The 144,179-nt window shown below is 37.9% G+C and overlaps 1 protein-coding gene, 1 non-coding gene and 2 pseudogenes across 4 annotated transcripts; 2 read left to right on the forward strand and 2 right to left on the reverse strand.

Moving 5' to 3' along the window:
- Positions 1-2,609: 2,609 nt before the first annotated feature.
- On the reverse strand, positions 2,610-73,229 carry AASS (aminoadipate-semialdehyde synthase). Of its 3 annotated transcripts, none has more exons than XM_058426262.1 (25): positions 73,118-73,229; positions 64,336-64,454; positions 62,464-62,688; positions 58,293-58,469; positions 54,805-54,889; positions 47,014-47,081; positions 46,758-46,904; positions 45,347-45,425; positions 45,105-45,232; positions 43,534-43,682; positions 42,050-42,172; positions 41,567-41,678; positions 29,756-29,815; positions 29,505-29,572; positions 26,880-27,001; positions 26,585-26,711; positions 21,175-21,285; positions 20,970-21,078; positions 19,834-19,974; positions 12,356-12,523; positions 7,859-7,954; positions 5,964-6,079; positions 5,229-5,317; positions 4,203-4,379; positions 2,610-2,972 (listed from the first exon to the last, which is right to left on the reverse strand). In XM_058426262.1, the coding sequence occupies exons 3-25, from the start codon at positions 62,671-62,673 to the stop codon at positions 2,854-2,856; spliced, it is 2,781 nt and encodes a 926-aa protein (XP_058282245.1). In that variant the 5' UTR covers positions 62,674-62,688; positions 64,336-64,454; positions 73,118-73,229; the 3' UTR covers positions 2,610-2,853. The 3 variants fall into 3 exon arrangements, with proteins under 3 accessions (XP_058282245.1, XP_058282234.1, XP_058282237.1); XM_058426251.1 differs by having other exon boundaries at positions 41,555-41,678; XM_058426254.1 differs by lacking the exon at positions 64,336-64,454 and having other exon boundaries at positions 41,555-41,678; positions 73,118-73,183.
- Positions 8,079-8,139, forward strand: LOC116809880 (U7 small nuclear RNA). Its single transcript, XR_004370046.1, has one exon. It is a non-coding gene; the product is annotated as a U7 small nuclear RNA (small nuclear RNA).
- On the reverse strand, positions 55,229-55,347 carry LOC116809742 (5S ribosomal RNA; annotated as a pseudogene).
- A 12,202-nt stretch (positions 73,230-85,431) lies between the features above and the next one.
- On the forward strand, positions 85,432-94,971 carry LOC116810977 (tetratricopeptide repeat protein 14-like; annotated as a pseudogene).
- The last annotated feature ends 49,208 nt before the right edge of the window (positions 94,972-144,179 follow it).

Genomic DNA, 144,179 nt, shown 5'->3' on the forward strand with positions numbered 1-144,179 from the left:
AAAGAAATCCCATGCTAATTAGCAGTCACCCCTTTGTCCTCCCCAACCCCTCAGCCTAAGCAACCACTAATCTGCCTTCTCTCTATATATATTTGCCTGTTCTGGACATTTCATATAAATGAAATCATATAATATGTGGCCTTTCATGTCTGGCATTCTTCACTTGGTATGTTTCCAAGGTTTTTCCATGTTGTGGTGCATATCAGTAATTCATCTCTTTTTTTATTGCTGAATAATATTCCTTGTATAGATATGCCACGTTTTGTTTATTCACTTGTTAGCTGATAGAAATTAGGGCTGTTTCAATTTTGGGCTATTATAAATAATGCTGCAAAGAACATCTGTGCACAAGTTTTTGTGTAGACATTTGTTTTTGTATCTCGTGGGTATCCACCAACAGTGCATGAGGGTTCCAATTTCTCTGCATCCTCACCAACACTTGATATTATCACTTTGATCATATATCTATTCCAGTGAGTGTAAAGTGATATCTCATTGTAGATCTCATTTGCATTTCCCTGATGGCTAATGATGTTGAGAACTTTTTCATGTGCTTATTGGCCTTTTGTGTATCTTCTTTGGAGAACTGTTAATTCAGATCTCGTTGATTTTTAAAAATTGAATTATATGCCTTTTAATTATTGTTGTAACAGTTCTTTATATATTCTAAATACAAATTCCTCCCTTAACTAATACATGATTTAAAAAAAAAATTATCTCATTCTGTGGGTTGTATTTTTGCTTTCTTGATATTGGCCTTGGAAACACAAATGGTTTTAATTTTAATTTACCTATTTTCTTCTTTTGTTGCTTGTTTTTAGTGTCATTTATTTAAGAAATCATTGCCTAATTCAAAGTCAGAAAGATTTATGCCATGTTTTCTTCGAAGATACTTATAGTATTAGTTCTTATATTTAGATCTTAGGTCCACTTTGAGTTAATTTTTATATGTGATATGAGGTAGGAGTCCAATTTCATTATTTTGCACGTGGATATCCGTGTTTCCAAGCACCATTTAATGAAAAAGACTATTTTGCCCCCATTGAATTGTCTTAGCACCATTTTCAAAAGTCAGTTGACCATAAATGTGATCAATATTTCTGGACCCTCAGTTATATTAGTATTTTACTCTTTCTGATACTGTGAATTTTTTTTTTTTTTGAGTCAGGGTCTAATTCTGTCATCCAGGCTGGATTGCAGTGACCCAGTTATAGCTCATTGCAGCTTCGAACTTTGGGGCTCAAGCCATCCTTACACCTCAGCCTCTGAGTAGCTGAGACCACAGATGTGTGTCATCACATCCAGCTGTTTTTTGTTTGCTTGTTGTTTTTTGTTTGTTGGTTGGTTTTTTGTTTTTGTAGAGATGGGATCTCACTGTTTCCCAGGCTGGTCTCCTGGCCTCTAGCAGTCTTTCTGCCTCAGACTCCCAAAGTGTTGGGATTACAGGCATGAGCCACCAAGCTTGACCATTATTGAAAATTAAATTGTTGGAAAACATCATTCTCAGTAAACTATCGCAGGGACAAAAAACCAAACACCGCATGTTCTCACTCATAGGTGGGAATTGAACAATGAGAACTCATGGACACAGGAAGGGGAACATCACACTCCGGGGACTGTTGTGGGGTTGGGGGAAGGAGGAGGGACAGCATTAGGAGATATACCTAATGCTAAATGACGAGTTAATGGGTGCAGCAAAACAACATGGCACATGGATACATATGTAACAAACCTGCACATTGTGCACATGTACCCTAAAACGTAAAGTATAATTAAAAAAAAAAAAAGAAAATTAAATTGTTTTCCTAATATCATTTTTGATTTATTCATTGATACTATATTGAAAGATAACCAATTTCTGCATATTTAATCCTGTATCCTGTAACTTTGCTGAATTTATTTATTAGTAGATCATGTCTTTGGATTTTCTATAGTTTTCCTTTGGATTACTATGCACAAAACCACCATATCGTCTCCCATCTCTATTTAGTTATACTTCTTCCTTTCCAATCTAGATGACTTTTATTTTATTTTCTTGTCTAATTGCCCTTTCTTGACTGTCCAGTACAAGTTGAATAGAAATGGCCAAAGCAGACATCCTTGTCTTGTTTCTGATCTCAGGGGGAAATAATCCAGTCTTTCACCATTAAGCATGATGCTAACCGTGGGTTCTTCATAGATGCCCTTTATCAGGTTGAGGAAGTTTCCTTCTATTTGTAGTTTATTGAGGGTTTTTTTATTTTTTATTTTTTATTGTGAAAGGGTGTTGAATTTTGTTAAATACTTTTCTTGTACCTAATGAAGTGATCTTGTAAATTGTAATTTAATCTTATCTATTCTCATTTCCAAACACTCAAGAGAAAACTATAAGGAACTACATTTACAAAATAAATCATGACTTTACAAAAAGGGCACAAAATAGCATTTTGGCAAAAACTTACAGATAGGTAATCTAAAGGTATCTAACTGTATCAATTTTAAAAATATAAAAATATAGCTTTATGAGGAAATTTTTTCTGACTAAAAAAGTAAAACTTCATCTGCTGGTTATAAGACAATATGTTCTTTAAGAAAAAAGTGGCACAATAAATTAACAAATAGCACAATCATCACTTTCACATACATATTTATAAAATACAGGGTAGAATTATTAAAGTTCCCTGTTAGTGGCTGGCATCTCCTGTTCCAAACATTTCCATATTAAAATAAAGATGTACAGTTCAAAAAGTACATTGTGTTAACCAAAACATATTATGCTTTATACTTTAAAACAGCACATTAGCAAACCCATTTATCACACACATGTTCAGAGGTGTATTGCCTGGGAAGAAAAAAACAAAATATAATTCCCAATTATGGTTTAATTGTACTCTGTGTAGTATATATAATGCCTTCTGCTTTAATTCGCTCCAAAATTGGTCCATAGATCTCCTTTGAAAAGGGCCCCATTAGGCCTTTGGCTCCAATTTCACCTGGAAGAAAATAAATGTGTAATTACCATTTTAAAGGTTGTGTCAGAGGTTAATTTCCCGATCAAGAGTCTCCACAAAGAAGCAAACTCAGAGTCAATGAATTCTTGGAGGCCTAGGCATTTTTTAAGTAGCTGCTTAAAAATGTCCCTTAGTAAATTATTACTTAGTCAACACTTTGTAAGGAAAAGGAGTTGATTTTAGATTGAAAGCACAGCCGGACCTAGGGATATTGTCAGAACTTGTACACTTAACTGCATTAATTACTGCCAGGACAATCAGAGAATAAAGTAAAGTAAGAAGTAAAGTAAATCTGACTGGTCGGCTTAACTTGCTAATGTCATTTTTTTAAAAAGGCAAGACACCAACAGAGTGAGTTGTAACAAGTTTGATTATATGGGCACAGGCACCTGTTAGTATGACTGAAACATAGAACCTGGGCACTCTCACTAGAGGCCACAATGACCCCAACTTTTGTCACTTACTTCTTTATTGATTCCTCAATAATTAAGTTGGTCATTTAATTTGACATTAGCTGATATGCTACTATACATTTTTTTTTCATTATTTCACATTTATATGCTTTGATATTTTCTACTCCCCTCATTCTTTCTTGAGGGCCAAACAGAGGCAATGATTATTGAATGTCTATGTGATCTTCTAGGGAGAGTGGAGGATTGAAATTTGTATTCATTTAGTCTAAAATATTTATTGAGTACTAATAATATGCTGAGATATGAAGACTAATAAAACTTAACCTATATTCTGGAGAATCTGGAGTGAATATCTTTTTCTATTTTAGAGTTATCACTCCCAACATTGCAGAAACCAAAGAAAGGAAGGAAATTACCATTCCCTGGTGACCCTTCTCTTCTATGTGGTAGCAGCTTTATGTATTATATCAGTTAGTGTTACAACAACTCTGTGAAATAGGGATGGCAATACCCACTTTAAATATGAGGAAACTCTTGCTCAGAGGTGCTGAGTAACTTGGAACCCATCACTCAGCCACCTTGTAATTGAGCTGGAGCAGAAATCAGGTCTATCCCCAAAGCCCATATGCTTTACTCACCAAAAGGGGACCTCCCAAGCAGTCTGCGCTTGGATCTTCTAAGATGGTTCACTTTTAGCAAATGCCTGTGTTACGCTCAAGAGCAATTACTTGACATCCAGGCACCAAATGGCTTGGAGGTGATATGGAAACAGGCTTATGCCTCAAATGAACACACTTACCATCAAGCAACATTTTGGCTGCCATGGCAGTGGGTAACCCCACAGTTTTAGCCATGGCTGAAAAGCCAGTGATGTCCCCATAAGCCACAAGATCAATCGTTTTGTGTTCTAAATGTCCAGAAGGATGTCTGATTCCAAAGCTGTCTCTCATCACAATCATATCTTTTTCTTCAGGACCTTAAAACAAATAAAGATAAGTAAAAATGCCACCATCAATACAACTCAAATATTGTCTGTCATCTCCTCCTCCTGCCCTTCTGGTCTTAAAAGTTTTCCCTCCTTTTATATATGATCACTAGACAATTACTTACACAGCTTTTTAGCCCAAAGTCAAAGTGAAAACCTCAAGGAAATTAGAACTGTGATCTCATTCCTTTATCTGGGTTCGTGTTACCATATCCTGTTTACAGACACAAAGGCACTGCTGTACAGGCCTTTTAGTGTGCTCCAAAAATGCTTCTTTGGCATTTGCCTAACGCATCAAAAAAAAAAGTAATGTCGGGCGTGGTGGCTCATGCCTGTAATCCCAGCACTTTGGAAGGCTGAGGTGGCGGATCACAAGGTCAGGAGATGAAGACCATCCTGACCAACATGGTGAAACCTTGTCTCTACTAAAAATACAAAAATTAGCTGGGCATGGTGGCAGGCGCCTCAGCTACTTGGGAGGCTGAGGCAGGAGAATCTCTTGAACCTGCGAGGCAGAGGTGCAGTGAGCCGAGATCACGCCATTGCACTCCAGGCTGGTGACAGCACGAGACACCATCTCAAAAAATAAATAAATAAGTAAATAAATAAATAAATAAATAAATAGTAAAACTATTTTTTCCTTTCCCATAATAACTAAGTTTAATTTTACCTAATAATTCTCAAATTCCTCCCCCTGGAAAAATAGTCCAATTGCCCTTTTCGTCATATCACATCTTCCCATTCCTGCTGCTTAGTGCCAACCCTCCAATACGATTATCTGCACTGATTCTATCTTATGATTCTTCTTCAGGTATATTTAGCTAATACTTCATGGCCTACCATAGGAAAGCTTCATGACCAAATGCTTGGAGAGGGCATCCAGAATGGACTCTGCCTGAGGGACTTGTTCATCCCCAAGTAAGCCCAACCTGAAAAGCACAGGAGATGGCTGCATTAGTTCAAGTCCTATACATGTTCTCATTTGGGAAGCAAAAGGGAGCTCCTTGAATTTAATCTTGAAGGGGCAGAATTACAAGATGGTAACTCAAGTTGTAGGATTCTCCTAAAGTGTAAAATAACAATAACAATAGCAATGTTTTAACCTTCAGAATCATCTCCAGACTCACCCAGGCACTGCTCCCTGGAGCAGGGCAGAGATGATGGATTGTAATCCCATGTGCTTACAAAGCTCTTTATGAGATTAATTTATAGGTTAGTTCTCCAACATTAAGTATACCAGCAGGATGCCAAAGCAGTCACATGAAAGAATGTTTTAATGTAATATTCTCTGACTACTCAGAATCTCCTACAGGAAAGCAAAAATACCCCACTATGCTTAGGAACTGAGTGGTAAAGTGTTTCCAGATAAGCATTTCTCAAATTATAATTGCCATTGAGCTCTTCTCTTTATCTACTCTTTATGCCCACATGAACATGGCACATGGTAATCTCTCTACCGAAATTAGAGCAACAAATTAATCAAAGACAAATGTAAAATATTTAACTTTTTTTGAGTAGAAATTAGCAATCATTGATCCAGTATATTTTGCTCTAAATTGAGTGGTGGGTGCCTACCATTCAGCAGCCTCCAACTGGGTATTGTCTCCTCCTAGTTTCTTAAGAACAGCTTCCTTCAACACATCGTGCTCAGAGGAGGGTGAAATCCCAACTAGGTCACAGAGGAGTTGTTTCTGGTTAGAAAAATAAAGACAATATTTCTAAGTCCCTAACAATTTTTTTTTAATTAACTGAAAAATTATCCTACTAAAACGCTGAACTTCAAATACACCTCAAATTTTAAAATTAAAAATAATTGGAAATAGCAAATTGTAACACATACACATACAAACACACATCCGCATACTTACACATCAATAAATAGCTGCTATTCCAAAATGATATTTCACCAATAAAAATGGGTTCTAAGATCAACTCAATACAAAACAGATGGTGCAGTTCTTACCAGCACGTTCCCTGTCTTTGTATACCCTCTCTATCCCTGTTTTTACCCATTCTCCCCCTACCCTCCAGCAGTCCATTTTGACCAGGATAAAGTGGAAAAGGCTTACTGCAGTGGTTGCCAGTAGCAACCCAGGTTCTTTTGTAGGTTCAAGAGATGAGAAAGTCCTTGCAGGTAATAAAATCTCAAAGGAAGAACACTTAAACAGTAGCCATAGTTTTTTCTACTTTCAAAACAAGATTTTTTCTAGGCTCCCAAAGGAAAAGCTATGCTCTAGATTAGGAGTCAACAAACTGGTTCACAGACCAAATTTGGCTCACTGTCTGTTTTATTAAATGAAAGTTTTAATGAAACACAGTCATGCTCATTGGTTTATGTATCGTCTATGGGAGAACTGAGTGGTATTGATAGAGACCGTATGGCCCATAAAGTCTAAAACCTTTATAATCTGGTCCTTTACAAAAAAGACCATCCCTAAGAATGTCTGCACCAACCTTCCCAAGCCAGCTGCCTCAACCCCAGGTTCTCTCTGCAGATATTTATTCACTCCTATCCAACAAGTAAATGTATGAAAGGTAAAACTTAAGATTGGAAAGGTTCACAAATGCACACAAAAAAGATGAATGTAAAAGCAACTGGCTAACACAAAGAAATGATGAATGCTTGAGGTGGTAGATACCCCATTTACCCAGATGGGGTTATTACACATTGCATGCCTATTTCAAAATATATCACGTCCTCCATAAATATATACACCTACTATGCACCCATAAAGAATTTTAAAATAATTTCTTTTAAGAAACTAGCTAGCAACTTTTTTTTTGAGATTTAATGGAATTAGCAACATTGGTCCTTTTCTCCTTGTGATACACTTCTGGCATTTCTATTGGAATACAGGCACACTAGTTTAAGTTGAACAACCAGCTGGTAATGAGTTAATTTTGAGCAGTCAGTAGAAGCTCTACTTCACATTCAGTTCTAAGCCTCCAAAGTTCATTCCAACTCTGAGGCCTTAAGATTTTGGTACAACAACAGATAGATGCATAAGCTCAGTATAACTGAAAATCAAATCACTCATGGTTATAAGTAACCAAATGAGAGTACTGACAAGATTTGGAGGTTGGGAATCCAGTTCTGTAATACACTAGTAACTCTCCTGGATTCTCACTTTCAGGAAGCCCAAATGACTCCCGTCACTGGGTCACCACTTAGACAACTGGAAGAGCTCAGAGCTTAATGCAGAGAGCAAATACATCTCTTATCACAGCTCAAGGAGCAGTCAAATGGTATAAATTGCTGCAGGAAACAGGCCTGATATGTGTCAGCCCCACACCCTCTCCATTCTTCCACAACAGTGAAGGGAAAGGGGGCTTTGGAGTTAGGATTTATCTTCCTGTTCATAAGCTAAAAAATGGGTTCTTTTGCTGATCCAAAGCAGAGTTCACTCCCGACCATTTCAGAAGGTATTCCTGAAGAGGAGCAGATAGAATGTAATTCCGGAGTCACTCACCCAGGTGAGAGGGTTGGCCTCAGGTCTAAAGGCAGGAAGTGCTTCTCTGTTTATAAGACCTAATTTTACAAATCCATTCAAAGCTTTCATATATCCCTGAAACAAGAATTAATAAGCAGTATACAAAATTTTTCTCTTCCAATGAAAAAATGCAAAATATTTTTGAAAAGAGGGATGTATCTTTGTAACTAATTTAGAAAATTGTTTACATTGATGATATGAGTACTACAGCTCTTTTAGAATTTGCCTAGCAGGTTTTCCCATCTTTACTAGAAACCCCTCCCCACAGCCCACCAAAAAAGTATTGAGGATATAGATACAACCAATTTCAAGCTCAAACTGAGATCAATAGTGTCATAACAATTCTACTGGTTTACATAAAAGACTTTGCAAAACTTAGGTCTTCTGTTTCTGGGTAACATGTGAATGGAATTTTCTGGCAGCATAAGGGCAAATTTTCTTATGTGTTATATGCTGTCAGCTCAGCAGAATATTATTTACTAGAACAGTCAGTTGAGCTCTTTCTTATAATGGAAGGAGGAACTTGTAAGAATATCCTCCTCAAAAGCAGAAAATCCAATCTACTGACTAGAGCCACTACCCCCAAGATATATGGAGAGCAGAAAAAGAGGTAGGAATCAGAGATTTTTCTATGATAATATCACCACTCTGATAAAAATTCCTCATATGTCCTTCATTGTCTACAAAGCAAACCTGAGGTCCTTGGTATATTATATAAAACTCATCACAATATGCTCATCTAGCCTAACTCACAGATCTCCACTTTCACTATTACCCAAATGTGCTGTGTTCTTCCAGAAACCAGGGCCTCTGTACATGCTGCTCCTGTAACTGGAATGTTTTGGCCACACTTCTTCATTTATGAAATGTTTTCTCCTCCCTTCAGACCCAGTTTAGCACCGCTTGTGAGTCCCCTAGGTGAGTGGGCACTCCCTTCTTATAGCATTTTGTATATACCTTTATCATGGCAATTAACACAGCTCGTAATTAAATGTCTATTCAGCTGCTGTACTGTAGGTATTGAAAGCAGGGAAATTATACCTTTATATTATATTATGTTATATAATATTTTATTTGTGTGCATATTCTTCATCCCAATGCCCACTTCGGGACAGATAAGTCAAGCAAATAATACCTAGTCCATGGTGAGCAAAAATGCATCACCACTGATGACTAAACTGTAGTAGAGTATTATATTAATAGGTGCTAGGTTAGAGGAAAACATAGCTGTGAGAGCACAAAAGAAGGGGAACTCACATAGATGGGGCTGGGTGGTTCAAGGGGAAGGAGTTAGGGAGGATACCATAGGAAGGTATTCAACATTATTCAACATTCCAATCCATTATTCAGCATTCCAATCCCTAAAAGAGAACAAATGCCTGGATAAATAGATTCTGAATAATTGATGAAGTAAAGAAAGACCACAATGGTCTTTATTCCCCAGTGTGCAAATGAGAAGCAGGGTGAGAGGGCTAAGATAAAAAATTTATCTTATCTGTAATTACTGCTCAAGCAGAGAGAGAGAGAAGAAAAGAGAGAGAGGGAAATAATTCTAGGGAGCAACAGAGGTTTTAAAATATAAAATAGTTCCTGTAACCATCAGATATTTCACTACTGAATGTCTGGCGAACTAGCAATTTTCCCATTTCTAAAGGTTATATTGTTCAAACTGTTCAAAGGTTACTAAAAAAAGAATTCTCATTTGCTCTAATTCAAATGCAAATATACTTCAAAGAGGAGAAACAGAAAAGTAATATCACTAGCTTGTTTAGCTCGCTTCTGGGACGTGATAGGTGCTAGAGATCCCTTTATCCAACATCTAAAATACTGATTTCTGAGCTATTTATTAATCTCAGAAATATATTTTTATGCTGACCCCTAGAAATGAATTTATTTTACGTATTCATTCATCAATAAGCATTTAGCAAACTGCTGCCGTATGTCAGACTTGTGCTAGGGACTGAGGCCACAGAGATGAAAAAATTGCAGTCTCATCCATGTAGAAACTGCAGTCAACAGAAGGGTCAGATAACTCAAGCAAATAATGCCCAGTCCATGGTAAGCAAAAATGCATCACCACTGATGACTGAATTGTAGTAGAGTATTATATTAATAGGTGCTGGGTTAGAGGAAAACATAGCTGTGGGAACACAAAAGAAGGGGAACTCACATAGATGGGTGTGGGTGGTTCAAGGGGAAGGAGTTAGGGAGGATACCACAGGAAGGTGCTATTAAACTGCGTCTAGGACAAGCAGGTGATAGGCAGGCAGAGAAGGAGAGTAGTCGAGGCCTCTCTGTCATATTTGAATGATGGTATCTCATCTCCAATACTGGAAAGAATGTTAGGGTTACCAATGGGTTGCTGGCATTGTCCAGGATGGTGGCCCTCATGATTATGAAAACTGTGACATCTTCCATCCTCAGGGAATCTGTGGGGATGTCTCCCACTTGCACACCTTGTTGAGACCTTTATTCAATGTTTAAATCTATTAAAATCCTTCATTCCTGGATCTATATGTTTGTCAAAAGACTATACTGAAAGCTATATATCCTAACTGCTGGCCAAAAAAAAAAGTTACTACTCATATTCTTTGAACAAATTGAAGAAAATAGATCAAGAAATCTGCCAGACCTGGGGATAGTATGCATGAGTTCAGACTAGAATTTCTACTGTGCCTAAAGGCTGGTAGAAGAGTCACAGCTCCTAGATCTCAGTAGGACATTATCACTGATGTCTCATTTGATTCCTGGGCAATGAAAAAATCATATTCATGGAGTACAAGCACCTGCTCTCTAGGAGCTTACAATCTCTTTTGGAAGATAAGAAAAATATACATAAAATTATAACTTAAAATGCTGAGAAGTAAGTGCTAAGTGCCCATAAATGTAACAGAAGCTCTCAAGAGTAAGAAATATAGTGGTTGTTTTCTTTTTAAGAACAGATAGGCAGGTGAACCTGGAAGACATTATGCTAAGTGGAATAAGTGAGACACAAAAAGTAAAATATTGCATGATCTCACTCACATGCAGAATTTTTTTAAGAAAGTAAAACATGCAGAGATAGAGAATAAAACCATTGTTACCAGGGGCAGGGTTGCAGAGAAGAAAAGAACAAGGCTCCAAGGAGGATGATACAAATACCTGGAGGAGAAGTTCCAGGCAAAAGGAACAGCCAGCAAAAAAAGATAAGAGAGCAACAGAAAAGCAGGCACAAGATTGAAGGGTCATCACTGACAGGTCCATATGCCTTACATCTTCCAGATAAAAAGATAGAGAATACTAGATAACACACATGAGACAAATCCCCTCCCTGGCCTTGGCCAGGAAATCTCACAAGACAGACAGATTTGCAATCAGGTCTCTGATCCTGAGAGATGCACGTATTTTAGGTATGCTGATTACATTAGGTTGAGTTTAGTGCCCTGTCACCAAATTCATGGGCATCCAGAACCTCAGAATATGGCCTCACTTGAATGTTTGCAGATAGAATTAACTAAGGACCTCAATATGAAATCAACCTGGATTTAGGGTGAACCCTAAGTCCAATGACTAGTGCCCTAATAAGAAGAGGAGGCAACACAGTGAGACACACAGAAGAAGGTGATACGAAACTGAGGCACAAATTGGATGGATGTGTCTCAAAGTCAAGCCTCCAAAAGGCACCAACCCTACTCACACACATCTTGATTTCAGACTTCTGGACTCCTGAATGGTGAGAGAATAAACCCGTATTGTTTCAAGCTACCCAATTTGTGATATTATGCTAGAAAACTATTACACCAGTTGTCTTGATTTGGTCACACTTGTAAATGCTTTTTTTGTGATCAATAAATGTGTAGTGGACATTTGCATTTATGCTCCTAGAATGTACTCCCCATTTTGTGGTTTAAAAACATTTTGGATTTGCTCTGGGGAAGCCCCTTTCATCCCGTCCATTTCCTCCAGCCCCAGCCCATGTTTTTTTTAATGACATTGATTCCATCTCCAGTTCTAGGACATATAACATAGGCCAAAGTACATGGGCGCATTTTATCCCACTGACCTTAGGGAGCTAATGAGACAAAAATCGTATTTTTGGCTATTAGAAAGGTATCATTTTTTATTCCCACTGAATTTGATCCTGAGAGGCTGGGGGTGCTGCCACCACTCTGCCATCGCATAGCACTTGAAACTCCTGTGAATACTGGAAAGAACAGCTGAGACGTTTCGAGAAATCAGGTCCTGGGGAAGTCACTTGACCTCCAACTCTCACTAAGCCTGAAGCCCTGTCTGTCCCCAACTCCTAATGAGTCAATTAATTATCTTTTTATTTTGAGGTGAGTCTCCTAAGATATTCAATCAATCATAAGATTCCTGAAAAAATAGACTCCAACTTGGTTTATCATCTTAATTATTTTGACTACTAAGAAAAATTAAGTGTACACATCACTTACATCAAAACTGGCAACATGTTGAATCTAAAGTCCAGCTGCTTACCTTATATCTCAGTGTCCCCCGCAACAAAGTGTGAGCAGAAGAAATGCCATAAATCTCAGCATATTTTGTACTGTCTCTGTTAGGATAGCCTTCCAAATTTAATCCTGGGAAAAAATCCATGGACGTAACGGCATCAAGAAAGGAGATGCCTCCTGCAACATTCACAATCTGAGAAACATTGAGAAGGCACACATGAGGTTACAGCTGTTCCTTTCTTTTAGGGTTTATCTGCATTATACGGACAAAGAAAGCAACAGAAATTTGAAAAAAAAAATAATGAAACCACCATAATCATCATCCCATACTTAAGCTGTTCTACTAATATAATTCACAAAGCAATTCTTCTCTCAAGCTTTAAAATTTGACTTTAAGGCCGGGCGCGGTGGCTCACGCTTGTAATCTCAGCACTTTGGGAGGCCGAGGCGGGCGGATCACGAGGTCAGGATATCGAGACCACGGTGAAACCCCGTCTCTATTAAAAAATACAAAAAATTAGCCGGGCGTGGTGGCGGGCGCCTGTAGTCCCAGCTACTCGGAGAGGCTGAGGCAGGAGAATGGCGTGAACCCGGGAGGCGGAGCTTGCAGTGAGCCGAGATCGCGCCACTGCACTCCAGCCTGGGCGACAGAGCAAGACTCCGTCTCAAAAAAAAAAAAAAAAAAAAAAATTTGACTTTAAAACATTTAGTTTTTCTAAATATAAGGTCTTATTTTCAATTTTTTTTCCCTCCCCTGGATAAAATGGCACTAAATTATTTCCCACTAGAGTTTGCCTTTTTAAAAAATATAAACATTTAGAAAAAAATTTTAAAATAAACGTTTTAATTTTTAAAAAATTTATTTTCTAAATGTTTATTTAAAAATAAAATGTTTAAAAATTAAACAAAATTATTTTATATAAAAGTGTTTAAAAAATAAACTTAAATAAGCTAAAAGCAACAGATAATTATTTAAATGGCTTCTATGCTCAAACAACAATCAATATTCTCATTCTTTTACTTTCATGAGCCTTCTAAATGCCACATTAGGCATCAGTCACATACATTTCATTCATACAGCTAAATTTATTGAGCAGTTACTATCTATGCATTGAAGATCACACAAATTGTGAAGGGAATAACATGAGGGATGAAATAAAAATCTTTTGATATCTCAGTACTTCTCTTTCCCATACCCCTACCCCCATCACACATACTCAAAATGCAATGAAGGATTTCTTTGTCTCTAATTTTAATTAAAGGACTAAATTTTCTTCTAGTTTATTGGCTTATTATTATCGTTGGGATAATGGAAAGCATTCTGGAGTGACAAAATTAGGTCTGAGAATTCTGGTTGGTGCTGCTGGTGGAACTGAATTTTATCCTTCTTGTACCACTGGAAACAATTTCTGACCAATTTCTCTAAAGCTGCACAAAATAACACTGTACCATGGAGCTGCCAATGTACTTTAAGGTGAATTCACAGGATTTGCCTGAAGAGGCCTTTGGCTAAACTTAATGATTCTCATGCCTTATTAGTAGATGGGTTCTGAACGTGCCTTTGTATGAGAGAGAAAATGGAAACTCATTTATATGTGGATGAAGCCCCAGAAAGAAAAGGGATATGCTGACTGCAATGTCAGGACCACTGGAGTCTTTTCAGTTCAGAGGCTCACTTTGGAGAGTGCCAAGCACCATTTAAAATTTCAAAAGTGAAAATCTGAATGAAGGATGTGAGGAATGCCTTTCATTTAATTTTCTTGTGAAGCCTACTAGACTGCAGAGTAAACATTTCCAAAGAGGGGGATGATTTCTGAACTACTTCTTTAAAACCAGTTTATTTAATAGAATTCTAAATTTTTGAAAAAATCTAAGAAAGCAAATGTTGGGCATGATGGTGCCCACCTGTAATCCCAGCTACTTGGCTCAGGAGGCTGAGGCAGGAGGATGGCCTGAGCCCAGGAGTTTGAGAATAGCCTGAGCGACACAGCAAGACACCATCTCTTAAAAAACAAAAAAAGCAAATGTTGACCTTTAGGGTCTTCACACCCATCTCATTTCTATAATCTATGACAATTCTTAAGTTTCGTTTGCTTGTTTGAAGGTCAGGGAAATCTCTGAAAGAAAAATTCAATAATGACCACAATATTCTAGCTTACCAATCATAAATAAAACAGCAAGTTCCTAAGTCTATCATGAAATCCTTACAAAGAAGATGAAGAAATGTCAGCTGAATGGCAATGATTCATTTAGTGAGAATGGCAGTTGACTAAGCAACCTGACCCAAAAATTACTGGGTAATTACTGTCATTTGATATTCATTCATAGTTGTATTTCTAGTGGTATATAATGTAGTTCAACAATAAGTTCTTTCTTGTTTATTATTTTATTAATAATTTGAATGACAACAGAAACATATTTGTGTGTTTTGCAGAGAATATACATTTCTTTCTGCTCTGACAATGCTCAGGCTCATTATTCACTGCTGTCGCAAGCTTGTCTAGGTCCAACTCTTTCACACACACACACAGACAAACACAAATACACATCTCCCAACTAGAGAGAATCACTGCTATATTTGAATAAATGTATCATATATATTCAAATAATCACAGTAAGCTTGATCACTAAACTAATAAGGAAATATACAATCATTTTTTCAGGGCCTACTATGTGCCCAGTGCCTTGTACTGGGCATTATCTTTAATCCATGAAATAACTCATTTTTCAGAGCTCAAAACTGAGGCTGAGTCACCCAAAGGCAAATCTGAACCCAGTTCTATTTGACTGCAATGTCTGTGTTCCTTCTACTGCACTGTCCCCTTAATCATGGTTATTTCTGGATCAGTATTTTGAAAGGGATATTGACAAAGTACAGCATTCCCGATTATGCCACCTGGGATGCACTGAAAGTTGCATAAAGAATTGGTACAGGCAAAGGAAGAGAATGGTAGCTCTTGATTTCCAAGGGGCTGGGTGCTGCAGTCAAGGTGGTGGCAGGCAATGGATAGAAGGCTAGAAAACTTATCTTAAAGCAATGTTTGCAGAGCAAGCACACTTCTCACTTAGACTACATGTTTTGCCAGGTTAGACTGGGAAACACTGCAGAAGATGATGGCAAAGCTCTGCCATGTCACTCCCAAATGCCACCAATGTAAAAAAGTACACCACCAGTGTGAGGGGAATGAAACTAAGAGAAGATGAAATCACTGTCTCCGAATATGTGGAAGAAAATCAGAATTGTTAGGAATCAAATTAGAAGTTAGAAATAGTACCAGTGGCTAGAAATTACTGCAAAGATGTAAGACAATGAGATATGTTCAAATTCATAGGCCACTGCCCAATTTCTGGAAAAGTTTAAGTCTTCAAATTTAAGTAGAAGTCAGAGAGGTGACTTGGTTTCCCATTATGATTCTGTTCATTATTTAAGACCCACTCCATGGTGGAGGGTGGTGATGGCAGAGGGAGTGAAGGGCAAGAATACGAGAGAGGTTTTAAGTTGTTCAACAATCTGGCTTGGGAAACAGACTGATACACTTGAATTACTGACTGAATAATGCAGCACCTAGAAAATTCTTAGACACAGACAAACAAAGTGTCTGATTCTTTGATTCAGTTCAGACAAAATCATAGTGAAAAGAGGCTGGAGTGGTCACAAAAAGCTTCATTCACAAGAGGAAACGCAAGTGGGACCTTGAAAAAAAGTATCATTTTAGCAAAGAAAAGAAAAGTGTCATGTTTTCTCTTGGTATCCTCCACAGTGTCAGAGAGATGCAAAAAGCACTCATTTTTACAAAAGACATTTAGGATGAAAGAGGAGAACTTCAAATTCAACAAATACAACTTCTGCTACCTGAAAATAACCTCTTGTTTTTCTTAAACTCTCACAACCACTAATTTCCTTATGTAGCTAATATTTGCTAGATTGATTACATGCCTGACAATCTGCTGTTAGGCAGATTGCAATCTATGTGACCTCACTGACTAAGAACCCTGGAAGGCTGGCATGATTGTCTTTTTTTTTTTTTTTTTTTTTTTATTATACTTTAGGTTTTAGGGTACATGTGCACAATGTGCAGGTTTGTTACATATGTATCCATGTGCCATGTTGATTTCCTGCACCCATTAGCTCGTCATTTAGCATTAGGTATATCTCCTAATGCTGTCCCCGCCCCCCCCACCCCCCACCCCACAACAGTACCCGGAATGTGATGTTCCCCTTCCTGTGTCCATGAGTTCTCATTGTTCAATTCCCACCTATGAGTGAGAACATGCGGTGTTTGGTTTTTTGTCCTTGCGATAGTTTACTGAGAATGATGTTTTCCAGTTTCATCCATGTCCCTACAAAGGACACGAACTCATCATTTTTTATGGCTGCATAGTATTCCATGGTGTATATGTGCCACATTTTCTTAATCTAAGCCAAAAGAACAAAGCTGGAGGCATCACGCTACCTGACTTCAAACTATACTACAAGGCTACAGTAACCAAAACAGCATGGTACTGGTACCACAACAGAGATATAGATCAATGGAACAGAACAGAGCCCTCAGAAATGATGCCGCATATCTACAACTATTTGATCTTTGACAAACCTGACAAAAACAAGAAATGGGGAAAGGATTCCCTATTTAATAAATGGTGCTGGGAAAACTGGCTAGCCATATGTAGAAAGCTGAAACTGGATCCCTTCCTTACACCTTATACAAAAATTAATTCAAGACGGATTAAAGACTTAAATGTTAGACCTAAAACCATTAAAATCCTACAAGAAAACCTAGGCAATACCATTCAGGCCATAGGCGTGGGCAAGGACTTCATGTCTAAAACACCAAAAGCAATGGCAACAAAAGCCAAAATTGACAAATGGGATCTCATTAAACTAAAGAGCTTCTGCACAGCAAAAGAAACTACCATCAGAGTGAACAGGCAACCTACAGAATGGGAGAAAATTTTTGCAACCTACTCATCTGACAAAGAGCTAATATCCAGAATCTACAATGAACTCCAACAAATTTACAAGAAAAAAACAAACAACCCCATCAAAAAGTGGGCAAAGGACATGAACAGACACTTCTCAAAAGAAGACATTTATGCAGCCAGAAAACACATGAAGAAATGCTCATCATCACTGGCCATCAGAGAAATGCAAATCAAAACCACAATGAGATACCATCTCACACCAGTTAGAATGGCCATCATTAAAAAATCAGGAAACCACAGGTGCTGGAGAGGATGTGGAGAAATAGGAACACTTTTACACTGTTGGTGGGACTGTAAACTAGTTCAACCATTGTGGACGTCAGTGTGGCGATTCCTCAGGGATCTAGAACTAGAAATACCATTTGACCCAGCCATCCCATTACTGGGCATATACCCAAAGGAGTATAAATCATGCTGCTATAAAGACACATGCACACGTATGTTTATTGCGGCACTATTCACAATAGCAAAGACTTGGAACCAACCCAAATGTCCAAGAACAATGATTGTCTTTATCTTCAGACAAGGAACCCAAAGCTCACAACCAGTAATGGCAGAACTAGAGCACAAAGCCAGGCCCACAGATACCAAGTTCCTTGCTCTTTCTTTTGCATGGTTGCACTCTGCTGACCCTTTCATTGTTACCATTTTTAGCATTTATAAGGCCTCCTAAAAATAAGTGTTTTACTCAACTGAGGCAAGAATTTGTCCTGCCTTCACATGTTAATTTATACCAAACATAGGCCAGTCTCTTCAGATTGCAGAAGGTAAAAGGAGCTGTTGGAATGCAATAGCAGACAGGCTGTAGCATGTAAAAGGATGTGTGCTTGGTAAAACATCAGACTAAGATTCTGGTGCAAACCTTCATGATTCATAGAATTAAAGAATTGGATGGAACATCAGTGCTCACATTACACATCAGGAAACTGACATCCAGTGGATCTTTTCAACTGCCTGGTCTTTGGCTATGTTATGAGGGATGCCAGGAATTAGACCAGAACTCATTGATCCTGTTTATTATCCTGAAACATGTCACACATCATTCCAGCATCGAGCTAAAGTGTCCTGCTTGTTTAGTACTATTTTAAGTGCAGCTGTGATTCTCTGATCATTAAATCAGTTGTTCTCAAATTCAGCTGCATATTAGAATCACTAGGAAGATTTAAAAAATCCCCAAACCCAGGCAAATCAGAATCTTTGGGGATGAGGCCCAGGTACTTTTTAAACTCCCTTTGTAATTCCAAGCCAAGTATGAGTTATGCTCTATATCACAGGCACAAAAGACCACGGCTAATAACAGCATTCACCTTGTAGCTTAAGAAATTCTTTCCCTCTACTCCTGAAATACGTTTCGATTCACAAATACATTGACAATGTAAAATATTGATGCTAGAATAATCTTTTTAAGACACATCTAGCTGATCATATTACTCATCACTGCCTGCAGGGCCAGGACTAGGGCAAGGTGAGTGAGGTGCCTACAACACACAATTCAAAGAGGCACTCTGAGTCTCATTTCGTTTTTCTCCAAACTATGAGCATAAACTATGAAGTCAGATAGACATGATTTGGATACTGGCTCTGTCACTTGCCATCTCTTTAAGTGTAGCTGTTATCTTAACTCCCTAAACCTGATTTTTCCCCTTATAAAACTGTCATACCATTAGTGCTAACATCCCCGCCTAGCTGGCACCTTCAAATCCTTCAAGGCCAAGCACATCCTCTTCTCCACTAGTCTTCCTTCTCCCCATCCTCCTTCCCCCAACCCCTTCACCAAGGCCAATTAAACTGTTATCCCATCTGTACCTCTGAGCCACTTTAACATACTTTGGAAATTTCCCTATTAAATTATAATTACTTATTCCCATGTCTGTCTTTCCAGCCATTAGGCAATCTGGCAAAAGGAGAAAAAAAGCCTTAAGAGTTAGTTAGACTTGAGTTTGAATCTCAGCCAAATGACCTTGGACATGCTCTCTGAGCCATAGCTTTCTTATTGTAAAATAATGAAAATAATATTAAACTTGGAGAGTTCTTATGTTCTGTTACATGGCAGCTGGGGAAGAAATTGTAGTTTCTTTCCCCAGCACATCAAACCCTCCATTCCAAGAGCTAAACCCCATCCCCAATCCAGCTGTGAGCTTTCTGAGGTCATGAATTTCATTCTCGGTGACAGTCTTGGGTAACTTGACCAAAGTCCAGCACATAGTAGATACTCAGAAAATGTTTGTCATGCTGAAATAAATCAAGAGATGACCAGTGTTTACATATATAGAGAAGTGAATTTTTGAATAGCAGAAACAACTTGCAAGAAGGCCTAGGGAGGAGAATAGGCACAGGCTTTGCTGGGAACAGCAAGGAGACCGTGCTAAACAGAACAGAAAATATACACTGGGAAACAGGAGGAGATAATGGAGACAGGCAGCATTGCCATTATTAAAGGGTTTGGGATCAGGGAGTATTTAGACTGTCTCAGGCCGTTATTGCAGGTTGATATCACTATGCTTGGATGAGATTCCTCACCTTTCCATCGAGCAGATAGGTGGCAGACTGCATTACGTTCATCAAAACTCCCACTGGACTCCAGCTAAATTTATATCTCAATGGATTGTTTGAATGTTCAGGGGCTGGAAGCCCACCACAGTAGGAAACATATGACTCAATCTATAAGTTAAAGAATCAATAAATAAGGAAGAATTCACAACTTAGAGAATGTCTAAGTAATTAATTGAAGACAATGATATGAATGGAGTAAACTTGCTACAGTTTCTCATTCTTACAGTTACTAAGGCATTCGAAAATACATCTTCAAAGCATGTACCATTTGGTTAAATAGCAGTTAATTTTATATATATGGTTTTTTTTAAAAAAAACTGTAAAAACAGTGACTAACATTTTGTTCAGTTAAAAATCCAACTCTTAGTTCAATTCTGCTTAGTCAGTTCCTACTAACTTTTGTATTCAAATTATAAATTTACATATATATAATTTTAATACATATATATACACACACATTCAAAAACCTAAAACAATCTGAATCATCCCATTTACACCTTGTCAAAGGTACTGTTTCATAAAAGATATTTCATATCAACGGATTGCTGATACCCAAAGATTCTTCTCACTTTTAAAAGTCAAACCTTATTACAGAATCTTCAAGGTAATCTAAAATTTGTATTAAGCCAAAATTTTATAGTAGCATATGTTTCTCCAAAAATTGGTTGCTACCAAAGACTTGGACATTGTTTTCCTGTATGGATATTTTGCAGTTATAAGATATTATTTAAAATTTCTGGGAGGTCGAGGCGGGTGGATCACCTGAGGTCAGGAGTTCGAGACTGGCCTGACCAACATGGAGAAACCCCATCTCTACTAAAAATACAAAATTAGCTGGCATGGTGGTGCGTGCCTGTAATCCCAGCTACTTGGGAGGCTGAAGCAGGAGTATTGCTTGAACCTGTGAGATGGAGGTTGCAGTGAGCCAAGATCATGCCATTGCACTCCAGCCTGGGCAGCAAGAGCAAAACTCAGTCTCAAAAAAAAAAAAAAAAAAAATTTAACTTTGATTAAAGGTGTTGCTATATTATAACTCATACTTTGATTCTGTACACAAGAAGTTAGACATTTTAATGTTCCCTTTGGGTATAAATTGGGCTCACCGTGGCTCCCACTTCCTTGGCTTTATCTATTGTTTCCATTGCTAACATGTGATCCAGACCAGGGTCCAATCCCAATTCACCAATGATTGTGATGCCAGCATCTTCCACACTGCAGCAGGTGGAAAGAGGAGAAAGGAAAACTTGGATATAAAATAAAAACAATGCCATGGATCCATTCAGTTTGTTTAAAATGATTAAAACTTACCTCTTTTCCAATTCTTTCAGTGCTGGTGTGATGTAGCTTGCAGTGACCATGTTAACTTTGTTTGTGATGCAGGCCTTGGCCACAAGAGGGTGCAATACATAAGGCAACAAGCTTAAAAACAGGAAGAAACTAATCAGAAACTCCCTTTTTCAACCCTATCTTCTAAGGTATTTGAACTGTATTAAAGCTGCATCTTAAGGTACTGTTCTGATTAAATTATTCTCTCAGAAAAGGGAACACTTATACACTGTTGGTGGGAATGTAAATTAGTTCAGCTGCTAGAGGGCAGTTCAGAGATTTCTCAAAGAGCTAAAAGTTGAACTATCATTCGACCTAGCAATCGCATTACTGGGTATCTATCCAAAGTAAAATAGCTTACTCTACCAAAAAGACACATGCACTCACATATTCGTCACAGCACTATTCACAATAACAAAGACATGGAATCAATTGACATGCCCATCAATAGTGGATTGGGGCCAGGGGCTGTGGCTCATGCCTGTAATCCCAGCACTTTGGGAGGCCAAAGACAGGTGGGTCGCTGGGGCCCAGGAGTCAAGACAAGCTTGGACAACATGGTGAAGCATCATCTCTACAAAAAATACAAAAATTAGCCCAGCATGTTGGTGCATGCCTGTAGTCCCAGCTACTCCAGAGACTGAAGTGGGAAGACCACTTGAACTCAGGAGGTCAAGGCTGCAGTGAGTCGAGATCACAGCACTGCACACCAGCCTGGACAACAGAGTGAGACCCCGTCTCAATAAAACAAAACAAAAGTGAAACAAAAATAAAAAAACACCAAAAACAGTGAATTGGATTAAAAAATGTAGTACGTATATACCACTGAATACTACATAGCCATAAAAAAGAACGAAATCGTGTTCTTTGCAGCAACATGGGTGCAACTGGAAACTAGTATCCTATGTGACCTAACACAGAAACAGAAAACCAAATCCTGCAGGCTCTCACAAGTAAGTGGGAGCTGAACATTGGGAACACATGGAATTAAAGATGGAAACAATAGACACTGAGGACTACAAAAGGGAAGAGGTAAGAAGTGAAGCAGGGGCTGAAAAACAACCTACTGGGTACTATGCTTGCTACTTGGTGGCAGATTCATTGATACTCCAAACCTCAGAATCACACAATATACCTTTGTAATAAACCTGCACATGTAACCCCTGATTGTAAAATAAAAGTTGAAAGTAAAATAAATAAATATTCCCTTGGACATGATCAATGACTCCCTTTGGGCCACAGAATAAATTCACCCTGTTATCACATCTAAATAGCAATACTCTATTCTATTGACCTGATGAGGAATAAATGCCTGAGAAGCGGTTTTATTGTTTATTTTTTTTTATGAACTAGAGAAAATCTGAAGTATGCAGAATGGATTTGACAAGTGCAATGATGTAGTATGATACTGTTTATGTTGGTTTTTATTTTTTTGTTGGTACTGTAGACAGCTTTACCAAATAGTCAATAAAAAAAACAACCTAAATATTGTCATGTAATTGACAGAATATTTTATTATTCCTACAATAGACTATGGATATACTCATTTATATGAATGTAACACTCATATTTATGAAAATTTGATTGCTTGTGATTATGCAGTTCCAGCACCAAATTATAATCCCAAAGCCAAAATTGTTGAAAACCCAATCAAAGTTGAGCTTTAAGTACAGCATCATCTGTTGTTCACCATGTGGTGAACAATATTTTTAGCCATTTTGATAGCCTTTACATCGATCAACACCATTAAAGCCTATCACCTCCTTGGGCCCTTCCTGGAGTCTACTCAATAATGTAATACATGGGCCATCTTGACCTAGTTTGACACTTCCTGCCAGCCATTTGGAAGATGTGAAGGCAAAAAGAACAGCAGCCCTATTTTAGTGGAAAACCCAAGACAGAAAACCCCAATCCAAATTATACCTGCCGCTTTAAGAAATTTCCAAAAAGTTATTTTCCTCCACAAAGCTTTCCCAGATTCCCCCAAAGCCAGATATCCTTCCTCTGCATGCATCCAGTTATATCTTTATAAAATTTAATAGAATTTGTTCCATTCATCCCTATATTTCTACAGCTCATGTATTACATTATTGAGTAGACTCCAGGAAGGCCCAAGGAGGAGACAGGCTTTAATGGTGTTGATCAGTGTAAAGGCTATCAAAATGGCTAAAAATCCACATGGTGAACAACGATGATGCTGTACTCAAAGCTCAACTTTGATTCGATTTTCAACAAATTTGGCTGTGGTATAGTAATTTGGTTCTGGGACTGCATAATCACAATAAATTAAATTTTCATAAATATGAGTGTTATAAAAATGAGTATATCCATATTCTATTCTAGGAATAATAAAATACCCTGTTAATTACATGACAACATGTAAGTTGTTTTTTAATGCCTATTTAGTAAAGCTGTCTACGGTACCAACAAAAAAAATAAAAACCAATGTAAACAATATCACACTGTATCATTGTACTTGTCAAATTCATTCTGCATACTTCAGATTTTCTCTACTTCATAGAAAAAAAACAATAAAACTACTTTTCAGGCATTTATTCCTCCTCAGGTTAATAGAGTATTGCTATTTAAATTTATTATAATGCAGAATAAAATTGTGTATGTCTTTTATCAGTATCAAAATCTCCTGGTCTCTATGTTTTTGTTTCTTTAAACCAAAAAGAATTACTGCTAACAAATTTGGTAGACCTTTAGAAGCCACTGAGTAAAATACTTGCAAAACTATTAGAACCAAATATTAATAGAAAATGTGCAATGTCATTATCTTAAAGGTTAAGCAGAAATTTTTAAATCACATTCTTCATATTAAACTTGCCCAATCAAAATTTTACTGAGATCTAATAATATTTTAAAACTTTGGCCTTATAATAGGCTGAGAAGTAGAATGATAGGACTTTGCCTGGTGGTACTTTTTAAGACGAAGGGATTAGAGTTCATAATTCGTCTCGAATATGATATAGTAAGCATTCAGTGGGACATAAATTATTTAAGTTGACTCCAACCCAATTACTCCAAAATGTCAAAGATGTCACTTGTGAAAAATACACACAAAATGCATGTGGAATTTTCAAAGAAACACTGAAATCAATTACTACTTTGTATTAAATTATTAAAAACTAAATTTGAAAAATTAAAACTATGAGAATTGTACATATTACTAAAAAAATTTTGTGAAACATATTCTTTACTCATTTTTTTTGTAGTCCCTATTACTGTGTTTATATCAAAACATTCCTTCCCCAACTTAAAAAATAAAACATTTGGCCAGGCATGGTGGCTTATGGTAATCCTGGCACTTCGAGAGGATGGGGCAAGTAGATTGCTCGAGGAGTTCAAGACCAGCCTCAGCAACATGGTGATAACCCATCTCTACTAAAAATACAAACTTTAGCTAGGCATAGTGGCATGTGCCTGTAGTCCTAGCTACTTGGGTGGTTGAGATGGGAGGATCACTTGAGTTTGGGGGGTGGAGGTTACAGTGAGCCAAGATTGTGCCACTGCATTCCAGCCTGGGTGACAAAATGAGACTGTCTCAAAAAAAAGAAAAAAAAAATTTAAGGAATGCTATAGGATAACACTGTTTAATGGCATTACCATTATTCAGCATAGAAAATACACCAAATGAGAAAACATTAAATATAAAACAGATTTTGCTAATGCTAAATCTTATTGAAGGCCACTTGTTTGCTAAATTTTAAAATTTGGACATATTAATAGATTGATGTCTTTGTCCATTATCTTGTCACATTTTATTTCAGATTTTGTTTCAAATGGATTTTATTGTGTTATTTTACTTTTAATTAAAAATGATACATTTAGGTACCTATGTGTGGCAAAATAAGTTATTGTTCTACTCAGAAGGCTAGATCATTCTATTTTGAATCAGGATTTCTTTTCATAGTAATACCAGAGAGGTTCAGTTGGTCATTAGTCAATTTTTTCTAAATAAAAATTAATGCTCATAAAATTTGTATAAATTGAGTAACATTTTCAGTGCATGAAATTAGCCTATATTTAAACATATCAAGAGAAATGTAAAAATGCCAACCTACAGAACTACCTTTCATTATGTTTTCCAAGACTTTTTTTTTTTTAAAGCAGAACATCACAGAACCTCCTCCAAAGATATAATTTGAATCTGATCTGTGAAAGTGATTAGGTAATCACTATAACCGAACAGATAACTTTCTTCCTCTCATACTGGGAAAATTCTAAGAATGAATGACTATTCTCATCACTTTGACATTTCCAAACCAAATTTATTTATTTATTTATTTATTACTTTTATTTTAGGTTCAGGGGTACATGTGCAGGTTTATTATACAGGTAAATTGTGTCACGGGGGTATGGTGTACAGATTATTCCGTTATCTAGGTAATAAGCATAGTACCCTATAGAAAGTTTTTTGATCCTCACCCTTCTCCCACCCTTTACCCTCAAGCAGGCCCTGATGTCTGTTGTTTCTTTCCTTTTGTACATATGTACTCAAATATCATAACCAAATTTAGTTATAAAGTAAATCTCATGTAATCTCATGTAACTCTGTATCTAGATGTTACATCTGCATTTTTGTTAGTTAGTAACACTGTATTTCAAGATCTGTTGCTATGATGAGATTTAAAATGGTCATAAAGCTAAATAATCTACTTATTTCATTTAAGCTTTATGACTACAAAGGATAAAATAGACACTAAAGTATATAAACATTAATACCTTATGACCTGCAATCCCACTTCTAAGTATATACCCGACAGAAATGTATAATTACTGTTTTGGTGAAATGGTCACTAAAAGACAAATACTGAAATGTGTATAGCAGTGTGACTTATAATAGACAAAATCCAGAAACAACCTAAATATCTATAGTAGTCAAAGAAATAACAATAGTACATTCACATAATGAAATACTACACAGCAATGAGAATGAATAAACTATCATTTCAGACAATAGCACAAATGACTCTCATAATCACAACATTGAATGGAAGAAGGCAGCCACAAACAAGGATATACTGAATGATTCCAATCATATGAAGTTTGAAAGCAGGCAAAAACTAAATGTCAGAAACCAGGATAGTGATTACCCTTAGAGGACAGGGTAAGTGAATAGAAAGAGGAACCAGGAGGGCTTCTGAGGAATTATTGATACTATGTTTCCTGACACAGATAATCATCACAGAGTGTGTTCACTTTGTGAAAATTCATTGAGCTATATACTTACGATTTGTACACCTTCTGGACCCATACTTCAATTAAAAACTTTACTCCAAAAGAGTATGAAGAGAGGAGAAGTGAAAGTTTCAGAAAGAGAAAAATAAGAGAAAAGAAATAACAACAACCAAGATATGAAACTCATTTCTTGCCAGATACTGACCTGATGACAAGATCCTGTTTTGCCACCAAGAAGCCCAGCTTCTCTTCCTGTTTACAAATGTCCATGCTAACAGGATTAATATTATATTTCTTGCCTAACTGTTCAATTTGATTCTTCATGTCAGAGCCTATTTCAAGAATTAAAAGTCACATTTTTAGATATATCAGAGTAAAATATATTTTAACATCTCCAAAAATAAATTTTCAAATTTCAGAAACAAAGTAGTCTTTTAAAATGTAGAAGTCAACATGCTATAAAACATATTTTTCTTCTTCAAAAATTAGGGCTTATTTACCTACTGTTATTTCTATATTGCCATCTCTTGATAAATATTCCAATACAGGCTCAGATACGTAGCCAGATCCAAGAACCAAAACCTTTCTCCTGGTGCCCATTGAAAGTGACTGAGCACGTTCCCTATTTAAAAAAAAAAAAAAAAAAAAGGGAAAGGGCTAATTAAAAATTTTTTTTTAAATAACAGAATCTTGCTGTCCACAAATCATACTAAAACCTAAATAATGAAGCAACATTTTCTCTTCACATAACTTAAAATAAGAATTTCAACATGAATGAGTTCCCTATATCAACATTTTTAAAAATTATTTTACATTTTGTACAATGAAGAGCAATAGACCTGACATCTCTGGGATATATATCTAGAGATGTATAGACGTATTTCATGAATTCCCAGTATTACTAGTGAGGTGCAGATGCTGGACCTTTTCTTGGCTTACTCGTGATTGAGTAACTTGGTCTCACATCTTATCATTCCAGAAGATGCGATTCAAAATCATGGAAGGGGTTTTACCTTGGAAACCTTATTTATTCCTCACAACAATCACAGAAGACAACAATTTGAGGAAGAGAATATTATTATCCATATTAGAAATTGTTTTGTCATATATCTTTAGAGTCACTTGAAAATACTCAAAACCATGACTTTGAGTCACACATGCCATGGGTTAAATGTAGAAACCAAAGACTAGTGTTAGGCATTTTTTTAATTCTTGAACAGTTTATTCTGCTGGAATTTATATTCATACCTTCCAGGCAGATGACTTTCTGTCTTTCCCACAAACTATGTCCTCCAAGGCAGCATCTAAGACTTACCCATCTTTATAAACCCATTAATGCTCAGCACGTTTTGTCTTAAATATGGAATTTACTCATTAAATATTTTTTGAATCAAATTCCCTGTTATCAACATGAAACCATAGAAATGGCCTAGTGCCAGGGACTGAAGTAGGCTCTGTTATTTAGAATCTTTAGGCCATAATGTCTCTTGAACATTAACCCAAAAAACTTTTCATTAATTTAAAAAAAAAAAAAATAAATATAAGTATAAAAAAATTCCTGTCCTTCTATACCCCAGCACACATATTACTGATGTGAAGAGGTCTCATTTAACTACTACTGTCTCCCATTTCACCTTCCAGAGAGAACCACTATTATTCGGTTATTATATATTCTGTCTAACAATATTTTCTATAGTTTGTATAATTAAAACATTCCAAATACCAAATGCTCAAAACAGAAACTCACTCCAAGATTCTAATACTGTCCAGCCCACCAGTACCCCCAAACCCCAGACTCCAGGTTAATAATCACGTGCTAAGTGATGAAAAGAACAGAAGAATAAGGCAGGGTTCAATATAAAGTAAATTTCCTTTCAAAATGCAACCTTTATTATCAGTATCTTAGCACAAGTTTCCATCAGGAAAGAGGGCAGCAAGTTCTAGCAATTGCAGCCAAGTAAACCTGCTGCTTCATGAAATATCACACATAAGACAGAAGATATCATCATGACCAGTCATGTTAGACATGTCACTAGTATCAGTAGTGTAAAAGACCATCAGATGATGAGAACCAAAACATAGAGCTATGAAAAACAAACAGATGTGAAGTTTTACCTGTAAGAAACTCTCCTATAGGGTTATGGAGTTAGCTTCTCTTATTCACAAAGAAAAAAAGTAAATACTTAGTGTCTTATGCCAGTATATTTCACTGACACATTAAAAAGTAACTATAATCAAACCAGCACATATGGAAAAGGCCTAACTATAGTACACTTGATCTGGGCAGATCTCTTTCTTTACTACTTGTAGGTAGAACCACTGAAAAAGAAGATAAAACAGTTGTGTTGTGTTGTTTCCCAACTCTGGTTTCTCCTGAGACTTCAGTATATGGGTTCCTATTTTAATGTGAAAAAACCAGCAGAGTAGATATAAACACAGATCAAGGGCAATTGGCTGGAGGAGACCAGAATATTCCAAAAAAATAAAATTAATGTTTTCAAACTTTAAGTAGTAAAATCAATTAAGGAGACAAAGGCCTTGGCTAAAGACCTTTCTAAAGTAACTATTCTCTTGAGTAGATTTGCTACATTACTTTTTGGCACCTTCCCCCTAATAAGAATCCCTGGAGAAAACTACCTCTTATTTTCATCAATCGTTTATTCACAACTCTCTGAATTTGTAACCACGAATTCACTTTCCTGAACATTATACTAAAAAAAAGAGAGTCCAAATCCTCAACTAAAACCCAAACTGAAAGCACCACAGAAAAGCTAGTGTGCTCATTTTCCTTTGAGAAAATAACTGAGGCATGACCATGTATCAAAAGCTAGAGAAAAACAAGAAGTTACCTGAAGGATAATCCTTTTGGATTTTTGCTTGCTTACCCATACGTCTACACAGGCTATTAGAAAGCCAAAATGATGCTACGCTACTGTTAAGTGGGAAACAGTCACAGTGGTTTCAGCCAGCCACTTAGGTTGGATTTCCTACATTTTCAAACATTATCAAAATGCATATATTCTACAAACCTAATATTAAGAACTCCCACTGAAGCATTAAAAAATACTCATGAATTCCAAGATAAGAATAAATGTATAAAACAAGAGGATTTGAACAATACTTACCTGCTCTCCCGGAGTGTCTGGATATATTTATATTTATCAGGTAATGTACCGTTGGATGTAATCACTGCCTAAATGTATATGACACAAGACATTTCTTTAGTATCCACATTTTAGTCCTACAAACATGGTCTTATGACTGATAGAGAAGAGACAGAATGACAAAGATGGAGAGAGAGAGAAACAGAGAGAAGGGAGCAAAAATGGTAGTAGAAAAAATACATTTATGAAAAAATATTCTTCTCACAACTTACATCTCTCACCACAGGAGAAAAATTCTGACTTTCAAGAGGCTGTGTCGCGTCTGATAATATCTGAAAGGAAAATGAGATTTGTAAGAGATAAATGACACTGCAAAGAAAGCCTCTTGGTGTTTGTATCCATATTAAAATATTAATCAAGGGAAAAAAAGAATTTAAGAAACAGTTTTCTGAGGATCACCAAGTATAAGTGATTGGTAATAGAAGTCTTCTACAAGCAATCAACTCTGCCCACAAGACTATGGTGTTTCAGCACAAGTCCCAATTTTAAAACTAAAATTGGATTATAATCATCTTTGCTTGCTGTGAACACAAAAAAGCTTATCCTTTCCAACCAGTTAAATGTATCATATTAAGCATGTTGTCAAATATCTTTACAAGCTTTATAGCTATAGTCCTCCCTTCAAGGGCCTCTACTCCATTCCAAAAGTTCAAACTGTTCTATTAGGAGTAGAGAATGAGGTTTTCCACTCAGCAAGCCCACCAACCCTGCAGTAAGGGGTCTCCCTCAGATCAGTATCAGTATTAGTAGTTATATGTATAGGTACATCAGCATTTCAAAGGTGGTAGCAAAAGTGACTTGACTGAGTAGACCTAGAAAGTCATTCACACCCTCTTCACATTATCTTGCAAAATTGAGTCAGAGACAACAAAAAAAGTAAGATGTCTCATATTAACATTTCAGCAACCTTCTATTCCTCCTCTTTTCTCCCAAGGAAACTAACTCTTGAATATACTGCCAAGAAGTAATGGGTATATATATTAGTCCCTCTCAAAGAACCCAATTCTTGAATATACTGCCAAGAAGTAATGGCATATAAGTTAGCATTGCTGTTTCTGGTGGACAGGGGAGGGCCAATGAGACAATCTTTCCTCCCTAACTATAGGTTAAGATCTAGCTCACTCACCCAACTAACAACAAGAAAACTGTTCCTAGAAAGTGCTGGTAACAGAGAATTTATTTACCGTATTAAAATAAATAGAAAATGGTTTTCATGTATCTAAAATAAATGGTAATTTGAAAAAGTCAGTTCTCCAAAGGACTGAAACCTAGATTTAAATTACTTCATCCTAACTGAATTTAGGTGAATTTCTCCTAACCTTTATCCTTGTCTATCCCACTGCCCAAAACAAAGAATATATTATCTGGAGGAAAATCACAGAACATCCAGAGCCTCGAGTCATCTCTAAAATTTTGAATATGCAATGTCTAGCATTCAACCAAAAATAAATAAATATATTGAAAGGTAAGAATTTACTGAAAACCATAAAAAACAAGGAAAAAAACAGGGAACATAAATAGAACCAAGAAGTGTAATGGAATTAACAAAAATGATTCTAAATTGTGATTAATATGTTCAAAAAATAAAAAGACAATATAGATAACTTTTTTTAAAAATGTAAAACTTTAAAATTAATGAATATATCTGAGCAGGCAAAAAAATAAATAAATAAATAAATAAAATAAAATTAATGAATATAAATTTTTGATAAATGAAAAATAATATGTTTCAAGCCTTGGAAGACAGATGAACATCCAAATATATGAAGCTCAACAATCTCCAAACAGAGTTAACCCAAAGAGGTCCCTTTATAATTACTGTCAAAAACCAAAGACAAATGATATTAAAAGCAGCAAGATAAAAATATCATGTTACATATAAGGGAATCTCCATTAGACTATCAGCAGATTTCTCAGTAGAAATCCTGCAGGCCAGGAGAGAATGGGATGATATATTCAAAGTGCTGAAGCACAGAAAACTGCCAGCCAAAAATGCTACACACTGAAGCTGTCCTTCAGAAAAAAAGAAGAAATAAAGTCTTTCCCAGACAAGCAAAAGTTTAGGGAATTCTTCACCACTAGAGCTGCTCTGTAAGAAATGCTTAAGGGAGTTTTTCAAGTAGAAAAAAGAACATTACTAACATGAAAACATATAAAATTAAAAAATTCACTGGTAAAGTAGATACACAATCAAATTCAGAATACCCCGATACTACTATGGCACTCTGAAAAACATAGGTATATATAACTCTAGGATGAAAGTTAAAATTCAAAACAGTCAAAAATAATGATAGCTACAATAAAGTATTAAGAAATATGTAAGCTAAAAAGATGTAAATTGTGACGTCAAAAAATATTAACTGGTTGCACCCAACTCGGAAAGGTAAAAAAGAAATGTGAATACACACACACACACACACACACACACACACACACACACACACACACTGGTGGGAAGGTAGAAGTCTAGAGTTTTTGTATGCAACTGAATTTAAGTTGTTATTAGTATAAAATAGTCTATTATAACTATAAGACATTTTATGTAAGCCTCGTGGTAACCACAATGCAAAATACTAAAGCAGATATTCAAATGATAAAGATAAAAGGATATAAATTTAGCACTAAAGGAAATCACTAAATCACAAAGATAAACAGAAGGAGAGGAAAAAAAGAACAAATAAGCTATAAAGCAATCAGAAAACAATTAACAAAATGGCAGTAGTAAGTCCTTGGCATATCAATAATTACTCTTAATGTAAACAGATTAAATTGTTCAATTAAAACACAGAGTGGCTGAATGGGTTAAAAAGACAAAGCTCTACAATAGCAAAGATATGGAACCAATCTAGATTCCCATCAGTGGTGAATTGCATAAAGAAAATGTGGTATATATACACCATGGAATACTATGCAGCCATAAAAAAGAATGAAATTGGCCAGGCACAGTGGCTCACACCTGTAATCCCAGCACTTTGAGAGGCCAAGGTGGGCAGATCACCTGATGTCAGAAGTTCAAGACCAGCCTGGCCAACATGGTGAAATCCTGTCTCTACTAAAAATATAAACATTAGCCAGGCTTGGTGGTGGGCACCTGTAATCCCATCTACTGGGGAAGCTGAGGCAGGAGAATTGCTTGAACCCAGGAGGCGGAGGTTTGTGAAATGAGATGGTGCCACTACACCAGCCTGCGTGACAGAGCAAGACAGCCTCAAAAACAAACAAACAATGAAACTATGTCCTTTGCAGCAATCTGGATGCAGCTGAAGGCCATTATCCTAAGCAAATTAATGTAGGAACAGAAAACCAAATACCACATGTTCTCAGTTATAAGTGGGAGCTAAACACTGAGTACCCATGGACACAAAGAAGGGAACAATAGAAACCAGGGTATACTTGAGGGTGGAGGATGGGAGGAGGGTGAAGACTGAAAAACTACCTATCAGGTACTATGCTCACTACTTTAGTGACGAATTCATTTGTGCTCCAAATCCCAGTGACATGCAATTTACTCATGTAATAAAACTGCACATGTACCCCCTGAACCTAAAATAAAAGTTGCAAGGAGGAAAAAAAAAAAAAATAAGCTCTCAGTATATGCTTCCCACAAGAGACACACTTTCACCTTAAGAATGCACATAGGCTTTCATCCCTCAAAGGGGATGAAAGAAGATATTCCATGCAAATAATACCAACAGAGGACAGGGACAATTCTTATTCTAGATAGAAAAAACTTAACACAAAAACTTTCACAAGCGACAAAGAAAGTCATTATTAAAGAGCTCAAGTCATTAAGAAGTCATAGCAATTGTAAATACATGTGCACTCAACATTGGAACACCTAAACATATAAAGCAAATATTAATTAATCAACATGAAGGTAAAAAATAGATACCAATACAATAATAGTAGGAGACTTCAATACCCCTCTTTCAAAAATGGGAAGATCAACCAGAAAGAAATTAATAAGAAAATACTGGAATTGATCTGTGCTTTAGACAAAATGGACCTAATAGATAAATATAGAACTTTTTATCCAGTAGCACCAGTGTACGCATTCTTCTCTAGTACATATAGAACACTCTCCAGAATAGACCATATGGTAGGCCACAAAATATGTCTTAACAAATTCAAAATAATTGAAATCATATCAAGTATTGTTTCTGATCACAATGGTATGAAGCTGGAAATCAATAACAAGAGAAACTTTGGAAACTACAAACACATGCAAATTAAACAACACACTCCTCATCAATCAAGGAGTCAATGGAGAAACTAAAAGTGAAATTTAAAAATTTCTAGAGACAAATGAAAATGAAAACACAACCTACCAAAACCTATGGGATACAGCAAAAGCAGTACTCAGAAGGAAGTTTATAGCAATTTTGAAATGCCTATTTCAAAAAAGAACAAAGATCTCAGATAACCCAATGTTGTACCTCAAGGACCAAGAAAAACAGGAACAAACTGAACCCAAAATTAATAGACACAAAGAAATAATGATGGTTAGAGAAGATATAAACAAAACAGAGACTTAAAAAAATACAAAAGATCAATGAAACAAAGAGTTTGTTTGAAAAGGTAAACAAAATCAACAAACCCCAAGTCTGTCTAAGGAGAAAAGACTCAAATAAATACAATTTTAGATGACTGTTGTTGGTGTATTGAAATGCTAGTGATTTTTGTACGTTGATTTTGTATCCTGAAAGTGCTGAAATTGTTTATCAGCTTAATTTTTGGGCTAAGACTATGGGGTTGTCTAGATATAGAATCATGTCATCTGCAAAAAGGGATAATTTGACTTTCTCTCTTCCTATTTGAATGCTTTTTATTTCTTTCTCTTGCCTGATTGCTCTGGCCAGGACTTCCAATACTATGTTGGATACAAGTGGTGAAAGAGGGCATCCTTGTTGCCAGTTTTCAAGGGGAATCAGTGTCATTAAAATGGCCATACTGCCCAAAGCAATTTATAGATTCAATGCTATTCTTATCAAATTACCCATGACATTCTTCATAGAACTAGAAAGAAACTATTTTAAAATTCATATGGAACCAAAAGGAAGCTGAATAGCCACGGCAATCCTAAGGAAAAAAAAACAGAGCTAGAGGTATCATGCTACCTGACTTCAAACTATATTACAGGGCTACAGTAACCAAAACAGCATAAGACGGGCACAAAACCAGACAAAAAGACCAATAAAACAGAATAGAGAGCTCAAAAATAAGGCCACACATCTTCAACCATCTGAGCTTCAACAAAACTGACAAAAACAAACAGTGAGGAAAGGACTCCCTGTTTAATAAATGGTGCTGGGATAACTGGCTAGCTATATGCAGAAGATTAAAACTGGATCGCTTCCTTACAGCATGTAAAATGGTGTAAATCAACTCAAAGTGGATTAAAGAATGAAATGTAAAACCCAAAATTATAAAAACCCTGGAAGATGATCTAGGCAAAATCATTCTGGACATGGGAACTGGCAAAGATTTCATGATGAAGACACCAAAAACAATTGCAACAAATGGGATCTAATTAAACTAAAGAGCTTTTGCACAGCAAAAGAAACTATCAACAGAGTAAACAATCTACAGAATGGGAGAAAATATTTGCAAACTATGCATCTGACAAAAGTCTAATATCTAGCTTCTATAAAAACTTAAATTGACGCTGGGCGCGGTGGCTCACGCTTGTAATCCCAGCACTTTGGGAGGCCGAGGTGGGCGGATCACGAGGTCAGGAGATCGAGACCACGGTGAAACCCCGTCTCTACTAAAAATACAAAAAATTAGCCGGGCGTCGTGGCGGATGCCTGTAGTCCCAGCTACTCAGAGAGGCTGAGGCAGGAGAATGGCGTGAACCCGGGAGGCGAAGTTTGCAGTGAGCTGAGGTTGCGCCACTGCACTCCAGCCTGGGCGACAGAGCGAGACTCCGTCTCAAAAAAAAACAAAAAACTTACATTTACAAGAAAAAACAAACAACCCCATTAAAAACTGGGAAAAGGACATGAACAGACACTTTTCAAATGAAGACATACATGCAGTCAACAAGCATATGAAAACAAATTCAACATCACTGATCATTAGAGAAATGCAAATCAAAACCACAATGAGATACCGTCTCACACTAGTCAGAATGGATATTACTAAAAAGTCAAAACATAACAGATGCTGGTGAGGTTGTGGAGAAAAAGGAATGCTTATACCCTGTTGGTGGGAGTAAAAATCAGTTCAACCATTGTGGAAAGCAGTGTGGCAATTCCTCAAAGAGCTAAAAACAGAACTACTCTTCAACCCAGCAATCCCGTTACTGGGTATATACCCAAAGGAATATAAAATGTTCTATCATAAGGACACATACACAAGCACATGCTATTGTAAAGAGTGCTCATTGGACGCTATTATAAACAGCAGAGACATGGACTCAACCTAAATGCCTATAAATGATAGACTGGATAAAAAACATGTGGTACACCATGGAATACTATGAAGCCATAAAAAAGAATGAGATCATGTCCTTTGCAGGAACATGGATAGAGCTAGAAGCCATTATCCTTAGCAAATTAATGCAGGAACAGAAAACCAAATACCGCATGCTCTCCCTTATAAGCAGGAGCTAAATGATGAGGACATATGGACACACAGAGGGGAACAACACATATTGGAGCCTTCCTGAGGGTGAAGGGAGAGGAGCAGAAAAAATAAATATTGGGTAGTAGGCTTAATACCCTGGTGACGAAATAATCTGTACATCCACCCCTCGTGATACAAGTTTACCTATAGAACAAACCTGCACATGTACCCCTGAACCTACCAGTTTTTTTTAAGTATGTATTAGCTTCTGCAACAATATTGCATAACAAATCACCCACAACTCAAAAAAAAAAAAACAAAAACACACAGATGAAAAAGGAGACATCACAACTGATACCACAGACATACAAAGGATCATAAGACAGCATTATGAACAATGATATGCCAAAAAATTGGAAAACCTAGAAGAAATGAACAAATTCCTGGACACATACAAGCTACCAAGATTGAACCAGAAAAAAAAAAACAATCTGAATAGGCGAATCAATAACAAGCAGCGAGATTGAATCAGTAATAAAAAGTCTCCCATCAAAGAAAAGCCCAGGACCTGATGGTTTCACTACTGAACTCTACCAAACATTTAAAGAAGATTTAATACCAATTCTTCTCAAACTATTCCAGAATATCAAGGAGGAGGAAATTCTTCCAAACTAATTCTACAAGGCCAGTGTTAATGTGATACCAAAATCAGACAAAGACGTAACAAAAAAAGTAAACTTCAGGCCAATATCCCTGAAGAACATAGATACAAAAATTTTCAACAAAATATTAGAAAACCAAATTAAACAGCATATTTACAAGAGCATTCACCATAATAAATGGGATTCATTCCAGGGGTGCAAGAATGGTTCAACATATGCAAATTAATAAACATAATTTATCACATTGACAGAATGAAGGACAAAAACCATACGATTATTCCAACAGAAACAGAAAAAAGTATTTGACAAATTCAACATCACCTTATGATAAAAACTTTCATCAAATTCGGCATACAGGGTACATACCTCAACAAAATAGAAGCCATATTTGACAGACCCACAGCTAACATCATACTGATCACGGAAAATTGAAAGCTTTTTCTCTAAGATATGGAACAAGAAAAGGATGCTACTATTCAACATAGTACTGGATGTTCTAGTCAGTGTAACCAGGCAAAAATAAAGAAAACAAAGGCACCCAAATTGGAAAGCAGGAAGTCAAATTGTCCTTGTTTGCAGATGACGAAATCTTATATATAGAAAACCCTAAAGACTCCATCAAAACACTGTTAGAACTGATAAATTTAGTAAAATTGCAGAATGCAAAATCAACATACAAAAATTAGTAGCATTTCTATATGCCAAGAGTGAACAATCTGAAAAAAAAAATCCCGTTTCCAATAGCCACAACAAAAATAAGATGCATAAGAATAAATTTAACCAAGGAAATGAAAGATCTCTATACTAAAAACTGTAAAACATTGATGAAAGACATTGAAGAAAACAAAAACAAATGTAAAGATATTCCCATGTTCATGGACTGGAAGAATTTATATTGTTAAAATGCCCGTACTACCCAAAGCAATCTACCAAATCAGGGCAATCCTTACCAAAAAAAAAAAAAAAAAAAAGATAATCTTCCCAGAAATAAAAAAGACAATCCTAAAACTAGTATGAAATCACAAAAGACCCCAAATCGTCACACAATCTTTAGCAAAAAGAATGAAGCTGGAGGCATCACACTACCTGACTTCAAAATATACTACAATCAATAGTAACCAAAACAGCATGGTACTGGCATAACAGCAGACACAAAAACCAATGGAACAGAAAGGCAAGCCCAGAAAGAAATCTATACATCTATATCCACCAGTTTTGGAGAAAAGTGTCAAGAACAAACATTAAGGGAAGAAGAGTCTCTTCAATAAATGGTGCTGGGAAAATTGGATATCTCATTCAGAAGAATAAAACTAGACCCCCTATTTCTCATCATATAAAAAAATCAACTCAAAATGGATTAAACACTTAAATAGAAGACCTAAAACTATGAAACTACTAGAAGAAGAAAAAAAAACATAGGGGAAATGCTTCATGACATTGACCTGGTTAAGAATTTTTTGGATAAGAACTCAAAAGCACAAGCACAAAACCCAAAAACAGACAAATGGAATTACATCAAACTAAAAAGCTTCTGCACAGCAAAACAAACAAACAAAAAATCAATTGAGTGAAGAAACAACAGAATAGGAGAAAGTATTTGCAAACTATACGTCTCAGAAGGAAGTAATACCCAGAATATACAAGAAAGTCAAAGAACAAAACAGCAAATAATACAATCAAAAATGGGCTGTACTCAAAGTAAATCTAATGGCTTTAAATGCACGTATTGCTAAAGAGAAACACAGGAAAATAATTACCTAAGCACTTATTGCAAGAAATTATGAAAAGAAAGGTTAACTAAGCTCTCAGTAAAGTAAACTAAAGAATATAGTATAGGTAAGATTATAAATTAAGAAAACAGAAAATGATATAAAATAGAGATGATCACCACAGTTGAACTGATTTTTTGAGATGACTAATAAAATTGATCAATTCCAGGTAAAACAATTAAGAAAAAACAGAAGGCATACCCAACCAACATCCGGAAAAAGAGAAATCACTACAGAATCTATTAAAGAGTTAATAAGGTTATTACTAAAAAAAATTATGACAATAAAGTTTACAACTTAGATGAAATATAAATTCCTAGAAAATAAGCATACCAAAATTGACAAAGAAAAATAAAAATCTGAACATTCTTGTTTTTAAATAAAATATAATCTATAATTTTAAAACTTACCCTTAAAACTAAAAAAAGAAACAAACAAAAATGCTACCAACCCAAATCGTTTTGCTAATGAATTGTATCAAGTAGAACTAACACTGATTTCATGTAAAATGTTCCTGAGACCAAAAATAAGGAAATACTCTCTAACTTGTTTTAAGTCCAACATAACCTTAATATCCAAACCTGACAAAGACCTTATAATAAAATAAAGTTATAGATTAAGCTCTCTCATGAACATAGATATTAATAATCCTAAACAAGATAAATCTATGTACCAACTCAACAAAATAATGTGGAGATACATATATATCTCCACAACCCCAAATGTCTACCAATGGTAAAACAGATTAATAAATTTTGGTATATTCCTTAGCAACCTGAACTTAGTCATAAATAAAAGGTTAACATACAGCCAAGTTGGATTTATCCTAAGAATGTGAAGTTAGTTTGATATTTGAAAACCAATTGACAAAATTCACATATTAACAGAGAAAAGAAAAAAATGATCTTCTCGATGAATACAGAAAATGCATTTGATAAATGTACATAATATCCACATCATCCAGGCCATAATCCAGAATTATTCAATCTATGAAAACCAGAAGACTATGACCAATTCTCAAGGGAAAAGACAATCAATAAAGTTCAACTGCAAATGGACCCAGAAAGTTGGAAGTATGAGATAAACATTGTAAAGTGGTTTTTATAACTATGTCCCACGCAATAACGAAAAATACAGTCATAATTAATGAAAAGATAGGAACTGTCTGCAGAGAAAGAGAAAATACCAAAACAAAATTTTTAAAAAAGAACCCAACAGAAATTCTAGAACTGAAAATAGAACATTGGAAATTAAAAATGCACAGAAAAGTCTGATTAGCAGAATAGAGAATATGAAGACATTTTCAGATAAAGGACAACTAAGAGAATCTGTCACCAGCAAACCTGTACTGTAAGAAGTGATAAATTAAGTTATTCAGTCTGCAGGGAAATGATGCCAAAGGGAAATGAATGAAGAACATCAAAAATGGTAAACATCTTGGTAAATATATTATTGCATTTTTTACATACATACAGTTTGGCCACTTAAACATTTACCATTATAAAATTTTAGAAGTAGAGAAACTGTTAAGATTATGTATTCATGGCTGGGCGCGGTGGCTCATGCCTGTAATATCAGCACTTTGGGAGTCCAAGGCGGGTGGATCACGAGGTCAGGAGTTCAAGATCAGCCTGGCCAACATGGTGAAACCCCATCTCGACTAAAAACAACAAAAATTAGCCTGGCGTGGTGGCATGACCTGTGGTCCTGGCTACTCAGGAGGCTGAGGCAGGAAGAATCGTTTGAACCCGGGAGGTGGAGGTTGCAGTGAACCGCGATTGCATCACTGCACTCCAGCCTGGGTGACAGGGCGAGACTCTGTCTCAAAAAAAATAAAATAAAATAAAATAAGATTATGTATTCATTACAACCTCATGTTACAGATGAAATATCTGAGGCTCAGAAAGGAAGTGAGTGCCCTGCTCAAGGCCATAAAGCAAGTTGATGTCTCCAGCAAAGCCCAGCATTTGTACTCTCCTTTTCCTGCTTCTTTAATCCCTCAGCACCAACTCCAGACACATTGCAGATCCAGCACTGACTGCATCAGCAAAACATGCTTAAATTCTCTGTATTTGTTTTATAATGTGTAAAATGGATTTAATGATGGTACTTACCTAATATGGTTCTTATGAGTACTTAAAATTAAAATATATTTAGTACTTTGAGCACTTCCTGCACATAGTAGGTCCAATATCATGTCTAACCATGACAGTGCCTGCTGCCTACAGTTTCTCAAGCCTGCTACATCTCCCTGTTGACATATTCCAATAGGAAAAAGAAAGGGTCAAAATGGAATACTATTTGAAAGAAAAGAAGATCACAGACTGGAAATTTCATTTATTCTTGCCCCACTAACTATTGTTCTATTTTAGTGTGAGAGCTTATGAGGGAAAATATAGATGAAAAGAGCAAGAGCCATTCTTTATATTGGAATCATTGGCAGAGGCAGACAGTCTGAAATAAAAATAAAGCAGGAAGGCTATGAATGCTTAGGATAAAAACTGAAATAAGAAAAATTTTCTTTGATAAAGAAAATGGAATTTAGATAACATGGTATTTCATTAGCTAATCAATGATCACAGAAGAAAAATACATGACCTCAACATAAGCTGCCACTTAACTATTGGTGACCAGAACCCAATAAAAATGTTCTATATTTCTAATTTTTCAGATCTGGTTATTATGGCACAATAAGAGTGCCCCAATATGAACTGACATAGATGGCAAAGAATTAAAAATAAAGCATGTTTTATCTCATATGTGGTGAACATTCTTAATAAAAGACCTATAATGGGAAAGAGATGTAATTGTAATTAAGCATGAAGGCAGTGATATCATCATATACCCCGAGACAAAGTAAGCAGATTATGTCAAATAAAATAGTATCAGTATGTATTTCAGGGAAGGGCTGGCATTTCAGTTTACAACAGATTTCTTAGATACAGAGGACCAGAACATTCACAGAATTACCCCATTATTCAATTTAAAGCCACGGAGTTGTTACTGATATTACCGGTCTGCTCACCATTTCTTCAACATAAGGGTAGAGCATGTCTCCAAAGCATTCTGTAGCTTCAATTGGGAGCTGTGCCGGCAAATTGTCAATGGAGCACATCAGGATCCCTGAGCCTTCAACACTAAGAGAAGCAGTGTGGTTTATTCAGAAGCACGAAACATTATTTGTAAGTTCTGACTTTTCCAGATGTCTACTCCATTATATTTGCCTCGTTATCATTTGTAATTTTGTATAAAAGTATACGTGAAAATAAACAAAACTTTTCAAACAAAACGTTTTCCTTTTTTCAGTAACCCGTCTCACATTTAAATATATGTGTGTGTGTATATGTGTGTGTTCATATGTGCATTTTTTTTGTCAAATTTTAGTATGTTTGAGTATATCTCTCCAAATTTTCATAACTTCATAAAGATGTGAAATACTGAGCATTTTAGAGTAGTATATCAATGTAACTAAGTGAGGAATATTATCTAACAACTTTAGCAAACTCACCTGTCATGAATAATATGCTGGTCTGCATCATACATGCAAAAGGGACGCTCTATTGTTGTACACTCAGTCATAAACTCTATAGACCCTCCTGTGTCAGCTGAAATGTCACATATTGCCACAAGTCTGAAAATAACATCAATACTTAGATGAGAGGATGAAATTCTGAAGTCTCCAACAAGACTAATAAAAAGGAGTTTGGAACAATTTTCAATGTGGATCCCAAATATTTTCCAGGCTTTTGGGGTCTTTTTCCTAGCGCTCATTCTTCAGAACTCTGCACTGTTTTGTGATACAGAGAATCTTCAAAGTATGAATTTTAGTCTCCAAAAAAAAAAAAAAAAGAAAGAAAGAAAAGAAAAAAGGAAACAAAAGCAGAAAATTGCTTTCCTAGAGAAATCATTAACAGACTAAAGTTAACATAGTTATCTCTAAATAACTCAGAAAGGTTCAATTATGCTATCTCCACCCTGCTTAGTACTATATAGTTTTACATGTGGTTACACAGAAATCTCTAGAATTATGAACAAAAGTCTCAGTCCAGCATTCAAAAAGTTGACTACAATTTTTCTGCCCAATCTCCAATTACCACTTGCATACATGAACCAATGTAGAGCTAGACTAACACATTCAGCACCCTAAATATGCTTTGGTAGCTCCATATTTATTAAGCACCAATCCTTTCACTTGGAATTCTTGTTCTCCTCATTCCTCCCTTTAAGGTTTGCTGCGCCCAATGCTTCTGCTTTCTTCTAAACCCTGGTGATGGTGTTGCTCCTAGCATTCCCTTGGCATTTACTTGATGCCAGTTACATGCCTAGAAAAGCAAACATATCTTTTACTCTTTCACAAATATTTATTAATTAGTTAATTCAATATTTAATAAATATTTCAATGCCTATTATATATCAGGCAACGTACTAGGTGCTTGTGGCCAAGAGAAACAGACCCCCTATCCTTAAGGAGATTAAGTTCTAGGAAGAGGGAGAAAAATCATAAACACGAGAAAATAAATGAGGAATTTCAAAACAAAAAACAGAGTAACAGACTAGAGATAGAGATGAGAATGGAGAAACAAGAGAAGACTTCTCTGAGGAAATAGTTTCAGAGCTGCATGGGGCATCACAGAAGACAAAAGAAGAATGTTTCAAGAAGTAGAGGTGGGCTGGGCATGGTAGCTCATGCCTATAATCCCAATACCTTGGGAGGCCAAGGCAGGAGGTCTGCTTGGGGTCCAGAGATTTAGACCAGCCTGGGAAACATAACAAGACCCCATCTCTAAAGATAAATACATATAATAAAATTTAAAAAAAAAAAAAAAAAAGAAGGAGGGATGGTTAACAGTGTTGAGTACTGCCAAGAGGTCAAGAAAGATAAGGCAGAGAAGTAGTCATTAGAAATCAAGTCCTGTGATATGTGATATTTGATCCTCTAATAATGGAAGCAGCTGGTCAAAACTACTATTGTTGCTGAAGTAGAATCCTTACTTGTGTGGTAATGCAGGGCAGCCTTCCACACCAGCAGCTGAGAACTTGCCTGGAGCCAGGAGACTCTGAGCATCTTGGCGGGTTAGGAGGCGAGGAGTGTTTTGTTCCCAGTAGATTCCATTAATTAAGCAAGTTGTATAGGGTGCAATCTGTAATGCAAGTTCCAGGTTCAAGAAAATAGAAAATAGCCTATTTTAATACAGTATACTGAAAGAGAGCTATCAGTAAATTCTATGAGAAATAATTAAATGTAACTTCTAATTGATTTTCTTATTGTCCATGTCAGTGTCCATCTTTTGAGGCAAAGATAATAAATAGCCACCCAGATTTCAGTGTAGAATTACCCCATGACAGAGAAATATATGACTATAAATACATTAATATGTTCATTCTATAATGTATTGCATGCCGAAGAAAAATGAAAGGACAAAAACAAAACAAACAAACAAAAAACAGTGGACCTAAAATTATATTTCCAGCTCTAATACCAGTAGGGTATGACCTAAATCATGCTACCTCAACTTCCCTGGGCTCTATTTTTCTTACTTGCCAGATGGGGATAATACACACCCCATTCCTCAAAGGAATGCTGTGAAGATTAAATCGGATAACATCTGTAAGCTCTATGGAGCAATGTGCTACATACATGCATACATGGCAACTAGGTCAGTATCAGTTTTAGGATGCATCCAATCACCAATACTTCTGTGACTGGGGAAATGAGAAGGAATAAAGATTTCTTAGATTCAAAATTTTTCAGTTTGAAACTATGTTCATAATTTTTCTTCTTCAAACATCTCAAGCTGAAGGTAAGTGTTCTTTTCCCTAACATGCCCTGCATGATATAAGGGCTAAACTTCATACCAGAATCTGAAAATGCTATGTTGGTCAAACATATTTAAAATTATTTAAAGCATTCTTTTTCACAATAAATGCATGCATTTTTTGTTTTATCTATTTTTTGGTTTGTTAGTTTATCTGGGGGAAGATTGTTGCATGGCCAATGACTATAGAAGACACAAATACATTTTATTTGTTATAAGATATAGCCAGTGTGTCACATCGAAGGATTTGATTTGTAAGTATAATAGCTTTTTCATACAGTGGGGATGGTCTGCACTTGTATAGGCACACTATTTAACCCTCACCCTAATAATCAATGGCATGCATTTCAAGATTGCCGGCTGAGATTACGGTTGCAATTTGTGGCCATGTTGAGACCAAACGTCATAGGCATTATGCTCTTGCCCACAGTGCTAACAAGTCCAGGATAAATACAGAAAACAATAACGCACAGGAAATGGCTTAGAGCTATTGGGCACATGTAGACCTGAAGCAGAAATGGAGACAGTGAAACAAAGAGTGTATCCACAGAAACCACCAAAAGCACTAAGCAAGACTACTCCGAATACCCTAAAAGATGATAGCTCCAGAGGCCAACTCATGATACCCAAAGGACTCACAACAGGAAAACTGAAAGCCAATGTGCAATTCATAATTTCTCTCCTTGAAAATAGCCTACCTACACTGTATCATAAGCAACCAACTTAAAAGGTGAATACGATACTCACATCAGTATTAAAACGACTTATGTAGCGCTCAGGATGTTTGTCATACTCTGCAGGATCATACACACCATCTGTTTTCCTGACAAGATGATGATGACGACTTAACACTGTCCCATACACTTTTCTGAGGTCTTGCAAAGGAGAAAGACATTAGTAAAGTGGGTGGCAAATAATAAAAATTTATGGTGATAAAATATTATAACATAGACTGTTAAAAACATTAAAAGTCATCTCCTGTCCCTTACCTCCAGTTTGGGAAACTTCTTTTAATTCATGGGGCTCCACATATTCACAAGGTAGCTCATTAAAGATTGCTTGGGCTCCCTACAAATAACACATGAGTAAAAATCCAAAAATCAATAGAAAAAGAATCAACATGGTTTTCTGCAAAGATCTGATCATTTTCCCAACAATTACATAGCTCCACTTGCCTTCCCTACAGCCAGGACTGCAACACAGAAATACAGATGAGTTGTTTACAACCAGCCTGCTAGCTAGCTTTTATTCCTGTTTGAACAGCACACTTAGAAGGGGCTTTAATTTTTTTCTTTTTTATTTAAGCTACTCAGAGTATCAATAAGAGTGTTTAGAAATGAGGGAAAAAATATTTCTATTTATTTTAGATCCATTGCAGAAATTATTTCAAATGGGGAAATTATATTTCTTACAAAAGAAATAATTGGATGCTTACCTCACAATATAATAAGAATGATATCCTATTTGTAAAATATTTTCTTTGAAGAAGGAATTATTTTACAATTACAAGTTTCTGTAGGAGATTACAAACACATTCTTAAAACCACCAGAGAAGGAAGAAAGCATGAATTCCAGTCTTAAATGAATCTTCTTAACATCTTGTTTGCAAAACTCCAAGTAGTCTTAAAAAATGGACATCGTGAGGTCACTTTCAAATTCATGGACATTTTGGTGACGGAAGTAAAACAGATCACCCTCAGAACAGACCTTTACACTGTTAACAATGAATTATCTTATTTATTTATTTATTTATTTATTTATTTATTTATTTATTTATTTTATTTATTTTGAGACAGAGTCTCGCTCTGTCACCCAGGCTGGAGTGCAGTGGTGCAATCTCGGCTCACTGCAACCTTTGCCTCCCAGGTTCAAGCGATTCTCCTGCCTCAGCCTCGTTAGTAGCTAGGATTATGGGTGTGCGCCACCATGCATGGCTAATTTTTGTATTTTTGGTATAGGTGGTGTTTTACCATATTCGCCAGTTTGGCCTTGAACTCCTGACCTCAGGTGATCCGCCTGCCTCGGCCTCCCAAAGTACTGGGATTATAGGCGTGAGCCACCATGCCCGGCCGAATTATCTCTTTTAAAAAAAGAAAAAGAAAGGAAGAAAAAGTATTCCAAGACTCAGATAGCTAGCAATAAACTAAAAGCTATATGTGTGTGTGTGTATATACACTTACACATATACACACACACACATATATACACACACATATACACATACACACATATATTTAGATCATTACTACTTTTCACTATGAGAAAAATATGTTGGTAAGAAAATTGCCTAAAATAGAATCTTCAGTCAATTTGAAATACCCACAAAATGCCTGCCCACATCATTTGGGTTAGTTTCAAAGTTTTGGATTGTTTTACAAAAGGAAGTCAGGTAAAATTTACCTTAGAAACATTACCAGTTCCTGTGAACACAAATGTTAAGGGTCCTATTGACTTAGGCATCAAACCCAAAGATATTTCATAGCCAGCATCACGGACAGCTTGCACAGCCTGACTGCTATTCCTGTAGTTATGAGCCATGCCAATGTGCTGAAAACAAACATACACAACTCAAGTTAGTCCACCAGCCCAGCATTTTTTTATTATTAAGGTGTGAGATGTGTTTTCAAAAACAATAAGCAAAATAAACATCTCTCACCATAAAAGGTGTGTGATGTCCCAAAGCAAGGAGCCTTAAACCCATTCCATGTAAAATGTTGATCATTCCTGTTACAGAATCAGACCAATAGAAAGACTATTAGTTGGGAAGAATTTAAGCTGTTCTCTCTGCTTGTTCTCCAATCTGCATGGTGCCCTGCAGAAGCACAGATAACACATCTCAGATTTAGAAGAGGCCTCAGTAGACTGTATCCATCCTCTCAACTTTCTGCCATCAAATGCGCTAACCCAAATGCATCCCCACCTATTCCTTCCACCTTCAATCCTGATAAAATAGGAAGAATGTTCCTCTTCTTATCTAAGGCTAATCTCTCCACCTTGGATCCAGATCCCATCCCTTCCTGTCACCCAAGGAATTTATTACTGAGTTACTCCCTTCACTATCCTTCCCTATTGCTTCATTCTTATCATCATTTAAACATGCTCCCATGCCTCCCATAACAAAAACAAATGAACAAACAAAAACAAAGTCACCATTAACCCTAGGGCTCCCATCATCTATTTAGAGACCTAAATAGCTAAGCTCAGTGGACACATTTTAGATCAGATCAGAAGTACTTGGCAATGCAGACCTCTTCTTTGTTGAAATAAAGAGTGCCCCTCAGCATCCCAACTTGAAATTTTTAATCCTACCTTTCTGTAGGATCCTCTTCCTGTGGCAATTCCTTTTACATTATTCACCCTCAGGATTATGTCCTGGGCTCTATTTTCTTCCATATCTACATTTGTCCCTTAGGTAATCTCATCTAGTCCTAAATTTCGAGTACTATCTATATGCAGATGACTTCAAGTCTCTCTCTCGAAAAGGGATCTTTCTTTTGATTTCAAAACTTAGCCAGCCACCTTTTTATGTCTGTCTCAATTTGGATGTTCTTCAGAAATCTAAAATTCAGCATGCCTGCAGCAAAGACCTGAGCATCCATTCTTTCCTTATTCTTTTTAGGAAAGAACTTTCCATGCTCCTCCATTCCCATCCTAACCCCCAACACACATCCCTACCAAATTTTCTTTTGTCGTTTTTCTAAAATCAACTTATAAAGACATAGTTTATATACAACATAATGCACCCATTTAAAATGTATAGTTTGGTAACTGTTAACAAATATACACATCTGTGTTATTACCGCCATGATCAAGATACAGAGTATTTCACCAACTTCTGGTCTCCACAATTACTAATCTTTCTCTCTCTATAGATTAAGTTCTTCTAAAGTTACATATAAATGAAATTTTAAGCAGTATATGCAGGGGGTTGGTTCTAAGACCCCTGCATATGTTAAAATCTGGGCATACTCAAGTCCCACAGTCAGTCCTGTGACACCTGCCTGTATGAAAAGGTGGCCCCTCATAAAGGTGGATTTTGCATCCCATGAATATAAGCAGACTCATGCAGTTCAAACTCATGTTGTTCAAGGGTCATTTGTACTCTTTTACAATGTGTCGGCTTTTACTCAGCATCGTGTTTTTGAGATTCATACATATTTTGTGTGTATCAGTATAGTCTTTTATTACTGAAGAGTTTCCCATTTCCATTTCAGTTGATTTCTCTTCTCATCATTCGGGTTGTTTCCAGGCTATTATAAATGGAGTTGCTATAAAAAAAACTTTGTATAAAATATTGTATTTCTCTTAATAAATGCCTATTAGTGGAATTTAGTTTGTACCTTGATACTTAAGTTTTCAGTTTCTTCTTGAGCTGATTTTGGTAATTTGTACATTTTGAAAATTTATCTAGTTCATCAGGGTTGCCAAATTCATTGACCTATTCATAATATTCCTTTATCCTTTTAATATTTATAAGATATAGTGATGGCCCCCTAGTATTCCTTCTTAGTAAATGTTGTCTTCTCTCTTTTTCTATCAGTCTACCTAGATGTTAATCAATTTTATTGATATTTTTCAGAGAACCAGGTTTTGGTTTCATTGATTTTCTCTATTCTTTTCCTGTTTCAGTTTCATTAATTTTCTCTGTATCTTTATTATTTATTTCTTTCTACTTGCTTTTGATTTAATTTCTCTTTGATTTTCTAGCTTCTTATAGTGGAAGCACAAATTATTAATTTAAAAACTGTCTTCTCTAATAAAAGAATTAAATGCTGTAAATTTCTTTCTAATTGCTACTTTATACCCCCACACATTTTGATAAGTTATACTTTAAATTTTTATTCTATTAAAAATATCTTCTAATTTTCCTGTGATTTCTTCTTAACCCATCGGTTATTCAAAATTACTATCTCCCAAATATTTGGAAAATTTCCAAATATCTTTCTATAAAAACTTCTAGGTCAATTCTATTAAAGTCAGAATACATACTGTATGATTTCAGACTTTTAAATTTATCAAAAATTGTTTTGTGACTCATTCTATAGCCTATCTGGGAGTTTTTAGGCCATTAATGTAACTATTGATATAGCTAAATTTAAAGCTACCATGTTGCTGTTTGTGTTCTTATTTCATTTGTACTTTGTTTTTTTAATGCCCTTTTTCTTGTATTTTTGCTTGAACTGTGTATTTCTTAGCATGAAATTTTACATCCATTATTGGCTTATTAGCTTTAGAGCCTTGTTTTATTTTTAGTCATTGTTCTAGGTTACCATATGCATCTTTATCTTATTATAGTCAACTATCAAGTACTATTATACTACTTCCGGTATAATAAAATAAACTTGTTACAAAAGTATGGTTCTATTCCTTTTCACCTGTCCATCATTATTGGTGGCATAAGTTTTATTTCTACCTGTGTTATGAATATCACAATACATTGTTTCATTTGAAACTATCAATTAACTTTTAAAAGAATTTTTTTGTTTTTTGAGACAGTTAACTCACTTTGTCACCCAGGCTGGAGTGTAGTGGCATGAACACAGTTCACTGCAGCCTCAACCTCCCAGACTCAAGCAATCCTCCCACCTAAGCCTCCCAAGCAGCTGGGACGACAGGCGCGCGCCACCAGGCCCAGTTACTCTTGCATTTTTTTGTAGAGATGGGACTTCACCATGTGCCCAGGCTGGTCTCAAACTCCTGAGCTCAAGCAAACAGCCTGCCCTGGACTCCCAAAGTGAGCGACTGTACCCAGCCCTAAAGAAAAGTTTTAAAATAAGATATGATGTTTTTTATGTTTGTTTACATTCTACCATTTGTAGTGTTCTTTATTCCTTTAATTCAATCCATGTTTTCAACTGACTTCATTTCCTTCTGCTTGAGAAATTTTTTAAATACTTCTATGTCAGTGAATTTTATCAGCTTTCATTTGACCAGAAAATCTGTGTTTAATCTTTATTTTCGAGAAAGATGTCCAGAAAGATATTGAAAAGATATTGGCTTTGGAAATATATTGTACTATGCATAAAATTATAAGTTGGTTTGTTTCCTCTCAGCACTTTAAAGATGTTGCTCCACTTTCTGCTAGCTTAAACTGTTTCTGATTAGAAGTTTGATGTTTATCTTAGTTATTCTATGTATATGGTTCCTTTTTGCCATTATTTTTAATGTCTTTATCATTGTTTTTTAGCAAGACAATTATAATGGTTCTACTGTCATTTTCTTTGTGATTTTTTATTTCTATTTTTGACTTGGGGTTTATTGAACTTCACTTATCTGTGTATTTATAATTTTTATCAAGATATGGGAATGTTCTGGTCATTATTTCTTTCCTTTCTTCCTTCCTCATTGCAGTAGAAATTAAACAAAATGAAGCATAAAAAGAGAAAAAGACTGAGCAAAAAATAGAATTTAAGTGACAGGTGGTGATCAAATGGTCTAATATGTGTGTATTTGGAGTCCCAGAAGGAAGAGAGGGAGGTGAAAGGAAAACAAGCCTTAAGAGAATCAATGTAATCCACAAACAATTGCCTATTAGAACAAAGCCCAATGCTCCTAAAAGGAAAACAACAAAATCTATCAACAATGTAAAATGAACAATGTCTGGCATTCAGTAAAAAATTATGATAATTTTTTTGTTTCTGTTATTGATTAACCTGGAGATAATCAACAACAGAAACAATCCCAGAAACAAGAAATGACAGAGATGCTGGTCAATGTGCTCAAGGATTAAATGAAAACACAAACAAAATGAGGAGTGGAGGAAATCAATCTATCTACCATGTATCTATCAATCAATAGACACTACAGAAGAAAATCTATATATGTTCTCTAATCTTCTGCTTATGTATAGATTTTCCTCCGTGGTATCTATTGATTGATAGGTAGATGGACTGATTTCCTCTATTTCTCTCCTCATTTTGTTTATGTTTCCATTTAAAACATGAATATACTGAACATTTATTATAGCTGTTTTAATCTACTTGTGTGCTAATTGCATCTCTCTCAAATTAGACATTAAGCTCATTTTTAAGCTTTTATAGGAATGAATGTAGAGTAGGCTTTATTAAGAGTTGGTTTAGCCACACACTTCAGGGCTTCCCTGAAAGCCTTATATATTCAGTTAAGTCTCTCCACTCTGGCTGATGGGACAAACTCAGAACAGTTTTCCACAGAGTTCCCTGGCAATTGTTCTTTTCCACAAATTGTTCCTAAGCCAGTCTCACGAATTTTCATCCTCCACTTAGCAAGACCCCTAAGCATATTTCCATTTCTGCATAGCTCCCCACTGTTTGGTACTATGTGTTGTCATTTCCAGCCAACTCAGGCTCCCCAACTCCTTTCTCCTCAACTTAGTGAGTTCACCAGGCTTTGCGTCACATTTCACTATTCATACCATCTGATAATTTCTCCAGATAGAAAGCCAGGGTGAACATAGAGCTCACCTCATCTATTTTCCATCTATCAAGGATCACAAGTCTGTACTGCCTGTTGTCCAATGTCTGATAACATTGTTTTCTATATCTCATTCAATTTTTCTAGTTGGTTAATGACAGCATAGTAAGTCTGAACTCAGTTAATCTTTCACAGATGGAGAGCACATGGTTTTTGCAGCAGACATAGTTGCCCAGTTATAGATTACATTTCTCAGTCAATTTTGACCAATGGGTATGAGCAGAAATAATATGTTCAGATTCTGGGTCACATCTTTAGAAAGGAAGCTACTTGCCTTTACTTCCTTTCCCCCCTTTCCACTGACTGGAAAATAGCAACCTGAAGGGTCACCTTAGAAATGAAAGCCAAGTGTTGACAACAGCAAAGGCTTCCTCTCATTCCACCATCCCTAGACTTCTCACTCCTGGATTTCTAGCTTATGTAAGCTCTGTTTTGTGGAGTCTCCATTATAGCAACTTAGTATGTAATCTACTAATATATTGTCCTATACAGAACTCATTTACTCTCTTCCCCCAAATTCTTCCTCCATTCCTGTGGGTACTGAACGAACTGAATCACTGTCCAAGTTGGTAACCTGCATGTCATCTTTAAAGTGTCTCCCTCACCCCCTCACCCCTACATCCAATCAGTCACCACATCCTGTGAATTCCACCTTCTAAATACTTATAAGAACCACATATAGTTCTTTCCATATACACTCTAATTATACTGAACTTATTTCTATTCCTCAAAACTATTATTTTTTCCCCTCTTCGCTTTGAGCTTTGCACACTCGTACTGTCCTCTCCTACTTCCCTGAATAGTTTTTAATCATTCTTCAGATCTCACCTTCAAAGGCACTTTTAAAAAGAAAGCTTTTGCAACAGCCAAGTTCAAATACCTTTCGTTTTGTTTGTTTGTTTGTTTGTTTTTTGAGACAGAGTCTTACTCTGTCTCCCAGGCTGCAGTGCAATGGCATGACCTCAGCCCCTGCAACCTCTGCCTCTCAGGTTCAAGCGATTCTCCTGCCTCAGCCTCCCAAGTAGCTGGGATTACAGGCACCCACCATCACAACCGGCTAATTTTTGTATTTTTAGTAGAGACGGGGTTTCACCATGTTGGCCAGGCTGGTCTTGAACTCTGGACCTCAGGTGATCTGCCCTCTTCGGCCTCCTGAAGTGCTGGGATTACAGGTGTAAGCCACCGCACCCAGCCTCAAATATCTTTCTTATAGCAATTAGCACTAGCATTGTATTTGTGTTTACTTGCCTGAATGCTTCTCTAAGAACATGAACCACATCCTATTCATGGATGTGGTCCTACTTCTGAATATGGTGACTTCTAAATAAATCAACTTAATTCCGATGTATTAATTCTGTCTAGGTAAATAAAACCCTCATCTGGATGAGTCCTGAAAGGCCCTAGGAATCATATCATCAGAGGTCTCTCTATTACTGCTTTTATACTAAGAAATTTAATTTTCTGTTAGTTTAATAGAGCTGATTTGGGTGTTGGGTGAGGAAAGGTATGAGGTGAGTGAATAAAAACAATGAATGTTTGTTTGTTTGTTTATTTTTAAAGACAGAGTTTTGCTCTGTCGCTCAAACTGGAGTGCAGTGGCGTGATCTCGGCTCACTGCAAACTCTGCCTCCTGGGTTCAAGCAATTCTCAAGCCTCAACCTTCCAAGTAGCTGGGATTATAGACATGCACCACCAATGGCTAATTTTTGTATTTTTAGTAGAGACAGGGTTTCACCATATTGGTCAGGCTGGTCTCAAACTCCTGACCTCAAATGATCTGCCCGCCTCAGCCTCCCAAAGTGCTGGGATTACAGGCATGAGCCACCATGCCCTGCCTGAACTGGTTTTAAGTAAAATAATTTTTTGAATTTCACATTTTTGCTTAGATTTCTTTATTATTTAAAAAGCAGGTGGATTCAAGTATAATATTAATAATAAGCAGAATGACATAAGCCATAATAAGTGTTGGAAATGCTTGTTCCCTGGTGCCATAAAGAAACAGCACATGAACATAAATTTAATTTATTTAGTAAGGCCATTTTTACTTCCTGCAGAAAGGGTACACTTGCCAGCAGTTTTGCCACAAGAGTACCCCGAACAAAAGAGACAGGGTCATTTATAACCTGATGCATCCACCCTACTGCTGTGTCTGGTTTCCATTGGCTGGAACGAGACCTCACGTTCTGTATTTGTCCCGATTGGCTAGCAACTTAGAACTTTTTAAAAGAGGCAAAGGTAGAGGAGAACAAAGGAAGGAGGAAGTAACTTGTGGAATGCTGAGAAAGGTAGAAACACTTTTAAATAAGGAAGAGGAACAGGCTATGACTTAATGCTTGCTTGGACCAGTATAAGCCTGCCGGGGCAAATATTTAGAAGCACAGGTCTGAATAAATTTTGCTTCTAAGAGAAGTTACTATTTATTCCAAATTAAATGGGGAGGAAAGTCTTTGAAGAGGAACCTCTACTTTTACTTTTTACATAAGGAATCTTCTATTTTTATATAACAAGGTCAAACAAATAATGCCAAAGTCATGACCTTCCTTATTAGACCTGCAAGTAGTCTGATCTGAAACAGAGCTATGATATATTGTGGTGTTTTTTAACCAAACAAGGTTCAAAGAATTAACTGGACAAAATTCCTGCCCCTGGACCTTTTTTCTCTTTCTATTTCTCCCTATCTTCTAATTCTCAATGTCTCATTACCGAACTGGTATCTCCTTCTAGCCTTTCGAAAGGAACTACCTAAAAATCAGAGCTTGTTTGTAGTTGTTATCCTTCTCCCTGCTTTTTCCTTTGAATTTTTGCAATAAAATATTTTTAACCATTTATCTTCATACTTTATTCCACTTGTATTCATCATCCTTCAGCATACCTTTATTTTAATTTTTTCCATGGAAATAAACACTCCTATCCCCTTGCCACAGAAAAGAGAAAACTCACAGTTATTCCCCAAGCCAATTTAGAAAGTGGGTGATGTAAGCCCTGGCATACTTACCTGCCACACCAGCCCACTGTCCAAATGCCACTACCCGTACTCCTCTATGATCCACCATTTTCTCATAATCAATAAGACGAATTTCCTGGAAAGAGGATAAAAAAAAGTTTCAGCTGGACCCATTAAGCTTAATTTTAACAAGTAAAGACATATATGAGCAAGTAAATATTTCACATTTTTTCCTCTGAAATACCCTTAACTTGCTAACAGAAGTTACCATCAGGTATACCATGAAATATTTAGAAAACACCAGGTAGCAAACCAATGGTAGGCTTGTAATTAGAAATGAAAAAATGTTTGTAGCAGGTGCTATACCCCCCTTGATGGTAAGCAATGAAATAATAAAGGCAGAATTTCCTTTATCTTTCTGCCCCCACCCACCCAGCACCATCTATAAACATATCTAAAGCCCCTCTCATCCTTTTTTTTTTTGCACCCGGTATTCCCAGGCGGTCTCCCATCCAAGTACTAACCAGGCCCGACCCTGCTTAGCTTCCGAGATCAGATGAGATCGGACGCGTTCAGGGTGGTATGGCCGTAGACAAGCCCCTCTCATCCTTACATCCTTCCTTCTGGTCAAAGAAAACAGATCTCTTTTGAGATGAATCTCTGTGACCTAGATCCCAGCTTCTCTCATGTCCTCCAAGACCACCCTTCTTGAACTACTACCTCTTTCTTGCATCATCCCTCTTTACATTGTGTCTCAACCATTCTAAGTACACTCAGGTCTCTTCTACCTGGAAAATAACACTCTCTCTCAACCTGGAAAATAACACTCTCTCTCAAGTCCAAGCACAGATATTTTTCTCTCTCCTCCTCCTTCTCCTCTCTTTTTCTTTTTCCCTCTCCTTCCTTTTACAGGTAACCTTCCTATTGAAAGTCGTACACAATTCCTTCAAGTAGCTCAGGACAAAACCTGGAGTGATTTCCTCACTCCTCTCCTTTTCTCATATTCCACCTTTTCATTTCTCTTCCTTGCCTTCACTAAAAACATATTCTTCCTCTTTCCTTGAAAACCTTTCCTCTCTCAAGAAAGCATTAATAATTCATGCTTAAAACATATTAGTGTATTGTAATTATACACTATTTTAAACAGTAATTTTATTTCCTCAAAGATCATATAATTTTTATAATCTTTGTGAATTTAAGAATGTTTATCATTCTTCCAACTCCAAGTAATTGGTTACAAAATGCTGCCCAAAAGCAGCCCTGTTAGGTCAGTTTTTGTTAATTTTTTAATAATGAACAAAAGTTAAAATAACAAAAAAAGTTCCTAATTTATAAATACTTTATTTGCTTAAAGTGGAACATTCTTCCTATAGTATTATTTCCATTAATTACTTTTGAACTGATTCTTTAGAAACACCACAGATTAACTGTCACCCTGGTCTACAGTATTTGGAATCAATTGGAAGTGTTTTACACTCCTATATAACAGGTATTTTCCATTGCTTTTACTGTTTATGAACCCTCCAATCCTCTGCCCTAATCTCGGATTCTGGCTCTAACATCTTGAAGATGTGGACCTTAGATTCTTTTTCTATACTCCCTTCCTAGGCTCATCCAGTCTCGTGGCTCTAGACACCACCTGGTCTCTCACAATTACAAAATGTATGTCAGGAGAAGCCGCCCTCCTGAGCTTCAGACTCATATCCAACAGCCCTCTTAGATTATCCCTTTAAATGTCTAATAGAATATTAAACTCGGCAGACCCTAAACTCAGCTCTTGATTTGCCCACCCAAGCCTTTTTTTCTCTTGTAGTGGCATCACGTCATTCCATGGCAATTGCTTCAAGTAGCTCAGGCCAAAACCTGGAGTCATTCCTGACTGCTCTCCTTTTTTCATATTCCACCTTTATGTCATCAGTGAATCCTATAGGATCCACCTCTAAAACATATCCAAGATTTGTCCACATTTCACAACTTTCTCTTCCACCGTTTCTTCCAGGTGCAGGCCACCATCACTTGTGACTTGCAGTCTAGACCAGCCTAGGTTAGCAGCCTTCTTAGTAATGTTGCTCTCCTCCTCCCACCTCCAACCATTATTGACACAAGAGACAAAATGAGCATTTTTGAACATGGTCTACTCTAACCCCACACTCAAAAAGACCTGCTGGCCTTTGCAGTACTATTCTGTCAGCTTAAAAGACTCATCTCAGATGTATTGGCTCGGTCCTTCACCTCCTTCAGATTGTCGCTCAGTGCCACTTTCACAATCGGGTCCTCCCTGACCATCCTACTTAAAATAGCATCATCACCTCCCAGTGCCCAGGACTCCTTTTCTCCTTCAATATTATATTTATCTTCATCACACATATTCTCAAGTGGATATTAGATGTCTTATTCATTGATTATCTGTCTCCTCCCACTAGAATGCAAGCTTTGTAAAAATAAAGATACTTTACTCGGCCGGGCGCGGTGGCTCACGCCTGTAATCCCAGCACTTTGGGAGGCCGAGGCGGGCGGATCACGAGGTCAGGAGATCGAGACCACGGTGAAACTCCGTCTCTACTAAAAATACAAAAAATCAGCCAGGCGCGGTGGCGGGCGCCTGTAGTCCCAGCTACTCCGGAGGCTGAGGCAGGAGAATGGCGTGAACCCGGGAGGCGGAGCTTGCAGTGAGCCGAGATCGCGCCACTGCACTCCAGCCTGGGCGACAGAGTGAGAGACTCCGTCTCAAAAAAAAGATACTTTACTCTTTTGCTCTTTCATTGGAACAAACAGTGTCAGACACAGCATCAGCACTGAATAAATATTTGTTAAATGAATATCCTGTGTTTTAAACAGCTGCTAGTTTTTTTCATAGTATTTATATCTCAAAAATGCATTTTCCCTTATGAATGTGAATAGATGTAAAAATTGTCTCGGCCAGGCACGGTGGCTCATGCCTGTTATCCCAGCACTTTGGGAGGCCGAGGTGGGCGGATCACGAGGTCAGGAGATTGAGACTATCCTGGCTAACACAGTGAAACCCCATCTCTATTAAAAATACAAAAAATTCGCTGGGCATATTGGCTGGCTCCTGTAGTCAGGAGGCTGAGGCAGGCGAATCACCTGAACCTGGGAGGCGGAGATTGCAGTGAGCCGAGATCACGCCACTGCACTCCAGCCTGGATGACAGGGCAATACTCCGTCTCAAAAAAAAAAAATTGCCTCTAGTTCAGTTCCAGCATACAGAGTGTGCAACCCAGTCAAGTCACTTTACCTCCCTGGGTCCCACCTGAAAAATAAGGTAGTAGATTATATGATCCCTGAGGTTATTTTCAGCTCTAAAATTCTATTTGGTAGTATATGGTCAATTGACCTTATAAATTGGTAAATTGTTTAGGGAAAAAGCTTTTATCATTCTTTCCATTTCAGAATATAAACGGAATGCAATGTTTCTCTTAAACTAAAGAAGAAAAGAAGGCTAAAACTCCATTTGGGGGTTAAAGGTAAAAAATATTATTTTTCTACGTTAATATTTATAAATATGAATCACTAATTACCTGTTTTAGAATCTCATCCAACAAGCCCATATTGGCCTCCTGAGCTTTTATTGTGTGGGAGAAAAATGCATAAGTCTTCCTGGACATTAATTTTTCCTCTGGAGGTCTTTTAACTCCTAAAATTAGACAAGCTTCAGAAATATCCTCCTGAAGAATGCCACCAGCTTTGACATAGTCCTGAAATTGTAATTATGATTAAAGGTTATTATCCTGATTTGTAATATCCATGTTTTCTTGAGCAAAATGTGTAGCAAAGGCACAACAAACCTTTTGAAGGAATAAAATCTGTATGAATTACAACAAATAATAGAACAACTACTTGTAAAGTTTGTACTTGTTGGCTAAAGATAAATCTATCATGTTCAACTCTTACAGCATTAAACAATTAGAAAACTCGGCATATATATATATATACACATATATATATATGAAGAGTTTATAATTTGGTCATATGCACTAGCACATGTGACTTAAGCATACTTGTGAAATGTATATTTTGTACCAACAGTACACTGAAATATTAAATGCCAAATTGTGATTTATTAGTTGCATTTTTAAAAGATAAGACATAATTATAACATTTATTTTTCAGTGTTGACCCAGTTAGTATTTATTACTGTCCTTACTGTACATTAGTCTGTGCTAGAGAAGAGATGCTAAGATACAAGGAAAGATTGTCAAGATCCCTTCTATAAAGGAGCTCACAAAATATAGTAAAAAGTACTCTGGATTGGAGTAAATGAAAAATACAAAACATTATGATCAGCAGTATCTAAGTGATATGCTACTTTAACTGATATTGAGATAATTCCTAGGTAGGATGATGAAAAAAATACGAAAACTAAATTAATCTGAAAGGTAGGATACCAAAGAAATATGAGAATTTAAATTAATCTGAAAGGCTACCTGAAATTTAGAGAAATGAAGATGGGAAACACAAGATGGTAATATCAGTAAGAGGCATTGAAGGCATATATAAAAATACAAAGAGAGAGAAGTAAAGAGACATTTACAGCATATGAGTAAATCGATTTGGAAATGTAGGTTGAATGTCATCATGGCTAATATGAGCTTTATTGGGTAATAAGTAACAATCATTGATATGTATTAATAAATTACATGTACTTTGCAAAGCTCTTTGCATGAATTATCTCATTGAAATTTCATACAACTCTCATGAGGTAAGTACAATTATAATCCTCATTCAATCAATGGGAAACCTGAGGCTTACAAACTTAATTGAGATTGCATAACTAGTACATGGAAGCAACAGACAGACATATCTGATTTTTAAATAAAGAAATATAACCCAAGCAGAATTAAAAAAGCAATTGAACAAAAGATAAGTTTAGTTAGGAATCTACTTCAAAGGAAAGTAGAGATGAATAATAGAGATAGTTAAAGAATGAATATACAATTTCTCCCTGGTTTCTTCAAAAACAGTCCATTTTCTCATTCATAGTAGATTGGTAAATAAACCATGGTAAATATGTACAATGGAGTACTTATCACACAGCCATGAAATGAAATGAAATCTCTCTAAGAACTTACATAGAGCAATGTTCAAGATATGTTGTTACTAAAGAAAGAAAGCAAGGTTAAAAGAGTATATATAGTAGACAGCCTTCTGTATAAGAACAAGAGGGAAACAGATACATAAATACACACACAAGTGTTTATTTTTGCAAAAAAAAGAAAAAAGAATGATAGATCAGAAACAAAAGTAACCTCTTTGGGGTGGGTGAGAATTGGATGTAGGGGATTAAAATGAAAACATGACTTGATTTCTGGAATTTGTAAATGTTCTACTTTGAAAAACAAAATAAATCAAAAATAGGAAAGCAAACATTAAAACTGAATAGAAACAATAATATATAAATCCAGATGGATATTAGATTGATGACGAAACCACACCAAAAAAATAATTCAAATAAGTTTTTTAATACAACACTCTGAATATTCATTGTCAGATATATTCTAAAGGCAAAAAAAAAAAAATCAGAGAAATAGTAAACTTCATTTAGTGGGCTTACTATTAGCTGTAATAATAGTATTGTGATCCTGACACTATTTATACATATCATAGGATAAAGCAAACAATATGCATTAATATTAAAGAATTAAGATTTTTACTGTTGGAGAAAACAGATGCAAATATAAAATTTTAAAGGTAAAAAGTTGTGCAATGTTAAATTTTAATTTTCCTGGACATTAATTTTTCCTCTGGAGGTCTTTTAGTATCAGTATTAACTCATGATTAAATAATATATATATATGTGTGGGCATCTGTTTGTGTTTATTTCTAAACTCTGTACACTAATAGAGCCTAAGAGCAACAGTATCTCAGTAACAATAAACATGCTTAATACCAGATACCAGATCTCAGTCTCTATATAATAAAAGAAATCAAGTCGTCTTGGTGAAATTATTAATTTCCTGATGTGTGGCAGGAAAGGTACAAGGTGAGACTAGGACAATTTGTTATTCCAAGAAAGAAGAAAGCTCAAAGATAAATGGATTCACATCCAAAGGACAGAGAAGCCCCCTTAGAAGGACTCGCACTAACCAATTCTGGGATAATTCAGACATTAAAAAGAATAATGGTAAATGGATTGAATGAAAAAGGTCCATGCTTCCAAAATATACTCAAAAAAGCAAAAATTAAAGAAACATAATGCAACAGTAAATTTGAGTTCACACTTTGATAAACAATTCAGTTCACTGTAATAAAACAGTTCACAACTCATCTTTTAAGCAACATCCTAAGATTTATCTTGTCAACATGAAGATGTATATATAAACTCCTCATAACAAGGCTTTAAATGCAATGGTAAGAAAGTTTTTTAAAGAAATTGTTTAAACACTGAATTACAGAATTCACAGTTGGGTAAACAGTTCAATGCACTGTAATAAAACAGTTCACAACTCAAAAAAGTGGAGGAGTGGAAGAGAAAGAAAAGAAAACCTCTTTTCTAAAGAAGAATGTCAGCAAATAAACTTAGGGGAGTGATAAAATTAGAAAAGCATCACTTCACAAGTCTCCATGTAAAAACTGATTCAGGCAAAGATTATCAATGGAGGCTAACATGATTAGTTGTAAAGTTATTGAGGAATAGGAACATCACAGATCTTAAAATATCATACCACAGATAACTCAGTAATTACAAAGGGTGAAATAGAATTTAACAATGAAGAGCTCTCACTGTGACCACCTCAACCAAGTGACCACACATTGCCAACCACGGGACAACCTGATGTTTTGTGCCTTTGATGTGATGCCATGGGAAGAACATATATCACTTATGTTGTATTCATGCCAAGCATTTTTGGCATGAATATAACATATGGAATATAATTAGAATATAATCTATTCACGAGAAAACAACCAGATTATTCGTGCCCAGTAGCAGGACACTCTGTAAGTCTTGGGCTCTTTTAAAAAGAGTCCATGTCAATGTCAATATCACTGAAACAAAATCAGAAAGGGATGTGCTATTCTAGATTGAAAGAACTAAAGACACACAATAATAAAATGCAATAAAGCTTCATTAAGCCTCAATTAAAATAAAAGGCATTTGAGGTAATGGAGAATTTGAACATAGACTATATAAGATGATATTATGAATTATTAATTTCTTAGGTATGAAAATAATATTGTGGTTATGTAGAAAACATGGTTTATTCTGAGGAGATGCACGTTGGAGCATTTAGTAGTAATGAGTTATGATGTCTGTGATCTACTTTAAAATGATTCAGGAAAGGAAAAGTATACATATATATGTATATTGCTAAAATGGGAATGAGAGTCAAACCTATACCATAATATTATTTTGAAGAGCAAGTGGAATGATGAACATGACAGGCTTCTCTCAGAGTGGCAGGCAAGGTACATTCTCAAAGGAGCATTCTCTCGGTGCAAGAATGGAGTCTTATCCCCCTAGTCCCAGAACCAGGGCTGTACATGAAGGAGAGAATGATTGAAAAATAATATCTCCTAAAAGTAAGTTCTTTTATTCCTCAGCTGGAGTAAGCATAGGGTGAAAATAATACTTTTAATCAAAGTAAAGAAATCAAAGCGACACTAGCAAACATTTTATTTTCACTCAGATGCTCCTTAATTTCCATATGCAGGTTCATTTTATTCTCACATAAAAACATTGGAAATACTCACCTTATCATGAATGGCCCGCCGATTCGAAGGCTGTATCAAGACCTTGTATCCCAGATTGGTGATGCCTTTGATGTGCTTGGGAGCTAGAGGGGCCCTTCTCTCCCAGGCGTTCACATCCTCCCTCCGGACGGCCAACACAGCTTTGTGGTGAAGACCCTTGGAGAGGCTGACTCCCAGCCTGCCCAGTCCAGTCCTATGTACTTGCAGCATCTTGACACCTGGTGACTGTAAAGACAATGTAAAGAGCAGAGCAACAAAAGGCAGCAGGGCTAGCAGATCAGTTCTGGTCTCCTGAGAAATCTGAGGTAAAATACAACCCACTCTTATGAAAACATACACAAGGTAGAGAAGAGGGAAGGGAAAACTGGGATGTCAAGTGTTCCTTTAAAGCCAAGTTTTCAAAAACAAGATTATTTAGCTGCAAAATTTTAAAAAGTATAGAGCAACGTGTGTGACACTATCCAATAACTGCTAAGCTAAATAGCTTTTTAAATACACATTTTATCAAACATCTATTCAGCACAAAAGTCTTAAACAAATTAATCCACAATGCAAATCCAGGAAGATAAAAAAGAGCAAGACTTTCAGATTGGTCTAAATTTTGGTGGCATAAAGTTTGAAATCCTTATAATGGTATACAAGGTTCTTCACAGTTTAGTGCCAACCTCTTTCCAGTTCATCTCTGACCATTCCCAAAACAAGTGTTTCTCAATGTGCCCCACAACCTAGTGTCAGTCAGTGAACTGTTTTTTTTTTTAAAAAAAACCAAAAAACAAAAAACAAAAAAACTGGTTCACAATTAGATGTGTACATAAATAGAAAGTAAGCATTTAGAAGCCTTAATATCACATGATCATATTTATTTATTTATTTATTTATTTTTAGAGATGAAGACTCACTCTGTCAATGCTAAAATGCAGTGGTGAGATCATTGTTTACTGCAGTCTGGGCTCAAGTGATCCTCCAGCCTCAGCCTCCCTAGTAGCTAGGACTACAGGTGCACAACCACCCACCTGGCTAAGTTCTTTTTTTTAAATTTATAACAAATTACTGGGATTCGAGGGGCGATCCACCATGTCAGGCCACAAGATCATTTTTTCTAGTAATTTATTGTTACCGGATTTTACAAAAATATTGGTCCTCAACAGATTGGAAATTTAAGAAAACCAATCAACCTGTGTAAACTAGTTCAATCATTGTGGAAGACAATGTGGCGATTCCTCAAGGATCTAGAACTAGAAATACCATTTGATCCAGACATCCCATTACTGGGTATATACCCAAAGGATTATAAATCATGCTGCTATAAAGACACATGCACAGATATATTTATTGTGGCACTATTCACAATAGCAAAGACTTGGAACCAACCCAAATGTCCATCAGTGATAGACTGGATTAAGAAAATGTGGCACATATACACCATGGAATACTATGCAGCCATAAAAAAGGATGAGTTCATGTCCTTTGTAGGGACATGGATGAAGCTGGAAACCATCATTCTGAGCAAACTATCACAAGGACAGAAAACCAAACACCGCATGTTCTCACTCATAGGTGGGAATTGAACAATGAGAACACTTGGACACAGGGTGGGGAATGTCACACAGTGGGACCTGTCATGGGGTGCGGGGAGGGGTGAGGGATAGCATTAGGGATACACCTAATGTAAATGACGAGTTAACGGGTGCAGCACACCAACATGGCACATGTATACATCCGTAACAAACCTGCGCATTGTGCACATGTACCCTAGAACTTAAAGTATAAAAAAAAAAAGCCAATCAACCAAACAAACCTATTCTTTAACTAGAGGTGTTAGAAGATTAAGAAGCAGAGTTAAATCACTCTGCTTCCTAGAGTCCAGCTCACCTTCACTGTTCACCTTTGTTGCTCTAAACATGCCAGTTCCTCTTCCTGGGTTTTCTCTCCATACATGGCCGCCTGCTGTTGTATTAAACCCCGACCTGCCTCAACCAGTTTTCCAACTGCTATTGAAGTGAGAAGATTGTGTAATTACACTCATTCAGTCAATCAAGAAATAGTTACTAAAGGCTTACTATGATGAATGTAACAGGCTTCTCTCAATGTGGCAGGCAAGGTATATTCTCATGAATAAACTCTACTCAAAGCAGCATTCTCTTGGTACAAGAAGTACAAGAAGTGTCTTGTTCCCCTAGTCCCAGAACCAGGGCTGCACTTGAAGGAGAGAATGATTGAAAGATATCATCTACTAGAAGTAGTTCTTTTATCCCTCAGCTGGAGGAAGCATAGAATACGGTGGAAATAATACTTTAAACCAAATTAAAGAAATTAAAGTGACACTAGCAAACATTTTATTTTCACCCAGGTTCTCCTTAATTTTTATATACAGGTTCATTTATATACAGGTTCATTTATTCCTATGCAGAATAAATCTTATGTAAATTTTTAAAGCATAAATATCCAGGTTTAACAGTATTCTATCCAACTTCAATTGGATTCTATCCAACTTCAATTTTGTAGCCGAATGTCATTTCAGATGATGATTTGCTGGATCATTTGAATGCTAAAACTTAGTTTTCCATGTAAAGTTGGCAGCAAAATATAAGGATTCAATGGTTTTTATACCTTCTAGAAATTTTCTACCCATCACCGCTAACAACATATAGAAAAGCTTGCATGAAACACATTTCTTTTATATCAGACTGCAATCTTGGAAGAGCACCAGCTTGATGGATGGGGAAGGCTTGACCAAACAATTAAGCATACAAGTACATTTCCTGGGGGCAAACAACTACTTGCTACCTAGACAGTAAATTTATAGGACACTTTACAACAGAATCAGAGAACAGACCAAACAGCGAAGAGTCCAGCTAAGAAAGCTTTAGGAAGACAGCCAAGAAGAAAGCAAGCTGCACACAGCAAGAGAAACTGCTGATGATTAGGAGTTCAGGCTTTTATTCAGGGCAAAATATGAATGCAAAATAGATTATCAACACTTCAGTAAATGACTTATATACTGCATCTATTTTTTTGTTTATTCATGTGCTTTTGTTTTTTAAAATAGATTGCATTAAACTCAATCCCAAACCCATAACATTCAGTCTTCTCGAAGCCCAAAGAAAAACTAGAACCTGAATCCCTTAGTTTCTAATAAAACCAATTCCAAATATAGTGATTCCTTTGAACATACACAAATGTCCAGAAACCGTCCCATCTTCCCAGCAGGGGCTGTGTTTCATGAATTCACAGGTGACTACATACCCCTGTAACTTTTATTACGAGTAGAAATTCTTGACTCCACCAGGAGGAACATGTGGAGATAATTTAATCCCTCCCCTCTAGCCCAAGCTTGAATGTTAACCTCACTCATCCCTCACTCAGTAATAATCCCTGCTCCTTCTCCCACCACCTTCTTTGTCTGGGATAGGGCAGGAAAGCAGTAGACACACACACAGACACAAACACAGACAGTCACTTGTAACATACACACATATACTTGCAAAGGCCAACTACCTTGGAAGACTAGGGAAAAAGACAGAAGAGCCTGGGACTGAGCTTCAGTTTATTTGGGAAGCTACTTTCACTTTCACTTTTTGCATGGAAGGCTTAAATCATAATTTCTGTAACTTTTGTTATTTAAACAAACGTAACAGTAGTTACCATTGATTAAGCATCACATTGCCAAGCTCTATGCTGAGCACTTTATGGACATTGTCTTATTTCCTCCTTGCAAAAATCTTATTAAGTAGATACATATCCCCATTTTATAGATGAAGAAACTGAACTGGAATCATATAGGATCTGTTGCTTTTAAGCAGAAGCAGGAGTCCTAGTTTAATGTTTAACACCTGGAATTTTCTCTTCTTTGCCAAAGCCTACAGATTCACACCATATAGATCCAACACATGCTGTTAACTCCAGCCAATTCTTGTTTCAGAAAGAAATCAGATCCATATGGCTTTGCCTTCAGCAGTTACAGTGAATTAGCAGTTCTCCCCGTAGCATGCCATGCCTCTCTTGACCCCTTTTCCTGCTTTATACTGAAAATCATTCCTGAGTACCTGCCAAGACAAATTCTAGATTTCTGGGTGCTTAGAAAAAAAAAAAGGTTCGATTATAGTATAACTGCTAGTTACTGCTTGAACCTTAAAACTTGGTCTCAGCATAGAACTTTCAAGATCCGCAGTTCATTTGCTTCTAAGGTCTTCAAGAAATAGGAAATAGTGAGAATTTCTGAATTGCACTGCAGGTGTCTAGTATTTCATGGAAATGCCAACGGGGGCTGCTTTAGCTTTTCCTGTCCTGGATTTTGTGGTATTTTTCAAGAATATCAGGAAGTAAATTCAATGTATATTTCTGGAATGCCTTCAATGAAGAAAGGAGGGAAGATCGGGGTTTACTCACCACCAGCTCTAGTGAGGTTACCCGACAATGTCGGGTGCTGACAACAGCTTTTAACACAAGCAAGGAGGATGTAGAAAAGCAGGAGGAAGAGAGGGGAAAAAAAGAGCTAGAAAGAACAAAGAGGAGGAAAATAGAGAAAGAGAAGTGTCACATAGGTAAGGGTGGGATACAAGAGCCTTCCTCTGTCAAATTTTAACAGTCTTCCCTTTGTTACATGAAGGTTAACATTTCAAATATAAAAATGAAACTTAAAAGATTTCTTCTCTGTTTTTGTAAAACAGAACACCGCTAAGGTATACACTTTTATTTACCTAAAATTGATCAGGAATTTGAAATGTCTCTAAAAGTCATGGGAGTATTATAGTGAATTGCAGCGAGATACAGTAGCCCCTGCTTATCTGTGAGTAATACATTCCAAGACCCCCAGTGGATGCTTGAAATCTCTGATAGTCCCAAACCCTATATATACTATGTTTTTTCCTATACATACATACCTATGATATAGTTTAATTTATAAATTAGGCACTGTGAGAGATTAGCAACAATAACTAATAAAATAGAATAATTATGACAATATACTGTAATAAAAGTTATGTAAATGTGGTCTCTCTCTCTCTCTCTTTCTGTCTCACAATATCTTAGTGTACTTTATTCACCTATTTTCAGACCAGATAGACAGTGGGTAACTGAAACCATGGAAAGTGAAAACTTGGATAAGAAGGAACTACTATGTACTGATACAGGAAAATAATAGTGAAGGTTGCCCAGTAGCAATAGGAGAACATACTCTATGATACTGTCCTATCTTTCCATCTCTCAAGGGGGCAAGACTTAATCTTTTAATTTGCTAACTTTGCAACAAAAACATGAGAATCAGAAGAAAGAACATGCTTGAATGTTCTTTGTATTTTTTTATTATTTTCCAGAAAAGGGAAAGGAAAATGACAGAGATAGAGAGAGAGAGAGAGAGAAAAGGACACAGAGACAGAACTCGGCACTCCATACATATTCCACCATTTTCTTTCAACGACCATGAGCTGTCCTATGGTCACTGAGTACACCATCATTCTAAATCACATGGAGTAACCAAAGCAAAGCAGATTCTGTAAAATGTATTTATAAAATATTATATTTAAGAAAAGCCACTCTCAGGACAGAGAATCTCATGTGTGGTTAGAAAGGTCCTTTCAGAGTGTGAGCAGAGTGGTCTTTTGTACAATCACATTTATTAATATAAAAACAGCTAGTCATTTGCATATAGCACAAATATTTTCTAATATTTAAATTACAATGAAATCCAGAAAGTCTCTTGATAGAGTTATCAAAATAAAATCTTTTGTACACGGAATATGGGACAAATGCTTTTGATTCTCTTTAATTCAAAAAATATTTGGGGGCTACTTAAGATATGCACAACATGATGCACTCGGTAAAGATACAAAGAAGCAGTAATCCAGTCCCTGCCCATGTTCAGGATTAGTTTTATCTAATTAAATGGTGCTGATCAATATCTGATAGTGAATTAGTAATTATTGATTATATCCAAATATTAGAGTCAAAGTGGGCCTGATAGAATGTAATCTAAAATCTTAGTATTACAAATGAGAATAGTGAGGCCCATAGAAATAGGGGATTTTTTTCTGTTTTATAGAAAGCATTTTCCAAGCCACTATTATGTATTTTTATAATGACTTATCATAATGGATGTCACAGTAAGACAGTCTGTTGTTCTCGTTGGTATAACTTTTTAAATGTAACTCGATCAAGATTTTTCTCTCTGCTACTTTTCAGGCAGTATTTATGCCTTAAAATGATGTGTTTGGCGAGGCACGGTGGCTTATGCCTATAATGCCAGCACTTTGGGAGGCCCCAGGGTGGGCAGATCACCTGAGGAGTTCAAGACCAGCCTGGGCAACATGCAAAACCCCATCTCTACTAAAAACACATAAATTAACTGGGCGTGGTGGCACATGCTGGTAGTCCCAGCTACTAGGGAGGCTGAAGCATGAAAATCACTTGAACCCAGGAGGCGAAGTTTGCAGTAAGTGAAGATCATGCCATTACACTCTTACCTGGAAAACAAAGTGAGACTCTGTCTCAAAAAAAACAAACAAAAAATGATGTATTTAATTTTTGCAGTTTTTATAAGGGAACTGGGTAGATGAAGAGAGCTGAGATTTTCATAGAGCTTTTTACTCTTCCATCAAATAGCTAAAATTCTTTAAGTCTCTTCAACCCTTTCCATAGCACCAACCCAATCAGAATACTTTTTAAGCTTATAGATCACCTACCTAAGCAAAACAATGCACAAGCATTACAAGAGCTTAAGAATGAACTAAGCGGCTGGGTGCGGTGGCTCATGCCTGTAATCCCAGCACTTTGGGAGGCCAAGGCAGGCGGATCACGAGGTCAGGAGATCGAGACCATGGTGAAACCCCGTCTCTACTAAAAATACAAAAAAAAAATTAGCCGGGCGTGGTGGCGGGCGCCTGTAGTCCCAGCTACTCGGGAGGCTGAGGCTGGAGAATGGCGTGAACCCGGGAGGCGGAGCTTGCAGTGAGCAGAGATCGTGCCACTGCACTCCAGCCTGGGCGACAGAGTGAGACTCCGTCTCAAAAAAAAAAATAAAGAACAAACTAAGCATTGCTCCTCTTAATTTCTGTCACTTCTTTTGGGATATGTATGAAGGATCACACATTCATTTTTGAAGAAATTAAGGCCAAATGTTCCAACTTTAATCCCCACAGTTAGGAACGTGCTCTTTGTCCATCTATTTTAGATCTTTAAAATAATTTCACTACAGCATAATTCAAAGACTCAAACCAAAACTATCAAATCACGTGGGGGATTTCTGAATGACAAATTATTTGCAATAATCAGGCATATATTGTGATTAAATATTGAGAGACTAAGAATGAGGTAATGTAGTCTTTAGATGAAGAAAATAAGTTCATGGATGAACAGCGCTAATTATTTATATTCACCCTTCCAAGTAACTAAAAAAATAAAAATACAAGTATATATTAAAACCCATGGTTTCCCAAGAAGCCCCCTGGTGTCTGTAAATAAGTCTGGCAGCTCTATGGCTATGAGTCTTGGCCTACACTAGGTATCCAAACCATAATATTTTTTGGAGAGGTTCAAAAGAGTTCCAGAATTAACAGAGCACCAGGTGATGGCCTAGAACTAATCCAAATCCCTCCCCATTTCAAGGCTTGCTAGAACTAGGCTTGGGCTTGCATTAACACTGGTCATACTTTCACTTCCTGTGCGTGGGTACATTCTTTTAATGCTTCCATGTTAAACCCTCTATAAAATACTTTACCGGATTAAGAAGAAAATGGTAGACTTTGGGGGAGGAGGTCTATTAGTGTTAACTAATCCGGTCTGAGAATTTTCATATTTTCTCCAGCCCATCACCTACTCAAAGTCATCCATAAACATGACACATATTTCTCCTGGTCTCTAGCTCATAATTTTAGCTTTATTGAAATGGAATATGAAGTTAGTTCTAAATCGGATTCTCATCCAAAATGCTTATCTGCTTACTTGTCTGTCTCTTTGCTAAACTGTAAATGTGTATGAGTTTTGTTTTACTCATCTCTGTATTCCCAATGACTGGCACATGGGAAAACAGCAAGTGTTTTAAGAAAGAATGAATAAATGAAAACGCAAATTCAATAAACATTATAAAGACCTATGCAGCAAGAAAACAAACAAACAAACAAACAAAATAGACACATTAATAAGAAGAGACTCACGTCCCCCTAACCCTGCAAAAAAAAAAAAAAATCTCAATTCTCTTCCAAGATCTCATAGATCAACAAATGTTGTGAAATATAGTACAGTATAGTGGGAAAACTTAGACATGGGAGCTGGGACATATAACTAGATGTAGGGTTCTTCCTCTCGACTTCAGTTTCCTTACCCAGACTAAAATATAATACTAAAGTCCCTTTCGGGCTCTGATATTCTGATTCTATTAAGCATAGTAGTGACTGGACACTGAGAATTACAAAAACATTAGAAATGTAGAACATAAATAGGCACTCTGACTTATGAATTTCCAGCTAAAGTACACCAAACAGGGAAACAAAAAACCAAAAACACAATCAAGAAACAGTGGACATTCACCTAAGCTACCTGCATTAATAGCATGGACCAAGAACCAAGAACTTGCAACAGAAAATGGATACCTCAAAGGAACACCGGTTTCTCTCCTGGGTTCCTTGGCGGCCAAACTTACTCTGTGATCTTGGCTGGCAACTTAACCTGTCTGTGCATCATGCGTAAAATGAGAGTGATATTAACCTCTACCTCTTAGGGCTCTTGAGACGTTTAATTGAGCTAATATGCATAAAGTGCTGAGCATTGCTGTGTGTCATAAACAATAAATTTTAAGAAAAGAAAAAGCCTCCAGGCTTGCCTACTCCTGGAAAGCGAGCACAACCACACCGCTAACAGTAGACTCACATTTCTTTCCTCTGTCACACCGTAGTAAGGGCTTCACCATGGCTCCATATTAATCCCCCACCCTTACATTATTTTGGAAAAAAAATAATTAGAGCCCAATAAGCCCTCTCTTCAACTTCAAACTTCAGGCATGGATGTTCAAGATAAATAAATTACCATTTTAATGTTGTATTTAATCAAATTTAAGACAATTTTTTTACACATTTTAGCCATCTGTGAAATAGGGATGCATCTTACAATAGATGGCACCTTAGATCAGATGAATGTGGTAATAATGTTTTGGGGTTATTTTCCATTCCAGATGTTTGTTTCCATGATTTCATGAATTGCATATAATCTTTTTTAGCCTTCCCAAGAAAACTTACCACTGTTTGTAATGTTATATCTATGAGAAAATTAATAAAAGAATATATGAAAAAAATTAAAATGTTTTGTTAAATGGTGGCTTCTTACACACCAAAGATCGTTTCCAAAATTCCGAACCAAGGTCTGTTAAAGGACTAGTGAGAAAAAAAATTCAATGACAAATAAACCAAAATTCTGATCACGCCATCGTCAATAACAAGTGAAACTGATAACAAATATGATTACCTGAAGAGTGGAAAATGATTCTGGTAAATTGGCTTCAATTTTTGTCCACCTAACTCATTTTGCAGAATGGCCACCAGGTTACACAGTTAAGTCATGTAGCCCTAGATTCACTCATCTTCATGGGAAAAAAAGAAGAGGGGAGTGCAAGGGACAAAATAGACAAAGCCAGAAACACCAAAGTGCCATCAGTGTTTTGGGATTTTTTTTAATACAGTATTGGAAAGCCGCAGCTTCAGTCAAGGACCATTCCGTCCTGTGTATAACTACATCTCACAGCTGCACCTTCCCCACTGATGATCCACAACATCAAAAAATGTTAATCCTTGTTCAAGTTACTGAACTAATTCATTCTCTCGCGCGCGCGAGCGCTCTTTCTCTCTCTCTTCCGCTCCCCCCACCCCCATTCCCCTGAAATCAATATCTGAAAACACATTTCTTCTTCTGAAGCTGTCAGGATAGACAGACATTCAGCCCCATTCAACCGAGGAGGGTGGGTAAACTACTTCTCCCCGCGCCCCCTCCCGCGCGAGCGCTCACAATGGCCCGCATAGCCCCGCAGGGGCTCAAAAGTTCAGGAAACCCAGACTTTCAAGGCGCCCAACTTCCACCCATCTCCGATCCTTGCTGGAGAATGGGTCTGTGTCTCGGAGAGTGGGCAGCCCAAGATGGACAAGGAGAGAAGTTTGTGATCAGTTTGGCTACGCTGGGCGTGGGGAGGGAAGGGGGAAAGAACCACCCCGAAATCTCCATCCACCGCCCCCTCAGCCAGCCGTCCCCTCTAAACACGCGGTCCACAAATTAACAAGGCGTTGTTTCCGCAGCTTCATCAGTTCTTTATTCCCCAGCCACAGCACCACCACTATCCGCCAAAAAAGAAAGAAAAGAAATCCGAATTGCAATCCCTCGCCTTTCTACTTAGAAATGCTGGAGCTGCGCTGACCGCTCTCCCTCCCTTCCTCGCAGTGAAACGCTCTGCGTTTCCGCTCTCCCTCCATTCCTCGCAGGGAGGCCCGAATGCTCGCCGCCTTCTCCCTCTCTCGGCCCGGCCCGGGTCGCCTCGCGGCGCCGGGACCCGAAGGCCAGGCTCGCGGGCCCCTCCCAGCTACAGCCCGAGCCCGGCCCGCTATCTCCAGCGCATCTCACAGGCTGAGCCCACCCGCGCGTCTGCTCAGCTCTCCGCGGGGACCTCTCCTCTCCTCACCTCGTCCGCTCTGGGGCGCCGACTTGTCTCCCGCCGCCTCGGATCTTCTGAGTCGCTGCTGGGGAGGCTCCGAATTCCTAGCACAAATTGGGATGGAACGCCGGGAAGTAGGAGGTGTTTGCTCAACTTCTGAGGGCGTCACGCCTCTGCCTCCCGTAGCCAATCAGCAGCCGCCCTGAGGGAACAACCTTCTCCTCCGCCAGTCGGCGGCGCTGCCAGTTGCTACGTCATGCCCGGCCCCTGCTCCTCCCCAAGATCCTTCTGTCTCTCCGATCTCTGACCCGCGTTCTTAGCTGGGACGTCGAGTTCTCCCAAGATAATTATCCACCAGGTTTGTAACTGTCCGTGGCAGAAGGCGGGCGGGGACGGAGAGCAACGAAAATAGTCTGGGCATTACGCGCTAAATAGAGGTGCACATCTCCTGGGGAAAAGTTGCGAGCGCCGGTACCTCACGTTTGTTTAGTTATAGGCACTTTTCAAAGCATTTCACCGCCTTGTCACAACCCTATGAAGCCAGATAACAGTTCTTACAACGGTTTTAGAAGCCAGCAAGCAGAGAATCTGAGAAATTAAATCTGAGTGTGTTCATGTGCATATGGCAATGTCCAATGTTATTGAAAAGTCCTAACTACGTAGGAGGCCTGGAGGGAGGGGGAAAACGTATTTCATAGACACTAGCCCCAGCACTAAGAACTGAAGAATCATCTGAAGCCCAGCTGTGATCCCCCAAGGAGTCAATGGTCAGAAGTTAATCTTCCCTCCTGTTTTTACAACTTTCTCCACCACTTACTCTTCTTATACCTGCCATAGATGTATTTAGCTACAGAACTCTTATGTCAACAATCTATAGCCAGAACGTTCTTGAGACTCCACTCATATCTCCAATTGCAAAGAAAATTATTTATTTATTTATTTGTTTATTTATTTATTTATGGTAGAGATGGGGTCTCGCTGTGTTGACCAGGCCACTGATCTGGAACTCCTAGCCTCAAGCTATCCTCCCACCTCGTCCTCCCAAAGCACTGGGATTACAGGTGTTAGCCACTGTGCCCAACCCCAAATTAGAATTTTATCTGTAAGTAGAATTGGAATTTTCTTCTGTATCTTTAGCTTCACGTTTCCAAAATCGGATCCCTTGTCATTCTTGGAAAGTCTTCCAAAGGCTGTGTAATGGTTCACACCTGTAATCTCAGCACTTTGGGAGACTGAGGCTGGAGAATCACTTGAGCCCAGGAGTTTAAGACTAATCTGGGCAAAGTAGCAAGACCTGTGTCTACTAAAAAATAATAAAAAATAAATAAAAATTTAAAAAGCCAGGTGTAGGGGCTACACATCCCTGTGGTCCCAACTACTCAGGAGGCTGAGGTGGAAGGATCACTTGAGCCGGGGGATGTTGAGGCTGCAGTGAGCCATGATCATGCCACTGCACTCTAGTCTGGATGACAGAGTAAGACCCTGTCTCAAAAAGTAAAATTAAAAAAAAAAGCCTTCCCTTTTGTGTTCACCAGCTCTGTTATTAATATCACTGCCTTCCTACTCACCACCTATCCAGACTTAAAAAGTCATGGTCACTTCAGTTCTTCCTCTGGCCCCTTGGCCTTACCCTTGGTGTTGATGCTGTCCTTTAAAAACCCCACTACTATCACCCTGCTTCAAACCCCTTTTTATATGTGTAATGTAGACCATATTTTTTTAAGCATACAACTCCAATTGTCTCATTGGCCTAAGCAGAAAGCCTCAGAGGCTACCCAGTACTTGTGGAACATTAGCCCAAAGTTCTTCACATAATGTTAGTTGCTTCAGATGTGGCCAAAATCAATGACCTTAGCTTTATTTCTGCAGCAGAACTATCCTGAAACCACCACTGAAACACAATTTATGCCTTGCTATCTTCCTAAGGATTAAGCATCTGGGTAAGAATGTAAGAATCCTTACTCTTCTCCTTCGAGTTGTAAATCATGGGCAAGTTACTCAGTTTTCAAAAGAAGCCTGTGCTCCATTATCTGTTAATGGGTTAATAATAGCAACTACTTCATGGAGTCATGAGAACAAAATGAGATAATGGCCAAAGTGCTCTGTCAAGTGTCTCACTGAAGAAACTGGAAATCATTATTTATTTTCCTCCAAATACCTCATGTTGTACATTTATCTGTAATTCTAATTTACAAAAATATTCACCATTCTAAAACTAATCAGCCCTTTGGGGTTCAGCTCAAATGCCACTTAAATAATGAAAACTTTCCTGCATATTTCAACCAGATGTGATTGTTCCCCTTCTCCCTTGTGTATTGGCCTCTCTTTTTGTACTTATCACAGTCTCCCTTTTATCATAGTTATTCATACTTACCTTATCCACATTGCTCAGCTCACCTGTCATCACCACCATAAAATAAGAATATGTATGTGGACTTCCTCTTTTCTATTTTTTTTTCATTGCTTCTAGTACGATGCTATGCGTGTAATAAGTCAGTCGGGGTCTTAGCAGGAAATAGGTGGCACAATCCAACTGGCTAAATTAGGAGACACAAAAGGACTGAGTGTATGCAGGGATAAAGGAAAGTGGCAGTATATGTGTCATGTAGTCCCTGGGACTAGCAACACTGACAATCACTCGTAGGCCTAAACAGGGCCAGGAAAAGAAATAGTTACCAGAACTCAGGAATAGTTATACCTGTACTGTAGCTGTAGCTGTAGCTCTAGCTGTAGAGAGTGCTATTCAACCAACAGTAGTAGTTTCTGGCAGGAATAAAACTGCCTAAAAATTAATCCTGCCGGCTGGGCACAGTGGCTCATGCCTGTAATCCCAGCACTTTGGGATGCCAAGGTGGGCAGATCACCTGAGGTCAGGAGTTCGAGACCAGCATGGCCAACATGGTGAAACCCTGTCTCTACTAAAAATACAAAAATTAGCCAGGCGCAGTGGCATGTGCCTGTAATCCCAGCTACTTGGGAGGCTGAGGCAGGAGAATCACTTGAACCCGGGAGGAGGAGGTTGCAGTGAGCAGAGATCGCACCACTGCACTCCAGCCTGGGTGACAAGAGTGAGACTCCGTCTCAAAAACAAACAAAAAAAGATCAATCCTACCTGAAGAGGAACCTACCTAAGGCAGGGGTCAACAAACTTTTTTCTGTAAAGGGCCAGAAAATAAATATTTTAGGCTTCACAGATCATACCATCTGTGTCATGTCATGACTACTCAACTCTGCTGGCTGGAGTGTAAAAGGCAGCTATAGGCCATATTTAAATGGATGTGTGTGGCTGTGTTTTGATAAAACTTAATTTACAAAAGTAGGCTGCAGGGCAGATAGGGCCTCTGGGCTATAGTTTGCAGACCCCTGTTCTTCCATAGGGAAGGAATAATCTTACTTCACTCTCCTTCTGCCCCTTCATCTCTTGCCGGTGGCTTCTACTAATTGAACATAAATAGAGCCAGATTGTTAGTGAAGTCCAAAAAGGTCATCTCCCATTCTGGGGGCAGAGCAGGTGCAGAAAGGGACAGAAATTCTAGAGGGTTCAAAGGAGAATATTCAACACAAAATGTTTTCAGCAACTACTTGTTGAAATGAATGAATCGTATGACTGCTCACTGTGAATCCCACTGCAAATGGTTGAACACTCATGGAAAAACTGCTGACATTTAATTCCTAAATAGGAAAAGCTAGGAAAGGGCCCTGGACCATCATGACTCCAACGAGGACCTGTGGCTCAGTGTGCTTCTCTCTTGCTTTACTTTAGGAATTTTGCAAAATATACACATGAGAAATACTGGTTCTTGAAATGAGGAATTTTGAACATTTTTCAGTGTAGTGACATTTGTTGTAATGAGTGTGACAGATCTCAGAAATTTCTTTATAATGAAAAGGGATAACAGATGAGAGACAAAAACAAACCTTGGATACCCCTCAGGTCAGCTCCTGCAGTCAACTCCTCAAACGTTTTTAATAAGGGAGACCTCTTCCATCCACACTGGGTGCTGAGTCCATGCTCCTGAAATTGGAAAGTTGATTCTAGCCACTCAGGCTGCCTCTCTTTCTCCCAGTCATTGGCTTTCTCTCTTCCCCAGTCATTCTCTACTTTCGTCTGGTTCTTCCTGTGAGGTCCTGAAAGGTAGAGGTTTGGCACTTGAGCACCGGAGTGAATGGGACCTAGATTTAATCCCTTCTTTGCCTCTCACTAGCAAGTCACTTTGTCTCTTTAAGTCTCGCTTTCTCCCATCGGGACAGTGGAGAACATCATAGGGTTGTCAAGATTAAATGAGCCATGTTCTTAATATATGTGAGCTAATGTTAAAGCTTACTAGTTTGTCCTGTTTTATCATCCCCTCACCTTTCATTGCATTCAGAACCCAGTTTCACTTTTAAATAAGTTTTTCTATAAACATAAAACAAGTAGGTATTTGAGAGGAGAAGGAGGAAGAAATCCAGCATGCTCCTAAATGTGTTCCATTTATTTCTCAAAATTTTATACAGTAAAGTCCTCACTTAACATCATCAACAGGTTCTTGGAAACTGTGACTTTAAGCAAAACAACATGCAGCAGTTCATTGAATAACATAATTTTATTCAATATAGTTTTGTTATAACATTGATAAGAAAAAATGGTTTTGTTACATACATATATATGTCATTTTGCTTAAAGTCATAGTTTCCAAGAACCTATGGATGACATCAAGTCAAGACTAATTGTATTTCTTAAATGAACAGCATTTTTTACAATATCATCTATGATATGTCCACCCTAATAAATTATTCTACTTAATGTAAATAGAACTTTCTTATAGGCAGAAATTGCAAATTCAAAATAAGAAGTAATTTAGGAAAGAAAAGTTTTTAAATGACAATTACTATTGTTGCCTAACTCCCATATTATCTTGTAAATGACATACACCTTTTTTAACTGCAAAGAATTTAAAAATCAATTCAGGTAAAACAAGAGCAGGAACCACCCACAGGTAAATCTAAATCTCACTTCCTGCAACCAGGACTGTTCTTCCCCACAACCACCACCCTTAGATGAAAGAAGGAAAGAAAATGAATTCCTAGTTTACCTCCTCTGCCATTAGTCATTAGTCATATTTAGGGAATCCTTCTTGAAAAAATTTCAAGAAAATTCCAAGCCTCTTGATGTTTTAGGGCCAACTTTTATTGGCTTCTAATGTTTTTAAAAAACTTCCCAAGAGTCTGTGGCTTCTTTTGAGAGTTACACGTGTGGTACACCTCACTCAGCAGATTTGCTGCTCGTAACTGGCCGCTTAGTAACTGTTACCACAAGTCTATCAGGACTTTTGAATTTTCAGTTACACTTCACTGTAATGAATGCATGACAGTTATATTTTATAATAATGTAAGCAAATTTGGGGAATGCAAATTTCAGGATATATCTCACTGACATAATGGATCTAATGTATGCAAATCCAGGAAGAAAATCCAGTTCACTTCCCCATCCTCTTTTGAGCGAAAGTCTCAAAAGAAAAGATGCTGCAAAGAACTAAGAAAAAATTGGGGAAGAAGATGGGAAAAAATTAAAGCACAAATAAAACATACAAGTAATCTTTCTGGGGGTTGAGCTGGAGACGGCTAACAGAACAGGTTTAGGAGTGTCGACCTAAAGGAAAAAACTGAGGCAAACAATAAGTGAAGAGTTTATTTGGTTGAAGTTTGAGGACTAGAACCAGAGGGCATATATTCAACTTGCCCTGAATATACACTCCCATTAGCAGCAGGTACAAGTAAATTTTTAAAGGAAAGGAAAAGGCAGTTCCTAAGTTATTTACCAATAATTTACATTATTGCTATTGATTGGCCATACATTGTTCTCTGTATCACAAATCCCAGGAACATGGAGATAATGGATAAGGCAGCTAGTTAGGAACAAAATTGCTTTAAATAATTGTCTTCCTCCACCACCACTATACTCATGACTCTCTGGGCCTGTTAAATTTTGCACAGCTCACATTCCTCAGACTGCTCTGAACTATTTTCCTTTTCTCAGGAAATAAAAGAGGAGTCAGGATTTTTCCTTCCAGTCTCAAGTCTGGATCAACCGAATGAAAGCAACCTTTTACAGTAGTCATTTCACTATTGAGAGGAGAAGAAAATAAAAAGAATATATATATATATATATATATATGTATGTATATACGGCATGTTCTCACTTATAAGTGGAAGCTAAATGGTGAGAGCACATGAACAGATGGGGGAACATAAATATATATATATACATACACACACACACACATATACACACACACACACACACACACACACACACACATATATATATATATATACAGCCGTGTAAGAAGTAGCAGCTAGGAAAAACAATTGAAGTATAGGCAAGGCCACAGCAAAAAAATGTAAAGTAAAATGGAGAAAGGATCCCCGACATTCAACTGACTCTCATGATAACTGCCATCTGTGTAGCTCCTCAGAAACAAACATAATAGAATATAAAAAGGACAGAAAAAGAAAAGCAGAGGAGGATGCTCTCATTGGATGGTAAACTGTTGACATTGCCCATGATAGAAACAGACGTTTTTGTCTTATTTACTATTATTGAACAACCCCAAGATTCTAAAACAAAACAACAGTAAGCCACACACACACACACATACACAAAAGGCAAGAATTTAATAAACAGTGTTGTCTGCACCTATATACACAGGTTAATTCCAAAATGTTCGTTAATTGTTCTGTAAACATAGTTAAGATAAATACTCCTTCTATCCTAAGAAACTGAATGCCTAATATGCCAAAGATGTGTCAAGACAAGCACCACAGTAATCACTAATATTTTTACTTCTTTTTTTTTTTTGAGATGGAGTTTTGCTTTGTTGCCCAGACTGTAGAGCAATGGCATGATCTCGGCTCACTGCAACCTCTGCCTCCCAGGTTCAAATGATTCGCCTTCCTCAGCCTCCCGAGTAGCTGGGATTACAGGTGCCCCCCACCACGTCTGGCTAGGTTTTTGTATTTTTAGTAGAGACAGGGGTTTCTGTCATGTTGGCCAGGCTGGTCTCAAACTCCTGACCTCAGGTGATCCACCTGCCTCAGCCTTCCAAAGTACTGGGATTACAGGCCTGAGCCACCACTCCCAGCCCTAATGTTTTTACTTCTAAAAGTCAGAGACTTGAGTTCTGTGTCTTTGAAATCCACGAGGATCAACTAGCTGCCCTACACACAGTGGGGGTCTGAGGGATCTGTGCAGTTATGGGAAGAAGTAGATTTGGACCTGGAGAAAACAGAGAAATGAAAAAGGAACAAAATGAGGGAAGGTGGATAAAAATAAAGTGAGTGGAGGATGAGGGGCTGACAATAGTAGGATTGAGCCAAAGTTTACTTACTGCATAGGGAACCTTAAACCCCTTCCTTTCTTTGCTTCCAGAATGCCTGCAGCTAGGCCTTTGCCCTCCAGACAGAAAATTAACAAAAACAAAACAAAAACAAAAAAAAAACATTTTCTCCTTAAAACTTTCCCAGCCAACTTTCAGATGTGGAATTTGAAAGAAAGAGGAGTCAATAGTAACACTAAGATTTTAGGCCTCAACGATTTAGAAGCAATAAGTTGCCTTTAACTAAAATGGCGAAGACATTTGAAGGGCAGGGTAAGAGAAACAACTCAGGTTTGAGATTCTCATTATGTTAACCAGTAAATAATATCCAAGTTACCAGTGGCTAATCCTTATGGGTCTGCAGCAACCTCAGTTCTTGCCTTCTCAGAAGAAATAATTCAACTGAGGGGCATCAGGAATAAAAAGAGACTGAAGCAAGTTTCAGAGCAAGAGTAGAAGTTTATTTTAAAAGGCTTTAGAACCACATTTTCAGGAAAATGTAGTTTCCTGGAAATCTAATGAAGAAATAAAATTTGATTTGCATTTCTCTAATGATCAGTGATGTTGAGCTTTTTTTCATATGCTTGTTGGCTGTACATATGTCTTCTTTTGAAAAGTGGCTGCCTATGACCTTTGTCCATTTTTTTTTTAACTTCTAAGTTCAGGGGTACAAGTGCAGGTTTGTTACATAGGTAAATTGTGTAATGGAGGTTTGTTGTAATATTATTTCATCATGTAGGTATTAATCTAGTACCCATTAGTTATTTTTCCTGATCTTCTTTTTCCTCCCACCCTCAACCCTCCAAAAGACCACAGTGTGTCTTATTCCCCCATCTGTTCATGTGTTCTCATCATTTAGCTTCCACTTATAAGTGAGAACATGCCATATTTGATATTCTGATCCTGTGTTAGTTTGCTAAGGATAATGGCCTCCAGCTCCATCCATGTCTCTGCAAAGGACATGATCTCACTGATTTTATGGCTGCATAGTATACCACGGTGTATATGTACCATATGTTCTTTATCCAGTCTGTTATTGATGCCTTGCCCAGTTTTAAATGGGTTTTTTTTTTTCTTGTAAATTTGTTTAAGTTCCTTACAGATACTGGATATTAGAACTTTGTCAGATGCATCGTTTGCAAAAATTTTCTCACACTCTGTAGTTGTCTGTTTACACTGTTGATAGTTTCTTTTGCTGTGCAGAATCTCTTTAGTTTAATTAAATCCCATTTGTTAATTTTTGCTTTTGTTGCAATTGCTTTTGATGTCTCCATCATAAAATCTTTGCCAGTTCCTATGTCTAGAATGATATTGCCTAGGTTGTCTTCCAGAGTTTTTCTAGTTTTTGGTTTTACATTTAAGTCTTTAATCCATCTTCAGTTGATTTTTGTATATGGTATAAGGAAGGGGTCCAGTTTCAATCTTCTACATTGGGCTAGTTAATTATCCCAGCACCATTTATTAACTAGGAAATCCTTTCCCCATTGTTTTTTGTCAGCGTTGTCAAATATCAGATGGTTGTAGGTGTGTGGCCTTATTTCTGGACTGTCTATTCTGTTTTATTGGTCTATGAGTCTGTTTTTGTACCAGTGCCATATTGTTTTGGTTACTGTAGCCCTGTAGTATAGTTTGAAGTCAGGTAGTGTGATGCCTCCAGTTTTGTTCTTTTTCTTAGGATTGCCTTGGCTATTCAGGCTCTTGTTTGGTTACATACGAATTTTAAAATCGTTTTTCCTAGTTCTGTCAAAAATGTCATTGGCAGTTGGGTAGGAATAGCGTTGAATCTATAAATTGCTTTGGGAGTGTATTAGTCCATTCTCACACTGCTATAAATAACTGCCTGAGACTGGGTGATTTATAAAGGAAAGAGGTTTAATTGACTCACAGTTCTGCATGGCTGGGGAGGTGATAGGAAACTTACAATCATGGCACAAGGGGAAGCAGGCATGTCTTACATGGCAGCAGGTGAGAGAAGGGGAAACTGCCACTTATACAATCATCAGATCTCATGAGAATTCACTCACTCTCATGAGAACAGCATGGGGGAAATTGCCCCCATGGTACAATCACCTCCCACCGGTTTTCTCTCTTGACATGTGAGGATTATGGGGATTACAATCGGAGATGAGATTTGGGTAGGGACATAGAGCCAAACCATATCAAGCAGTATGACCACTTTAACAATATTGATTCTTCCTATCCAAGAGCATGAAATGTTTTTCTATTTGTTCGTGTCATCTCTGATTTCTTTGAGCAGAATTTTGTAATTCTGATTGTAGAGATCTTTCACCTTCATGGTTAGCTGTATTCCTAGGATTTTATTTTTTGTGTGTGGCAATTGTGAATGGGATTGTATTCCTGATTTGGCTCTCAGCTTGACTGTGGTTGGAGTGTAGGAATGCTAGTAATTTTTGTATGTTTATTTTGTACCCTGAAACTTCACTGAAGTTGTTTATCAGCTTAAGGAGATTTTGGGCCAAGACTATTGGGTTTTCTAGATGTAGAATCATGTTATCTGCAAAGAGGGATGTTTTGACTTTCTTTCTTCCTATTTGGATGCCCTTTATCTCTCTCTCTTGCCACATTTCTCTGGCCAGGACTCTCAATACTATGTTGAATAGGAGTAGTGAGAGAGGGCATCAGTCTTGTGCTGGTTTTCAAGGGGAATGCTTCCAGCTTTTGCCCATTCAGTATGATTGGTTTGGGTTTGTCATAGATGGCTTTTATTGCTTTGAGGTGTGGAGTTGAGTAGTTTCAATCAACAGGCATGGAAATAAAACTTACATAAGTTTTAAAAAGAGATATAAAGAGAATTACACAGTAAATAGAGACATCCCTTCCACGGAGTATTATAGTAAAGGGGGATAAACATAGTGGTTACTGCAGGAAGAAAAGTGAGATCAGGAAAAGTTATTCTTAATGATGATTAATATTATAGCATGTCTGTATGCTGATGGGAATGATTCAAGAGAGTGAAAAATTAATGGTATGCAACCTCATACGCAAGTGGAGGGTTGGTCTTAAGTAGAAGCAAGGAAGAAGGTAAAGAATATGAGCTCAGATGTAACAGAGTTGATACATCTAGTGATGGGAACTTGTGGAAATGCTCTTCTATTTAATAATCATTTTAAATTTCACAAAGTCACCAGCAGAGCCTTCAGCTGAGAGTTATGTGCAAAGAAAGTATTGGAGGTTTGAGGAAACAAGAAAATACAAAGTCATCCTTTAGGACAGGTGTCAGCAAGCTTTTTCTGCAGAAGACTAGCTAATAAACATTTTGGGATTTCTAAACCATACAGTCTCTGTCTCAACTACACACTCTGTAGTTGTAGTATTAAAGCATCTATAGATAATATGTAAATGAATGGGTGTGGCTAAGTTTCAGTAAAACATTGTTTATGAAAACAGGCAGCAACAATTGAATAGCACAAGCAAAGAATGAACTTGGGCCCCTACTCCACACTGTACATAAAAATTAATTCAAAATCAACTTAAGACCTAAAGATGGGAAAGATGAGGGGATTGAGAGATAACAGCTCAAGGGCATGGGATTTCTCTTTTTTTTTTTTTTTGGTAAAGAAAATGTTCTAAAATTGGTTTTGGTAATGTTTACACAAGTCTGTGAATATACTAGAAGCCATTGAATTGTACACTTTAAATAGGTAAATTCTATGGTATATGAGTTATGTCTCAATTCAACTACTTAAAAAATTAAAACAAGCAAAACCAGTGATGATTCAGATTTAACTCTCTGGTAGGAGCTAGCACTTAGGTTCTCCAGCCTGAGTGTGCATCAGAATCACCAGGAGGGCTTGTGATATGGTTTGGCTCTGTGTCCCAATCCAAATCTCACACTGAATTGTAATTCTCAATGTTCAAGGGAGGTGATTGGATCATGGAGGTGGTTTCTAATGGTTTAGCGCCATCCCCCTAGTGCCCTCTCATGATTGAATTCGCATGAGATCCGGTTGTTTAAAAGTGTGTAGCACCTGCACCTTCACTCTTTCTTCCTCCTGCTCCCACCATGTAAGATATGCTGGCTTCCCCTTCACCTTCTGCCATGATTGTAAGTTTCCTGAGGCCTGCCAAGCCATGCCTCTGTACAGCCTGCAGAACTGTGAGTCAATGAAACCTCTTTTCTTCATAAATTGTGCAGTCTCAGGTAGTTCTTTTTTTTTTTTTTTTTTTTTTTTTTTTGAGACGGAGTCTCGCTCTGTCACCCAGGCACCCAGGCTGGAGTGCAGTGGCGCGATCTCGGCTCACTGTAAGCTCCGCCTCCCAGGTTCACGCCATTCTCCTGACTCAGCTTCTCCGAGTAGCTGGGACTACAGGCACCTGCCACCACGCCCGGCTAATTTTTTGTATTTTTAGTAGAGACGGGGTTTCACCATGGTCTCGATCTCCTGACCTCGTGATCCGCCCACCTCGGCCTCCCAAAGTGCTGGGATTACAAGCGTGAGCCACCGCGCCCGGCCTCAGGTAGTTCTTTATAGCAATGTGAAAACGGACTAATATAGCTTGTTACAGCAAAGATGTGTAGGCTTCACACCCAGAGTCCCTGATTTAATAGGTCTGGGGTGGGGCAAAAAGTTTGCATTTCTGACATTCTTCCCAAGTAAAGCCGATGCTACAAGTCATGGGGCAGGCCATAGCTGTGAATCAGTGACCTAGGAGTATAGGGGAATGAATAAATTAGCAAAGTATAACAAAATTCCTAGAAAGCTTTATGGGGCCCATTGGAGGTATTGGTAAAAGAAAAAAAAAATGAAGGTGAGACCAATCATAACAGTGTGATTTTTCTTCAGCCATGTTCAGCTTCTCAGATGTTGGCACAGAGTAGATGAAGATAAATATTAAGCGGAACAAGGGTGTGTGGCATACATGCAAAAGAACGATATTAATGCTCACTATGCAATTTAAGCCAGACACAGAAGGAAATATGGACCTGAGAGAGATAAGAGATGGAGACAACTGGTAGAATGAATGGCTTTTTTTCTGGTGGAGTGGGGCCAAAGGATTGTTGGAGCTGAAGTACTGGAGAAAAAAATGCTGAAAAGAGACTGTTGGGTTGGAAAGTGGGATCTTTATAAGGAAGATAATGGAGGAGCCGCTGTTATTGGCAATGACAAAGTTCAGAGAGTGAGTAACTGAGATAGAGAGAAGAAAAGGTCAAGGAAATGAGAGGCCAGGTTGTGAAAAGGATTATCTGCATAGGTGCTAAAATAACCAATAATTGTAATAAGAATATTATTGCATGGAATTATAGCGAACCAGGAACTAGAATCTTTAATAGACTAAGGGCAATGACTTGGGTTGAGGTAGAGCCTACCCACAAAAAGAAACAGTAAATATTTGGATGTAATGATGTGGATGAAAAGCTGTGTTTTTAGGGATAGAGTGATATGGGTTTGGAAGCTTCAGAGAACAGCAAGTAACATGCCACTACTCCATTCCCAGTGGTATAATGGATGTAGCTGAGAAAACAGCCACTGCTTAAGAGGGTTGCAGGGCTAAGAGTGTTACCAGAAGCCAGGTTTAATGAGAGCAAGAAGGTGAAGACACCATTCAGAAAAGATCTTGAAGAAAGGAGTATTTTATTCATAATTGATGAATTCCAGAGGACACAGGGAAAGGGTTTTAGGACATAGGCAGTGGCAGGAGATGGAGCAAAAAAGGTTATTTGCAAAACCATATGTGCGTTAGAGTACAGAAACAAAGACCTGAAATTCCTGGGCTTCCCCTAGTGCCTGTCAAGAGCAGGGATATAGACAGGATTTGTCAGCCTCGTCACTATTGATATTTTGGGCCTGAACAGTCTTCGTTGGGATTGCGGGCGGAGTGGGGGGCGGATGTTCTGTGCATTGCAAAATGTTAAGCAGCTTCCCTAGGTTCTACCTACTAGATCACAACTCGGGTGTGACAAACAGGAATGTCTGTAGACGTTCCTAGGAATTCACTGTAAGAAAATAATTACATGTGTAATAATATATTTATTTTCAATATATATGATCTGTACAGTGTGTGTGTATACATATATGTTTGTCTGCCAGAGTATGATATGCAATAGCCCCAAATTCAAAACATATGAATGACCCTCAGTAGGATATTGGCTAAGTAAATTATGATACATTCATATAATGTATCATCTGCTACAATTTATAATCATGAAAAGAGGAAGGTGGGTTCAGGACAGCGGCCGTTAGGGTCTGGTGTAGGCAAACATGCCAGGAAAGAAGTCTGAGATCCAATGTGAGAGAAGCAAGGAGAGTGAGGTTCAATAGACAACAGAAAACAAAGTGTTTCAAAAAGGGAAAGAAGTCAAAGGTTTTGAAAAAAATCAAAACAAACAGACAAAAAAACCCCCACCAAAATCTTAGAATACCTCTGTTTAATTTTCAGTTCAGAAAATCTTCCACAGCTAAAAACAACGTCTGCTGCTTCTGCTTCTCTTGCACACAGGCTGCCCTTGCCTCCTTAAGTCCCCAGTGTCTTGGCTGCTTTGGCATCTCTGCTTCTTTTTTTTTTTTTAATTCTTTTTTATTATTATACTTTAGGTTTTAGGGTACATGTGCACAATGTGCAGGTTTGTTACATATGTATCCATGTGCCATGTTGATTTCCTGCACCCATTAACTCGTCATTTAGCATTAGGTGTATCTCCTAATGCTGTCCCTCCCCCCTCCCCCAACCCCACAACAGTCCCCGGAGTGTGATGTTCCCCTTCCTGTGTCCATGAGTTCTCATTGTTCAGTTCCCACCTATGAGTGAGAACATGCAGTGTTTGGTTTTTTGTCCTTGCGATAGTTTACTGAGAATGATGTTTTCCAGTTTCATCCATGTCCCTACAAAGGACAAGGCATCTCTGCTTCTTGTGGAAGCCTGTCTGTACTACCTGCTGAGCCCACACCAGCTCCCCTGACAGGAAGGCAACCCTGTACCTAGCACCTCATGAAGTTCAGTGGCCTTGTAACAGGTTCATAGAGAACCCTGCCCTCCCATGCCCGCGAAATTCATGCCCACCCAGAGCCTTAGAATGTGACCTTATTTGGAAATAAGATTTTTGCAGATATAAGAATCAAGATGAGATTATAGAGCCGAGTATAGTGGTTCATGCTTGTAATCCTAGCCCTTTAGGAGGCCAAGGAAGGAAGATTGCTTGAGGCCAGGAGCTCAACACCAGCCTGAGCAACATAACAAGACCTTGTCTCTACCAAAAAATAAAAAATTAGCTGGATGAATCCCTGTAGTTCAAGCTACTCAGGAGGCTGAGGCAAGAGGATCACTTAAGTCCAGGAGTTCAAGGTTTGTGGTGAGCTATGATCTTGCCACTGCACTCCAGCCTCAGTAACATAGCAAGACCTTTTCTTTTTGTTTGTTTGTTTTGGTTTGTTGTTGTTTGTTTTTTAAGTGAGATTATACTGGATTTGGGTGAGCTCTAAATCTATTGAACATGTCTTATTAAAGACAGAAAGGGACACAAAGCCTGAAATTTCCACAGACCCATTTAGCAAAAGTATCTCACGATAAATATGTGAAAATAAAGTAGTGGGAATAAACTTGTTTTTGATTACCTGATTCCTGATAAGTCTGTAACTCATGGTTCTTCATTAGATAGGCTGACAAAAAGCTTATCAAAAAGTCGGTAAACACTATCTTGAAAACATATCTTGAAGCATAATTGTCATTATTATGCAGGGTACACTGGGCCCAAAAACCTCCAAAGTGTAAGGAAAAGTCAAAAGATATCACTCTCAAATGAAACAGATGAACAGTAACAAAATAGAGGGAAGAATGACCAACTTTACAAATTGTTTTTAAATCAATCACTGAAGGTACTAAGAAATTTCCCAGGTCTCTTTCGGGAGACCCTATTGTCTTCTCAAGAAGATTTTTATTTTATTTTATTTTTTGAGACAGGGTCTCTCTCTGTCACCCAGATTGGAGTGCAGTAGTGTGATCATAGCCCACTACAATCTCGATCTCCTGGGCTCAGCCTCTTGCTTCTGCCTCCCAGGTAGTTGAGACTCCAGGCACATGCCACCACACCGGGCTAATTTTTTAATTTTTTGTAGAGTCGAGGTCTTGGTATGTTGCTCAGGCTGGTCTTGAACTCCTGGCCTCAGGTGATTCTCCTGCTGAGTCTCCCAAAGTGCTAGGATTACAGGCATCAGCCACAGCACCGAGCCTGTGCCCATATTTTCTGAATTCTGCTTTCTGCCTTCTTAGCTGCATCTGCTCCACCACTTGCAACTGCATCCCAATGCCAATGGTTGCCTTCATCTGGTCCCTCCCAATTTCTCCTCCTTTCCATAATGTATCAGTCAATGGAATAGCAGGAAATAAATGGCAAACACAAAGGCTGTAACTGAGTGAGCTTAATAAAAATATTATCTAAAGAGTTATGGACAAGGTTAAGGAAACAAAAACGTGTGATGTAACACTTAGGGACTAGCAATAGCGGGAAATCATTGTCACCCCAAAACTAAAGGGGCAAGAATTGGAAATAGTGTTTCCAGAGCCTGGAAAAAGTTTGGAGCCATAGAAGAGAAATTGCTTGATAGAAGCTGTGACCATACAATGCAGCCACCGCCAAAACTGTGGCCAAGCAAAGGTAGAAGTTACAGGAAAATACTCCATCCTCTTTCTCCTCCTGCCATCCAATAACCTGCTGTGGCATCCCTTTGGTCAAACCCAACTGGAAGCAAAAAGGCAAGAGAACCCTGGTAATGGAATTTATAGAGGTCAGTGTCCTGCGTTACCCAGGGTAAAGGGCATGCTATGAATCAAGGCATGAGTAGGGGGAAGCAAACAGAATAACCAGCACAGTTCACCTCTTCTGCCACTCAGCATCCATTCTTGACCTTTGCCTGAATAAAAATTTTTGACCTCAACACAGGAGAAGCATAAAGTCTTATCAGCCACAGTGTCATTGCTGAGTGTTGTCAGTTCTGTCACACTTCCTACTGGAACCTAAATCATAGTGTTAGCTACCATTAGTTCTCTTTAAAAAATGTATGATGGAAAAGGGGAAAAACAATTAACTTAAAACTAGCTGGTCACAAGACCTAAACTGACAACAATAGCTTCCTACTTTCAACATCCATTCTCTTATCCTTCACCAGCACATTGTCTGCACAGAATTCTTTACCTGGTAGAGTTACTCAAGCCTTCCTTCCTACAAAATATGTTTCCTAGGTGCTTCTGACATTATCAAGCTATTAGTTTTCCATTGATGTGCTTTGAGCTGGGTATTCTAGACTTTAAGGTTATCTTTTTTCTTTATATACACTCCCCAGAGTAGCCAGAAGTACCCAGTCCACCCCCACAATCCACCACATTGTTGCCATAACTGCAAAGTGCCCCATCTATTTGATCTGGCATCACTTTATCCTCTCCCTGCACTTCATCACTTGTCACCTTCAGTAGGAATTTGAGTAACGTGATGCCATTGCATGATACATTGCACACTATTTCCTCCCAGCAAAGATGTTACCTATGCATTCAAATATATGAGCACCCTGATCCTGGAATCCTATTTTGAGAGTCTGCCTAGTGAGGCCACTTCCAGGACAAACATCAGCCAGGGTCTCAGCAGGAAAAAGATGGTTCATTCAAAGGATCCCTTAGCATCTTTTCTTTCCATACTCCAAACATTGGCCAGAACATTTCATTAGCTCAACTTCAAACAGGAAATTCTAAGGCAAATTATGCAGATACACTTAATAGAGGTTAGCCTCCAGGACAAAGAACAAGGCAGAGAAACCTGGAGAATGGATGTGATAGAGCACTTAGATAATAATCAGCATACTTGGCCACATTGGCATTTAAAACATGCTTGTTTTTTTTACCTTGTAACTCCTGAATTAGAAATTTTAAGATTGAGAAGACAAATCTTTATAACAGAGTAAAAATAGCAATACTTATCCCTCTAAATCAATGTGAAAGATCATCTAAGTGACTGTGCTCTGTGCCTCCAGTGGTCTCCAGGCTTCCTCCTCAGCTTCCCATCAGCTGTCAGGCCCAGCAATCTCTAGCCGTTGCCTGAGACCTTCTGTGGCAGTCTCTGATTTGCTACAGGGCCATTGTTGCTATCCTTGCTCCAGAGCGAACAGCAGGACAGTCTGCACTGGTGGAGCGTCCTGGTATTAGCTGCCAAGGCTGCCTGGGCCCTCTGCCCCAGCAGCAACTATAGAGCAGAAAAGAGAAGAGAGTTGACAACGATAAAATGCAAAAATTCTTCTTCAAAAAGGCAGATCTGCTTTTTGCACCCCTGGAAAGCAGAGACAACTGCAACTTCTGAAATTAATGAAGACAATGAAGATTATTATGCAGCCATGCCGCCTTTAAAACTATTTATGGAGATACCTAGTATAGATTGGAGAGAGCTGTTTTTCCAAACTATTGAGCATGGTGACTTAGTGATTGGAAAAACTAGTTTTATACAGGAATTTTAATTTTTCATGGTGTTGATTTGTTGATGAAGTGGCATCATAGGAGATACATTCCACTTAGAAATCACAGGTCTTTGTCCATTAAGAAATGTGTCTTCTCGCAGTAACCATAGGGGTTCTTTATTTTACTATCAAACTGGTGACATCATTCAAGCTGGAATCAAGGATATTGATAGATGCCATGCAAAGCTTGCACTGTCTCTGGATACCTCGTGTCTTCCACCACACCTATCTAGTATTAAATTAGGTGTAATTAGCCCTGAAGAACTTCCTTTGTGCTACAGGAGGCGTGTTGAACTAAATAACAATTCTTTGGAGCCAATAAAAATATCATGCAGAGTTCAGTGGGATTTGTTAATCCAGGAGTAATTTTTTTCTAGAAAAGGTAGGAATAGACTAATCTAATCCACCACCTTAAAAAAAACATATTTAGGGCCAGGCATGGTGGCTCATGCCTGTAATCATAGCACTTTGGGAGGCCGAGGTGGGCGGATCACGAGGTCAGGAGTTCAAGACGAGCCTGACCAACATGGTGAAACCACGTCTCTACTAAAAATACAAAAATTAGCCAGGTGTGGTGGTGCATGCCTGTAATCCCAGCTACTCGGGAGGCTGAGGCAGGAGAATCACTTGAATCTGGGAGGCGGAGGTTGCAGTGAGCCCAGAGTGTGCCACTGCACTCCAGCCTGGGGGACAGAGCGAGACTCCATCTAAAAACAACAACAACAACAACAAAAAACGCCACCACCAAAAACATATTGAGGGGATACAAGTGCAGTTTTGTTGCATAGATATATTTCACAATGGTGAAGTCTGGGCTTTTAGTGTACCCATCACACAAATAATGAACATTGTACCCAATAGGTAATTTTTTTCTCTCTCTCTTTTTTTTTCCTCACCCTCCTTCCACCATCCCACCCTCCTGAGTCCCTAATGTCTGTTATGCTACTCTATATGTACAGGTGTACACATTGTTTAGCTCCCACTTAGAAGGAAGAACATGCGGTATTTGACTTTCTGTTTCTGAGTTATTTCACTTAGGATAATGTACTCCAGTTCCATTCGTGTTGCTGCAACCATCCACCATCTTTAATAAAAGGCCTGCAGAGCAATAATTTCTCTTAAGACAATTTTGTTTCTGCATTAAGAAAGAAACAATATGCATCTTGGGCTTTAAAATGTGTGAAGATTACAGTTTAAGATTGGATGCCATGTGGATGCTGTGAATGAATACAATAAAGCTCTAGAAACAAACAAACAAAACAATGGCAGTTCATGGAGGATTAAATACGCCAAAGGGAAGCCTGACCAAAGCAACAGAAGATTTTGAGCTTGCATTACAAAACTCTCCAACTCACAGATACTTGTAGAAAGAAGAGGGTAGTTAGAAGAAGAAAAGTTTTTAAATGCTGAAAGTCACTGGAAGAAAGCTTGGGCTTTAGATGAGACTTTGAAAGATGTAAAAAATGTTTCGCAGAAACTTCATAAATAAGTTCAGAGAAAAACAGGCTGAAAAGGAAGAAAAGCAGAAAACAAAGAAAATAGAAACACGTGAAGAAAGTTACATAAGCTCTTAAAAGAGAACAAGGGACAAAGCTCGGTGGCTCACGCCTGTAATCCCAGAATTTTGGGAGGCCAAGGTGGGCAGATCACTTGAGGTCAGGAGTTTGAGACCAGCCTGGCCAACATGGTGAAAGCCCGTCTCTACTGAAAATACAAAAAATTAGCTGGGCATGGTGGTGTGCACCTGTAGTCCCAGCTACTCGAGAGTCTGAGACAGGAGAATTACTTGACCCAGGAGGTGGAGGTTGTAGTGAGCCGAGATTGCACTAGTGCACTCTAGCGTGGGCAACAGAGTGAGGCTCCATCTCAAAAAAAAAGAGAGAGAGCGGGAGCGAGAAAAAAAGAAAATCAACTACTTCCTCTTCCTGTTTCTTCTGCTGATGAATCTGTTTCTGCATCATCCTCATTCTCTTCTAGTCACAAAAAGCATAAGAAACATAAGAGGAACTGTTCAAAGTTTGCTTGAAATTCGAAGAGACGTTCGCTTAGGGTGTCCTCAAACCAGATAGATAGAGTAGGAAAGGTGAAACCCAGTTTCAACTAATACTTTAGCATCTTTTCTTAACCAGAAGCAAGAAGTGGAAAAACTACTGGAAAAGCAGGATAAATTACAATATCAAAAAACATGAGTAAAAGAGAAAGATAGATACTGTCTCCATCTTCAGGTGAAATACTGTATTATTTTGGAGACAGGCCTGAAGAGCCAAGAGATTTTTGTAATACTGATAAAACCGAGGCAAGTAGTAGCAAAGCAGAAAAGCCATATAAATCAGAAAGACGTTTTTCCAGTAGAAGAAATTCCTCAGATTCCTTCCATAGGAATTCAAGAAACAAGACAAAAATTTATGGTTGTAGATTTGAACAGGATGTGGTTGTAGGAGGGAAGAAAAGAGCTCTAGAGAAGGTAAAAGCCAGGTTCTGTGAGGTATTTCCCTTCACCAGCAAGCTCAGACCGCTCCTCGAGGTCAGTTGAGAGATACAAAAAACATACTTATTCTAGATCATGTGATTTCAGTAGACATGAGCTAAGATACTGATTAAATACAAATCAAGGAAAATATGAAGGAGAAAACAATTATGGGCAGGATATCAAAACAGAGGTTCCAGAACAAGATGGACTTATAGCTAAGAACACTCAGAAAGCAGCGTTAAAAAAAAATTAAAATTTACTCATTATATTTAATCAGATAGGTGGATTTGGGAAAGAAAAAGAAAATAAGACAAAAAATGTATATGCCAAGGAAATCAGCACCTTTACGCTAAATGCTGTTAGTAAAAGTTTTCGGTGTTTTAGTTATACCAGTCCAGGGCAAAAATCTCTGTTTCTAAAATTATATGTAGAGATTACAGAAAGCAAGTGTTTTGTAGCTTTTCTCAAATTGCATTTGATTCAGTTGTAAGTCTCTTGTCACAGCTGGATTTTTAGGCTTTTCATGTGTATGTTTATGTACAGTATATTTCTTGCTCTGACATTTTTAATTTCTTCACCTAAAGATAATTCTCTAAAAGTATTGTTTCTTCATTGTATGATGGTGTACCAGAATCCATTATACTGGGTCCAAGGTATCCTGCTGTTTGAGAGAAAATTAATCTGTGCATGAACACTTGCATCATTTTCATCAAACATTGTTTCATTCTCTTTTCTGTTAAATTTAAAACCCTAAGCCTTTGAAAGTGATTATATGTTTTAATGTTTTTAAATATCATTTCATGTGTATCATTAGTTCAAATATTAAATATTTTTGCACAGTTGTTTATTTTTTTAAATAGACTATATGACCAAGTGCAGTGGCACACGCTTATAATCACAACACTTTGGGAGGCTGAGGGCAGAGAATCACTTGAAGCCAGGAGTTCGAGACCAGCTTGGGCAACATAGCAAGACCCCATCTCTACAAAAATTGTTTTTAAACATTAGACAAACATGGCGGCATGTGCCTGTAGTCCCAGCTTCTGAGGAGGCTGAGGGGGGAAGATCACTGGACCCCAGCAGGTCAAGGTTACAGAGAGCCATGATTGCATCACTGCTCTCCAGCCTGGGTGGCAAAGTGAGACATTGTCTCAAAAAAAAAAAAAAAAAAAAAAATACTATATGAACATGAGTATGTAAGACTCTGTGTTGTAGAGGACTGGGACCTCCCTATCTAAATGGAAACATTACTTGGCAAAAGCCAACATGCCTTATAATTATTTTACTTTGATTATATTTTCATTTGGGGGTTTAATGAGTTTGAATAATTTGCAGATGTTATTTTGTTAAAATGGAATTTATTAGATTTAGAATATAAATTATTATAAATTATAGTTAATATAATTATAACTACAAATATTCTTCAATAATACTGTACATGTTTGCTAGTGTCATTTGGAGCAGACATAATTACCAGAGTGTGTGTGGACTTTAAAAATTTCCTAACGTTGATGAATACTCAAGTCTTATCCTTTATACTGGTAGCAGACCTTGGAACTGATACTCTTCTTTTTGTTGAATTTGTGGGATCTGTCATGATGGCATGCAAAACCATGAACCAAAAGTATGGAATATTCATTTAAATAACACGAAGACTTTTAAAAAAATACAATGCAGTATAAACACCAAATAATATTTATGGATGCTAATGTGTTTCATTTAAAGAGTTTATAGACCTCTGCCTTTGGTAAATGAAAAGCAAGCTTAAAACACTGATTATATTAAGCATAAACATGGAGTGGAAGAGTGAGGGAATGAAGGGTTTGGGTAAAAAAGGGATACTGTGATTGGAGGAGCTGTGTGAGCACCAAGATAGGATTTTGTTGAGGCTCAACCTCCTGGCCTAAAAGCCAACACTCCCATTTGAAAGAGTTTATCTAGATCATCACAAGATGACACTGATAACTTTATGATCTGCTTCTGGAAATTCAAACATGATGGAGAGTATATAGATATGTAGAAATACCTCAGTGTAACTAGGGATTTGAGTTATTTTACTTTAGTTCTTGGTATAGTATTCCTAACAATATTTTGATGATTGTTTTATGTTTCTTTCATTCCATGGGGAAGATTGATTTTTGTGCTGAGGTCCTAAAAGCAGGAATGTAATATATATAATAACACATATATAATTTATGTATAAATTATATGTGTTTAAATATGTCAGTTATTTGTATAATTTGTGTGTATATGTGTATATAAGCACAAAAATCATGAAAATGAATGTATATATTTATTTTTAATATATAAATTATATGTGTGTTTAAATATACAGTTATCTGTATAACTTTTGCGTGTGTATGTATATAAGCACAAAAAATTTATAGGAAATCAATGAGTTCCTAAAAGTTTTTCATAGACCATCAGTGAAAAATATGCTGCAAATGATCAGAAAATATTTCAAAACCATATTCCTAACTGTTTCTTAGGGGGAAGAGAGTATGAGCAACAGAGTGGTGAAATAAAAGGCTGGAAAGTATAGGTCAGAATCTAAAAATATTGTGCATATTTTAGAAAGTTCTAAGGAAGAGATTTAAAATTATATGTGAGTACAGCGATGAAACGGCAAAAACACAAACAATAAGCTAATTACATAGTATGAAATAAGAAAACTTACCATACTTAAATGTCTATATGCTAGGTTTGAGTGATAAACCAATAATATTTTATGTAGTCCATACAACAATCCATGAAATAGATACAAATAGTCTCCACTGACATGAGGAAACTGAGGCTTAAAAAGGTTAAGTGATAGCACTCACACCCCTGCTTAAAGCCTAAGCTAGGGTCAACTCTGGTGGACTCCAAAGCTCACGCTCTTAACCACTATGCTATGACTTCTTTCACGGAAAAATAATTAGTGGAATAGAGAGTAGATTGTGTTTTCTTCTTGTTGTTTTTTGTTTGTTGTTGTGTTAGTAAAGGAAATGTTTTTCTACGAATTTTTTTTTTTTTTTTTTGAGACGGAGTCTAGCTCTGTCGCCCAGGCTGGAGTGCAGTGGCGCGATCTCGGCTCACTGCAAGCTCCGCCTCCTGGGTTCACGCCATTCTCCTGCCTCAGCCTCTCCGAGTAGCTGGGACTACAGGCGCCCGCCACCACGCCCGGCTAATTTTTTGTGTTTTTAGTAGAGACGGGGTTTCACCGTGGTCTCGATCTCCTGACCTCGTGATCCGCCTGCCTCGGCCTCCCAAAGTGCTGGGATTACAAGCGTGAGCCACTGCGCCCGGCCTCTACGAAATTTTTATCCTTCGTAGAATCTGCCTACTACAAATGGTCCTGCAACACGAGAGACTTTATCCTATACAGGTGGTAGCCCTTTTGATTGTGGGTTCTTGTGTCTCTCACTTTCAGAATCAATGGAAAATACAGTCCCTCTGTGTAAAGATAGTCTGTTCATTCCCAAGGCTTAGTTGTAGACATTATACTCTAAACTAAAAGAAAGTGGCAGCCCTGGATCAGGGATGGAAAAAAGAATGTGCCTAGAATACTCTGAAGGAATTATTTTATAGATATACAAAAAGGTAAAGAAATTCTGAGCTGGCAACAAGGACCTTTGGAGAAACATGCGGGGAAAGAGTAGAAGGTTTTGAAGATCACAAAAAATGCACAAAGCAAAGTGAAATTAAAGTTCTAAGAGACAAAAAAAGCTAAGGAGGGGTGCAGAGAAATCCCAGATGTGATAATAGCTTTGGTTATACTTAGGGCATATCAAATATGAAATTTATGGAGAGGTGGAATGATTGGAAAGAAGACTGGGGACTGGCAAAGCAGTTGGAGGAGTTGGGTTAAAAAAAAAAAACAATACTTTCCAATAGGCTAAACGAATATAGCCAATGGGTAATAAGTATGCATAATAAGTATGCATAATAGAAATCTTGAATAACGATACTTTTTGATCATAGGACTTCTCACAAATATGATTTTTTTTTTCTTTCTTGAGACAGAGTCTCGTTCTGTTGCCCAGGCTGGAGTGCAGTGGCGTGATCTCAGCTCACTGCAACCTCCACCTCCCAGGTTCAAGCGATTCTCCTGCCTCAGCCTCCTGGGTAGCTGGGATTACAGGTACCCACCACCATGCCCAGATAATTTTTGTATTTTTAATAGAGATGGGGTTTTGCCTTGTTGTCCAGGCTAGCTTCGAGCTCCTGACATCAAGCGATCCTCCCACCTTGGCCTCCCAAATTGCTGAGTTTACAAGTGTGAGCCACTGTGCCTGGCCCTGAATTCTTTAATGTAGACAATAGAATAGAAGTGCACCAAAGATTTTCTTAATTAATTATACTCATAGAATTTTTTTACACATGAATTGAAAGTATTATATAATGGGATTTCCCCAATCCCCCCAAAAAACTTTTCTTCTTCTAGTCATCTCCAGTTTATCATTGGTGCACCATACAGTTGTAGAAGACAAAAATCTAAGCCGTATCCTCGATTCATTCCATGTCCTGTAGGCTAAGCTGGATAATTTAGATGCAATTTCAAATGCAATGAGAAACCACTGAAGGTTTTTAAGCAGATAAATGATTGCTGGGATCAACATTTTTAAGAAGCTTATTCTGGCAACTTTTGGGTAAATTTGATTGAGGAGCAAGAGTAAAATTTACAAGATCTTTCTGATTTCTCCTAAGTGAGCTGGCCCCTGCCTGGCACTGGCGTCACATCCCCTGTCACTCTTCTCTGTTTTGCATCCCTCTGGTCATGCCAGATTCTTTCCTGTTAACACTTGTCTGGAATGCTCCCGCCCAGGTTCTTGTACAGCTTATCGACACTTATCTTTCATGCCTCGACTTAAGTTTCATCTCTTCAAAGAGGCTTTCCCTGACCATTCATCATTTCATTTCCTTTACTTGTTTCTTGTCTGTTTCTTCTGTTGGAATATTAGCTCTATGAAGGTAAAGACTGCATCTACCTTGTTACTAGCACACAGCAGCACATAGCAGACATTCGGTAAATATTCATTAAATAAATCAATGAATCAATAGAAAAATGGATGGAGAGATGGGTAAATAGGATTAGGTTCATTTCCTAGATTCAACAAGATTCTGGAATGTGGGAAATGGTACATTTAGGCTGAAGGTTCTTACCACTATTAGTAAACTTGTTTGGCTTATCTCTGCTGTAAATTCTTTCAGGTTTAGTAAGACTCATGTGAATGTTTCCATGTTACAGGAAGATTTTTTTTTTTCTAAAATAATGTTTCTCTTGTGTCTGGCAGAAGGCCACCTGGTTTCCAGATTGAGCACCCTACACATCAGAGGCACAGTGGTGTAAAATGACATTTTCTATTTGTATTTGTCTCTTCTGACCATCCTTTCTCTTAGATAAGACAGTCACAATGACAAGGATCCCATTAGGAAATCTTGTATTGTCTAATAGCTAATCCCAAATGGGAGATAAAACTATTTGCAACAATTCTTTTTTACTTACTATTATATTCTCTCTTATACTTCATAACTCTTTTACACCTTTCCTCTCTCCTCAAACCTCCCATAAATCTTCTCCTTTCCCTTTTCTGACCCTGTCATCTATCTAATGATTATCCTTCATATTTCACTGAAAATAAAAGCACTGTCAATCGATAGTTAAACCCCCAAATCCAGGAGTCATCTTTGATTTCCCTTTTTCATTAATCTCCAACATACAATCTCTCTGCAAGTCCTATTAAGTCTCAACTTCAAAACATACAGAATCAGTCTGGTTCTCTTCATCTCCACTATGGTATCTGAAGTACCATCATTTCCCATCTGGATACTGCAACAGCCTCCTGGTTGACCTCTCTTTTTCTGTAAAACTGATTTCCCTCATAGTAGTCAGAATCATGTGTTAAGAATACAAATCAGATCCTGTTGCTTTTCTGCCTGAAACCATGGGCTTCCTTTCCTACTTAGAGTAAAACTCATTGACCTTACCTTCACCTAGTAGTCCTAGCAGAGCTGGTCCCTGACCACCCTCTCTGATCGCATCTCTCCTATTACAATATTCCAGATACACTGCCTTCTTTTTGTCCTGGAACATGCCAAGTTCCTCTCATGTTAGGGCCTTCACACTTGCCATTTCCTCCTCCAGAAAAGCTCTTCCCCTAGAAGACTTGAGCAAGATTGGCTTCTTTTTGTCACCAAGTTCTCAGCTTCAATGTTACCTTCTCTCTGAGGTCTTCAGTGAGGACCCACTCTCATCCTGTTATATTTTCTTCTTAGCCCTTAACAGTATCTGAACTTATTTGCTTGTTTACTATCTGTGTTCCTCTGCTAGAATATAAGCTCCGTATGGTAGAAACTTTGTCTATCTTGATGTGCAGCCAGTACCTAGAGGAAGTACTCAATAAATATTTCTTGAAATAATGAATTAACAATTTACACCCAGACCAACATTTTTTATAGGATGGAATATTCCTATCATTTGAGTGGATTTCCATAGAGTTGGAAGAAGTCACTCTCTCATAATCAGAAATAATAATTTTTCTTAAATTCTCATTTCTCAAATAATTAAAAGATTGTCTGTCTGTCTTTTTATCAGGGTGTCTGAAGTAACAGAATATATGAGTCTACAAATATGGCATTTTATTTTAAAAAATAGCTATGCATTTGCTCAATTTAAACTATCTCCCCAAATATGATGTCCATAACTTTCTACCTCTATGAGCTGTCCAGTTTTACTGACATAAAGAATGAGGAGCAAATTGGCAGTGTGGCAGACCTGCTTTAAGGTTGTAATTGATTCCAAGCTGAATGCTGACATATCTTGGCATTTTAAACAATATTCATATATACTTCCTTTATACAACTTGTTCAAGTATCTAATTTCTAAATCCCACACAACATGGAAAGCCAGTTTCATACAATATCTAAAGAAAAAATCTTTGTCAGATTCCAGGAGCCAGGGGAAGCAGATAACATAAGAAATAGTCTCTTTGCTATAGAAGTAAGTTGCCAACATACTCCACTTCCCTATTCCTTCACCCTCACTAAAACTGCCATCCCCAGCAGGAGTATTTGCTGTTCTTGACTTTTAAAAAATAAGAAACTATCACTAGATTAAAAAATCAAAGACTGATTGTGATAGTTCAGAAATAAAGGATAGAATAAGCAATGTCTGTGTACATTTTAGCTCTTGGCTGTCAGCTTCTCATGCAGCTGAATTTAAGGGTTTAATAACTACCTTGAGGCATTGCAGAGGATTCCCACTACCCAGCCAGGGGTGCCTTTACTCTCATCCATTTATATCCACTTCATAGAGCCAAAGAGAAATTTAAGGAAGAGTAAACACAAAGCTTTTTGTTTGTTTGTTTTTGTTTTGAAACGGAGTCTCCCTCTGTAGCGCAGAGTGCAGTGGCACAATCTCGGCTCACTGCAGCCTCTGCCTCCTGGGTTCAAGCGATTTTCCTACCTCAGCCTCCCAAGTAGCTGGGATTACAGGCACATGCTACCATGCCCGGCTAATTTTTGTATTTTTAGTAGAGACGGGGTTTCACCATGTTGGTTAGGCTGGTCTTGAACTCCTGACCTTGTGATCTGCCCACCTCAGCCTCCCAAAGTGCTGGGATTACAGGCGTGAGCCACTGCACCTGACCTAAGCTTTATCTCCTACATGTCTTTCTACTAGCATCTCACCAGCAACATCTGCTATTGTTCCCTGTAACTGTCCATTTTAGATGAAGGAGAGGGAAAAGGAAAGAGGGGGCTTGTGTTCAGAGGCTGCTGCTGCTACAAAGATATGAACTTAGCTTTATTTCAATGTATGTATATTTTAAAGGACATTAGCATGACCTAAATATTATGTGTATTATTAAATTACACATAATATTGATAAATATTAATATCAATAAATGGGGAAAATAGATAAAACTGTAGAAATAGAATTTTCTTTCTTTTCCCACTTCATTGTGGTTACAAAATTTGTTCAGGGTCTGTTCTTTCACTTAAACATTATCGTTAGCATTTACACAGGTTGACAGTTTATGCCATAAATGCATTTTTATTGATGGTGAGTTAGTTTTCTAGGGTTGCCATAATGAAATGCCACAGACTAAGTGAAACAAGGAAATTTGTTTTCTCACACTTCTGCAAGCTGGAAGCCTCAGATCAAGGTGGTGGCAAGTTTGGTTTTATCTGAGGCTATTTTCCTTTGCTTGCAGATGGCTAGTGTCTCACTGTGTCTTCAGATGGCCTTTCTTCTGTGCATACAAATCCCTGATGTCTCTTTGGGTGTCCAAATTTATTCTTCTTCTCCTCCTTCTTCTTCTCCTTCTCCTCCTCCTTCTTCTTCTTTCTTCTTTTCTTCTTCTTATTTATTTATTTATTTTTTTGAGACAGAGTCTCGCTCTGTCACCCAGACTGGACTGTAGTGCAGTGGTGCGATCTCGGCTCACTGCAACCTCCACTTCCTGGGTTCAAGTGATTCTCATGCCTCAGAACCCCCAAGTAGCTGGAATTATAGGTGCATGCTACCACACCTGGCTAATTTTTGCTATTGTTATTATTATTATTATTATTATTATTATTATAGAGATGGAGTTTCTCCATGTTGACCAGGCTGGCCTTGAACTCTTGGCCTCAAGTGATCCGCCTTCCTGTCCTCCTACAGTGCTGGCATTACAAATATGAGCCACTGCACCCAGCTCCCCAAATTTCCTGTTCTAATAAGGCCAACAGTCAATTTGAATTAGGACTCACACTAATGGCCTCACTATCATCACCTCTTTAAAGGGCCTAACTCTAAATACAGTTATACTCTAAGATACTCAGGGTTAGAGATTCAACATATGAATTTGTGGAGTGGGGGACACGATTCAGCCTGTAATAGACAGTAGGCTTATGCTACAACATCAGGCTTGCACTGCATACAAACCATATTCCTGCTTCTACCTCAATGCTTCTTTTATTCCATTCCTTGGCACATGTTCAAAGTTGACTGACATAATTCTTATTGTTGAAGCAAGTGATTAAGTTGCCTAGTGATAATAATTAATTTTCTGGAATTCTTTTGGGATGTATAGATACCTGTTAAGAATCACCTAGTAACAGGTATATTGACATGAAGCTAAAGTCTGTGTAGATAGTATAAAATTCTGGGGAAACACCAGCACATGCTGGAGTAATGGAGAAGAAAAAAAAGGTACAAGGAAAGTATGATCATTGTCTTAGTCTATTTTTTATGTGCTATAACAAAATATCTGACACTGGGTAATTTGGAAAGAACAGAAATTTATTTCTCACAATTCTGGAACCTGGGAAGCCAAAGATCGTGGTGCCAGCAGATTTGGTGTTTGGTGAGCACAGACACCTCCTAAAAGCCCCAACTCTTAATACTGTTGTGCTGGGAATTAAGTTTCAACATGAAATTTGAAGGAGACACAAATAGTCAAACCACAGCAATCCTAAACCAAGAGGAGCTAATACAAGGGAATGTTTGAAGTAAGAAGAGTAAGAGAGGGTCTGATGAAGTTTCCAAAGCAAAGCAAAGCATACGTTTTTTGTTTTTTTTTTCTTTTTTTTTACAGTTTTCATGACAACCAGCATGGTGAGCCTGGAGCATTTCAGAGGCAGAAAAAGAGTGCATAGACATGAAAAAGAGGGACCATATTGATAAGAAAAATAGTACAGAGGTAGAATCTATAGTACTTTGAAGATGCCTGAAAAACAGGGGAGAGAGAAATGGTATAATTGAAAATGACTGAGTGAGAAGATGGTGATTAAATACAGTAGGTAGTATTGAAGAGTTGTATTAGATAAATCGAATTGAGTGTTCCTGCAAGATATCTAAATGACAACACACAGGAGGAACTGGGAAATTCAAAACTAGAGTTGTTAGACAAGTTAAGGCTACAGGTAAGGATTTGGCATTTGTCTGCATAGATGACACAAACCAAAAGAACTAGTGAAGATAGTGAGAGAGCATGAAGGAGAAGTGAAGAGAGTTAAGGACATAGCCTTGTAAAAGCCTACATGGGAGGGAAAGATGAGACCAAGAAGTAAAGAGAAGGCGCACCAGGAGAGCGCAACACAAAATGGACTTCAAGAGAAGAAGATGCTTCGAGGATGTGGGTAAATGGCTTAAAACCTCTTATTTTCTTTTCCATGAGAATTTGCTGTTTTAAAACTTTCTAACCCTGTTCTCCAGGAAATGTGATAAAAATGAAATGTCATATCAATGCTAAGCAACTCAATGAACGCTGATTGGAAGATTGTGTCTTGACTGGGAGTTCTAGGTATGATTATATATACGGAGTGATAAGTCATAATTTTTGACTGCCTTATCGCCAAGCTCCTTCAGGAGAACAAAGAACAGGCCATTACCCAGGAGAAGACTGACAACTAGATTTTACCCACATGCCCAAATCTCAGGGATTTCAGTATCTACTAGTCTGGGTAGATACTTTCACTGGTTGGCCAGAGGCCTTCCCTTGTAGGACAGAAAAGGCCCAAGAGGTAATAAAGGCACTAATTCATGAAATAATTCCCAGATTCGGACTTCCCCGAGGCTTACAGAGTGACAATGGCCCCACTTTCAAGGCTGCAGTAACCCAGGGAGTATCCCAGGCCTTAGGCATACAATATCACTTACACTGCTCCTGGAGGCCACAATCCTCAGGAGAAGTCAAGAAAATGAATGAAACACTCAAACGACATCTAAAAAAGTTAACCCATAATCTTGTTTGCAATCACTGAGTAACCGTCTTGAATCTATAGGTTTATATCTTTTTTATTTTTTCAATTGTGCTTCTCTGTGTTCTGATTATATTATTTTCATTGCTATTGCTTCAAGCTTATAAGGTCTCTGGCATCTCCATTTTGCTATGGATCTTATCTTGCGCTTCTTTCTTTTAGGTTATTACATTTTTCATTCTAAAATTTCTATTTGGTTCATCTTTGTAACTTCAATTCTTTGCTGAGACTTTCTATCTTTCAATTCTTTTTAAGACAGTTCTCCCATTAGTTTTCAGAGTGTTCCTATCATACCTATTTTGAAGGTTTTGTCAGAAAATTCTAGCATCTATGTCATTTCAGCATTGACATTGGTTATTTTTCTTTTATTGTGCAGTTTGAGATTTTCCTAGATATTTATACGATAAGTACTTTTGAATTATATCCTAAATATTTGAGTACTAAACTATAAAACTCTGGGTCTTATTTAAATCCTGTAGAGAATGGTTGCTTCCCTCATTTTTTATTAATACATAATAATTGTACATATTTATGGAGTACACGTAATATTCTGATACATACATACAAGGTATAATGATCAGATCAGGATATTTAGGATATCTGTCACCTCAAATATTTATCATTTCTTATGTTGCGAATATTTCAAATCTTCTCTTTTAGATATTAAAAAAATTATTTTTAACTATAATCACCCTACTATACTATCAAACACTAGAAACTACTCCTTCTATCTATGTGTACGTTTATACCCATTAAGCAACCTCTCTTTGTCTCTTTACTCCCCACCCTTTGCAGCCTCTGATAACCACCATTTTACTCTCTATTTCCATGAGATCAACTTTTTAAACTCTCATGTATGATTGGAAGCATGTAATATTTGTCTTTATGTGCCCAACTTTTATCAGTTTAACATAATGACCTCCAGTTCCACCCAAGTTGCTGCAAGTAAGAGGATTTTATTTCTTTATGGATAAATAGTATTCCATTGTGTGTGTGTGTATATATATATATACATATATGTATAAACACAATACCAAAAATTTGGCATATACACACACACACACACACACATATACATGTATGCCCAATTTTCTTTATTTTTCATCCATTGATTAGGTTGATTCTGTATTTTGGCTATTGTGAATGATGATGCAGTAAACTTTGGAGTGCTTACCTTTCAAAAAATACCTAGAAGTGGGATTGCTGGGTTGTATGGTAGTCCTATTTTTAGTTTTTTGAGAAACCTCCATACTATACATGGCTAAACTAATATACATTCCCACCAACAGCATGTATGAATTTCCTTTTCTCCACATTCCTGCTAACATCTGTTATTTTTCTCTTTTTTTATACCAGCCATTCTAAATGAGATGAGATGATATCTCATTGTGGTTTTGATTTGCATTTCTCTGGTGATGAGTATTGTTTAGCATTTTTTCACATGACTGTTGGCCATTTGGATGTCTTCTTTTGAGAAATGTCTATTTAGATACTTTGCCCGATTTTTAATGGGATTTTTTTTTTTTTTTTGCTGTCAAGTAGTTTGAGTTCCTTGTATATTCTGGATATTAGTCCCTGTTGAATCAATAGTTTGCAAATATTTTCTCCTTTTCTACAGATTGTTCCTTCACTGTGTTGTTTCCTTTGCTGTTAGAAGCTTTTTTTGTGTCATATCATCTCATTTGTCTAGTTTTGTTGGTGGTGTTGTCTACGCTTTTGAAATCGTAGCTGGAAAATCTTTGCCTACACCAATGTCCTAAAGCATTTTCTCTATGTTTTCTTGTAGTAGATTTATAGTTTCCAGTCATATGTTTAAGTCTTTGGACTATTTTGAGTTGACTTATTTAATATGGTGAAAGATAGAGGTTTAGTTTTATTCTTTTGCATATGGATATACAGCTTTCCCAGCACTATTTATTAAAGAGGGTATTCTTTCGCCATTGTATTTTCTTGGAAACTTTGTTGAAAATCAGTAGGCTGAAAATTAGAGGCAGAGCAAGACAGCAGAATAGAAGGCTTCACTAATCGTCCCCCTACAAGGAAAGCAATTTAATTACTATCTACACACACACACACACACACACACACACACACAAAGCACCTTCATAAGAACTAAAATCAGGTGCGATCACAGTACCTGATTTTAACTTCATATCACTGAAACAGAACTAAAGAGGTAGAGAAAAAACAGTCATGAATCACTGATGCAACCTCCTCTCCAGTGGCATCATGGTGCAGAGAGTGTTTCTGAGCACTGGGGGAGGGAGAGCACAGCAATCATGAAGCGATTGAACTCAGTGCTGTCTGGTTATAGCAGAAAGAAAAAACAGACCAAATTCAGCTAACACACACCCACAGAGGGAGCATTTAAACCGGCACTAGCCAGAGGGAAATTGCCAATAGAGGTGATGAGAACTTGAGTCCTTGCAAGTCTTGGCACTGTGGGCTAAAGTGCTCTGGAACTCTAAATAAACTTGAAAGGTGGTCTAGGCCACAGGACTGCAATTTTTAGGTGAGTTCTCGTGTTGAACTGGGTTCATAGCTAGTACACAGGGGTTGACGGTGGGAGGGCATGTGACCTACTGACACATCAACTGGGCACCTAAGGAAGTGCTGGCATCACTCCTCCCCTAACCCCAAGCCACACCACTCACAGCTCCAAAAGAGACACCTCCTTCTGCCTGAGGAGAGGAGGGGAAAAACTGGAGAAGACTTTGTCTTGCATCTGGGATACCAGCTCAAACACAGTAAGATAGGAAATGGGTCAGAGTCATGAGGCTCCCTTTCCAGGCCTCAGCCACCAGACAACATATCTAGATACACCCTGGGCCAGAAAGGAACCTTCGGCCTTAAAGGGAATGAAACATAGTGCTGGCACCATTCATCACCTGCTAACTTAAAAGCCTTTGGGCCCTGAATAACCAGCAGCAATACCCAAGTACTACATTGAGGGCTTTGGGTGAGACTCTGAGACTTCCTCGCTTCAGTTGCGATTCAGCACATTCCCCAGCTGTGGTGACTGTGGAGCAAGAATCCTTCTATTTGAGAAAAGTAAAGGAGACATTGTCTTGCACCTAGGTATCAGCTTGAACATAGGAGAGTAGAGCACCAAGTGGGCTCTTAGAGTCCCCAGTTTCAGGCCTTGGCTCTGGGACAGTATTTCTGGACTTGCCTGGGGCTAGAGGGGAGTCTAAGGCCTTAAAGCGTGGGTCCCAGGGCAGGCCATATTCTCCACAAACTGAATGAAGAGCCCTTGGGCCTTAAGGGAACAATGGCAATAGTCTGGCAGCACCCCCATGGGCCTGTGATGGCAGTGGCCAAGGACTGACTCCTCTGCCTTTGGAAAGTGGAGAAAAGAGTGGGAAGGACTGCATCTTGTAGTTTTAGTGCCAGCACAGCCACAGTACAACAGAACACCAGGTAGACTTCTAAGGATTTTAACCGTAGTCCCTGGCTCCTGAACAGCACCTCTGGATATGCCCAGGGCCCAAGGGAACTCACCAAACCCAAAGGGAAAGACAGGCCTGGATAGCTTTGCCACATCATGATTGTAGAGCCCCCGGGGCCTTGAGCAACCTTAAGTAGTAGCCAGGGAGTGGTTACAGCAGGCCTTGGGTGAAACTCAGTGCTCTGTTTGTCTCAGATCTCATCCAGCTCAGTCATACTGGTGGTGGCAACAAAGGTACTTATATCACTCCATTCCCAGCTTCAGGTGGCTCAGAACAGAGGCAGAGACTTTATTTGTCTGAGAGAAAGTAAGAGAAGAGAACAAGAGTCTCTGCCTGGGAATCCGGAGAATTCTCCCAGATCTTGTCCAAGACCGTCAAGGTGGTACCTCTACGAGTCTGCAAAAACCATAGAGTAATTGGGATTGGGGTTCCCCGTAAAGTTGATACAGCTTAGATCTCAACACCCACATTCTTCAAATATCTTCTCAAGAAAGACAGGTACACACAAGCCCAGACTGTGAAGACTACAATAAATACCTCACTCTTCAATGCCCAGACATAAGCAAGCATCCCTAAGTATCAAGACAATCCAGGAAAACATGATCTCACCAAACAAACTAAATAAGGCATCAGAGACCAATCCTGGAGAAATAGAGATATATGACATTTCAGACAGAAAATTCAAAATAGCTGTTTTGAGGAAACTCAAAGAAATTCAAGATAACACATAGAAGAAATTCAGAATTCTATCAGATAAATTTAACAAACAAATTGAAATAATAAAAAAATCAAGCAGAAATTCTAGAGTTGAAAAATGTAATTGACATACTGAAGAATGCATTGGGGTCTTTTAATAGCAGAATTGATCAAGCAGAAGAAAGAAGAAGAAAGCCTATCACAAGGCATTTAATAATCAGACTCCCGGCTGGGTGCGGTGGCTCACACTTGTAATCCCAGCACTTTGGGAGGCCAAGGCAGGTGGATCACAAGATCAGGAGATCGAGACGATGGTGAAACCCCGTCTCTACTAAAAATACAAAAAATTAGCCGGGCGCGGTGGTGGCACCTGTAATCCCAGCTACTTGGGAGGCCGAGGCAGGAGAATGGCGTGAACCCAGGAGGCGGAGCTTGCAGTGAGCTGAGATCACGCCGCTGCACTCCAGCCCGGGTGACAGAGCGAGACTCCGTCTCAAAAAAAAAAAAAAAAAATCAGACTCCCAAAGATCAAGGATAAAGAAAGGCTCCTAAAATCAGCAAGAGAAAAGGAAGAAATAACATACAATGGAGCTCCAATATGTCTGGCAGCAGACTTTTCAGTGGAAGCCTTATAGGATAGGAGAGAGTGGCATGACATATTTTAAGTGCTAAAGAAAAACAACTTTTACTCCAGAATAGTATATCTGGCAAAAATATCCTTCAAAAATGAAGGAGAAATAAATACTTTCTCAGGCAAACAAAAGCTGAGGAATTTCATCAACATCAGACCTGTCATACAAGACATGCCAAAAGGAGTATTTCAAACAAAGTATGTTAATGAGCAATATGTAATCACCTGAAGGTACAAAACTCACTGGTAAGGGTAAGTACACAGAAAAACACAGGCTATAATAACACTGTAACTGTGGTGTGCAAACTACTGTTATCCTACGTAGAATGATTAAAGGGTGAATCAATCAATCAAAAATAATAACTATGACAACTTTTGAAAACATAGAGAATACAATAAAAAATAAATAGAAACAACAAAGAGTTCAAAAGTGGGGATATGAAGTTAAAGTGAGTTGTTATTAGTTTTTTTTTTTGATTTTTTGTTTATGCAAACAGTGTTAAGTTGTTATCATAGTTTTATCATATGTTTTAACGTAGTATTTGCAAGCCTTTTGGTGTATTCAAAACAAAATCATACAATGGATACATAAAAAATATAAAGGAAGAAACTAAATCATATGACCAGAGAAAATTATCTTCACTAAAAGAAAAACAGAAAGTAAAGAAAGAAGGAAGAGAAGACAACAAAATAATCAGAAAACAAATAACAAAATGGCAGGAGTAAGTCTTTACTTATCAATAATAACATTGAATGCAAATGGACTAAACTCTCTAATCAAAAGATATAGAGTGGCTGAATGGATTTTTAAAAAAATAAGACCCATTGATTTGCCTACAAGAAACACACTTCACCTGTAGATACACATAAACTGAAAATCAAGGAGTAGAAAAAGATATTCCATGCCAATGGAAACCAAAAAGAGCAGGAATAGCTATACTTATATCAGACAAAATAGGTTTGAGACAAAAACTATAAGGAAGAGACAAAGATGATCACTATATGATGATAAAGGGATCAATTAAGCAAGAAGATATAACAATTATAAATATATATGCACCCAACACTGGAGCACCCAGATATATAAAGCAAATATTATTGGAACTAAAGAGAAAGATAAATTCCAGTACAATAATAGCTGGAGACTTAAACGCCCTACTATCAGCATTGGACAGCTCTTCCAGACAGAAAATCAAAAAAGAAATACTGGGTTTTATCTGCACTGTAGACCAAATGGATCTAACAGATATTTACAAAACATTTTATCCAATGGTTGCAAAATACACATTTTTTTCTTGGCACATGGATTATTCTCAAGGATAGACCATATGTTAGGTCACAAAATAAGTCTTAAGACATTAAGACATTCAAAATATTTACTATCAGTAGCATTTTTATATGCCAGCAGTGAACAATCTGAAAAAGAAGTCAAGAAAGTAATTACACTTACAATAGCTACAAGTAAAATTAAATAACTAGGAATTAACTTAACCAAAGAAGTGGAAGACTTATGTAATAAAAACTATAAAACACTGATCAAAGGAATTGAAGAGGACTCCAAAAAATGAAAAAAGTATTCCATGTTCATGGATTGGAAAAATCATTATTGTGACAATGTTCATATTACCTGAACCAATCTACAGATTCAATGCAATTTCTATCAAATTCCAGTGACATCCTTCACAGAAATAGAAAAAACTATCCTAAAATGTATATGGAACAAAAAAAGACCCCAAATAGCCAAAGCTATCCTAAGCAAAATGAACAAAACTGGAGGAATCGTATCACCTGTCTTCACACTATACTACAGAGCTCTAGTAACCAAAACAGCACATTACTGGCGTAAAAACAGACACATAAATCACTGGAACAGCATAGAGAACCCAGAAACAAGTCCACACACCTACAGTGAACTCATTTTCGACAAAGGTGCCAAGAACATGCACTGGGGAAAACACAGTCTCTTCAATAAATGGTGCTCAGAAAATTGGGTATTCATATGTAAAGGAATGAAATTTAGACCCCTATCTTTCAACATATGCAAAAATAAAATCAAAATGGATTAAAGGCTTAAATCTAAGACTTCAAACTATGAAACTACTACAAGAAAACATTAGGGAAAATCCCCAGCACATTGGTCTGGGCAAAAATTTCTTGAGTAATAGCCTACAAACACAGGCAACAAAAGCAAAAATGGACACAAGTTAAGAAACTTCTGCACAGCAAAGGAAACTATCAAGAAAGTGAAGAGACAACCCATAGAATGAGGGAAAATATTTGCAAACTACCCACCTGACAAGAATATGTAAGGAGCTGAAACAACTCTGTAGGAAAAAGTCTAATAATCTGATTAAAACTGGCCGAAAGATTTGAATAGACATTTCTCAAAAGAAGACATAAAAATGGCAAACAGGCATATGAAAAGGTGTTTAATATCACAGATTATCAGAGAAATGGAATTTAAAACTACAATGAGATATTATCTCATTTCAGTTAAAATGGCTTATTTCCAAAAGACAGGCAATAACAAATGCTGGTGAGGATGTGGAGAAAAGGGAACCTTTGTACACTATTGGCGGGAATGTAAATTAGTACAACCACTATGGAGAACAGTTTGGAGTTGCCTCAGAAAACTAAACATGGAGCAACCATATGATCCAGCAATTCCACTTCTGGGTATATTCACAAAAGACAGCAAATCAGTATATCAAAGAGCTATCTGCACTCCCATGTTTGTTGTAGCACTATTTACAATAGCCAAGATTTGGAAGCAACCTAAGTGTCCATCACAGATGAATGAATAAAGAAAATGTGGTACATATACACAATGGAGTATTATTCAGCCATAAAAAAGAATGACACCCTGTCATTTGCAACAACATGGATGGAACAGAAGATCGTTATGTTAAGTGAAGTAAGCCAGGCACAGAAATACAAACTTCGCATATTCTCACTCATCTGTGAGCTCTAAAAATAAAAACAATTGGACTCATCAATACCAAGAGTAGAAATATGGATACCAGAGGAAGGGAAGGGTAGAGGGGATAAAGGGGGAGGTGGGGATGGTTAATGGACTAGAAAAGAATAGAAAAAATAAGACCTAGTATTTGCTAGCACAATAGGGTGATTGTAGTCAATAATAATTTAATAATACATTTAAAAATAACTAAAAGAATATAATTGGATTGTAACACAAAGGATAAATGTTTAATCTATTCCCCAGATGTGCTTATTTCACATAACATGCCTGCATCAAAACGTCTCATGTACCCCATAAATGTATACACCTACTATGTACCCACAAAAATTAAAAATTTGCTTAGAAAAGTAGGCTATAAATACAAAGATTTATTTCCGGGTTCTCTATTCTGTTTCATTGGTCTATGTATCTGTTTTAATACCAATACCATGCTGTTTTCATTATTCTAGCATAATAATATATTTTGAAGTCAGATAGTGTGATACCTGCAGATTTGCTCTTTTTCCTCCATATTGCTTTGGCTCTTCAGGGTCTTTTGCGGCTTCATAAAATTTTAGAATTTTGTTCTATTTCTGTCAAGAATGTCATTGCTATTTTTATAGGGTTTGTACTGAATTTGTAGATTGCTTTGGGTAGAATGGTCATAATTTTTCCAACTCATGAGCATAGAGTAGATTTTCATTTGTTATTGTCCTCTTCATCTACTTTCATCAGTTATTTGTAGTTTTCATCATGCCTTTCACCTCCTTGATTAAATTTATTCCTAGGTAGTTTATTTTTTGTAGCTATTGTAAATTGCATTATTTTCTCGATTTCATTAAGGTAGTTGATTCTTGATTTCATTCAACTAGTTGTTTTTTCTTTTGAAAAGACAAGCAAAATTTAAAAATCCTTAGCTAGAATATTTTTAAAGGGGAGACTAAAATAAATAAAACAGAAAATAAAACAAGAGACATTGCAAATGATCCCACAGAAATAAAAAACATCATAAAAAGTATCATGAACAATTATATACCAAAAATTGGACAAATGAGAAATGGACAAATTCCCAGAAACATACAACCTACTAAGACTAAATCAAGAAAAAATAAAAATCCTGAACTGACCTATAACAAATAGAGAGACTGTATCAGTATTTATAAACCTTGCAAGAAAGAAAAGCCTAGGACAATATGGCTTCCTAGATGAATCCTACCAAACATTTAAAGAAATTTAATTCCGATCATCCTTAAATAATTACAAAAATAGAAGAGAGAACTCTTTGAAACTCATTCTATGAGACCACCATCACTCTAATAGTAAAGCCAGACAAAGACACTGCAAGAAAAGAAAAGTATAGGTCAATATCACTGGCTAACGTGGATGTAAAAATCCACAACAAAATACTAGTCAGCCAAATTCAACAGCACATTCAAAGGATCATATACCATGATCAAGTAAGATTTGTCACTGGGATGCAAGGGGGTTCAACATAAGCAAACTAATCAATGTGATACACCACTTTAACAGAATAAAGGATAAAAATTATATAATAGTCTCAATAGATGTAGAAAAAACATTTGACAAAATTCAACACCTTTTCCTGATAAAAACACTCAATGTGTCATGAGTAGAATAAAATTACATTGGCATAATAAAGGCAATACGTGAAAAGTTCACAGCAAACCTCATATTTCACAGTGACAAACTGAAAGTTTTTCCTCCAAGATCCAAGAATGCCCACTTTCTCTACTTCTATTCAAATTACTGCAAGTAATAGCCAGAGCAATTAGAGAAGAAGAAAAGAAAGGTATTCTAATCAGAAAGGAAAAAGTAAATTTATCTCTGTTTGCAGATGACATCATCTTATATATAAAAACCCCTCAAGATTACACACACACACACACACACACAGAGACACACACATGCAAACCTGTTAGGACTAATAAAATAATTCTGTAAAGTGGTAAAGATACAAAATCAACATACAAAATCAGTTGTGTTTCTATACATTACAATGAGCAATCTAAAAAGGGAAATAAAACAATCCCATTTACAATGAATTCAAAAAACATTTTAAAATTTTGGAATAAACTTAACCAAGGAGGCAAAAACTTGTATGCTGAAAATTATAAAACATTGCTGAAATAAATTTGCAAAGATGACAAATAAATGGAAAGACATACCATGTTCATAAACCAGGTTCACTCTTAAGCACAGTGGAGTTCATACATATATGGTTTTCTTCTTCTTTTTTTCCAACTTAGCATTTCATTCCAAAATATCATCTTTTTATTCATGTATCACACCCATGATTTTTTCTGTTTCTCCCTGATCCCTAGAAAGTTCTGAAAACCCTTTAAAATTGGAATTGAGGCCAGGTGCAGTGGCTCCTGCTTGTAATCTCAGCACTTTGGGAGGCTGAGGCAGGCAGATCACTTGACCTCAGGAGTTCTAGTCTAGCCTAGGCAATGTGATAAAGCTCTATCTCTACAAAAAACCAAAAACAAACAAACAAACAACAAAAAAGAAACAGCCAGGCCTGATGGCATGTGCCTATAGTCCCAGCTACTGGAAGACTGAGTTGGGAGGATCACTTGAGCCTGAGAGGTCAAGACTGCAGTGAGCCCTGTTCACACAACTGCACTCCAACCTGGGTGACACAGGGAGACCCCATCACAGAAAAAAAATGGAAATGATATTTATTATTTGAAAATGATATTCCCAAAAAAATGGAATGAGGGGTTGCAAACTACTGCTGTAGTTGGTTAAGAGGAATAACAAAAGTTACCCAATATTCTTTTTTTCATCATTCTGTATAATGGCTGTAATGGTTTCCATATGGGATATTGTAAAATCTAAATGTGGTTTCATCAGACAAAAGCCAAGGTTTTGTTTATAAGGAAGGTAAAGGGACTCTTGAAATGTTTGGGAATTTGGTGACATGAGAATATCCATTGAAAGAAAGAGAAAAGTTGGTGTCAGGGGAAAGTTTCAAGGAGATACAGACCTGAGTGGAATGCACAAGAAAAATTAGACTAAACTGGTTAGGATGAAAGGTGGTAAGAAGTAAACTTAGGGTTTTCTGTGGCATTTTAATTTCTATAGCTTCCCCCTCACAGGCCCCTTGATGACAGAATATGATACAGTTTGGCTTGAATTGTAGCTCTCATAATTTCCACGTGTTGGGAAGATAGATGACCCGGTGGGAGATAATTTAATCATGGGGGCCGTTTCCCTCATACTGTTCTCATGGTAGTAAATAAGTCTCACAAGATCTGATGGTTTTATAAGGGGAAACCCCTCTCACTTGGTTCTCATTTTCTCTTGTCTGCCACCATGTAAGACGTGCCTTTTGTTTTCTGCCATGATTGTGAGGCCTCCCCACCTATGTGGAACTGTGAGTCCATTAAACCTCTTTTTCTTTATAAATTACCCAATCTCAGGTATATCTTTATCAGCAGCATGAGAACAGACTAATTACAGTAAATTGGTATTGGTAGGCTGGGGTGCTGCTGTAAAGATACCCAAAATGTGGAAGCAACTGTGGAACTGGATAACAGGCAGAGGTTGGAACAATTTGGAGGGCTCAGAAGAAGACAGGAAAATGTGGGAAAGTTTAGAACTTCCTGGAGACTTGTTGAATACCTTTCACCAAAATGCTGGTAAAGATATAAACAATGAAATCCAGGCTGAGATGGTCTCAGATGGAGATGAGGAACTTGTTGGGAACTGGAGTAAAGGTGATTTTTGCTATGTTTTAGCAAAAAGACTGGTGACATTTTGCTCCTGCCCTAGAGATTTGTGAAACTTTGAACTTGAGGGAGATGATTTAGGGTATCTGGTGGAAGAAATTTCTAAGAAGCAAAGCATTCAAGATGTGACTTGGGTGCTGGTAAAAGCATTCAGTTTTAAAGGTAAACAGAACATAAAAGTTCAGAAAATTTGCAGCCTGATGATATGATAGAAAAGAAAAGCCCATTTCTGAGAAGAAATTCAAGCTGGCTGCAGAAATTTGCATAAGTAATGAGGAGGCAAATGTTAATTGCCAAGAGAGTGGGGAAAATATCTCCAGGGCATGTCAGAGACCTTTGCAGCAGCCCGTCCCATCACAGGCATGGAGGCCTAGGAGCGAAAAATGGTTTTGTGGGCTGGGACCAGAGCATCCCCACTATGTGCAGCCTAGGGACTTGGTTTCCTGCATCCCATCTGCTCTAGCCATGGCTAAAAGGGGCCAAGGAACAGCTTGGGCCATGTCTTCAGAGGGTGCAAGCCCCAAGCCTTGGCAACTTCCATGTGGTGTTGAGCCTGCAGGTGCACAGAAGTCAAGAATTGAGGTTTGGAAACCTCCACCTAGATTTCAAAGGAAGTACAGAAATGCCTGGGTTTCCAAGTAGAAGTTTTCTGCAGGGGCAGAGCCCTCATGGAGAACTTCTAGGGCAGTACAGAAGGGAAATGTGGGATTGAAGTCCCCATACAGAGTCCCCACTGAGACACTGCCTAGTGCAGATACATGAAGAGGGCCACCATCCTCCAGACCCCAGAATGGTAGGCCACTGATAGCTTGCACCATGCACCTGGAAAAACTGCAGACACTCAGTGCCAGCTCATGAAAGCATCCAGGAGGGAGTCTGTACCTTGCAAAGCCAAAGGGACAGAGCTGCCCGAGACTGTGGGAACCCACCTCTTGCATCGGTGTTACCTGGTTGTGAGACATAGAGTCAAAGGAGATCATCTTTGAGCTTTACGATTTGACTGCCTTGCTAGATTTCAGACTTGCATGAGGACTGTAGCCCCTTTGTTTTAGCCAATTTCTCCCACTTGTAAACACTGTATTTACCCAATGCCTGTACCCTCATTGTATCCAGGAAGTAACTAACTTGCTTTTGATTTTACAGGTTCATAGGTGGTAGGGACTTGCCTTGTCTCAGACAAGAATTTAGACTGTGGACTTTTGAGTTAATGCTGAAACGAGTTAAGACTTTGGGGGACTGTTGGGAGGACATCATTTGTTTTCAAATGTGATGACATTAGATTTGAGAGGGACCAGAGTGGAATGGTCCCTCCATTGGTGGGGACCATTTGGTGTCTCCATCCAAATCTCATCTTGAATTGTAGCTCCCATAATTACCACATGTTGTGGGAGGAGCTTGGTGGGAGATAATTGAATCATCAAGGTGGGGGGACACGATTCCCCCATACTGTTCTCATACTGAATAAGTCTTACGAGATCTGATGGTTTATTTATTTATTTATTTTATTTTTTTGAGACAGAGTCTCACCCTGTCACCCAGGCTGGAGTGCAATGGCGCAATCTTGGCTCACTGCAAGCTCTGCCTCCCAGGTTCACGCCATTCTCCTGCCTCAGCCTCTCCTAGTAGCTGGGACTACAGGCACCCGCCACCACGCCTGGCTAATTTTTTGTATTTTTGGTAGAGACGGGGTTTCACCATGGTCTCAATCTCCTGACCTCGTGATCCGCCCGCCTCGGCCTCCCAAAGTGCTGGGATTACAAGTGTGAGCCACCGCACCCGGCCTGAGATCTGATGGTTTATAAGCAGAGACCCCTTTCACTTGGATCTCATTCTGTCTTGCTGGCTGCCATGTAAGACATGCCTTTCAGCTTCCACCATGATTGTGAGGTCTCTCCAGCCACGTATAACTGTGAGTCCATTAAACCTCTTTTTTTTTTTTTTAATTATCCAGCCTCTGGTATGTCTTTATCAGCATCATGAAAACCCCGACTAGTAAAGAACATATTCTAAAAATCAATAGCTAAGCAAGAATTTATTGTCATTTTTATTAATACAAGTGTATGTGTCCTATATCTCAATGTTAAACTCTGGATTAGAAAATACAATTTAAGTTGAAAGGTAAAGTGAGATCCTCTAGTCTCTTAAGAGTATTGGAAGGGAGGGAAGGATAATTGAAGGAAAGGATGATGTGCAAATCAAACATGTAATTTACTAACCCAGCCAGCCACATGAATGAGAAGCATATGTCTGCTTCATCTTCACAGTCTTCTGCTTGTTGTGAGGACAAATGTCCACCAATCTTTCTGATTATCATTTAAATCCAACAGCATGTAAAAAGTCAAAAAACTGTGCTACCCAAGGGCATTGATTTAGCACAGTGACTCAAATTCCAGTGCATCAAGTTTGCAACCCTTTCTCTTATGGAAAGGAATAAGTATAGGGGTGAACAAAGTGAGAGGTCAAAAGGGCTTGCTTCAAAATTCCTCTGAAGTAGAGGTGTGGTGTGGCAGACAACAATCTTGCCTTTAAACAGAGGCAGAAATGGGAGAAGCAGAAATGCTTCACTCTTCTGCAGCAGCTAACCAACCCAAGGACTTCAACAGGTACACTGGAGTAGGAAGAGCACTTGGTGTAGGCTCATTTTAAGCACCAAGATAATAAAAATTAATTATTGGGTACTAGTCTTTTTAAAGTGAAATCAAGGTTAGCAAACATGGGTTTCAAGGAAATCAATGTGTAAAAGAACAATAAAAATAGTAACCAGATGTTTATTACAATTTGTTGTTGAATGTTACAAATAAAGGTTTCCATCTTCCACCTCATGAGTTGGTATAAATCTCCCATATCATAAGATGCTACTCTTTTTTTGTTCCTGAGTTCTATGCCCCAAATTTTAAGCAACTTCTTCACTTCAAGAGAGAGTGGGTGACAACTCCTGATGAATAAGTTCATATTAATTAGTATTTTTATTCTCATTAAAATATAGGATGGTGGCTAACACATAGTATGTACTCAGTTAATGTTTGTTGAATTAATGAGAGGAAGAAATGAATAGTGGTGTGAGAGCTGACTGGAACAGACTGTTGCTGTCTCTGATTGTTAAATAGGATTTTTGAGAGACTACATATTTAATGGTTGTTATCTTGAAATTCATTATGATGAGTGTATTTGTATCAAATTTGTATCAAGAAAATAGGCAAACACTGTGAAATCAGGGCTTTTCTTTCTTTTTTCTGTTTTTTGAGAGAGCTAGTTGATCAGCATACTACTGCCTATTGCCACCACTTTCACTCCACTCTAATCTTTTCACCTTGGGAGAATCTCACTTCCTGACAGTTTCAACCTGAAAAATAGCTATAGACCCAAACAATGCCTTTTCTTTCCGTCTTGCAGATTCTGGGATATGCATCTAGTTACAACTAAAGAAATGTTTGGAATCTTGTTGTAGTAATAGTCTTAATCTGGATTTAGAGACACATGTGTGTAGATACTTTTTCCTCCCAAAACAGTAATAAATACATGTTCATGTAGATTTAAGAAAATCCTAACATTAGAAAGTTAACCCTGACAAAATAACCTGTACAAGAAACACCCACGACATGCAATTTATTCATGTAACAAACCTGCGCATGTACCCCCTGAACCTATAATAAAAGTTGGAAGAAAATAAAAGGTTGAGACTTGTCCACTGTAAAGTTAAAAAAAAAATTCTAAAAGAAATCAAAGATTTAAATAAATGAAAAGACAACTAAATTCAAGGATAACACAATTCAATTTTGACAAGATCACAATATTCCACAAATAAATCTGCAGATTCAATGCAATTCCTGTTGAAATCCCACCTGTCTTTTTACAGAAATTGACCGAGCGACCCCAAAATATACATTTAAATGCAAAGAAAGTCAAATAAGCTAATAAATATTGGAAATAAAAACAGTTTTTTAAAAAGTTAACCCTGCTTTAGGAACCCAAGGCAAAAACAAACTCTGGCAAACTAAAAGAATTGATATTACAAATGCACATAAAGATTCCGTGACATACTCTAGATAACAATGATGCTGTTCCCTTTCATGCATAGCAGCTCCAGAGCCTATTTACCCTTGAACAAAAGGCACAAAATTTAAGCCTTCAAACACTCTTACCAATATTTCAAAGCCAAGGTCCAAATATATTTAACATTGCCACTTATAAATATTTCTGTGGCTCTCACAAAACATCACTCTGACTAGAGTCTATCTACAAAACAACAACAACAACAACAACAAAAACCTTATTAAGTGTCTCACCTTCAATGTCCAATGTTTCAAAAGCATTATTTATGTCTCTGGTATTTATTTTAAAAGAATATTTTTCTTAACTCTGAGAAAATGCTGTCAAATAGGTTGGTTCTGAAAAAGCATTAGTTTCAAAAACCTGGTAATTGTTACTGCTTTCTTCACATCTAAAAGTCTTTATTGTTACACACACACACACACACACACTAAGACCCAGGTAGATAACTTCGTGAGCATTGGGACTGAACACAATTTCTCATAAGTAGGTTACTTATAGGTATTGACCCTTATTATTCTTACATATATATAATAATAGAAGCAAGTAACTTTATGCTCCTATTGTGTAATGTGCTACTTAATACAGCCATGAATTTCCATTCCTCAGGGGTCAAACACTGAATCTTTCTGAGGAATCCAATTAGTTCCTTCTATAAATTCAATGTAGAGAAATCCCTGAAGACTTTTTGAAATTCATGTAACCCAGGATAAAGAAATAGGTCTGGCCAGGAATGGTGGCTCACGCCCATAATCCCAGCACTTTGGGAGGCCAGGGCGGGTGGATCATCTGAGGTCAGGAGTTTGAGACCAGTCTGGCCAACATGGTGAAACCCCATCTCTACTAAAAATACAAAAATTCACCGGGGTGTGGTGGTTTGTGCCTATAATCCCAGCTACTTGGGAGGCTGAGGCAAGAGAATCACTTGAACCCAGGAGGCGGAGGTTGCAATGAGCTGAGATAGCACCATTGCACTCCAGCCTGGGCAACAAGAGTGAAACTCCATCTGAAAGAAGAGAGAGAGAGAGAGAGAAGAGAGAAGAAAGAAAGAGAGAGGGAAAGAAAGAAGAAAGAAAGGAGAGGGAGAGAGAGAAAGAAAAGAAAGAAAGAAAGAAGGAAAGAAAGAAAGAAGGAAGGAAAGAAAGATAGAAAGAAAGAAAGAGAAAGAAGAGAGGAGAAAGAAAGAGAGAGAGAGGGAAAGAAAGAAAAAAAAAAGAAGAGAGAGAGACAAAGAAAGAAAGAGAAAGAAAGAAAGAGAAAGAAGAGAGAGAAGAAAGAAAGAGAGAGAGAGGGAAAGAAAGAAGAAAGAAAAAGAAGAGAGAGAGAGAAAGAAAGAAAGAAAGAGAAACCTGTAGGATGTATCTGATGCAAAATTGAGAAGCAGTTCTGGGTATTCTCCAAACTATCCCTTTCATAGCCTGTGCCTCTCCAGGTGCAGATTTTTCTAAAACAAGTGCATTTTAAACATTCTTCTATTGCACAGACCATTTACAAAGCCTGGAAACATCCCTATAACGATTAGTTGCACTTATCAACTTAGCTAGGTTATGGTCACCAGAAATTCAATCAAACACTAGCCTAGATGTTGCTATCACAGTACTGGGTAGATTTGATTAAATTCCATACTCAGTTGACTTTAAGTAAGAGAGATTATCTTAGGAAATCTGAATAGGACTGATTTAATCAGTTGAGCTTTAAGAGTGGAGTTAATGCTTCCTTAATAAAGAAGAAATTCCACCTGTGGACAGCAGATTTTACTACTCATGCCTGAGATTCCAGTCTATCCTAAAGATTTTGGACTTGCCACAATCATGTAAACCAATTCCTTGCAATAAACCTCTTAATTTGTATCTCCTCCTGGTTCTGTTTCTCTGGCTGAATGCTGATGAATACAGGCCCAACAATATGTCAATATATTTTCTTTTTTAATTCACAAAAGTAAGATATTTTAATTTCAGTGAATTGAGACTATTCCTTTCCACTCTGACTTGCCCCCTGCCACACCTGTGCAGTAGTGTTTCAGTGGCCACAGATATTCTGAGGATCTTGCTCAGAAGAAGTTGAGTTAGAGCTATATTTAGTTTGAGTTTACTAGAATTTATTTATAATTCACAGTCACATCTATGAATAATTATATAATTCACAGTCACATCTATGAATAATTATTTCTAGCCACACCTTCCAGAAATATTATTACTATCACTGTGAAAATACACCTGGGTTTTGATTCAAAGTATCTAGAGATCATATCAGAATATGAACATGTCCTAGAGCATCTGGGGCCAGATATATGTGGGTAGTGAAAATTTTAAAAAGTTGAAATGCATGAGCCAGAGCTGGTCAGTGGAAAAGTTTTCCAGTTGTCAGGCATGTAAAATGTAAGCAAAGGAGATGATGATGCTCATGAATGTTTTATGAAAACAAGAACATATTAAATAACACATTGTATATACAATCATGAATGCATAGTGAAACTTTTTTCTTTTTTGATGGAAATTACATACAATTTATCACAATCTCTATGCTTATAGAGTATGAACTTGTAGCAGCACTGTAAATAGTGTCTAAAGTTTTCCTATGTTTTGCCTTTCAACAGTCAGTAATAAAAAGGTAAACTTCAATTAATCATGCTAAGGAAATATCGAATTATCATTTCATTCTCTTTCTGCAAAATGTTTCTTATGAAGAAGTGATCACAGGGTCAAAACTCCAGACAAAAAAGTATTTGACAAGTGTGTTAGATAGCTAAAGATTACGCAATTTTTCTTGATTTTTGTGACATTTGTTGAATTTACCACCTTTTAAAAATTTGTAACTTGTCATTTCTTTTTCATTCTAGATAGATATTCATTTTTGTGAATATAAAGTGAATATAAAATCATGAATTTATAATTGCAAATTTCTTTCCTTAAAGAGAGCTCTTCAAATTGTATAATCTTTTTTTTTTTTTTTTTTTTTTTGAGACAGAGTCTTGCTCAGTAGCCCAGGCTGGAATGCAGTGGTGCCATCTCAGCTCACTGCAAGCTCCGCCTCCCGGGTTCACACCATTCTCCTGCCTCAGCCTCCCGAGTAGCTGGGACTACAGGTGCCCACAACCACACCCGTATAATTCTTTTATTTTTATTTTTAGTAGAGACAGGGTTTCACCGTGTTCACCAGGATGGTCTCGACCTCCTGACCTTGTGATCCACCCACCTCGGCCTCCCAAAGTGCTGGGATTACAGGTGTGAGCCACCGCACCTGGCCCAAATTGTATAATCTTAAATTCTCACAAATTCGAGATCTTCCCACCCACCTCTGTGTGTGTGTTTGTTTTGGTGTCCCTTAACACTTTCCCTGCTTCATCACACTGTCCAGAGCTTCCCACTGGGAACATACTCTGACCTCCTTAATTCCCATTTCCTTTTACTTCCCCAAACAGGAAGGATTAGCCATTATTCATGCCATTGTCGAAACCTCATGGCAACAAAAGTTCTAGGGCTGGAATTGCAAAAATGATTACAAAAGGGAGCTCCACAATCAGGTGATCCAGCATTGATAAGGTGTTTGGACTTGATTATGTGAAACGGGATTTCTGTAATTCCTAGAGCTTGTTCTTTAATATGCATTCTTTTAGGGTTATCTTCTCTGCTAGAAATTATAAAACAGTTTGAGCTAAAGACTCAAAGCTAAATAAGCCTCAATGTGTGCTATGTTAATATAACATTCCAAACAACTCACATCTAAAGAATATGAAGATCTGTCGTTATTTTTAGAATTATGAGATTTTTATAAGAATAAATTTGCCTTGGGCAAATGGCACCGGTAAATGGTACTGATCTAAAAAATAAAAAAAGCAAACATTCTACTATATGTAAAAATCTGAAATGATATCTGCTCTGGCTTGGAGGGAAGTTTGTTGTTTTTTTTAAAAAAAATATGATCACGGAGATAATGAAGTGGTTAACGGAGTATGGTACTGAAAAAGTCTAACCTATTCTAATATGATGAGATAGATCCCCACACAATAGTTTAGGAATCTTATTCTAAGTAATACTTAGGCAATATCGCTTTGATGCTAGTGCTTACTGAAGGGAGTGACAGATCTTAGTGTGCCACTTTGTGTGTTATTGAATGGCTGCTCTGAGAAGCAGGAAAGTAAACCCAGCATTGTAGTGATAATCTTTGGAATGAAGCTCATGGTGAGAACCAAGAGCAGCTCCAGTAGGAAAGAAGGGGCAAGGTCAGAAAGGAGATTAAGATCTTGGAAGCAGAGTTGTCCCAGAGGTACCTGCTAACTGTTCCTATGTACCTGCTGTGAGCAGACTATTGTATCAGGCATATAGGGAGTTTCAAAAAAATCAGATCCTGCCCTGAGAAAGAAGAACATTACCTTCAAGTAGCATTTACTAAGCTTCCATCTGTGCATATTTTGGGGATTGGCAGTATGCCAAGAAATTTCAACATATCATATAACCAACACTCAGGGGGTTAAAATCTAAAACAACACCAAAATGCTTGGTTTTCTAAAATGAATTGTGAAACTTCTTCCTCTTGAGTTATTGTCTGCTATGTATCTATAGGAATTGGCTTTCCCTTCTAAAGAAACAGAGACTGCATATTTTGCATGTTTCCTCACACTGTGATATGTACAGTGAGAATGCAGAGATGGCTAAGAATGATATTTCCCAATGCTCCTGCACCTACCTGCACATGGCTATCTGACTAATTCTCACCAATGAAACATGAGAGGGAGAGTCCTCCTTTGCAGCCAAGACTTTTAGGAACCTCATGTAACTTCTCTATCTCTTTTTTCCCTTCCACCAGCTAGAGTCAGATGACTACTATAAGTCCCTGGAATGATGATGCCACAAGATGGAAGGAGTCTAGCTACGTGATTTGTTGCATGGGTAAAAGCCAACTAGGAATGTCCTTCCTCAAATTAATATATTACCCAGAGATAAACACTTACTATCTGGAAAAAAAATAGTCTGGCTCTTCTTGTTCCACAGCCAAGCATTATGTAATTCAATGCCCTACATAAAGGCACCTAATACACATTCACTGAATTTAAAATGATAGGCTAAGACAGGCATTTAAGGTGCTGCATAGAATCCCAGGCGCATTCTATCTAATGTATTGTAGTTACTTAGAGTGAGAGGGGAAGTGATAGAATGGATGATGTGTAAATTAAGAGGAAGGTAGAAATAAAAAGTAGGAAAATATTCAATGTCTGAGTTTCAAAGAGTCATGTGAGGTGGACAGTTGCAGGGTTGCCATCTATCATCCATTCCCCATCCTTACAGAAATATCACCACAATTATATTCAATAAGTCCAGATTCTCCCACCTTCAGTAATGTTCCTGGTCTCTTCGGGATATGAAAGTAAAGTTAGAACTGATGCAGTCATGTCACTTCTGCAAGATAAGGGCCTGTCTGAAAATGACATCAACTTGTGGAATAGAACAATGCCAAGAGACAGAGATAGATGATGTTCAGCCCCAGAAGCCAAGTGGATCTGAAGTTAGCACTGCCCTATATGTGTTTCTTATAGTAGACCAATTCCTCCTTGCTTAGGCCAATTGGATGGGGTTTTCTGCCACCCATAACTATAAAAGCTCTAACTAATGCATCGTAGAAGATTTTGTGGTATTGGCAATATCCTGCCACTTCTGGGTGCAGCTAGTAGTTGTGTCAGATCCCTCTGATGGTGAGTCAAGGCCATTCCGGTGGAAAACAAGTTGCCAGAAGCTATAATACTTGAAAATGAAAGTCTGGAGTATGCCAGGACTTTATTCCCCTTCTCCATAAAATCTCCATTAATTGTTCTTTTCTAAACCATCACAAAATTAAGAAAGATTCAAATTCCTTAATAAGGATATTTTCTCAATTTTATCCTAACTATGCTTAAAATAACTTTCTAAAACTTGGCATCTTAATTACTCCGTAACAAACAAGATGAATAAAAATATGTGTTCCATGCACATAACAATTTCTTTATAGTTCCCTCAGGCCCTGCTTTCCCACACTCTTACCACTTCTATGCTTTTCCCATATAGAAATTCTGAAGCTACACAAGCTAAAAGTCAAGTTCCAAAATTCTACTTAATAGAGAGAACCAAAAGCATGACCAAAATTGTTCCTCAGAATCAGGAGGTGAAACCTAAGATTCGTACTGAGATTGGAATTCAGACCCAAGGGCCAGGAGTCAGATAAGATAATAACAAGGAGGTGGTTAGTTAAAAAGAGTGAATGGGATGCTGTCTGAATTATTTTGGAAACAGTTACTAATGACAGCAATCAGACTTTCACATGATCTTTATGACATGTTTCATTTGTTGCCTGGATCCATTTAAAGGACCTAGGAAATGACCAAACCTGAAGCTTGGATCATTTACTTAAAGTTTCTAAACACACAACAGCCAGGCTCTATTCACATAGACATTGCCAAACCAAATCCCCAAACTTGTCACCTTTTTTGTCCCTCTGCCTCTCCATTCTCTAGACTGGGAACTTTACATGAGCACTAACAGGCAGTCTAGTCCTGGTTTAGCACCTCCCCCACCCCATCCCAGACATTGCTGAACAGACACTCCCTCCAACTACCATCTGGTATTTTCACAGATCAGCTTCAGACCATCTATTGAGCAAAATAAGGAAGGAGACTTGCTCTAGTTGCAATGTAGGAGGTCACAAGTTTATATTCCATTTATGCCTCCACTAATTCTATTTGTTTCCTTCGCATTAGGTGTTCCAAGATAATGAATACTTCCATAGCAACAAAAGTCTGACAATAAACGGTTACCTTGATTTTCACATTTTCAAAGAAAAATCCCTCAATGGCAACTAGACCAGAAGTCTCAGCACTGAATATGCAATAATGGCTACAAGGTGAACAGTTTTTCTATTCCATTTTCTTAGCAACATCATTGATTGATTTTCTTGGAAAGGAAGTTAGATTGGATTAGATAATCTTTTTGTTTCAGTCATGTAGCTTGTTATTAGCAATTAATATATGCAGTAGCTTTTGAAACAACACAAGTAATAAGTGACTTCAGTAGAAATTCATTATATTCTAATACAAATGATTTATAAATGCAATTTTATTTTAAAATTTCTATCCTTTCTGTCTCCCTGATTATAATTGTCAAAGTATTCTGAAAGTAGAAAGTATGTATGACTGAAAAAATGGTATAAAATATTTCAGATATAGTATATACTCTATAGGTTGAATTCAAAAGACTGCTGCCACTGTACATTTTTTCCCTAACAAATCATCTTTTTTCTATGCATAACGTATGGTGAGGCAACATTCTTTACATTGTGTTAAACAAGAAAACACTTTGTAATGAATTGAAGTTAAGGAAAGACTACAACTATCAGCCACAAGGAACTTGAGTTCTGGCAATTTTGAGGGTTTAGGGCTCACAGATTTTAGCAGCTATGTCTGCATAAGGACTTGATTGGATCAAAATAAAGAACACAAACATGAACAAGGGGCTCCCTGGAAATTCAGAGCTTCAATGAGTTAAGCACAAGTCCTAAAAGGACATCTCCCTAAACATTGACATTAAACGTTTTTGCACTGGCTTGACTGGGTATAACTTTAAAATGAAATACTAAGTGAAATATCTCTATAATGAAAACTATAAAACGCTGACAAAAGAAATGGAAGGGGACACCAAAAAATGGAAAAAATTCCATATTTATGAATTAGAAGAATCAATATTATTAAAATGTTCATACTACCCAAAGCAATTTAGAGATTCAATGCACCCGCTATCAAAATACCAATGACATTTGTATCAGTCACGGTCCTCTAGAGGGATGGAACTAATAGGAGATATATATATATATCCTATTATATATGTGTGTATATATCCCATTATATATAAACAATTATATATATCCTATTATATATGTGTATATATATATCCTATTATATATAATATATATCCTATTTTGTATATATGGAACTAATACGATATATATATTTGATTTTATATATACAGAACCATATATATATATGAGATTATTGAGGAGCATTAACTCATACAATCACAAGGTCCCATAATAGGGCATCTGCAAGCTGAGAAGCAATAATGCCAGTCCAAGTTCCAAAGCTGAAGAATTTGAAGTCTGATGTTTAAGGGCAGGAAGCATCTAGCATGGAGAAAGATATGGGCCAGGAGGCTAAGCCAGTCTAGTCTTTTCGCATTCTTCCGTCTGCTTTTATTTTGGCCATGCCAGCAGTTGATTGAATTGTGCCCACCCAGATTAAGGGTGGGTATGCCCTTCCCACACCACTGACTCAAATGTTAATCTCCTTTGGCAACACCCTCACAGACACACCCAGGATCAATACTTTGCATTCTTTAACCCAATCAAGTTGACACTCAGTATTAACTATTACAAGTCCACACCTTGTCAACTTGAACCCATACACATCTCCTGAGATCATATATAATCTTCAAATAAAGACAATAATAAGGTCATAATTATGCCTAACATAATACAACTATCTTTCATGCAACCAGAAGCGCACCAATTCCCAACCCAAATGCTATTACATAAAGTTAACAACACTTAAATGCTGATATGAAGTCAATAAATATTATGTCACATGTTAAAGGAAAACGGAAATGAAATGAAAATATTTTCTTAGTACAAGTGTATACATGCACAAACATGTTTTTAACAAAAGAAGGAGGACATACTCATGACAATTATAGTTCTCGTTTCTGCAACTGGTCATGTGGTTGTAGGCTGGTATTGATAACTACCTTCTTCTACTACCCATTCTGTATTCCGTTTGCCTTCAGCAAGCACCTCAGCAGGTCATGGTTTTTTCCCTGGTGGAGTGACCCAAACCTTCATTCCTGAAAGGTCTGGACCCTTTGTAGTCCTGCCTGGATTGGACTATTGTAGATTCCAATTGACCTTCATCACAGGGCATAGTAATACTAAGAGATGCCCTAAAGCATCTCCGGTATTACACATACACTCTTCCTTACTTCCATTGTTGAATAGTAGACTGATTTCATCTTGATAGTCCAGATCAATCACCCCAGCCAACACTGTAACTCCCTTCTTAGCATGTTGGCTTAAAGGTAGGAGGAGCTCAAAGTGTCCAGGTGGCAATCTTAACTTCTAGTTTAATGGAATTGTTATTGTGTCTCCTGGTGGCAGTGTTCCTCCCTCCGGAGCTAAGACCTCCAGGCCAGCAGAACATAATGTCATGGGAACAGGAAGCAAACATTTTGCTAGTGGATCACTAGGGGTGATGGTGAATGGTGCCATTTCCAATTCCACCCTTTGATTCCTGGACCAGTGAAACCTGGCTACAGGAGAAACAGTGCCATATATTGGACACTGATTCAGAGCATACACAGCCTTCTGGATAACTTTGCCCCAGCCCTGCAATGTATTGTCACCTAGTTGGTGTTGTAATTGTGACCTCAAAAGGCCATTCAACCGTTCTTTCAATCCACCTGCTTCTGGATGATGGGGAGCATGGTAAGACCAGTGAATTCCATGGACATGAGCCCACTGCCACACTTCCTTAGCCATAAAGTGAGTGTCTTGGTCAGAGGCAATGCTGTGTGAAGTACCATGAGGGTGGATAAGACATTCCGTGAGTCCACGGATGGTAGTCTTGGCTGAAGCACTACATGCAGGATAGGAAAACCCACATCAGGAGTAAGTGTCTATTCCAGGAAGGACAAACCTCTTCCCTTTCCCTGATGGAAGTGATCCAATATAACCAACCTGCCACCACCAAGTAGCTGGCTGATCACCCCAAGAAATGGTGCCATATGGAGGGCTCAGTGTTGCTCTCTGCTGTGGCAAAGTGGGCACTCAGCAGTGGCTGTAGCCAGGTCAGCCTTGGTGAGTGGAAGTCCAGGTTGCTGAGCTCATGTGAAACCTCCATCTCTGCTACCATGGCCACTTTGTTCATGGGCCCATTGGGTGATGACAGTGGTGGCTGGGGAAAGAGGCTGAGTGTTGTCCACAGAACAAGTCATTCTATCCATTTGATTTGTAAACACTCCTGCTCACATCACCCTTGGTGAGCACTCACATGAAATATAAATATCTTCACAGTTTTTGACCACTCAAAGAGGTCCACCCACATACCTCTTCCCCAAATTTCTTTGTCACCAATTTTCCAATTATACTTCCAAGTCCCTGACCATCCAGCCAAACCATTGGCTACAGGCCATGAATCAGTATATAATCACACATCTGGCCATTTCTCCTTCCATGCAAAGTGCACAAGCAGATGCATTGCTCAAAGTTCTGCCCACTGGGAAGATTTCTCTTCACTGCTGTCCTTCAGGGATGTCCTAGAATGGGGTTGCAGTGCTGCAGCTGTCCACTTTGGGGTGGTGCCTGCATATCGTGCAGAACCATCTGTGAACCAGGCTGTAGCCTTCTCTTCTCTCAGCTGATCATAGGAAACTCCCCAAGAGGCCATTGGTGCAGACTGTGGGAGAGAAGGCAAGGTGTCAGGAGTGGAGATCATGGGCATTTGAGCCACTTTCTCGTGTAACTTACTTGTGCCTTCAGGATCTGCTCAAGCCTAGTCATGTATATCCACTTCCATTTGATGATGGAATGCTGCTGTTCAAGACCCACTTTATGGCTAGATGGGTCAGAAAGCACCCCGTTCATGATAGGCAGTTCAGGTCGCATGGTGGCTTGATGACTCATAGTCAAATGTTCAGTTTTCATCAAAGCCCAGTAACAGGCCAAGATCTGTCTCTCAAAAGGAGAGCAGTTATCTGCAGAAGATGACAGAGCCTGGCTCCAAAATCCTAGAGCACTGTAATAAACCCATGGGGGCCTGTCAGAGGCTCCAAACAGCATCCCTATTTGCCACTGACACGTGAAGAACTATTAGATCTGCTGGGTCCTATGGCCCAAGTGGCAGAGCAGCTTTCACAGCAGCCTGGACCTGTTGAAGAGCCTTCTCCTCTTCTGGACCCTACTCAAAACTGGCAGCCTTCGGGGTCACTCAATAAATGGGCCGGAGTAACACACCAAAATGAGGAATGTGTTGCCTCCAAAATCCAAATAGGCCCACTAGGTATTGTCCCTCTTTCTTGGTTGTAGGAAGGGCCAAATGCAGCAACTTATCTTTCACCTTAGAAGGAATATCTTGGCAGGCCCCACACCACTGAAACCCTAGAAATTTTACTGAGGTAGAAGGTCCCTAAGTGTTAGTCAGATTTATGGATTTATTTCCCATTCTCTGGCACACAGATGTCTCACCAATAAGTCCAGTGTATTTGCTACTTCTTGCTCACTGGATCCAATCAGCATAATGTCATCAATGTAATGTGGTATCTTATGGAAGCAAAAAGTGATCAAGATTATGGCACAAAACTGGAGAGTTGATATACCCCTGAGGTAGGACAGTAAAGTTATATTGCTGGCCTCACCAGCTGAAGGCAAATTACTTCTGGTGGGCCTTATGGACAGGAATGGAGAAAAATGCATTTGCCAAATCAATGGCTGCATACCAGGTACCAGGAGATGTGTTAATTTGCTCAAGCAATTAAACCACATCTGGTACAGCAACTGCACTTGGAGTTATGACTTGGTTAAGCTTATGATAATCCACTGTTATTCTCCAAGATCCATAATATCTTCTTCACAGGCCAAATAGGAGAGTTGAATGGGTATATGGTGGGAATCAACACCCCTGTGTCTTTCAAGTCCTGATGGTGGCACTAATCTCCACAATCCCTCCAGGGATGTGATATTGTTTTTTATTTACTATTTTTTTTAGGTAGAGGTAGCTCTAATGGTTTCCACTTGGCCTTTCCCACCATAGTAGCCTTCGCTCTACCAATCAGGGAGCCAATTTGGGGGTTCTGCCAGCTGCTAAGTATGTCTATGCCAATTATGCATTCTGGCACTGGGGAAATGACCACAGGATGTGTCCAGGGACCCACTGGACCCACTGTAAGTCAGACCTGAGCAAAACACCATAATTATCTGACCTCTGTAAACCCCTACTTTAAGTGGAGGACCACAATGACATTTTGGGTTCCCTGGAATCAATGTCAGCTCAGAGCCAGTGTCCAGTAGTCCCTGAAATGTCTTGTCATTTCCCTTTCCCCAGTGCACAGCTACCATGGTAAAACGCTAGGGGTCTCCTTGGGAAAGGATGGGAGAAAGATTAACAGCATAAATTGTCAGTAGTGTGGAGGGGGTCCTTCCTCAAGGGGACCCAGCCTCCCTTTCATTCGAGGGGTTCTGGGTCTGTAAACTGGCTCAAGTCTGGAAATTGATTGAGGGGCCATTATGCTCTGCTTTTATAATTCAAATTAGTCTTTTGTTCACTCAACCTGGAAGTTTTCTGCTTATATAAATTAAGTAGGAATGCAGTAGGCTTCCTGTCAATTTCACTTCTAGGAACACTGCAATTAATTAGCCAATGCCAGAGCTCTACACGAGTCAGACTATGCTGATTGCTGCTTTGCCTCTGCTGTCTATTACAGTAGCTATGCCCACCTTACCTTTGATGGTTGAGTGCCTCCACTCGGGCCCTGCCAACTTGGGATCCAATTATTCCCATTGCATGTAAATTTTGTAGTTGAGTGACTATGGTTCCTACTGTTAGATCTGGAATGCAGAGAAGAGCAATCACAGAGCTCTTCAAAGATGCAGGTTCTTCCCTCACAAATCTATTTCACAAAGCACAGTTCAAGGTTGTATCTTCTGGACTCTCCCAGCTGGGATGAATGGGTCTAAAGTGACTAATCCACTCTAGCATCCCAATCTCCCTAAGCCTTTGGATTCCTTCCTCTACATAAACCAAGGAAAATCAGGCATTTCCAGCTTGCTCACAGTAGGCCATCTTTTAATCCATATTTCAGCTAACCAAACAAATAAACTATTAGAACCTTTTTTAACTCCCTGAGCTACAACATTAAATGCAGAGTCACTACTTAGTGGGCCCAAATCTATAAATTCAGCCTGATCCAACTCTATGTTCCTTCCACCATTATCCCACACCCTTAATATCCATTCCGATGTCCGTTCTCCAGATTTCTGCTTACATAAATCAAAAAACTCAAGCAGTTCTTTTCAAGTGTAATCCACCTCCTCATGGGTCATACTCTGAACCTCAACTAAAGCCCACTGGGACTTTAGTCAAGTTATAGGTCTAGAAGAAAACAGAAGTGTTGGGGGTGGCTCCTGAGGAGAATCAACATTATCTTGCCTGGCAACTGCATCAGAGGAGGACATCATTGTTGCCTCAGGCAGCACGGGGTTTATCTCCTCAGGCAAAGGTGGAAAGGCTGATGGCATCATGGGTCAGGGAGGGGATGTTGCCACTACTGGGGATGGGGAAGCTCTGTTTCTTCTGGCTAAAAGTTTCATCAGAGTTTACAAGCTCAGTGTCCCCAGCTTCATCAGGGTCGTCCCATATATCCATTCCAAGTTGTAGGGTTCTATTCTTTTTCAATCAATACCTTCACTTTAACAGTAGACACCTGGTGAGGCTGTGCATGCACCTTTCATTGCAGGTCAGCCACTAGCATGATAAGAGCTTGTGTCTGATTTTCCACAATTTCAGCTCTTTCTCTACAGAGATAAGACTCACTCAGGGCAAGATTAGCAGATTTGAGGCTCAGTATCTGCTTCTGAAACCGGGAGTTAGAATCCCTGAGTTCATCATTTTCTTTCATCACCTTGTCCAGTGAACTTAGAAGGAAGCAACCAACCAACCAATATCATTATGTTCCTCGGTTCTCCACATATAGTCAAAGGTATTATGTGTAGAGTCACTAAACTCCTTGCCTCTCATGAGTGGTGAATCAGGTGTGTCAAATGAATTTATTTTGCATAACTCTTTAAACAGTTCACACCAAAGACTATCAGTGTTCTCCACACTATTAGAATGGACATAGAGAGTGGAAGGATGGTTACCAGATACTGGGAAGGGTAGTGTGGAGCGGGGGCTGAAAAGGCAGTGGGAATGGCTAACGGGCACAAAAACATATAGAAAGAATGAATAAGACATAGTATTTGATAGCACATAGGGTGACTATAGTCAATAATAACTTAATCATACATTTTAAAATAACTTAAAGAGTATAATTGGATTGTTTATAACTCAAAGGATAAATGCCTAGGGGATGGACAACCCATTCCCCATGATGTGCTTATTTCACACTGCATGCCTATATCAAAACATCTCATCTATCCCATAAATATATACATGTACTCTGTACCCACAAAAATTGAAAATTAAAATTTAAAAATGTAATGAAATACTTTATTTTATTTTTCTGGAAAATGTGATTGTGGCTTTAGGGAGCTAACAAATAATACTCCTCGCTTCCCTACCGCAATAGATGCAGGAATCTGATACAGATTAAAGCATGAACATTATTGATAAAAGCTAGAATGGAGAATGTGGCTTAAATGTTCAGCCTCAATAGATTTCCTAACAGTTTGCTCCATATTGAATTTTCCTACAGGCAGTAATGAACAACTGTATGCCTTTCCTGCAGAGACACCCATTATTCACTTAATAAATATTTATTGAATGTCAACTATGGGCCAGAAACTGTTTTTGGTGCTGAGGATTCAACAGTGAACAACTCAAAAAGTCACTGCACCCAGGGAGTTCAAATTCTAAGTAGTGAGGAGGTCTTGAGTCTGCTAAGACTTGAGTTTGGCTGCAGATCTAGAGGAAAGCAGAGTTTTGGGGGGTAGGTCCTAAAGAAGATCAGCAATATCTTGGAAGACGACTACCTCAGGGGAAACCATTGCAGATGTTTTAGGCAAAGTGAGACTAACTTCCTGAGGAAGAGGTGGTGAGGTTGTTTCTTCTGGTGAAGAAGGCTTGGTGTCATTTACAGGTTCAAGACACCAGCTTCATCAGAATCTGCCCATATGTCTTGATTCCAGTTTTTGAGAATGCCATTCCTTCCAATCAATGCCATAACTTTAACAAATGGGCCCTGTGTGGTTGGGCATTCAGTTGACATTGTAATTCAGCCACCCACAAGGTGAGACTTTTTTGCTTTCATTTTCATAAACTTCAGCCCTGTGCCTACGGAAGATATTGGTTTATTTCAGAGTAGACATAGAAGATTCCAGGTCCCTTGTGAGAATGTTGAGCTAAGAATTTAAAGCCCTGAGCTTATAATTTTCTTTCCCTAAGTTCTCAGGTATTGTTAGAAGCAACCAACCAACTCTATCTTGCTCATTTTCACTAAAATATTCTATTGGCAGCAAATACTTGAAGACCTGAAATGCCTTTTATAAGCATTTGATTGCAGGTATCTAAAGGAGATAATTTGAGTAACTTTTTTGGCCATGAACTACCACATGCCATGAACTACTTGTGCTTCCTTTACCACTGGAGACATGGTCATTAGTGCCTTTAAATCTAATTAGATCAGAGATCCAATGCTAGAAAACCCAAAACCAATTCAGATAACTCATCCTTGGGATTCTGTTCTCTGGAACCACTCTCAGTATGCAATTCTGTTATCAGGATTCAGTCAGAGAAGCAGACCCACTTGGAGGTTTGTATCTATATATACATCTACCTATGTATCTATCTGTCTGTTTGAATATCTATCTATCTATCTATCTATCTATCTATCTATCTATCTATCTATCATCTATCTATCAAGACACTTGTTTATAGGAATTTGATCTTTTTTAAAAATTTTTGAAACAGTCTTGCTCTGTCGCCAGGCTGGAGTGCAGTGGCGCGATCTCGGCTCACTGCAACCTCCCCCTCCTGGGTTAAGCTATTCTGCTGCCTCAGCCTCCCGAGTAGCTGAGATTACAGAAATGCACAACCATGCTTGGCTAATTTTTTTTTTTTTTTGTATTTTTAATAGAGACAGGGTTTCACCATGTTGGCCAGGCTGGTCTCGAACTCCTGACCTCAAGTGATCCACCTGCCTCAGCCTCCCAAAGTGCTGGGATTACAGGTGTGAGCCACCACGCCTGGCCAGAATTTGATCTTATATAATCGTGGGAGCAGCCACACACAGTCTCTGTCAGATTGCTGTCTTCATATCTGAAGCTAGAGTATGAAGTCTGCAAGACAGTCACTAGAGAAGAGACAGTAAATGTAAATGCGGGCAAACAAGATTAAGCTGGACCCCAAAGCACAAGATGGAACCCATGAGGAGGGACTAAAACTCTTGACAGCTCCTATTGCTTCTGACCACAATAATATAGATGTTCGGAAGATGTGTTCTGAACATACGCACCCGCATACAAGTTTAAAAAGCTAAAGGAAGATACAGAGGAAGGGGAGCAGTTGCAGGCCCAGCAACTATGAAGATGAACTAGCCAGCGAAACCACATGTGAGCTATAAGGTGGCTGATGTTCCCCTGCATTCTTACTAGAATAGAAACTTACTCTGATAGACATCCTCCTTCCTTTCTGCAATGTTTCTGTCAAAACTGCAATTCATGGATTTCCTGTATTCTACCCAGCATCACCTCTGACCACACAGTATCACAAGGAGCCAAGGAATTTATTTCATGGCAAATGGAAGTATAGCAATTAACTCATGCTATGGAATTCATGAAACTTACCGTGTTCCCCTTTAATAACTTGACTTGTTAGAATAGTAAAATGATCTTTTGAAGACTCAGTTACTGTGTGAGCTAAGTGATATATTGTAAGCTTTTTTCTCCAGGATTCATTAACACCCTAAATCAACACCATTATATGGTGCTGTTTCTCTCATAGACAGAATTTGTGGGTCCAAGAATCAAGAGGTGAAAATGGAACTGTCTCCTCTCACTAATGGCCTTAGTGATCCATGAGCAAAACTTTTGCTTCCTGTCCCCATGACTTTAGGTTTAGCTGGCCTAGAGGTCTTTGTTCCAAAGGATGTAATGCCCCTACTAGGAGATAAAACAATCCATTAAACTGGGAGTTGAGACTGGCTCTCAACACTTTCAACTCTGCATGACACTGAATCAACAGGTGAAAGAGGGGGTGACTGTACTGCTAAAAGTCAGTCTCTGACTGGTGAAAAGAGAGGAATTGAGGTTGCTTTATATAATGAGACAAATAGGAAGTTTGTTGGAATACAGAAGATGCTCTGGGACACCTCTTAGTACATTCCTGAGAGCAAAGTCCATGGAAAACTGCAACAACCCAATTTAAACAGAACTGCTAAAAACTCAGACCCCTCAAGAGTAAACCCCCACCTCATCCAGGAAAAACATCATGACCAGTTGAGGGACTTGGTTAGGGCAAAGGAAATAGAGAAAGGACCATGGAAGAAGGTATAGAAATACCTGAGACTGGGTTATTTATAAGAAAAGAGGCTTAATCAGCTCATGGTTCTGTAGGCTGTTCAGGAAGCATAATGCTGGCATCTGCTCGGCTTCTAGAGAGGCCTAATGAAGCTTACAATTTATAACTATAAATATTGGCTATGCTATGTGACCAGTTGTAGAAATGAGGACTGTCATAATTATGAATTATTTCTTATTTTTATATAAATATTTTTGTTTTATTGCTTCTTTAATCCTTTATAATTTAACATAAGACATGTTAATAGTGGTTGTCTGTATTTAAGTTACAGGATATCAAAGTGGAGTGTCAACCAGCCGGGAGGAGAATGAATAACACCCAAAGACAAAAAAGGATTTATTGTCCTTTCTGGGGAAAGGGTTAGTGTGCTTTTCAGTTGCATGTGAGATAGTTGTAGCATAGTAGGAAGACATATGACTTTGTTATTGTTATTTCATATGAAGTATGGTTTAAGGAGATATGTATAGATGCCAAGTTAGCAAGAATTGGACCATGGTATCTTGTCAACTTGACTAGGTTGAATTACATTTTTCAGAATTCTATTTCATGTAAGTTTTCCGTTAGGGAGGGTCAGAAGAAAGACCTTCTTTTAAAAGACTATGGGGCAGAATGATTTATTTAAATATCTACATGTAGGTAGATAGGTAGATAGATAAACATACAGACAGAAATATCTCTGTCTTTGTTCAGATAGAATAGATATCTGAACAGAGATAGTTCAGATAGTTCATGTATCTGAACAGAGATAGAGATATCTCTGAATATATCCATATATAGATATATTTATATCTATCTTCCCTTTCTAACTACCAGAGCTATGAACTCAACATTTAGTATTAAATGTGATGAAAATTGTCTTACAGAAACTGCCTAACCAGATCAGCTCCACAATTGTTCTATACAGTCAAATCCCTACAACAAATCCTTTTACAAATCTTTCTTTTTTTGTAGATTTTACAAAATCCTACAACAAATCTTTAGATTTATAGATCCTACAACAAATCCTTTTAGATCTATAGATCTTGTGGTGGTTTTGCTTCTCTAAATGAACCCTGATATAATATATTCCAAATATGGAGCCAATAGAATTTGCTAACATATTGGAGTTAGGGTACAAGAGAAAGAAAGAGGTCAAAAATGACTTCAAGGTGTCATTTGGAAACTAGAAACTAGAAGACTGAGAAACTACAGAGTGAGAGGGCTGAAATTGAAAGGGTTTAAGGGAGAAAATTAAAAGTGTGTAGCAATGTTATATTTAAAATACCTACTAGACATCTAGATGGGGGTGTCATGTAAGCACCTGGGTTAACAAGTCTAGAGGCTTCAGTGAAGAGCACGTAACTAAAGGAAAAATGGGAAGTCACCCCAATATCATAGATAATGCTAAGGTTGTGGAAATGGATGCAGGCACCTGAGAAGTGAATATAGAAAAAGAAAGAAAATAATCTAAGAAGGAAAAAATGAAAGAAGAAAAAGAATTAGAAAAATGAATAGGATTCATCAGAGATTAAGAAGGAGTAGCCAATACGGTAGAGAAAACGGTATCTAGCTGTGTCAAATGTTCCTGATAGATGAAGACTAAAAATATAACATTGAATTTAGCAATGGAGAGGTCACTTCTGACTTTGAGTGGAACAACTTTAAATAGAGTGATAGAGGCGAAAGCTTAACTAGAGCTGACTCATTACAGAATGAGAGGACAGGAAAGTGGAGACTAAAAATGCAGTCCACTTTTCTCAGAAATTCTAGTGTCAAGTGTAGCAGGAAAATGGTAGAAGCTGGTGGGAGATATGGGATATAAAACACCTTTATTTTTAGATGGGAAATGTTATAGTATTTTTATATGCTGATGTATCAGGCCATTCTTGCATTGCTATAAAGAAATCACTGAGACTGGGTTATTTATAAGAAAAGGGGTTTAATCAGCTCATGGTTCTGTAGACTGTACAGGAAGCATAGTACTGGCATCTCCTAGGTTTCTAAGGAGGCCTCAGGAAGCTTACAATCGTGGCAGAAGATGAAGGGAGACCAGGCACATCACACGGCAAAAGCAGGAGCAAGTGAGAGAGCCAGTGGGTCGAGAGAGGTGCCACACACTTTTAAATGACCAGGTCTCCTGAGAGTTCACTATCACAAGGACAGGACAGAAAGGATGGTGCTAAACCATTCATGAGAAATCTGCCCCTGTGACCACCTCCCACTGGCCCCACTTCCAACACTGCGGATTACAATTCAACATGAAATGTGGGCAGGGATGAATGTAAAAAGTATGTCAGCTGATATGAATGATTAAGATCAATAAAAGAAATTAATGATTGGGGAAAACTGCTAAAGCAATGCCCTTGGAAAGATGAAATGGGATCTAGAGCACAAGTAGATAGGTCTTGGATTGGAATGTAGGCTGTTTATGTGTAAATGAAAGAAAGGCAGTTATATGAGTTTAGGTATAGACGGATTAGTAGATTTGGTAATGGGAATCTGTGGAAGTTCTTTGCTGATTAATTCTATTTTCTCAGTGAAGAAAGGAGCAAGGTTTTCAGCTAATAACGTGGTTTGGGAAGGGAGTTTAATAAGAGAAGATAAAGAAAGAAATACTCATCTAGGAGAGTAGGAGTGTGGATGGACTAGAAAAAAGGTAAAATTGCTGGGAAGCACTTGAGTTTGGTAGACATGGATTTAAGAACAAAGCCTATCTCAGTACATCTCACTGTGGAGACGAGCAGGACACAACTCCTTCGTGCAAAGTCAGATCTGAAAAAAAAAAAAAAAAAAAAACAGAAGGAGTAGAGCCAACCATATTCAATTTCTTCTTCAAAGAAAGTGGTCAGATAAATCAACCTAGTTCCAGTACAGAGAAGAAAGCAAAAGGGCAGGGAAAAGCTGGAAGTATCTCTTTTCTGGGCTTTTTCTCCTTGGGAATGGAATAGTTGAATATGTCCTTCCTTCTCTGAAAACATGAAAAGGAGGGGTAGGTGTTTCCCTAACATGTGGCATCATTTAATAAGGCCCCAGTAGGATAGGCATTCTGCACACCATACTACAGGATTTCTTTAAAATAGTTCTTAAAGAACCCATCCAATTTTATGCAAATATGCAAAAGTCCCTAACGGGATTCATTTTAATTATTGTAACAGAAAAAGAAATCCTTGGTCCCCAACATGCAAATCTAAGGCACAAAGAAATCATAGGCTCTGGTAAGCGTTTTCTAAAAATATATCTGAATTTTTGTTTTTTGGCTCAGTTGGAGTTACCTGATTCATCAGTCACTAGCAGGGAGCACGTCCTTGTGGGTCCCTTCAGAGACTGTCCTCATGCATTCATCAGTCACACTTCCATATGTTAGGTATCACATAGAGCTGGAGCTACAGTACAAGGAAATTTGAACACAGAGGCCTGAAGTTGAAAGCCCCAAAACTGAAAATGCTCCAAGTAATCCATGACTCACCTTGTTTGTATAATTGCAACACACAAACATACAAGTTAATCCTGTCTGGAGTACAAAGATGACACGAGCCAACAACTTCATGGCTAAACTCCTGGTTGGGTCAAGATTCTGAGTACAGTACAGTTGGCTTTGCAACAGTCAGATGATACTGTATCTGGGCTATCTGATATAGAAGAATATGTAGAGAAGAAATGTGAGTGGCAAAAAGAATATCGAACTCCCGGCCCAACCCAGAATATTCTAAGTGTTGGCAATAGTAGAGAAGGCTATGGCTGCTGAGAAGTCCTTCCAACAATAAAATTGTCTCTTTATGAGATCTTCGAATGACAAAGTAAAGTTTTGCATTTAAATGTAATCAAGTTGTTTAAAAATACATAGCAATTGAAAATGTTAGGAAATGCTATCTAAACATAAATGTGTAAAATGATAGTTAATTTTATTTTGACATTAGTTTAACATTCCAGTTAAACTTGGGTAAAATTTGAGATTGTAATGAGATGCTCATATGAGGAGAGCTAAATTTCAATATAGTTGTAGTTTTCCTATACCAGAAACTGCTCATTTAATTTGACAGAAGAGCTATATAAATTCAAGCATAAGTGCCAATACATACGGTAACAAAAAAAAAAACATAAAAGAAACTCTCTTTCATATTTAGCACTGGTTCTCTGCCCCAACTACAATTAGATTCACTTGGGGAAATTTTTTAAAACTATTGCTGCCTGGACCCCACTCCAGGTTAATTGTGGCATAATGAAATGGGGAGTGGGGATGTAGGAAGGCACAGATGAAGCTCAGAAGCTCCTCAGGTGACCCTGTTCTGCACCACGATCTACAACAATGATTCTCAATCTGGCTGTACTTAGAATCACCTGGGGAGGAAACCGCTGCAGACCAAATTGCATCTTAGATCCATTAAATCAGAAACTTGGCTTGCTGGATTCAGGTACAAGTATTTTTAAAGCTCCCCAAGTGATTATAATATATAGCCAAACCACTGCTTTGGAGCCTGGTCTAATGGAACAAATTGCATTGATTTACTTCCCTTAATATTACTATGTATAGCTATCTAAATAAGATGTATTATTTTATGTTTCTTCTTAATATTGGCATAAACCAATAAATTAGTGTATGTATGTTTCATTGATAGAAGAATATATGAATATTATTTTTGTACCAGATATTCCATCAGAAGCAGAAATGTTCACAGAAAAGGGGCACAAATTTTAGGGGCAGAGTAAGATGTGAACCATACAATCAGCTCTGAGCACCCTCCTCTGCCCATTTGCCTCATATGGTTTTAAGGATGGTAAGTGCAGATAAAGCTGTGAATGAGAAGAGGAACAGAGCAGTCATCACGGAACATGAGAGAGAAGCTACATGTTCAAGGCCCCAGAACCACAAGTAGAAAGAGCCTGGGTCCCAGATAATTTTGTGGGTCTCATAGTCCTGAATTGCCTGCCCAGGCTTTAACATGAAAGAGAGGCCGGGCACGGTGGCTCATGCTTGTAATCCCAGCACTTTGGGAGGCCAAGGCGGGCGGATCACGAGGTCAGGAGATCGAGACCACGGTGAAACCCCGTCTCTACTAAAAATACAAAAAAATTAGCCGGGCCTGGTGGCGGGCGCCTGTAGTCCCAGCTACTCGGGAGGCTGAGGCAGGAGAATGGCGTGAACCCGGGAGGCGGAGCTTGCAGTGAGCCGAGATCGCGCCACTGCACTCCAGCCTGGATGACAGAGCGAGACTCCGTCTCAAAAAAAAAAAAAAAAAAAAAACATGAAAGAGAACAATTTCTCTATTTCATTTAAACCATAGTTATTACAGAGTCTCTTTCAACAGCCAAACCTATTACCTTACTAACACAAGTCATGACCAGGTAGTCTTACTAACAGAATATCTCATATTCAATTAAATGTTTTAAATATATACCATTATTACTGCACCTGAACGACCGAAAACTTCTGTGAGAAGACCAAAAGTCTGTACTTAGTAGAAATTTTCCTTCTTAATTTTAGCATCTACGGAAACGTGCCCCATATTTTGTCCTGTGAATGACTTTCAAAAGTTCAGACTTGTGTAATGCCCTGTAAGTTGAACCAAATATTAATTTCTTTGCAATACATAAAGATTTTATTTAATATAAAGATAATATATGCCTAATGTAGTAGATGTCAAGTATAGTATGTGTTTGGCATTTAGACCTTATAAAAATAAAAATTTGCTAGCTCTTGTCTACCATGTAGGTAACATATTCCCATTTTATAAATAAAACAATTCCAGAACATGTTTCAATTCTCTTAATTCCATGGTTTTTTCTATATTATCTCGTGTTGCAGTTAAATTTAATTCCAAATTTATACTATTTTAAAATCATTATTGGTATTTCTGTGAATTGTAGTTAGTTTCAATTTGAAATTATTTTCCTCGCAATTGTGCTTATGCTGCAATTCACAATGATGACACTGGATGGCACCAAATTTTACCTTTTAAAGTTGATTTTCCATTGAAACTAAGACTGGTGCACAGTAAATATTTAAGTTACAGAACTTACTCAAAAACTGAATACTTCAATCACATAAATACAAACCCTAATTCCCAAGTCAATGAATTAGGGAAAACCAACATAATTGCACCACATGTTTGTAACTGAAGAAACAAATTATACGCATAAATGAAGATTACAATTCTAAAGTACTGACTAAAAGTGTATTGTATGTAATAACATCAATGGGTGTTTAAACTTGAAATTGTGTAAACCAAAGGAAAACTATTCAAATACATGAGTCACAGCAAATTCTAGGAAATTTGCAGTATCAAGACAAAGAAAGTAATGCAAATATGCTCCAGTCACAAGATTTCAGGTTGGAGAATATCTAAAGCTTACTGCAACCATCTATTTTCTTGGACAATCTACTCTGAGAGTTCACTCTGATGTTTCATGCCCTTGGCGAGTTTTCTAGTCTTGCCATGGTCTATAATTTTCATATCAGTGTGGCCTTCACTTGAAGGTAATAAGCCTTCAAGATGCAGTTGTTCCTGGCTCGGGCTTCCTCTTTCCTCTTCCCTCTGAAGGGAATTTACACACTGAATCCCAAATTGTATATGCTGACTGATTGTGCATCATAACCAGTCTTCGCACATACTACCACTCAAAAAATAAGTGCGCAAGAGAAGGAAGAAAACCAGAAGAGTATAATACAACGGAAGGCAAGATAAGAACCTTGTGAGACTACTACTTTCTTCCAACTGGGCAGACCATTAGCTGGGCGTTGTGGCGGATGCCAATAATCTCAGCTACCGGGAGGCTGAGGCAGGAGAATCGTTTGAGCCCTAGAGGTTGCAGTGAGCACGAGATCATGCCAAAGCACGGCAGCCTGGGCAACACAGCAAGACTTTGTCTTAAAAACAAACATTAAACAAGCAAGTAGACCAAAAATATTTGTAATTGGCCTTGACTCCTCTGTTTTTCTCACATTGCAGACCCAGTACACTAGCAGAGCTCATTGACTGTCTTCAAACATGTACAGTACATGTCACTTCACTCCACTCCTTCTACTATAACTCCAGTCTAAGCCACAATCACTTCTTGCCTTGGTTATTTCAATGGTGTCATAACTGGTCTTGCTGCTACCACCTTGCTTCCCCCATCCACTGTCAACACAGCTACCACAGTGATCCTGTTAAATGTGATGTATCGCTCTGTTGTTCAAAGTCCTCCAATGGCTTTCTCATCTTCATTGGTTGGAAAAAATGTGACTTTTTAGGTTAAATCTTTATATTTCCTTATGGCAAAAATA

This window comes from Hylobates moloch, unplaced genomic scaffold, assembly GCF_009828535.3.
Source record: "Hylobates moloch isolate HMO894 unplaced genomic scaffold, HMol_V3 SCAFFOLD_1, whole genome shotgun sequence".
NCBI lineage: Eukaryota > Metazoa > Chordata > Mammalia > Primates > Hylobatidae > Hylobates > Hylobates moloch.

Excerpts from the sequence above, each read along its gene's own strand:
- AASS (XM_058426251.1), bottom strand. The coding sequence starts at position 62,673 with ATGCTGCAAGTACATAGGACTGGACTGGGCAGGCTGGGAGTCAGCCTC. Across the intron at positions 47,082-54,804 it reads ACAGTGGGCTGGTGTGGCAG|GAATGATCAACATTTTACAT; the intron begins GTAAGTATGCCA and ends ATTCTGTAACAG. Across the intron at positions 26,712-26,879 it reads CAATATAGAAATAACAGTAG|GCTCTGACATGAAGAATCAA; the intron begins GTAAATAAGCCC and ends TTCTTGAAATAG.